At 45.9% G+C, this 144,179-nt stretch overlaps 1 protein-coding gene across 1 annotated transcript; it reads left to right on the top strand.

Moving 5' to 3' along the window:
- The first annotated feature begins 55,765 nt into the window (after positions 1-55,765).
- On the top strand, positions 55,766-105,693 carry ARSI (arylsulfatase family member I). Its single transcript, XM_040345019.1, has 2 exons — positions 55,766-56,848; positions 103,902-105,693. Exons 1-2 carry the CDS (start codon positions 56,529-56,531, stop codon positions 105,301-105,303), a joined length of 1,722 nt encoding a protein of 573 aa, XP_040200953.1. The 5' UTR covers positions 55,766-56,528; the 3' UTR covers positions 105,304-105,693.
- Positions 105,694-144,179: the final 38,486 nt, after the last annotated feature.

Genomic DNA, 144,179 nt, shown 5'->3' with positions numbered 1-144,179 from the left:
CTCACCAGAAATGTGTTCATGTTTGGACTCTCCCACTTCCTCCAGGTGCAGGGGGTTGCGATGGGGACTAAATGTGCCCCATCGTATGCCAACCTGTACCTGGGGGGGTGGGAGAAGGAGCTCTTTTCTGATGATGAATCCTCGATGTATCTGTGCCACGTTATTGCGTGGTACAGATACATCGATGACGTTCTGCTACTGTGGTCCGGTAGTAGAACGGAACTTGAGTTATTCATGAATAGACTGGCCAAAAATACTTTTAATCTTAAGTTCACCATGGAATGCAGTCTAAAATCGATTAATTTTCTCGATCTCACCATCTTCATTGGATCTGATGGAACTGTCTACTCCTCTCTTTTTCGTAAGCCTTCTGCAGGCAATACTATTCTGCATGCCTCCAGTGGCCATCCGCAGTCGCTTGTAAAAAGTATACCCTACAGCCAATACATTAGACTAAAGAGGAATTGTGTCCTCAAGAAAGATTATGAAATAGCTGCTAGAAACCTATACTTTCGATTGAAGGATAGAGGTTACAGCCATAATATCCTGAAGAAGGCCTACAATCGAGCCGCAAGTATTGACCGCAGGGACCTGATTTTTCCCCCCAGAAAGGTTAACTCCCTGCAACCAATACGTCTGCTCACTCAGTATTCTGCTTGCCATGCACAGTTTAAGGAAATTTTGGATAGGTATTGGCCGTTACTATTGGCTGACAATACCGTTAATAAATTTATTAAGGATCGACCTGAAGTCACCTACCGCAGAGCACCATCTCTACGGGACAAACTTGTTCAGAGTCATCACAATCCCCTAGAAAATTCTCCACACATAATCAATGGCACCTTCTCATGTAAGGGATGCCACATGTGCCCTTTTATCTTAAGTGGATCGACAGTCGTCCTGCCTGGTGGACGTACCCACACCATTCGGCATCGGGTCACATGCCAGACTGTCGGCGTGGTGTATCTGGCCAAATGCTTGTGTGGGTGCTTCTACGTAGGCAAGACGAAAAGACCTTTCCACAAACGTATATCCGACCATATTGCACCTATACGGAAAAAACTGTCCACCACTGCCATTAGCCGGCATGTGGGACATGAGCACAATTTCGAGCCCACCATGGTGAAATTCACTGCCCTGGAACATGTGCCCACACATGTTAGGGGTGGGGGCATCGATCGCAGTCTTCTGCAACTTGAAACTAAATGGATACAAACTCTAAACGCCACCCATTACCCAGGACTGAACGAATATATCAGTTTTAAATCTTTTCTGTAAGGGCTACCTATTCTATGTGTCTCAGTTCCACTATCCCTGTGCTCTATTGATTGGCTTGCCACGCTTTCATCGGGCGACCGCCCGGGTTGCTCCAGCATGAAATATATGATGCTTGTCACTCTGCATCATTTGTCCGCTTTGTTTCTCTTTTCCCTTTCTTTGGGCACCTGGCTCCTCCTTCTTTTCTCTTTCTCTCTGTCTTTTGCCCCCTCTCCCCTCCCCCTCCCCCTTCCTCCCTCTTTTTCCTTTTCTCTATCCTCTGCTTTCCCCTTCCCTTTCCGTCCCTTTTCTTGTCTCCCCCTCCCTTTATATGCTCTACCTTTTCCCTTGATCTTTTCCCCTCTTCTTTTCCTTCCTTTTCTTTTTCTTTGTCTGTTTTCTTTCTTTGGCTATTTTGGCATTTTGCTAATTAATGTATGTGTATGAATTATTATTTTCTATACGAATGCCCCAGATATGTTTGATCTTAACTATTATTCTGATCTATAAATATTACCTATCTGTGTGAACTTTGTTGTGAATCGCTCTGCCATTGTATATATGCCCTTGCCACCCTGCCTACATCCATGCTGTTTTTTTTCAATGGCCCTGCCTTTTTAAGTTATGGGTCATGATATATCCTTTTATATACCGAGTTGCTATTCCTTTGCCCTTTGGATAATCCTATATTATTCTGCAGGATTTGTGATGCTGCTGCGGTTGTTTTTTCACCTTTTGTCCCCTTCCATTTGGACACTCAAGGGCCTCACTGTGTGAGCCCGTTTTTGTCAGTGTCTCTCTCTCTCCCCCCTGATCGCTGGCTCCCCGCCCTCTCCATCGGCGATCTGGCAACTCCCGGCTCTTGGACATTGGCTTTCCTCTGTGCCTATGGGCTGCTCCGCTGTACGGCGGTGCCCCTCCCCCGGCGCGCTGTGATTGGCCGACCACTCGGCCGTCCACGCTTCCCAACCCAGGGGTTGCTGGGGATTGTAGGCCTCTTGTCCAGCATCAGTGTGGGCGCCTGCGCACTGACACCTTGTGTCCGCTCACGCCTGACCACGCCTCCTCTGACGCACGGACGTGTGGGAGGGGTTGAGGGGTATATCAGGACTCTGTCCTGCTGTGGAGCGTCAGTGTGCTGTACACTCCTGTGGAGCTAACCTGTGCTGCTGAGATTGATTGACCAGGTATCCTCTCTACCATGCCTAATAGCTGCCTACTATACAAGCCTGTCTCCTCTGTTTGCTCAAACAATTTCTTATGCTCCTTATCAAGTGTCCCCTTCTCTGTTTTTTAAAAAATTATCACTTATAATCTTTTGGTTTGCTGTTATTTTTTAGCAAACTCTCTTTTTATGAGTGTTTCTTTTTATCCTACTATGGAACAGCTTTATGCTTAAGATCACTATAATCGCTACATTTATATTCATAATACATAAGTAAACTATCTGTTTCATTTCTCTCTTTTTCTTTTTTCTCTTTTTTCCTGTTTTTCTTTTCTTTCTTTCCTCTTTTTGCCTTTTTCCTAAATTTGTCTCTTCTTTCTATTTTTTGACATAATATTTGGATCAGCTTGTTACAGATCTGATAAGCCTCCGGTCTCAAGCTAGGCGTATGCCTCCACAGATGCTATACCTGTTTATTTAAGCACTGTGAGTGTACATTTCATCTTATTACTTTCTATAAATGTTTTTATTAAGTATTCTATAATAGATACTGATATCACTACTCTTCTCCACAGTTGGCTACCCTGTCTCTGGGTGCCGCCCCTTGCCTCTCCGATGGTTGGGGATTGTGTGAATTCCATCTGCAGCGGCTCTTCATTTTTTCCTGCCTAGGTTATCCTTGTGGCTGTCAACTTGTGCTCATCCGGCCTGATTTTTCAGGCATGTGATGGAACCAGGGTATACACGCACCCTGTTGTCTTTTTACTCCCACTACGGACCAGCAGGTGGGCATCATGTGATATACATTGGCAGAGCGACTTTATTTATTGTTTATGTATACTTAATGTTTCTATGCATAAATTGTTAACTTTCTTTTTCTGTATGTCATTATCAGAATCCAAACTCTGATCTCAACCACCCCTGAAGAAGCCTAACCGGGCGAAATATATAGGGTTTACCAACCGGGTTGCGATCTCTGTTATAGTACTGATGTCTGTTATGGGAACCTTTTAACTCTGTACTCTTGATCAGGTTGTTGAGTTGTGTAGTGGGCTCCTGTGAAGTCTATGATATGCCTTACAACCTGACGTTACTCTGTTTTTTAATAAATCATTAAAATTTATATTATTTGTTCTATCTTCCTTTACTGGTTTTTGCATGCACCGCTACAGTCCCGCCAATGTTCTACTTTCCCATATAATGCATTATGTACTCTGTTAGGGGGGGTCGGGGGTCCTCCTGTAAATGTTGGTAATGTGGGGAGTTCATTGTTAACACAAGCTGGGGCCCCCGGGGTGGCGGGAGTGGCTCCTGCTGCCCAGGGTTCCCCTGGGGGGATGCAAGAATTGTTGTGTGGTTTGGGGGAATTGTTGCAACGCTTTGCCGGGGGGGCTGGAGGTACGCCTCCTCAGGCTGCGCCCTGGATTGGGGGGTCAGCGGGTGGGGTTCCCTTGGCTGGGGTGTTACCTTCCACGGTGGGGGGGAATACGGGGTTGGTGCCAGATAGCACTGCAAGTAGTGACACGGGGGGGGGGGTCAGGACGGATGTGGTACGGATGGACGATGGGTCAAAAGGTGAAGTATATATTTGCTTTGAAGGGCCACTGGGGTCACACCTGAAACAGGAGGTTCGGGAAAAAATCCAAAAAGGTGAGTACGTTGAGATTTTTTCCCTCCTGCCGTTAGAAAAGTTTAACCTGGATAGGGTGAAGCCAGACAGTTTTAAAAAGGACGACGAGGAGAAGCGAAGGTACAGGCTGATCCCTCGCACGTTCAGCAACTGGTTGCAAGCATTTGTGATTATGGCTAGCGTCATAGGGGAGAAGAGCCCGGAACACTGTTCTGCGCTGTTCTGCTATCTGGACGCAATAGGTGAAGCATATAGGGTATATGGGGGGACAGGATGGTTGAGGTATGACGAGCAGTTTCGCCAACGGCGGGCTGTGCGTCCTTCTATACGTTGGGATCACAAGGATATCAGCCTGTGGATGCGAATGATTTCTGCGCCCCGGGCTAATACGCCGTTTTTTCAGGGCGGGGCCGGGGGTACTCCCTCCTCCGGATCACCGGCCGGAAAAAAATGGGGGGGTTGCTGGAAGTTTAACGAGGGTTCCTGCAAATATGGAGGAGCCTGTCGCTTTAAGCACGAATGCTCTGGATGTGGGGGGGCTCACCCCTTTGTCGCGTTGTTTCAAAAAGGGCAAGCGGGGGGGGATGCTGCTGGAAAGGGGGAGAACGCCAGTGAGGGTGGAAAAGATGGGACCTTTTCTAGATAGGTACCCGGACAGGGGGGCGGCGCGCCTGCTTGCTGCAGGGTTTTCGGAGGGATTTATCATTCCCTGTTCCTTGTCGAAGGTGCCACCCTTGGCTAGGAACCTGCGGTCTGCCTTAGAAAACCCGGCGGTAGTGTCAGAAAAATTAGCGAAGGAAGTTCAGCTGGGTAGGATGGTGGGGCCGTTCACAGAGATGCCGCTGCCTGATTTGGTGGTGTCTCCTCTGGGGGTGGTTCCCAAGAAGGAACCAAACAAGTTTCGCCTCATTCATCACCTGTCCTTCCCAAAGGGGGGGTCGGTGAATGACGCTATAGATCCCGAAGCATGCACGGTATCGTATACGTCGTTTGACGCGGCGGTGCGATGGGTGCGGCGGTACGGAAGGGGGGCCCTGATGGCAAAGTCGGACATTGAGGCCGCGTTCCGCTTACTGCCAGTTCACCCGGACAGCTTTCGGCTGTTGGGTTGTCGGTGGCGGGATGAGTTCTACGTGGATCGATGTTTGCCGATGGGCTGCTCGATTTCTTGCGCGTTTTTCGAAACATTTAGCTCTTTCTTGGAATGGGTAGTCAGGGATGTGGCGGGCACGGATTCAGTAATCCACTACCTGGATGACTTCCTGCGTCTGGGCCCCCCGTCGTCCAATGTGTGCGCAATATTGTTGGCAACGTTGCAGCACATGGCGGAAAAGTTTGGGGTGCCCTTGGCAGCCGACAAAACGGAGGGTCCAACCACGGCGTTGAGTTTTTTGGGAATCATGATTGATTCCGAGGCTATGGAGTGTAGGCTTCCAATGAACAAGGTGGAGAATCTTAGAATGGAGATTCGGGGGATGCTGGGGCGGGACAAGGTTCAGCTGGTGTCCCTGCAGTCTTTGTTGGGAAAGTTGAATTTCGCCTGTCGCATCATCCCTATGGGAAGGGGTTTTTGCCGGCGGCTGTCGGCAGCAACAGCGGGGGTGAAGGCTCCGAAACATTATATCCGGCTGACGGGTGAGCTGAAAGCAGATTTGCACATCTGGGATACGTTTTTGGAAACGTATAATGGAAGGGCGATCTGGATGTCAGGGCCTGTTAGCAACTTTGACCTGGATTTGGTCACGGATGCGGCCGGGTCCACAGGTTACGGGGCCTTTTTTAAAGGGCGGTGGAGCGCTGAGGCGTGGCCTGAGTCCTGGGTAGCAGCGGGTTTTGAGAAGAACCTGGTGCTGCTTGAACTATTCCCGGTGGTGGTGGCAATCGAGTTGTGGGGGGAAGAATGCAAAAATTTGAAGATCAGGCTAAATTGCGATAACATGGGGGTGGTGCAAGTCATTAATCGGATTTCCGGTTCATCAGTACCGGTGGTGAGATTACTGCGCCATCTCGTGTTGCGTTGTTTGCAGTGGAACATATTCTTGTATGCTGTACACATCCCGGGGGTGGATAACAGACTCGCTGATGCCTTGTCTCGATTTCAGTGGAACAGGTTCAGGGAGCTGGCGCCAGGGGCGGATGCAGAAGGGGTTCCTTGCCCTGGGTGGATGTGGGGACTTGCATTGGAGCCGCCGCAGACTGGATCAGGAGGTCGGTGAGTGGGCAGACATGGGCCGCATACTCGAAAGTATGGGGGGAATGGGCCAAGTTGAGACGGCTGGCGGACGCCGAGCTGGGGGAAGGAGAAATGGGCTGGTTGGTGGTGTATTTTGTGGTTAGACATATGGAGAATGGAGGGTCTGTGTCTTCTCTAGAGAAAAAACTGGCAGCTTTGGCATTTTGGTTTAAATTAGAGGGAAGGACGGATTTCACAAAGATATTTTGGGTTAAACAGACAGTTAAGGGTTACAAAAAAGGTCGCCAGTGCAGAGATACACGGAGGCCAGTGTCGTTTTCAATATTGGGCAGAATTTTTGGGGTGCTAAGAGACGTTTGTTCTTCGGAATATGAGGTGCGTTTATTTCGGGCGGTTTTTTCGGTGGCATTTTTTGGGGCATTTCGGATAGGGGAGCTGGTTAATCCTTCGAAACGGTTGGCCGGGGGGTTTTCGGGGGGTGACGTACGTTCGGAAGGGGACAGGGTGGTTTTGCGGCTGAGACGGTCAAAAACGGATCAGAAGGGAAAAGGGAGGGACGTGATTTTGTATTCTATGCCGGGTTCAGAGATGTGTCCGGTAAGGGGGGTAAGGGATTATGCAGAGGGACGCCCGGATGTTGGTGGGCCGTTTTGGGTACACGCGGATGGGTCTTTTTTATCGCGTTTTCAATTTATTGCAATTTTTAGAAAATGTTTGAGGACAGTGGGGTTGGACGAGCGGCTGTTTGCCTCGCACTCCTTCCGCATCGGGGCCGCCACGGAGGCGGCCCGGTGTGGGTTGGATGAGGTGGCAGTAAAACGGATTGGGAGATGGGAGTCGAGAAGATTCCGTTCTTATGTTCGCCCGCATTTGGCGATGGATGCATAAACTGAGGGGGTGGAAGACGGCTGGAGGGGCCGGGATGTTACTGGTGGTGTATGTGTTTGTGATAGTTATGGTTATTGTTTTGTTTTTCAGGTGGAAAAAAGGCGCGCCTCGTGTGGATCATGGGGCATTCATATGTCTGTAGGGGGGCCAGGAGAGCGGATGCTAGGCCAGGGGGTAGGCAATTGGGGATTTCCAGGCAGGATGCTACGATTCGGTGGTTGGGTATCCCTGGGATGGGTTGGGGCAGGGTGCTGTCGGAAGTACAGCGCTATGCTCGGCTCGACCGACCTCCTGACGTGTTGCTGTTACACGTCGGGGGGAACGACCTAGGGATTCGGCCCATAGGGGATTTGATGACGGCAGTTAAGGCGGACGTCTTGACGCTCCGGGCATCTTTCCCCAGCATGTTGATCATCTGGTCGGACATTGTTGCGCGAACAACGTGGCGCATGGCAAGGTCGGTGGACCGGGTCAACAAGGGGAGGGTGAAGGTGAACAAGGTACTGGGGAGGTTTGTGGCAAAACACGGGGGTTTAGTGGTGAGGCACAGGGAGTTGGAGGTGGATGTGGGTTTGTATCTGCTCAGGGATGGGGTTCACCTGACGGATGTGGGTACAGACTTGTGGATGATGGGTATTCAGGAAGGGGTGCAGAGGGCCCTGCGGGTGTGGGGAGGCCCGTAAGGAAAAGGGGGGTTTCCCTTCCGGTCTGTGGCGGTGTCCTTGGTCTTTGACGGTGACAGTGAACTGATGGAATGAAAATGGTTGGGGGGCTCATCGATGGGATGGCCCCCTATGGTGGTTATTGCAGTGGAACGGTGTCTGCTGCAATACGGTTACGGTACACTGCGGGTTAAAAGGGGTCTCAGAGCTGGGTCGGCTGGAGGCCTGGGTATGCTAAATTGGTACCGCAGTGTGGTGGTGAAAAAGGTTAATGGGGGTCACTGTCAAGGACCAAAATTGGGACTGGTTTAAATATTAAAAGTGTTTGGTAAAAGTGTTAATAGTTAAAGTTGGAATGGTTGGATATTCCTATCCTTAAAATTTTGGTTAAAGATTTATTTATTTATTTATAAAATAAAAATGGCTGTTGTGGCCAATTTTACGCCAACTCACTGTGTCGGTCTCATTACTGGGTGGTAATGGTATGGTAAAATGGGGGGGGGGGGGGATGGTAACAAGGGAATTATTTAAGGGAGGGAGGGGGTGTAGGAGAGAGTGGCACATGAAACTACACTAGTCAAGAAAAGCCCGGAGCGACAAGAAACAAAGATAGCAGAGGGCTGCCATGACTGTGGTGAATCTGGGCAACTGGGGGTTAAGCTTATTGCAGGAGAACTCTCAAGGGAGTGGCTGCAGGTTTGGTGCAGCCTGGGGGGAGGAGTGGTATATATAGGGGGCGGGACCGGCGCCAAAACAGACACACGCAGGCAGAGTGCAGAGAGGGAGGCAGGATTTTCCCACCCACCCTCCCTTGTTTTGTTGTATGTTGTGTGTGGTACGTTTGTTTTCTTTCTTTCAGGGATAAAAAGGAAGGGTTGTCACGACAGCGGAGGCGGTGTCCTTGGTCTTTGACGGTGACAGTAAACTGATGGAATGAAAATGGTTGGGGGGCTCATCGATGGGATGGCCCCCTATGGTGGTTATTGCAGTGGAACGGTGTCTGCTGCAATACGGTTACGGTACACTGCGGGTTAAAAGGGGTCTCAGAGCTGGGTCGGCTGGAGGCCTGGGTATGCTAAATTGGTACCGCAGTGTGGTGGTGAAAAAGGTTAATGGGGGTCACTGTCAAGGACCAAAATTGGGACTGGTTTAAATATTAAAAGTGTTTGGTAAAAGTGTTAATAGTTAAAGTTGGAATGGTTGGATATTCCTATCCTTAAAATTTTGGTTAAAGATTTATTTATTTATTTATAAAATAAAAATGGCTGTTGTGGCCAATTTTACGCCAACTCACTGTGTCGGTCTCATTACTGGGTGGTAACGGTATGGTAAAATGGGGGGGGGGGGGGGGATGGTAACAAGGGAATTATTTAAGGGAGGGAGGGGGTGTAGGAGAGAGTGGCACATGAAACTACACTAGTCATGTCCTTTCAGCCAATCGGGTAACCGGTGTCAAAACTAGCTTCCCGATTGGCAGGGAGGAGGATCAGTGTTACAACAGCGAATATTAATTCGCCCCCTGGACTGAAGAGGAGAGGGACCTTCCAGCTTGTTATCAGCACTCAGTTCAAAAGCCTGCATCTCTGATGTTTTTTTGGATGTGTATGGTATGGGCAGCTTGCACCATCAATGTTAAATGATACATCTAGGTTTTAGAGCAGCATATGATTTCATCCAGATAATGTCTTTTTTAGGTAAGGCCTTGCATATTCCAGCAGGACAATGCTAAACCGCATACTGCATCTATGACAACACTGTGGCTTTGTAGTAGAAGAGTCCAGGTGCTTAACTGTGTAAAGAAACCTGCGCTGGGATATCTGAGGTTAAGAGGCTGCTGCCTTCCTGAGAAACCGTCCCCTAGGGGGCAGAAAAAGTATAATATGTAAAGGATTAGGAATGGTGGCGCTGCCTAAGCGTATTGCTACACTTTAAAGTCCCGGTGTGGGTCTACCTGGACCAAAGTGGTGAAAGTGTACTCCACTTATTGACTGAACCGGCTAGGTCTATATTGGTAGGGGTCCCGCAGGGTCAGAAGACTGAGGGGACATGAGCTATATGACCTACAGCTACACCTAGAGCACTGGAGAAAGGGAATGAACCCTACAGCTGTGCTCTAATAGTGTGCTGGTGGTCAGTGAGGTGTATGGGCTAGTAAACCTCTGTAATATGGACACTAACACAGTGTATGGGCATCAATAACTGAACATGCACAAATTACAGTAGGTATGACCTATGTGTCTCCAACAAACATTATATATACAAAATGCTCGCTGTAAATATTTGAATGAGGAAACCACAATAAACCAATAATTGGAAATAATGACATAAATAACACATGCACAAATAAGGTATAGTCAGCCAACAACACCAGTCCACCCTGTGATGTACACAGGACAATGTTGGATGGAACTATGAACGGCTGGCTGATAGCCTGTATAAGCCAGTAGTATACAATGTCTATAAAAGTCTGAAAGGAGACAATATTGGGATATGAAAATCTTGTTGGAGTCCAGTGTAGAGGTCTGGATGGTGAAAAGGGGGGGTGCTCCTATACCACACTCCGACGTGCTCCCGGTGCTCCCCTCCAGGTTCCCCACTCACCAGAAAGAGGTCCCCTCTTGGGGTAACAGGCACGTAATTTAGGCGTTCCTCTGCTCCAGCTTTTCTCCTTCCTTCCTATAGGTTCCAGACATCCAGTATCTCTGCTCCTTAGCTATGTTGATTCCTCAAAGGAAACAAGACCAGGGGCTCCAATAGTATAATAACGTATGGCCAAAAAGTGTATGTCAAAAGTTCAAAAATATTTATTTTAAAATGAACAATAAAACATAGCCTGCAATATATCTGGCTGCTGCAGTAGGTGTAATAAGGCCAGAATCCACACGTGGCTCCGGGGCCAGAGTATGCAGAGCAGACACTCAAGATATGTGCAGGTAACAAGATAAAATGTATAAAAGAAAAAACAAAATCAAAAACAAAAACCAAGAAGGCGCGGTCGTTGTCTGCAATCTAGCAGCTCAAAGGGCTGCTAGTAGCCGGCGTTGGGTACCGTCACCTGGCTATTGAGCACGACAGCGTGTGCTGTCTGGGTGTTTGGCTTGTGTTCCAGCCGAACCACCCAACGTTACCCGGAAGTGACGTAGCACGTGACGTAGCCTGACGTACGTTTCGAATTGTGATTCGTCCTCGGAGGCTTGTCAGTGTCACGTCAGCTCATCTGATTTATGGGAGTCGCCGGACCGCTATACTCCTCCCATCTCCAGCAGCTAGACCAGTAATGTTATCCTAAGGGGCTACATTAGTTGGATGCAATGCCGGATACAGCCACAGGCTGTTGGGTCTGCGGTGCAGCGTGTCCCATAAACGTATCTTGCTAAAATGTATTACAAACACAACATGATGACATTGTTATCTAGAAGCCAAATAACACAGCAAGTACCATACAGTTGAGATGACTTAATGCTTAACCCATAGAGTCATGAGTAGTGGTTGTGTATGTATTTAGGAAAGTTAGTAGTGGGGGATCATAAAGATAGTAGTGTGGAACAAAGGAGAAAGGAAGTAGTACAACAGAGGCTTATAGGCATCGTTCTGTTTGATCCTACAATTATGAGTTACCAGGTATAGAATGTACAGAGAAATTTCCCAACAGAGTATGAAGAGGTTGGAAAGTTGTGGATGACTATTGTCATAGGCTCACAGGATACATGTGTATTCAAGGTAATAATTACTAGTAACAAAGTGACTAATGGACTTATGTCCAAGTGTGAGAGAAAAAAATTTATGAAGTAGGTGTAACTATACATAAAAATTATTATCATGTGAAAGGTCCTAATGATGAAAGCCATAGGTGAAAGGCTGTGAGGTGGAACATAAATATACTTAATGCGTATGGCCAGATGGGACTAAGTATTGCCTCCATATGGCCACCTCTCAAATGAGTGTGGTGATTGCCGACTTAGAAGGTACATGTCAGCCATGCACTATATGTGTACAACCCTAAAAAGTGATAGCGAAGTAGGTAAGCCATACATAGTATGTCTATGCTTGACCTAATGTCCCAAACAGTGGGAAAGGACATTTCCATGAATCTGGGAAATCGTGGCCATGGTGAACGTGAGCATGTTATATGTGCTCCAAGTGCAGACAGTATTCTCTATAAAGAAAAGTGAGACAGGAAAAATTGTGAATCATAAGAGAAAAGAAAGATTATAATGTTATGAGTGAATGTCCCAGAAGACAACTAGTGTCTTTACAATATTTCCAAAGGGCAGCTGTTTGTTATGGAAGGTAGGGTGATAACTATCACACATAATTGTTATATGTGGCGAGTATGTGAATCGGTGTCCCAACCCATAACATCTAGCTGTCTTTTGGGACACCGATTCACATACTCGCCACATATAACAATTATGTGTGATAGTTATCACCCTACCTTCCATAACAAACAGCTGCCCTTTGGAAATATTGTAAAGACACTAGTTGTCTTCTGGGACATTCACTCATAACATTATAATCTTTCTTTTCTCTTATGATTCACAATTTTTCCTGTCTCACTTTTCTTTATAGAGAATACTGTCTGCACTTGGAGCACATATAACATGCTCACGTTCACCATGGCCACGATTTCCCAGATTCATGGAAATGTCCTTTCCCACTGTTTGGGACATTAGGTCAAGCATAGACATACTATGTATGGCTTACCTACTTCGCTATCACTTTTTAGGGTTGTACACATATAGTGCATGGCTGACATGTACCTTCTAAGTCGGCAATCACCACACTCATTTGAGAGGTGGCCATATGGAGGCAATACTTAGTCCCATCTGGCCATACGCATTAAGTATATTTATGTTCCACCTCACAGCCTTTCACCTATGGCTTTCATCATTAGGACCTTTCACATGATAATAATTTTTATGTATAGTTACACCTACTTCATAAATTTTTTTCTCTCACACTTGGACATAAGTCCATTAGTCACTTTGTTACTAGTAATTATTACCTTGAATACACATGTATCCTGTGAGCCTATGACAATAGTCATCCACAACTTTCCAACCTCTTCATACTCTGTTGGGAAATTTCTCTGTACATTCTATACCTGGTAACTCATAATTGTAGGATCAAACAGAACGATGCCTATAAGCCTCTGTTGTACTACTTCCTTTCTCCTTTGTTCCACACTACTATCTTTATGATCCCCCACTACTAACTTTCCTAAATACATACACAACCACTACTCATGACTCTATGGGTTAAGCATTAAGTCATCTCAACTGTATGGTACTTGCTGTGTTATTTGGCTTCTAGATAACAATGTCATCATGTTGTGTTTGTAATACATTTTAGCAAGATACGTTTATGGGACACGCTGCACCGCAGACCCAACAGCCTGTGGCTGTATCCGGCATTGCATCCAACTAATGTAGCCCCTTAGGATAACATTACTGGTCTAGCTGCTGGAGATGGGAGGAGTATAGCGGTCCGGCGACTCCCATAAATCAGATGAGCTGACGTGACACTGACAAGCCTCCGAGGACGAATCACAATTCGAAACGTACGTCAGGCTACGTCACGTGCTACGTCACTTCCGGGTAACGTTGGGTGGTTCGGCTGGAACGCAAGCCAAACACCCAGACAGCACACGCTGTCGTGCTCAATAGCCAGGTGACGGTACCCAACGCCGGCTACTAGCAGCCCTTTGAGCTGCTAGATTGCAGACAACGACCGCGCCTTCTTGGTTTTTGTTTTTGATTTTGTTTTTTCTTTTATACATTTTATCTTGTTACCTGCACATATCTTGAGTGTCTGCTCTGCATACTCTGGCCCCGGAGCCACGTGTGGATTCTGGCCTTATTACACCTACTGCAGCAGCCAGATATATTGCAGGCTATGTTTTATTGTTCATTTTAAAATAAATATTTTTGAACTTTTGACATACACTTTTTGGCCATACGTTATTATACTATTGGAGCCCCTGGTCTTGTTTCCTTTGAGGAATCAACATAGCTAAGGAGCAGAGATACTGGATGTCTGGAACCTATAGGAAGGAAGGAGAAAAGCTGGAGCAGAGGAACGCCTAAATTATGTGCCTGTTACCCCAAGAGGGGACCTCTTTCTGGTGAGTGGGGAACCTGGAGGGGAGCACCGGGAGCACGTCGGAGTGTGGTATAGGAGCACCCCCCCCCTTTTCACCATCCAGACCTCTACACTGGACTCCAACAAGATTTTCATATCCCAATATTGTCTCCTTTCAGACTTTTATAGACATTGTATACTACTGGCTTATACAGGCTATCAGCCAGCCGTTCATAGTTCCATCCAACATTGTCCTGTGTACATCACAGGGTGGACTGGTGTTGTTGGCTGACTATACCTTATTTGTGCATGTGTTATTTATGTCATTATTTCCAATTATTGGTTTATTGTGGTTTCCTCATTCAAATATTTACAGCGAGCATTTTGTATATATAATGTTTGTTGGAGACACATAGGTCATACCTACTGTAATTTGTGCATGTTCAGTTATTGATGCCCATACACTGTGTTAGTGTCCATATTACAGAGGTTTACTAGCCCATACACCTCACTGACCACCAGCACACTATTAGAGCACAGCTGTAGGGTTCATTCCCTTTCTCCAGTGCTCTAGGTGTAGCTGTAGGTCATATAGCTCATGTCCCCTCAGTCTTCTGACCCTGCGGGACCCCTACCAATATAGACCTAGCCGGTTCAGTCAATAAGTGGAGTACACTTTCACCACTTTGGTCCAGGTAGACCCACACCGGGACTTTAAAGTGTAGCAATACGCTTAGGCAGCGCCACCATTCCTAATCCTTTACATATTATACAGGTGCTTAACTGGCCAACCTGTAGTCCAGATCTTTTATCAATTTAAAATATTTGGTGCATATTGAAATGAAAAATAGAACAAAGAAGACCCAGGACTCAGTTAGAATCCTATATCTTGCAAAAATGGGACAACATTCCTCTCCCAAAACTCTAGCAACTGGTCTCCTCAGCTCCCAGATGTTTACAGAGAGTTGTTAAAAGAAGAGGGGATGCTACAACATGGTAAACATGGCCCTGTGAACCAAGGATATAGATATGAGCCACTCAGGCTGTGCAGGAAAACCGATCCTGTGCCCGCCACTGTGAGTGCTGGCCGGGAAGGGATCTTGTCTATGCTCCAAACAATAGTAGAAAGAAGCCAAGGTGTCCTGGGAGCCGCACATAAAATATTTAAACTAAGATAATTTTAACAAAATAATTTAGAAATAGTTAAAATTAGGTAATTTTTTAATTGATGGCAGCAACATGTCTCAAACAAGTTGTGATAGGGCCATGTTTTTGGAGCTGCACATCAAGACAGAACTTGCTGCCTGATAGTGAATGGCAGTCTTAGGCCCCGTACACATGTCCGAGGAACTCGACGTGCCAAACACATCGAGTTCCTCGTCGAGTTCAGTGTTGAAGCCGCCGAGGATCTCGGCGGGCCGACTTTCCTCCTTGAACAAGGAGGAAATAGAGAACATGTTCTCTATTCGGCCCGACGAGGAACTCGTCGGCTTCCTCGCTGAAAAGTGTACACACGACCGAGTTTCTCGGCAGAATCCAGCTCCGATCGAGTTTCTGGCTGAATTCTGCCGAGAAACTCGGTCGTGTGTATGGGGCCTTAGCCTGGACCACTGTCAGGCCGAGCTTACTCAGTGAAACATGTTGGGGGCATGGCCTGGTGGAGGTCCAGGCTGAGGTTGCCATTCACTAACATACAGCGCGTTCTGTCTTGATGTGCGGCTCCCAAAAGGAGACCCTATCACAACTTTTTTGAGACATGTAGCTGCCATCAATTTCAGACCTTATTAAAAAAATATGTTTAGAATAACTTTAAGCAGTTACAGGAACTGTTTTCTTTTACTTTTGAGATAAATGTATTAATTAAATGAATAAAATCTGACCATTGTATACACCTCTGTCAGTGCTAAATGGTTTGTCTCAACCCCCTAATTGCCACTTATACTGCACAGCTTAGTCTGTTAGGCCTTGTACAAACGAGCAGACATGTCCGATGAATGCTTCCACGCATGCGTTGAATCAATTTGACGCATGCGCAGGATTTCGGGCCGCTGGTTATACGTCACTTATACTGCACAGCTTGGTCTGTTAGGCCCAGATTCTCAAAGGACTTACGACGGCACAGCGCCATGTACGCCGTCGTAAGTCCTAATCTGGCCCGACGTATCTATGCGACTGATTCTTATTTTTTTGCCCGCTAGGTGGCGATTCCGTCGATTTCCGCGTCGAGTATGCAAATTAGCTAGATACGCGAATTCCCGAACGTACGGGCGGCTGACGCAGTAAATTTACGACGTTTATGTTAGGCTTTTCCCGGCGTAAAGTTGCCCCTGCTATATGAGGCGCAGCCAATGTTAAGTATGGCCGTCGTTCCCGCGTCGAAATTTTAAAAAGTTATGTCGTTTGCGTAAGTCGTCCGTGAATGGGGCTGGTTGTCATTTAAGTTCACGTCGAAACCAATGACGTCCTTGCGACGTCATTTGGAGCAATGCACACTGGGCAGTTCGTTCGGCGTGGGGACGCGCTTCATTTAAATGATACACGCCCCCTACCCGCCGAATTTGAATTCCGCTGGGTGATTTACGATACGCCGCCGCAACTTTACAGGCAAGTGCTTTGTGAATAAAGCACTTGCCTGAAAAAACTTGAGGCAGGGTAACGTAAATCGAATACGTTACGCCGCCGCAGAGATACGCCCAGTGTACAAGAATCTGGGCCAAAGACTGTGGCCTGGATTCTCAAAGAACTTACGCCGACGTATCTTTATAAGTGCACAGATGCGCCGTCGTATCTATGCGCCTGATTCTTAATGCTAGATACGCCTGAAATGTGGCTCCATCCGACCGACGTAAGTTTCCTATGCCGTCGGAGCCTGTGCGCATATTTACACTGGCCGCAAGGGGCGCTTCCATTGATTTACGCATCGAATATGCAAATGACCGAGATACGCCGATTCATGAACGTACTTGCGCCTGTCACAGTAGTAGTAAGTAAGTAATATAAGGCGTACGTCCCGCCTAAAGTTATTCCCCCTATGTGCCATTCGTTCGGCCCATCATTTGCATGGGGTCAAGCTTCATTTAAATGGATCACGCCCACTTCCTTCCTACTTTGAGTTAGGCGGGCTTACGCCGGACAATTTACATTACGCAGGCGCAACGTTGGGAACAAGTGCTTCGTGAATACTGTTCTTGCCTCTCAATGTTACGTCGGCGTAGCGCATATGAAATGCGCTACGCCCGCACAAATGTACGCCGCTCTACGTGAATCCGGGCCTGTATTTTTTAATTCTAGTAACAGACTCCATCATATATTTCATTTTTTATTTTGCCTTTATTACTACTTTAAGCAGATTAAGGTAGACCAGGGTTAGGCTTTTTAAATTGAACTAGTGGTCAATTTTAAACTAGGAGGAAATAGACTGAAGTTGGTATTTGCACTCCTAAAGCCTCGTACACACGATCGGACTTCAAACAAACTTTTCCGTGGATTTTTGTTGGTGGGGCACACCCATAGCATACACACGGTAGGACTTTTCTGCAAACTTTCCCAACATCACGTGGTTTTTCTGCTCTTTTCTGCTCTTTAGTCAACTTCTGCTATTGTTGGTTGATTTTAACATTGGTTCTGGGCATGTGTGTTTGTACTTTGGACAAAAGTCCGATGGATTTCTGAACACATGGTCGGACTTTGCACCATCGGACTTTTGTTGGCGAAAAGTTTGTCCATTTGCAGAGCTTACTTTTTGTCCGATGAAACAGAAAAAGTTTGTCCGATGGAGCGTACACACGGTCGGATTTTTTTAAAACTTGCTCATTTCGAAGTTTGTTGGCAAAAAGTCCGACCGTGTGTTTGGGCCTTTAGACCCCTTTCACACTAGGGTAGTTTGCAGGCGCTATTGCGCTAAAAATTGCGGCGCTTTACCGCCACAGCACCTCCTGCCCCAGTGTTAAAGGGGCCTTAGTGTGTGATGCTGTGTGTGGCAATGCAAGGTATGCGAACCTACTGTACCCATAGCTATAGCCTTGATGCCTGCTTTTAACGTCGTCTTCCATTTTACTGGTTGCAAAGTGACTACACTTACCACTTTCAATAATAATGAGATAATCAATAAATCAGGGTATGGTCAGCAAGGTGTATAATAACTTCCCTCAAATGTTCCCAATCTTCTAGGCTTCCAGCTGTACTTATCAGTGTGATGCAACTTCATGAGTCAATGTGGCAGTCCCCAAATACACTTGTAATGCGAGACGTTGGATCTACCGTTACTAACCTTCCTTGGAACATTTTAGTTGCCTGACTGTGTCTGACTTTAATGCCGGGTACACACGAGAGGATTTATGGACCGTTTCCGCGGATAAATCCTCTGAGGATTTTGATCCGATGGAGTGTACATACCATCGGATCGAAATCCGCGCCGAATTCCCATTGCGATGACGTGGCGACGTGCGCGACGCTGTCATATAAGGAATTCCACGCATGCGTCGAATCATTACGACGCATGCGAGGGATGGGTTCGGACGGATCGATCCGGTGAGTCTGTACAGACCAGCGGATCGATCCGCTGGAGCCGATTAGCATGCTAAGAAATTTTTATCCGCTGGAAATCGGTCGGCCCGAAAAAAATCAGCGGAAAAATATCCGCTGGTTGTACACACCAGCGGATCTATCCGCTGGAACTGATCCGCAGATCAATTCCAGCGGATAGATCCTCTCGTGTTTACGGGGCCTAATACTTCAACGTTGCACACACTAGACCAAGTATTCAGCAAAGGAAAAGGAATTCAGACATACCTAAATTTATACACTACCGTGTCTGTCACTCAGTGACTAAGTATTACTGCCAGCCAGGCAACTAGAATTTTTAAGAGAGGGCAGTGTAGGGAAAGGATATCAAAGCAATAGGACAAAGACAGCAAAAGGAGTTATGACCATTCCCAACTCTGTCCAAAACTATAAAAATATTTTGGATTTAATTATACTTTAAGTTATCCAGTGTTCCTTTAGATATTATGAGGTTTTTAATGTATTAATGTGGATTGCTCTGAGATTACAGCTAAAAGACAGAATGATTTGTAACATTAAAATAAATTTGCACACTCCACTTACTGTCCCCTGGCCCCCAGAACGATAAAGGTAAAGTCATCCTTTAGTAAACTAAAGCCTCGTACACCCGATCAGTCCATCCGATGAGAGCAGTCTGAAGGACGGTTGTCATAGGTTAACCGATGAGGCTGACTGATGGTCCGTCGCACCCACACACCATCGGTTAAATAACCGATCGTGTCAGAACGCGGTGACGTAAAACACAACAACGTGCTGAAAAAAATGAAGTTCAATGCTTCCAAGCATGAGTCGACTTGATTCTGAGCATGCTTGGATTTTTTAACCGATGGTTGTGCCTACTAACGATCGTTTTTGACCTATCGGTTAGGAATCCATCGGTTAAATTTAAAGCACGTTGGCTTTTTTTTAACCGATGGTCAAATAACCTATGGGGCCCACACACAATGAAAACGGTCCATCAGACCGTTGTCCTCTGTTTAACCGATCGTGTGTACGAGGCCATAGAGCTTAGAGCAGGGGTGTCAAACTCAATTTCATTGTGGGCCGCATCAGCATAATGATTGACCTCAAAAGGGCCGGTTGTATCTGTAAGATTAGGTGTCCAGCGCATCTCCTCCCCTTACATTAGATGTCAACAGCCACCCCACCATCAGAAGTTGAGTCCCCCACTCTGCCTTACATCACAGTGCACCCCCCTTTCCTTATACTGCTGCTGGGAAGAAGCTGAATGCATTGCTTGAAAGCAGAAAGTAAGGGTCTGGAGGAGGACCAGAGGAGGGCTGGAGTTCTCCTGCAGCTGCAGGAGAGGTGTGAGGGCCACATTAAATGGCCTGGAGGGCCAGATGCGGCCCATGGGCCTTGTGTTTGACACCTGTGGCTTAGAGCATTGTTAAGCTTCAGAAGATGGCTGCAAGTCCTGGAGCTGGAAGACAGCACACACAATGGAGGATATGAAACACATCTGACACAAAGGGGATTTGGAACACAGAAAAATCAACAGATATAATGGAGGATCTGAAACACATCAAACACAATAGGGTATCTGGAACACAATAGACACCGTGTGGGATCCGAAACACAACACACACATCAGACACAATGGGGAATCTGGAACACAGCACACACAATTGGTTCTAAAACATATCAGACCATCAAACACAATGAGGAATCTGGAACACATCAGACACAATGGGGGATCTGGAACACTTTAGACACAATAGGGGATCTGGAAAACATCAGACACAATGGGGAATCTGGTACATACCAGACACAATGGGGAATCTAGAACACGTCAAGCAGAAAAGGAGGATCTAGACTAGAACACATCAGACAGAATGGGGGACCTGGAACACATCAGAAATAATTGGGGACCTGGAATACAATAGAAACAATGGGTGATCTAGAACATGGTGAACACAGAAGGGGACCTAGAAAACATCAGACACAATGGGGAATCTGGTACATATCAGACACAATCGGGAATCTAGAACACATCAAGCAGAAAGGGGGATCTAGAACACATCAGACAGAATGGGGGACCTGGAACACAACAGAAATTATTGAGAAGCGGGAATACAGAAGAAACAATGGGGGATCTAGAACATGGTGAAGACAGAAGGGGATCTGGAACACAGCAGACACAATGGGGGATCTGTAACATGGCAGACACAATAAGGAATCTTGAACATGGCAGTCACAATGTGGGAGATTTAGTAAAACTGGAGCACTCAGAATTTGGTGCAGCTGTGCATGGTAGCCAATCAGCTTCTAACTTTAGCTAGTTTAGTTAAGCTTAGACAATAAAACATAGAAGCAGCGCTGCACCTGATTTTGCGTGCTCCAGTTTTAGTAACTTTCCCCTCTTGGGGGGACCTTAAAGGGGTTGTAAGGAAAACATTTTTTTTTCAGAATAAGCATCCTTTACCTGCAGACATTCCTCTTTTCACTTCCTCATTGTTCGTTTTTGCTCATAAGTTGCTCAATTTCTTCTCTATTCTGTTAACTTCCTGCTTGTCTGATTTTACTGACCACCGTGATGGGAGGCTTTACTGCGGTGGTCAGTAACGTGCTCACCAAAGGAAACAAAAAACGATTTGGGAAGGGGCTGATATTCTGTCAGGGTTATCAGGTCTCAAGACCTGTACACACGGGCCAGAATCTGGTCAGGAAAAAACCCTTGTTTGGCAAGAGTGTACAGACTCTCCTATCAAAAGAACCGTGGTTCTCTTAAAAGGCAAGAACGCAGGGATGTCATCACGTACGACGAGCATGCGCTCGTCACATTCGATGCGGTCGCCGCCATCTTGCTGCACCCTACCTATGCCTAGGAAGCTACCGCGCATGCGTCAAAGTCATTTCGAGCATGCACGGGTTTCCGCGGCGACAGGTAAGTATACACACTCTCTGGTTTCTCGCCAGGAAAACTGCAGAGAATCTCACAACGAGAAAATAGAGAGCACGTTCTCTATTTTTCTCGTCTAGATGCTGGGCAGTTTTCTTATTGAGAAACCTGAAAGCCTCATACACACGCTCGGTATACTCGGCAAGAAAGCTCTGCCAGCTGGTTCTTGCCGAGTAAACCGAGCGTGTGTACGAGGCTTCAGTGACATACATTCCCCTTAGTTTTTCTCCTGAAGTCACAGAAAAAAGAAGTGATGGGAAATCTCCCCAGTGGGGACACAAGAGTAAGGCCTTGTACACACGATCAGTCCAAACTGATGAAAACGGACTGAAGTTCAGTTTCATCGGTCCAAACCGACCATGTGTGGGCCCCATCGGTCAGTTGTAGTCAGAATCTTCACCCGTAATACGTAGTGACCCCAACCACCAAGGCCTGTGGCGTGCCTTGGCCTAGCTGGACGGTACGCCTAAAAGAGGGCATACCCTGAATATGAGAAATGAATAACTAAGCCTATACCTGAAAAAGGGGACCGGGAGGGTGGGTAACAGGAACGGAGGCCGACGCTGGACCCGGCAGAGAAGGGAGGATAAGTACTCCCCCAGACTCCGCCTACAAACACAGGCCGGCCTCCGTCCAGCCTTCCAACTTGTAGTCAGAATCTTCACCCGTAATACGTAGTGACCCCAACCACCAAGGCCTGTGGCGTGCCTTGGCCTAGCTGGACGGTACGCCTAAAAGAGGGCAAAAGACACAAGATAGGTAATGAAGCTTTATTGAAAACAGAGTACATTAATCCAACAGGGTGGCAAACGCCCTACGCACCTCCAAGTGAGGTTCAGGGATATATCTACTATAGCAGGAGGAACTCCAGCGACCCATGTGCTTGATGATGTATGACGGGACCCCTTGCTTGGATGCTGCGGACGCTGCCCCAATTCTAAAGGAATGTCCGGAAAAGCGCCCTGGATTCAGATGCAGTTTGGCAAGAAGAATCCTGACGTGCCCAATGAATTGTTTGGCGGTGATAGGATGCGCAGGAAAGGGGAGCAACGGACTATCCCGGGGTGAGTTTGAGAATACCCTGCAGAGAGAGTCGAGCACCTCAACCGGGCACCAGCGATTGTGAGTCTGATAGTACTTTACCACAAACCCCTGACCAATCTGCCTGGTCTTGTTGTTTGGGAGCTGTAGCTCGTAATGCTCGGGAAACCTGGTCAGACTCCCTCTGAGCAAAACTGGAGCATGGCAGCTGGCTCTGGCCACCTCCCCGGGACGGAGGAACCCAAAGAAGCTGAGGTGGATGGCAGCTTTGAGGACCAAGCTGGGTCCCATACCAAAAGGGGAAGAGGACAGAATATCCGACAGGTCGCGGAAAATCTGCCCGGTAATGGGTTGCCGGGATAACCGTGAGGACCCCTGAGTTCTCTGGATACCCCTCAGCACGGCTTTTAGAGGGTGAGCAGCAAAAATGGACGGCCTGTCCGGCACTTGTAGGGACCTGAAATGCTGAACCCCTGCCAAATATGTCTTGATGGTTCTGGCCGATAAGGTTAGCTCACTATGGCAATAAGCAGAAAACGACATGAAGTATGAAGAATCTGTGGGACCCTCACACGGAAATAGAGACATGAATCTGAGAAAAACCCTCCAACCCGTGGTATATGCCTTCAGCGTGTTCCTGGACAACGACCTGTTGGCCAGCTCGACCGCCTGCGACCGGAAAAAACTTAATCCATGACCAACAGTGCAAAGGGGGGAATTGGCTGGCCCGTCCGATCTGCTGCCGGATGCTGAAAGAAAAATTGTGGCATGTTGAGCCGAGATAAGGCATCTGCTGCACCGTTCTGATCTCCTCTAATAAACTCCCCCTGGAAATGAAATTTATACGACAAGCCCAGCCAAGTCAGCTTGCGCATAAATGACATGATCAAAAGGGATCCTGACCTGCCTTTATTGATAATTCTGGCTGTAGCCAAATTATCCGTAAAGAATATGACTGACTTACCTGCCCAGCCAGGGCCCCAAGTGACTGCCGCCGCCAGGATTGGGTAAATCTCAAACAATGCAGAAGTGAGAGCAAATTTTGGCAGATGGGACACCTCTGGGGGCCAGCGACTAGCTAACCATTGCTGACCAAAGATGGCGGAAAACCCGACCGAAGCGGCAGCATCAGAAAAAACTCGAGGGGAATTCTCTGAAGGCTGCGGGATGAACATGGAGATACCATTCCAGCGACAGAGGAACTGATCCCACATGATCAAATCGGCTTGGGCATCCCTTGGCAACCTGACCGGGGAGTCCGAATCCTGACCCTGGGGAAGCACAGCCAGTAACCTGGACACAAACGCCCTACCCTGAGGAATGATCCTCATGGCATGGTTGAGCATCCCCAAAAGAGACTGCAAGTCCCTTTTTGAACATACCGGGGAACGGACAAACTGATGGATGACCTGACGAATCCTGGCCAGCTTCTCCAAGGGCAGGCTAGCGACCATAAGCTCAGAGTCCAGCGTGATCCCCAAGAAGGTGATGACCTTGGCTGGGCCCTCCATTTTATGAGCTGCTAGCGGGACGTCTAACCCTGAAAATAAACCCGTAAGCACCTGCAGATCCCTGGGTGGGCGCCCAGGGTCTTCCAACAACAGGAAGTCGTCAAGGTAGTGAATGACCCTTTGACAACTACCGTAGTCCTCCAGGATCCAATGCAATGCCCGGGCAAAGGTGTCAAACAAAAACGGACTGCTTTTTGAACCAAACGTTAATTTGGTAGCGAAAAAATACTGCCCTCGCCATTTGATACCATGCCACTGCCAGAGGGCCGGACTAATGGGAAGTAGTTTAAAGGCGTCAGTGATATCCGCTTTGGAAAGCCAAGCACCCCTACCCAACTGTAGGATGTGTTGGATAGCCAAGTCAACAGATGCATATTTTAGTGAAAATTCCTCGGAGGGGATGAGTGAGTTGAGGCTAGGAATATGAGAGGAATGAGGCGCAGACAAATCGTAAATTAAACGGAATTTATTAGAAAATTTGCCGGAGACCACCCCGATGGGGCTCACCCTCCACATGGAAAAGGGGGACGATGAAAAGGGGCCGATGAGGAACCCCTTGGCCAGCTCTGCTAGAAGCAACTCGTCGACCATCACTGGGTTGTTCTCTGCAGACCTTAAATTATTACACTCGAAAGTTTCTGTTGGCAGGGTGATGAGGCCAGTATGAAACCCTGCCGAAAACCCTTCCAGCAAAAACTGCCTGACTGCTGGTGCTGGGTGGTCCTCAAGGAGATCCCCAAGCAAAGAAACGTTGACTCGGCTTAGTCAGGCTGTGCTAATTGGCTTGATCAAGCAGGCGGACTTGGGGTGGGCCCTGAAGCAGTTAGCGCAGACATGCAACAATCTACACTGGTTGAAATTGCAACCTGCATAATTGTAGTTGTTACACAGCTGCGCTTTCCCAAGGTATCGTATGGGTCTACCCAATTTGTCCACCTGCCCCAGGGTTCCAGCAGACCCCCCTGCCACTTGCCTGGAGGGCCCTACCTGACTGGAGGCTTCCACATTGGAGCACCAGGCCGTGGTATGAGCCGAGGACTGGCAGCTGGTACATACCGGGGATTTTTGACCAGCAAAGTGTCTGCAAAATAGCTCCATGTCAACGGCCCCCCACCATGACACCACCTGGAACTGAGCCCAGGTAGCTGCCACCTTAGCCGCAAAGGATCGGTGGTAATCATAAAAAATTGTGCCACCGTATTTATGGGCCAGATCCACAACCTTGTGAAGATAAAGGTCCAACTCCTCCCTTCTACCTGGGCTAACAGCGCAGATGATATCCCTAAAAATACCAAAAGCCAGCACAAATTCCGGTACACTGAGTTTCCGACTCAGCCTGGGGTCTTTGGTCTTTAGAACTACAGATACCTCCCCACAAGAAAAAGATTTGTTCTCCGACACATCCTGAGCCGCTATGAGCAGGGAGGCCAAGTTAACATCTTTCCCCTCCAAGATGTCCTTTTTGATGTTGGCCGGGATGAAATGGGCTGGAGATACCACAGGTGGGGCAGCCGACGGAGATGGTACCGCTGAAGGGAAAGTAGCGACATTACCTGCGGCTGGGCTTGGGAGCGCTAACGCTGGGGATGCTGCATCCACCACGGTAGAGGCTGGTATTACTGTACTAGCCACGGCCCGGGCCTCCATCACCTCCATCCTTTCCTGCAACTGGACCATGGAGGTAGCCATTGTGTTTAGCAGCGCATGGACCTGTACCAATGCGTTATGCACCGTCGCATGCTCAGCGCTGGTGGCGGGAGATGATTGTGACAGGGGTGGGAAGCATAGCCTAAACAGTTCTGCTTTCCTAGCCGAAGAGGGGAAAGGAATGCCTTTGCGGCGGAGTTCAGCCATGAGTCTGGGTACGGTCCAACTTCTCAAGGACGGTGAACTTCCGAGCTCCGAACCCCCGCGAGGCGGTGTAGGCGGGACGAACGAGAAGTCCTCGCTATCAGCCACTTGAGACATACCGAAATCTAAAGAGACAAACTTCAAAGAATAACATGAAAGCCCTCGCCCCTCAGCCAGCCCAAATGCGTGACAGCCTAGGTGGCCGGAAATAGCGCGTGATCTACCAAGCGGGACCCCGACCCTGAAATGATGAAACGAAATGAGCGAAATGAGTGAGCCCGAGCGACCTGCAGCGCGACAACAGGTAATTAAAACGAACACTCAGGGCTACGATACCCACAGGAGCGTGGTGGGTATGTATGAATGAGAAATGATGGTGCCATACCAGACATGAGATGTACGGCGAGAAGATTGTGGTCCAACAATCAATTAATGACCCTCAGCCTGTACGGAACTGTAGACGTGACAGAACCAGAAAGCAATATGGACCTGGAAAAACTAACTATACCCCTAAAAGCGAGCAAATACGTACCAGCTGACACCGGGAAGACACTGTAATCCGACCTGAAAGAGTTAATACCATGTACCGATGGAGAAATGAGCGCAAGAAATGTATAACCAGACAACAGAAATGAATGAGGTAACGATGTGAAATTGCCGCCCTAAGCGACCGCATCCCCCACCCGAAATGCCCAGTGAGGTGGCAACTGCCCTCTTTGTAAGATTGAAGCAAACGCATGACCGATTGATCAATGAAAAAACCGCACGTCCGACACACTGAAGATGACCGACCTATCAGTGAAGTCGCATGACAATTTACCATTGACAGATCGCATGAGATTACCCAAACCTAACTTATGACACGTACTGACGATATGTCGCCTGACAATCCCTGAAGACTAAAGTATGACGATCTGCCAAGCCAAAACGCAAGACCGTCCTGACCAGACAAATCGCATGGTAGTTAGTTCATGGCAACCGTGCAGTTACCCCCCCTTCGCATGACCGTTTGTCAGATAAATCGCATGACCATTTCATCAGACAAATCGCCTGACCGTTTCAACAGACAAAATCGCATGACCGTTTCAACAGACAAAATCACATGACGTTTCATCAGACAAAATCGCATGACTGTTACCTCAGACAAAATCGCATGACTGTTACATCAGACAAAATCGCATGACTGTTACATCAAACAAAATCGCATGACTGTTACATCAGACAAAATCGCATGACTGTTACATCAGCATGACTGACCAATCGCATGATCGATACATCGGACAAATCGCATGACCGTTTCGTCAGACAGATCACATGACCGTTTTCCGACAAATCGCATGACTGTTTACCAAGAAAACATGACTGTTTTAACAAGACAAACGCATGACCATTTATAAGGAAAATCGCATGGCTGTAGTAAGATGAATCGCCTGGTCGTGCCAGATGCCCATGATGAATTCCCCCCACAACTGATGTGACAGATTTTTACCCCCCCCCCCCCCTCCCAAGACTGGCAAATCTGCATGGAAAATAACATGACACAGGGTAGTCAGTTTACCAATGATACCAATGATAAGCCAGATGAACATGACACCAGCATGCAGGCAGATACCAGGAAGCCCCCCCCCGACCTCTAGCCCCTCCAGCCAGATCTGGCGACATGCCTGACACCCCCCCCCTTTGAGTTTATCCCCCTGCGAGGCTCCCGAGGGTTTCCCCTGTGGATGCTGAAATGAGCGCCCGGCCCACCCCCCCCCCCGCTGCCACGAGGCGCACCTGCGGGCGAATGTAAGCGGCGGACGCAAGTCCCCAATGCTGGACGCGGCCCCCCCCCACGATACCTGACAGCCCTCGAGGCCTGGAGACACACTGGAGCCGCGATCTCAGCTCCCTCCACGCTAGTCGGCGCACAGCAATGACGTCGGCGGTCGCGGCGGAAGTGACGCACATCAACAGGAACGGAGGCCGACGCTGGACCCGGCAGAGAAGGGAGGATAAGTACTCCCCCAGACTCCGCCTACAAACACAGGCCGGCCTCCGTCCAGCCTTCCAACTTGTCCTTCGGTCCAAAAACAGAGAACTTACTTTAAAATTGGACCGATGGACGCCTGACCGATAGGTCAAAACTAGGGTTGTCCCGATACCGATACTAGTATCGGGACCGATACCAAGCATTTGCCCGAGTACTTGTACTCGGGCAAATGCTCCCGATGCTTCACCCGATACTTGTCCTGTGTCCTCCTCCAGCCCCCCCCTCCCTTTTTATGCAGTCTCTCAACCTCTGTGCCCCCCGCCGCTGTTTCCTTCTCCCTCTGTGCCCCCCGCCGCTGTTTCCTTCTCCCTCCGTGCCCCCGCCGCTGTTTCCTTCTCCCTCCTGTCCCCCGCCGCTGTTTCCTCCTCTCCCCCGTGCCCCCCCCTGCTGTTTCCTTCTCTCCTCCGTGACCCCCGATGTTTCCTCCTCTCCCTCCGTGCGTCCCGATGTTTCCTTCTCTCCCCTGTGCCCCCCCGCGGTTTCCTTCTCTCCCCCGTGCGTCCTGTTGTTTCCTTCTCTCCCCCGTGCGTCCCGTGTTTCCTTCTCTCCCCCGTGCCCCCCCGCGGTTTCCTTCTCTCCCCCGTGCGTCCTGTTGTTTCCTTCTCTCCCCCGTGCGTCCCGATGTTTCCTTCTCTCCCCCCGTGCGTCCCCCGCTGTTTCCGTCTCTCCCCCGTGCCCCCCCCCCCCCCCGGAACTGTCAGGATGGAGAGCGGCGGTAGGAGCCGGTAAACCCGGCTCCTTACTGTTCCGAATGGACAGAGTCAGCGATGACTCTGTCCATTCACAGAACTGAATCATCGTAACCTGTCGATTACAATGTTTCAGTTTTATGAATGAAGAGAAGACGCTGTCTTCTCTGCATTCATTTTCAGCGCAGCTGATGCTGCTGAGAAAGGGACAGGGGAATCTGTATCCCTAGTCCCTTTCTCTGTCTCAAAGGGGAGATGTCAGAGGTCTGTTAAGACCCCTGATATCTCACCAAAGCCCCCCCAACAGGGTTGATTAAAAAATAAAATAAAAATTGCAATAAATAAAAAAAAAATAAAAAAAAATGTAAATGGTAATAAAAAATTCAAAAACACACTGACAATCCACTACCCCCCCTCTAAAAAAATAAAAAATAAAACGCCACTGTAAAAAATAAAAATAAAATAAAAAAAAGTAAAAAAAAAAACAAACAAAAGAAAAAAACGCCACTGTCACATCACATTAAAAAAAAAAAAGTATCGGTATTCGGTATCGGTGAGTACTTGGAAAAAAAGTATCGGTACTTGTACTCGGTCCTAAAAAAGTGGTATCGGGACAACCCTAGTCAAAACCGATGGTTAGTACGCAAAAGCATCTTTTCCAAACCTGGGCATGCTCAGAATCAAGTCGACGCATGCTTGGAAGCATTGAACTTCATTTTTCTCTGAACGTCGTTGTGTTTTACGTCACCGTGTTGGACTCGATCGGTTTTTGAATTGATGGTGTGTAGGCACATCAGACCATCAGTCAGCTTCATCGGTTAACTGATGAAACTGAACTTCAGTCCGTTTTCATCAGTTTGGACTGATCGTGTGTACAGGGCCTTAAAGTTCCTTCTCTTGCCCACACTGTACAAAACAACAAAAAAAAGTATTGGCTGAAAACAAACTTTAATTATAAATGTTCTTATTCCTTTTAATTAAAAAAATATGTTTACTGGAGCAGCTGTATAATGACACTTGTTTGAATGACCCTGGTAAAGTTAATAACATCATGTGTCAGTCAGTGTGTGAAACACTGGCAGACAGAATCTCATATATTCCATAATGGACACAGTGTTAAAATGTATTTAAGATGTGCTTCTGTCGCCATCAGTCTTGGTGGGAGAGGAGCTATTCCCAAGAGTAACCATATGCAAACTTTTTTTAAGACAAAACTTCATTCCTTTCCATGGGACTTTCCGTGCTCTGGTGAGAAATTAAACATATTTGTTGTGTCTTGTCTGTTTCCTGTATAAATGTTACTGCCAGGCTAATATGTGGCACAAAGCTTATTACAAATAAACTCCCTGCAAGGAGCTTAATGTGACACAGATACTGCAAAATGAATAACGCTTCTCTGTATCACTACAGACTAAATCCTGGAAGCCACATAGGCCCTTTTGCCAGTATGCCCTCCTGTGATATTATCCCGCTCCACATTGAGGGCACTGTAAGCAGAAGCCGATCAATATGGTTCCTATGGTGTAAAGGCTGTTACTGGTTCCCTTTCTTCATTTGACTAAACTAAGTGAGCAAGGCTTAGGCCCCGTACAGACGACCAAACATGTCTGCTGAAACTGGTCTGCGGACCAGTTTCAGCAGACATGTTCGGTCGTGTGTAGGCCCGAGCGTGCAGGATTCCAGCAAACATTAGCCCGCCGGGCCTTTTCCCAGCGGACAAATATTCCTGGACTTGTTTTAAAACAGTCTGCTGGAATCCTGCCCGCTCGGACATGTTCGGTCGTCTGTACAGACCTACCGTACATGTCCGAGCGCCCGCCATCCCCCGCATGCGTCGAATGACTTCGACGCATGCGTGGAAGCATTTAACTGGCAGGCCCGCCCTCGTCGCGGCGTCATTGTCGCGGCGACACCGCGTCATCGTCGCGGCGACACTGCGGACACGCCCCGCGTATTGTTTACGCGCGGATTTCTGTACGATGGTTAGTACAGCCATCGTACAGAAATCCCCGGGCAGACATGTACGGTGTAAACGGTCCGGCGGACCGGTTTCATCGTACATGTTTGCCCGTGTGTACACGCCTTAGAGGTAGGGCAATTTTGTAGGTTTACAATTCAATTGACTTAAAGGGTATGTAAAACCCAACAACTTTTCTTGTTTGGTCCCTTTTAGTTTGTTTTGTTTTATATCGTTGATAAGTTGAAAAAATTACTGTTGATTAAGGATGAGCCGATGGTTCAATCTGAACTTTGGCCTGTTCCATGGGAGCCAAGCATAATATATAGAAGCAGAATTTCTACCTTTTTTGTATATGACAGCTTCCATTTGTCAGTTTGGGTCGCTTTCTATGAGTAGCGCCGGAATCATTCGTGTGTACCACCAGGTCATTGAGGTTTTTTTGTCAAGTCAATGGGTAGCAGGTATCGTGATAGGATTTACAACAAGGGAGATTTTTGCGGATTTTTTTTTTTAATAGAGAACTTGTCAAACATTTGGGTGTCTCTTTTTCTAGGTGACATTATTTTGTGAACGAGTAGGGATACCTATACTCATTTAGATTGAGGGGACGGTATCTGGAAACCCCCCCCCCATTGTTACAGCCTTCAATAAGCCTATTCCCGGCAGCCACCCATAACCACTGGCCAGGGTTGTGGGGAGGAGGTCCTTGTCCTCAACAACATGTGGACAAGGTTGTTTCCCTGGGGGGGGGGGGGTCTCTTTCTTTGTCAATCAGAATGCTCCAAATAAGGGTTGGATTTTTAGGGGGTGGTAAGGGTTTTTAGAGGGATTGGGTCTGCCTTAAAATTTGTACAAGACCCCAAGGGGAAAAACTGATTGTCCATTAGCCTAGGCAATTCGATTTTTTTATTTTTTTTACAGAATTGGTTCTTATTTATTTTAATGGAGTTTGTGTTGGCCATCCAAACTTCTTTGAAGTTTCCTGAACACTGCTTGAACCTAACCTTGGGCAGTTTGGCTCATCGCTACTGTTGATCTTGCCAGAAATCTTGATTATCCATGCTCTTTGTCTGTGCTGTATTCTTATCATTCACATTGATCCTAGTTATGTCTAAAGGACTACAACTCTTCCACTCAATTTTAAGAAGATGAGAAGGGTAGGTTTCTCTAGTTCTGTCCTGTTTGTTGTCCTGATACAGTACAGTAAATAAGCATCACTCTAGGACAGGAAGTGTGCTACTAGCAGAATAACCAGATGCAAGTAAAGGATTAAAGGCTAATAAACAATAAGGACTGGTAAGTGACAATATATATATATATATATATATATATATATATATATATATATATATATATATATATATATATATATATATATATATATATATATATATATATAGATAGATATATAGATATATATATAGATTTTGTGTAGCCACCCTGCCATAAGTAGAAGTGTCTCTTTAAAGTTAGACAGTGTTATAAATATTAATGTTCCCCCTGGGACATGGCCTGGGAAGGGTGCATGTGGATTAGGCTGCTTCTTAAAGCATGCCTAAAGAATTTTGTATGTGATTGAATTTGTAAACTCTTCTTGTCTGAAAGCAGGATGGAGTCCCTGTTGATGCTGGTGGACTCTGCTGAAGAAGACTAGGAAGGGAGTTTAACAAGACACTTGGCCATTCATTAAAATGAGAAGAAAAGAGGTTTGACCTTACACTACGTCAAGGGTTCTTTACTGTAAGAGCATCAAGACTGTGTAATTCCCTTCCACAGGCGGTGGTCTCAGCGGGGAGCATCGATAGTTTAAAAAAACTATTAGATAAGCGTCTGACTGAACACAACATACATGGATATGCAATGTACCGTATTTTTTGCTCCATAAGACACACCTTGGTTTTAGAGGAGGAAAACAAGAAAAAAATATTCTGAAACCAAATGGTGTACCAAAATATTTACCAGTGCCCATAAAATGCAGCCTGACTTGTGCCTATTAAATGCAGCCTTGACTTGTGCCTATTAAATGCAGCCTTGACTTGTGCCTATTAAATGCAGCCTTGACTTGTGCCTATTAAATGCAGCCTGACTTGTGCCTATTAAATCCAGCCTGACTTGTGCGCATTAAATCCAGCCTGACTTGTGCGCATTAAATCCAGCCTGACTTGCAGCCTTACCTGTGTCCATTAAATGCACCCTGTTCTGTGTCCATTAAATGCAGCCTGTTCTGAGCTTGGCGACTGGCAAGGAAGTCATCACAGTTGCCTGTCACTCAGAAGAGAGAGCAGCCCGAGCGGCAGTACTCCATTCGGCCACTGGCGCTGCTCAGTTTTATTTTTTCTGTGAGTGACATGAGATCGCCCAGCACTCGAGGGAGACGGCCGTCTTATATTGTGAGATGGCGGCGGCAGCAGCGGCGACAACGAGCGTAGGTTCTGTTAGTATTCGCTCCATAAGATGCACAGGCATTTCTCCTAATTTTTTGAGGGGAAAAAAGTGCGTCTTATGGAGCAAAAAATACGGCAATACCGACATATAATCACACACATAGGTTGGACCTGATAGACTTGTGTCTTTTTTCAACCTCACCTACTATGTAACTGTAACGGTCACCGCCGTTTACGACTTTCCATCAACCCATGACAGCTTATCCGACACACAGACAAACCAGCAGGCACGATCCATATCCATTCCCCAGAAAATGAGACTGACCGCTCTATTCTCTGCTTCAAAATGTATGAACACTTTTAATGGTTAGCTCTCAAGTTTATATACAGTTTTCAAGGCATGTTTCAGTGATCACAGGAACAATCAAACTCTCCACCCACCCATCACACCCTGGGTGGGCTTCAATACACCTTCAGATGGCTAATTGCTAAACATTCCAGACTTCTCGGCGCCGGTCTATAATTATCATGACCTAATCACTGCACCTGAGAAATCACATTCCTTCTTTAACCACTTCCCGACGGCCGTACGACTATATACGGCCGCCGGGTGGCTCTGAATCTCTGGGAGGCCGTGTTTTTACGGCCGCCCCTTTTCGCGTTCCCCGCGCGCGCTCCCGAGCGCGCAGCGGGGAACTGCTGTGCTGGCCGTGTCCCTTGGACACAGCCAGTCACAGATCGCCGTGAACGGCCAATCGGAGCGGCCGTTTCCTAGGCGATCTGTGCGGCCAATGAGAGATGATCTCATATGTTTACATATGAGATCATCTCTCATTCCCGGCTCTCGCAGACAGCGGTGCTGTCAGGGGAGAGAGGAGACGGGTCTGTGTCTCTTGTACATAGAGACACAGATCGGTCACCCCCCCCAGTCACCCCCCCTCCCCCACAGTTAGAACACTAATTAGGATACACATTTAACCCCTTCCTCACCCCCTAGTGTTAACCCCTTCCCTGCCAGTCACATTTATACAGTAATTAGTGCATATTTATAGCACTGATTGCAGTATAAATGTGAATGGCGCCAAAAATGTGTCAAAAGTGTCCGATGTGTCCGCCATAACGTCGCAGTCCCAATAAAAATCGCAGATCGCCGCCATTTCTAGTAAAAAAAAAATTTATACAGTAATTAGTGCATATTTATAGCACTGATTGCAGTATAAATGTGAATGGCGCCAAAAACGTGTCAAAAGTGTCCGATGTGTCCGCCATAACGTCGCAGTCCCAATAAAAATCGCAGATCGCCGCCATTTCTAGTAAAAAAAAAAAAATAATAATAATAATTCTGTCCCTTATTTTGTAGGCGCTATAACTTTTGCGCAAACCAGTCGCTTATTGCGATTTTTTTTTTTTTTTTTTACTAAAAATATGTAGAATACGTATCGGCCTAGACTGAGGATAAAAAAAAAAACGTAAAAAAAAAAAATTGAGCTATTTATTATAGCAACAAGTAAAAATATTTTATTTTTTTTCAAAATTGTCGCTCTATTTTTGTTTATAGCGCAAAAAATAAAAACCGCAGAGGTGATCAAATACCACCAAAAGAAAGCTCTATTTGTGGGGAAAAAAGGACGTTAATTTTGTTTTCGAGCCACGTCGCACAACCGCGCAATTGTCAGTTAAAGCGACGCAGTGCCGAATCGCAAAAAGTCCTCTGGTCAGGAAGGGGTTTAAGTGCCCAGTATGGAAGTGGTTAAGAGAATTCAAACAAAACACCATCACACAATGAATTCCCCTCAATCCACATCTTTAGACAGACGTTCTGTCTCCGCATACAGCTTGATAAGTTCCATTCCCCACACAAAACAATATTTAGCATACATAATGAGAGATCCTGGACCAGACTCAATTAGCATGTCAACAGTCTACACAGAGAGATGAGTCATAGAATAAACCAACACTTTGCAATATGAGCTATCAGTAATGTCCCCTGTCCTGTAATTTAGGATATCATTTCTCAGTCACCCTATGGCCCTATCGGACATAAGGTGACCCTAGACATAAGACTCCTTGGTGACGCCAGTACAGGAGTACCCCTCATCCTTCCAAAGTCTCTGTTTGTCACAGGTCATTTTGTTACAGTAACTATGTAGGAATTGGATGAAGACCCAGTTGGTGCTGGTGGACTTTCCTGCAGAAGATTGGGTATATGATAAAGTCCCAGGTGGTGCTGATCGACTTCCCTAAAAGAAGGTGATGATTGGTGTCCATAATACTTACTGAAGGATCGCAGTCCACAGGAGTTTCGGATTTGACCTAAAGGCCCTTTCCTGTGCAGTAACTTGTTGAATACAATTAAAGGCTGGAGTATATGTGACGTGATACTGACCCTCTCTCTCACAGACTGTGAGTAATAAATCTACCTTTTATTTAATCTATAGGGACTGGCACCCAAATCTTTAAATATCCTCCAACACTAACCATGGATCCAAATCTGAGATGAAATGTCAGCCTGGCATTTATTTTGTGTTTAGATGCACTTTAATGCAAATACAGGTCTATACACCCAAAACGCAACTTGTAGATAGGGATGTAGGTCAGGAGCATTAGACGTGTCTTGTTACATTTCATGTACCTCCAAAATATAAAGTGCCTTCTGATTATGGGGGATACCCCTATGTGGAACTTTTTCTGACAACAGTTTAATTTTTATGAGATATTCTTGTATATTGCTACCCCCAAGAAGGTGTTTGGTAGTTTGAGTCCTCTGTTCTTTGCCTCAACTCTGTGAATAACCTTGGCTCCTCTGACACACCAGGTTAAAATGATAGCAGCTGCTGTACTGCAGAGAGCATAAGGCTATGTATTCAACACACAGTTATAACTCTGTATCTGAAGATAAACACCAGTCTTGCTAGGCGTAAAGAAGTACATTATATTGTAATTAATTGAAGGAAGTGGCAATATGTGCATATAGAGACAGAGGGAATGTACATCTAATACAACTCTGCAGACAGAAAAGTTACGGTACCTTGTGGTAGTAGTTTAAAGTAATGATCACATTAGTTAGCTGGCTCTATATCGGTGTTTAGCAAAGGCACAAACCACAAGAGCAGTAATGTTAGGGCCAGTTCACACCACATGCAGTTCTGTGCAGTTCCCTTTTTTTTTGCACCAATACAGTCAGTTCTGGTCAGTTTTCCGGTCAGTTTCTGCACCAGAAACTGTCCAGAAACTGACTGCATGGTGTGAACTAGAGCCATTGGAATACATAGAAAACACTATGCATGCATTTTTAGCGCAGAAAAAATGCGCACAGAACTGCGTCTGGTGTGAACTGGCCATTAATCAGTATTGACATAACATTCCTGCTACCAGCATACCCAACTTTCTGACATGGGAATAAGGGACACCTATTAGCAAAGGTATGTATAGGACACACACCCTGCCACACCCCCTTAAAGGAGAATTGTACAAAAAAATATTTTGGAATTTACAAATTCAGCAATTTAGAAATTGGATGAAAGGTTTAGCAATGGGAAACACTTTTTGATAAATAAGTAGTGCATTTTATATGCAACAATATATATCAGAATAAAATTAGGGACAAATGAGGAGGAAAGAGGGACAAAGGGACTTAGTTCTGAATGAGGGACAGTTCCTTTATAATCAGGGACAGTTGGGAGCTATGGTATACTTTACAAGGTGTGTCTATTGAACAACGAGACTGATTAAATAACTCCCCTTTATTTATATGTATTACAAATGTAGCACTACCCCCTCATGAGCCTCTGGTTGTTTTGGGATTGGCGTATTTAAGTTACCTCTTACCGTTGTCTAGGGGTGAAGTTTATGAGTAGATTAGTGAGCGAATGTCCAGACAATAAATAAAGGTTTTCTGAATGCTTTATTCTCGGCCCAACATGACCAACATCAACATGAGGTAGAGAGGAAAGGTTGATGAAGCAATAGAGAACTTTGCAGTATCAGGCCTGGATAGGCCTGATAGTGTGACTAGGTCCCACGTGTCAGCTAAGTTTGGTGAGAGTATAGAAGGCATCTGCAGCACAATGTTCTAACTTGTTCTCTATCTAGCCATCTATCAGAAGGATTGTATTGGCTGTTTGGATTAACTTTTTAACATTTAAACCATCACAGTACAAATATATGAAAATGGCTGTAATTTACTTCTACAACTTGAAGGGTAATTAGAAAATCATATTTCCAAATGCTGGCTGCAGTGTATTTGTGTAATGTAGAAGTAGATTCAGGTACAGTGTCAGCCCTAGCCAATACAATCACTCTAATTGTTGCCACCAGGCAACAATGTCACAGGTGGCGTAGCACATATTTGAGCATTGGCATTTGGCAGTGTTACAATATGACACTGCAGCAGCCTGGCAAGGGTATTTATCTAAGCAAGACAACTACCAGACACACTCAACACAGACAACAGCTCCATTACTGTAGTGTGAAGTCTGGCACAGTCACGGGTAGAATGGCCATTTGCAGCTTTGCTGATCTGTTATAATCTCTGTTCCCACAGTCCATCTATAATGGTGTTGCTACAAAGCCTTTCTACACTCTTCCACCCAGCTTGTGCCAAGTTCTGCTCTCTCAGTCCATGTGTATCTAACCTACAGCAGCTGCTTTAACCACTTGCCCACCGGGTTAATTTGGCACTTCTCTCCTTCATGTAAACATCACATTTTTTTTGCTAGAAAATTAATCAGAACCCCCAAACATTATATATTTTTGTTTAAGCAGACACCCTAGGGAATAAAATGGCGGTCATTGCAACTTTTTTTCTCGCACGGTATTTGCGCAATCATTTTTCAAACGCCTTTTTTGGGGAAAAAACGGTTTCATGAATTAAAAAATAACAAAACAGTAAAGTTAGCCCAATTTGTTTGTATAATGTGAAAGATTATGTTACGCCGAGTAAATAGATACCCAACATGTCACGCTTTAAAATTGCGCACATTCATGGAATGGCGCCAAACTTCCATACTTAAAAATCTCCATAGCATTTTTAGAGTAGGTCTAGTGCTAGAATTGCTGCACATGCTCTAACGCACGCAACGATACCTCACATGTGGGGTTTGAACGGTGTTTACGTATGTGGGCGGGACCTGCATGCGTGTTCGCTTCTGCGCGCGAGATAACGAGGACAGGGGCGTTTTGAAAAAAAAAATGTTTAATTTTATTTTTATTTTACTTCATTTTTTTTATTTTACACTTTAAAAAAAAAAAAAAAAAAAACATTTTGATCACTTTTATTCCTATTACAAGGAATGTAAACATCCCTTGTAATATGAATCAGTGTGACAGGTCCTCTTTATGGAGAGATGTGGGGTCAATAAGACCCCACATCTCTCCTCCAGGCTTACAAGCATAAAATCGGTGAAAAAAGAATCACCGATCACATGCCGACAGCCGCGATTGCGGCTTTGTTTACTTCCGAGTACCGGTCCTCCGGGTGCGATGTCTGGTCACCGTCTGGTCACCAGTCACCTCTATGGTTCTGCAGCGGACGCAGACCGATTCGCTCTCCGGGCCCCCGATGGCACGGGAGAGCCCGGAGAAGCACCGGATGGCGGCGGGAGGGGTGGTGTCCCCTCCCGCTGCCTATAAGAACGATCAAGCGGCGGAACCGCCGCTTTGATTATTCTTATGGTGCAGAGAATCGGCGGCTGAAGACGGGGATATCTGAATAATGCCTGTAGCTGCAGGCATCATTGAGATATCGCCGCTCAAAGTGGAGGACATCCCAGGGACGTCCTTGGTGGTAAAGAGGTTAAAGTAAAACTGTAAAGGTAATTTTTTTATTTTTCTTCGTTTTTTAAGGATTTTAAATCTTTGATCTACATAAAAATACATTAGGGAATTTTTTTTAGTGTTGCATAAACGCCTGCCAGTTTTTTTTTGTCTGCATACTATTGGGTACCTTCACATTCTGTCCCAGAGATGCAAAAGAAAGTTTGAGGAAATCTCTCAAAGTGAGGGAAATTTTACTCTAAAGCCTCGTACACACGATCAGTCCATCCGTTGAGAACGGTCTGAAGGACCGTTGTTATAGGTTAACCGATGAAGCTGACTGATGGTCCGTCGTTCCCACACACCATTGGTTAAATAACCGATCGTGTCAGAACGTGGTGATGTAAAACACGACGACGCGCTGAAAAAAATGAAGTTCAATGCTTCCAAGCATGCGTCGCCTTCATTCGGAGCATGCGTGGATTTTTAACCGATGATCGTGTCTACTAACGATCGGTTTGGACCTATCGGTTAGGAATCCATCGGATAAATTTAAAGCAATTTGGCTTTTTTTTAACCGATGGTTAAATAACCTATGGGGCCCACACACGATCAGTTTTGACCGATGAAAACGGTCAAAAATATATTTTTTATATATTTTGGGGGGATATTTATTATAGCAAAAAGTAAAAAATATTGCTTTTTTCAAAATTGTGGCTCTATTTTTGTTTATAGCGCAAAAAATAAAAACCACAGAGGCAATCAAATACCACCAAAATAAAGCTCTATTTGTAGGAAACAAATGACGTCAATTTTGTTTGGGAGCCACTTTGCGCGACCACACAATTGTCAGTTAAAGCGATGCAGTGCCAAATTGCAAAAAGTGCTCTGGTCTTTGGGCAGCCAAATGGTCTGGGGCTGAAGTGGTTAATGTAATTAAAAAAATTATTTAAAAATTATTTAAAATCTTTCATTAAAATAATACCTGACGATCTAGCCATCCCAGTTCCAGTACTTCCTGTTATGGGGTGACAATGCCATTTTCCTGTTTCCCAACTGCTCTATAGTACTACTACAAGATAATGTCACTTTCTGTTGGCTTGCCCCAGCACAACGTTTTGTTAGGGGGTCTGACAGCCCTGGGGATTCAAAGTGTTTAGCAGGTGAGGCAGCCATCTTGGTGTCACACCCCCTGAAGACGTCAACATGACAAAACACTGCACATTGGAGTGGCGCGACAAGAAGTGACGTCATCCCATTGTCCAGCGGTTAGCGCTGCAGGACATTCATAGCGGCGGAGCCAATGGCTAATGTAATTACTTGCTTGCCCTGGTTGCAGGTTTGTGCACATTTTATTGTGATTGGGCACTTGTAAGCTTTTTATTGTTGGTTCTCGATAAAGTGAGAATTTTACACTGCGTAAGTTTGTTTTCTATTTGGCTATTACCTCAATGGGGAGATTGAATTATTTTGGAGGAAAAAAGAGTAGTTGGTCTGGGGATTCCCTCCCTTAAAAGGTAAAGGCACTGCATTCCATTTGGGGGTCATGGTGGTCCGGTGAGTTGTTTGTGTTAGGCCTTGTATAGACGAGCGAACATGTCCGATGAAAACGGTCCGCGGACCGTTTTCATCGGACATGTCCGCTCAGAGATTTTGGTCTGATGGTTGTACTCACCATCAAACCAAAATCCCCGTGGACAGACAGCGCGGTAACGTGGCGGTGACGTTGACGCCGCCAGGTCCGCAAACCCGACGCCATGCGCGGGTTCTCGGGCCAGCGGACATGTCCGATGAGTCGTACTGACAATCGGACACGTCCGACGGACAGGCTTCCAGCGGACAAGTTTCTTAGCATGCTAAGAAACTTTTGTCCGCTGAAAACCTGTCCGCTAGGCCGGAAAATTGTCTGGTCGGCCCTACACACGATCGAACATGTCCGCGGAAACTGTTTGGTCGTGTGTCTGCGGACATGTTCGGTCGTGTGTACGAGGCCTTAAAGGTGGTGGCACAAGGGCGATTTTTACCTTCACTGAAGAATTTTTTGATTTACTATTACTACACTGAAGAGCATGGAACTGTTTGATTTACTATTATTACACTGAAGAGCATGAAGCACTGCACAGACAGATTTGATGGACATTTGATTTATTTCGTGCTTGATTTATTGTTACCATCTCATGGATAATATGATTTGTGATTGTATTGAATATGCATATAGTTGTTACACCTAGTGCAGCTAGAACTTGGATATAACACTTACACATTATTTGTGTGGGGATAGCAGCAGCTTGGTTTATAATATTTCATATACAAAAAATATATATTTTTTGCACTTCAGGGTGCCGGTGTGGGTTATTTGGTTAATTAGTGTCTCTTTACAGTTGTTTTGGTAACTATGTCCTGCATTCCCCTAACCAGAACTCCAATCCAGCACCACTAACAAGCACTTGCAGTCAATATCTTTTCAGTCCTTATCCAACCTAAAATTGCTGATAGCATAAAATAATAGACTGCTGTATTGCCCCCTTACTTTCAGTATGGGCACTACGCTAAAGTTAGTGGGGAATGGGAGAGTTATTTTGCTCCCATTCATAATTTTCTAAATCTGGGCTGCTGTCATTCCTGAACTGTCCTGTAGGTCAGTCTGCGCTCCAGGGGTGCCGATCCTACCCCTGGGCGACAGTTGGCTCTAGAGGGGTTCTGGCAGAGCCACTTTTCCCCAGCAGCCAATTAGAGGGGTTTTCCCTCATGGGGCATGCTGGGGGAGAGTATATCTGTGGCAGACGCCATTTTTGTTGGTTCATCGCGGGTTCCAGGTTCGGCACCCACCTTTATGGTGTGCGCATCCAACAGACCCCGGCGATATGGCCTACCAGGCCGGGGTTGCATGCTACTCATGCTGCTGAAAGGGGCCCCAGTGACTCGCTGGGTCCCTGGCTCTATTGAAGAGATCCCAAGCTATGTGCTGAATGGTGGGGGATTGGCTCAAGGAGAACCCAGAGGCAGGTTATCTGAGGGGCTTGAACGAACCATCGGGGATCTGGTGACCGGGACATTGACAGGTACACTTCAACTGTCACCCGGTGACCCTGACTTAATTTACTGGGAGGATTCGCTCAATCCATTCAGCTCATCCAAGAACTAGGCCTGTGGCAGAGGTCCCTAGAGCCAGGTCTGTGGCAGAGACCTGTTCCTCCCAGCAACCTTAAAGTAGCGCTTCGGCTGCCCAACTCGTGGCAGGAGTTTGTCCGGGGGCACTTCACCCACTCTGGCTAGAGTGGCGACGAACTGTATCTACTACTACTGGGAGCAGGATTGCTCGCTTCATATCCAGGCCTGATACTGCAAAGTTCTCTATTGCTTCATTAACCTTTCCTCTCTACCTCATGTTGATGTTGGTCATGTTGGGCCGAGAATAAAGCATTCAGAAAACCTTTATTTATTGTCTGGACATTCGCTCACTAATCTACTCATCAACTTCACCCCTAGACAACGGTAAGAGGTAACTTAAATACGCCGATCCCAAAACAACCAGCGGCTCCTGAGGGGGTAGCGCTACACTGCGATAAAACAAAGGCATGTTTACAATACATACAATAAGAGACTTATTTCATCTGTTTAGTGTACTGTATTTATATCAATGGTACTTCTATGTAAGTTAGTTGGTGTTTATTGTTTGGTGGCCCTTTAAGGAATTACTGTTGCGCTTAGCAGATGTCACTAAATAACCCCGGATAGACTCTAGACAGAAGAGTCATTAAAGGCTCTGATCCTTTTTTCAGGGTTGTAAATTACATATTTTTACTTCCTACAGTGGGGCTGTTACTACTGGACCAGTAAATTGCTTACAGTAACCTCCTGTCCTCCCAATGTACGAAGAACGTTTAAAGGACCAGTACACATCAGTTAATTCCTATGGAATATTTTTATAACATTTTGTAAATGTTTTAATAAGTGAAAATATTTTTTTTTTTAGCTAGCTATGACATCATGTTGGAGCAGAACTTTCTTATTTTTTTTAGGTTTAAAAAGAAAGGTGGAGGCATGCATTATATGTTAATTATTTATTGATGTATATGTTCAAATGACACAACAGGAAGTATGGAAAATCTCACAGACAGCAGGCAAGTTCGGCTTTTTAGCCCAACCCAAGGATATCATAATCCTGCTTCATGCTGCCCAAAGTGGATAAAAGTTTTAGATACACTTTGGGCTCTTTCACACGGGTGGACCGTATGTCCGCTTTTTCATCCATCCGTGTACGGATGAAAAAGGGACATACATTGGTCCACACACTGGGCCAGATTCAGATAGGTCAGCGGATCTTTAGATCCGCGTAACCTATCTGATTTACGTTACGCCGCCGCAAGTTTTTGAGGCAAGTGCTTTATTCAGAAAGCACTTGCCTCTAAAGTTGCGGCAGGGTATCGTAAATCCCCCGGCGGAATTCAAATTCCGCGGCTAGGGGGCGTGTAAAATTTAAATCAGGCGCGTCCCCGCGCCGAACGAACTGCGCATGCGCCGTCCGCTAAATTTCCCAGCATGTATTGCTCCAAATGACGTCGCTAGGATGTCATTGGTTTCGACGAGAACGTAAATTACGTCCATCCGTATTCCCGAACGACTTACGCAAACAATGTAAGAAATAGAAAATTCGACCTGGGAACGGCAGCCATACTTAACATAGAATACGCCGCATATAGCGGGGGTAACTTTCCGCCGGAAAAAGCAGAACGCAAACGACGTAAAAAAAAAAGCGCCGGGCGGTCGTTCGTTTCTGAATCGGCGTAACTCCTCATTTGCATATTCCTTGCATATACAAACGGAAGCGCCACCTAGCGGCCAGCGTGAGATTGCAGCCTAAGATCCGATGGTGTAAGTCACTTACACCTGTCAGATCTTAGGGAGATCTATGCGGAACCTGATTCTATGAATCAGGTGCATAAATCCGACCGACGGAACTCAGAGATACGACAGAGTATCAGGAGATACGCCGTCGTATCTCTATCTGAATCTCCCCCATTGTGCGTGGACCGCCCTATCATCTCCAGGCTCAGGGGGGATCAGCGTAGCGATCCCCGCTGAGCAAGCGGAGGTTCACGGGGTGGATCATCACTGATCCTTTCCGTGTGAAAGAGCCCTTTAAGATCATGCTAGGAATGTGGCTTGTCAAAAAGAATTCAGTCAGCAGCCTGTGCAAATATCAACATATTAAGGGTGGGGTTTAAAATCTCATTTAATTGCCAAAAGCAATGCAGATGTGTGTGCAATAGTTCAGATGCCGAGAAATTGATGCTATATGCGAGGGAACTTTATACATTACTCAAAAAAATTAAAGGAACACATTGAAATTACATCAGATCTTAATGGGGAAAAAATATCATGCTGGTTAAATATACTGATATGGACTGGGTAATGTGTTAGGAACCAAAGGATGCCACATCGTTTGATGGAAATGAAAATGATAAATCTACAGAGGGCTGAATTCAAAGACACCCAGAAAATCAAAGTGAAAAAATTATGTAGCACTTCTAGTCAATTTTGCTGAAATTTCATTGAATGCATGCCTGTCAATGTGGGGGCATGGTCATAATGAGACGACGGATGATGTCGTGGGGTATTTCCTCCCAGATCTGGACCAGGGAATCACTGAACTCCGGAACAGACTGATGTGCAACCTGGCGGCATCAGATGGACCAAAACATAATGTCCTAGAGATGTTCCATTAGATTTAGGTCAGGTGAGCGTGGGGGCCATTCAATGGTATCAATTCCTTCAGCCTCCAGGAACTGGCTGCATTCTCTCACCACATGAGGTCGGGCATTGTGTTGCACCAGGAGGAACCCAGGACCCACTGCACCAACGTCTGACAATGGGTCCAAGGATTTCATCCCAATACCTCATGGCAGTCAGGGTGCCATTGTCTAGCCTGTTGAGGTCTGTGTGTCCCTCCATGGATATGCCTTCCCAGACCATCACTGACCCTCCACCAAACCAGTCATGCCAAGCAATGTTACAGGCAGCGTAACAATCTCTACAGCTTCTCCAGACCCTTTTATGTCTGTCACATATGCTCAGGATTACCTTGCTCTTATCTGTGAAAAGCACAGGGTGCCAGTGGCAGACCTGCCAGTTCTGGTGTTCAATAGCAAATGCCAGTTGAGCTCCACGGTGCTGGGCAGTGAGAACAGGGCCCACTAGAGGATGTTGAGCTCTCAGGCCACTCTCATTAAGTCTGTTTCTGATTGTGTGGTCAGAGACATTCACACCAGTGGACAGCTGGAAGTCATATTGTAGGGCTTTAGCAATGCTCATCTGTTCCTCCTTGCACAAAGGAGCAGGTACCGGTCCTGCTGATGGTTTAACCACTTCCATACAGGGCACGTATACACCTTCCCGCCCAAGCCAATTTTCAGCTTTCAGCACTGTCGCACTTTGAATGGCAATTGCGCGGTCGTGCTACACTGTACCCAAACAAAATTGGCGTCCTTTTTTCCCCACAAATAGAGCTTTCTTTTGGTGGTATTTGATCACCTCTGCGATTTTTTTTTTTTGCGCAACAACTAAAAAAAGACTGGAAATTTTGAAAAAAAATTACGTTTTAATTTTTTTCTGTAATTTTTTTTGTAAATAAGTAAGTTTTCTCTTTCAATTATGGGCACTGATATGGCGGCACTGATGGGCACAGATGAGATGGCACTGATGGACATCGATGAGGTAGTACTGACGGGCACAGATGAGGTGGTACTGATTGGCGGCGCTGGTATGCGGCACTGATGGGCGCTGATATGCGGCACTGATGGGCACTCATAGGCGGCACTGATGGGCACATGGGCGGCACTGATGGGCACACATAGGTGGCACTGATGGGCACATGGGCGGCACTGATGGGCACTCATGGGTGGCACTGATGGGCACTCATGGGCGGCACTGATGGGCACTGTGGGGTGGCACAGATGGGCACTGTGGGGTGGCACTGATGGACACTGTGGGGTGGCACTGATGGACACTGTGGGGCGGCACTGATGGACACTGTGGGGCGGCACTGATGGACACTGTGGGGCGGCACTGTTTTCCTTTTGTTGCCAGTCAGTGCCCATTTGTGGGCACTGATTGGCATCTTTATTTTTTTTTCCAGACTTATTTTTTTTTTTTTCAAACTTTTTTTTTTTTTTTTTGACTTTTTTTTTGCCCCGTTTTTTTTCTTCCTGCCCTTCCCTGGTGGTCCAGGGTGGGCTTCCCTGGTGGTCCATGTGGCGATCCGAGGGGGGGCTGCGCTGATAAACAATCAGCGCGACCCCCCCCCCCCTGTCAGGAGAGCCGCCGATCGGCTCTCCTCTACTCGCGTCTGTCAGACGCGAGTGAGGAAGAGCCATCGACGGCTCTTCCTGTTTACATCGTGATCAGCCGTGATTCGACACGGCTGATCACGTGGTAAAGAGTCTCCGTGAGAGACTCTTTACCGAGATCGGTGTTGCGGGGTGTCTGACTGACACCCCGCAACAACGATCGCCGCGATGCGCACCCCCGGGGGCACGCAGCGGCTCAGAATCCTGAGGACGTCATATGACGTCCGGTCAGGATTCTACAACCACTTTGCCGCCGTCAATATGTCATTGGCGGGCGGCAAGTGGTTAAGGACCTTCTACAGTCCTGTCCAGCTCTGCTAGAGTAGCTGCCTATCTCCTCCATGCTCTTGAGACTGTGCTGGGAGACACAGCAAACTTTCTGGCAAAGACATCCTGGAGGAGTTGGACTGCCTGTGCAACCTCTATAGCACAGGTGTCAAACACAAGGCCCACGGGTCGAATCCGGCCCTCCAGGCCATTTCATGTGACCCTTGCACCTCTCCTGCTACTGCAGGAGAGCTCCAGCCCTGCTCTGGTCCTCCTCCAGACCCTTACTTTCTGCTTTCAAGCAATGCATCCAGCTTCTTCCCAGCAGCAGCAGCATAAGGAAAGGGGGGTGCGCTGTGATGTAAGGGAGAGTGGGGGACACAGCTTCTGATGGTGGGGTGGCTCTTGACATCTAATGTAAGGGAAGGGGATGCGCTGGACATCTAATCTTACAGATACAACCGGCCCTTTTGTGGGCAATCATAATGCTGATGCAGCCCACATTGAAATTGAGTTTGACACCCCTGCCCTTTAGGGTCCAGGTATCGCCTCATGCTACAAGTAGTGACCCTAGCCAAATGCAAAACCTAGTGAAAAACAGTCAGAAAACGTGAGTAGGGAAAACAAATGTCAGTGGCCTCTACCTGTAAAACCATTCCTGTTTTGGAGGTCATCTAATTGTTGCCCATCTAGTTTACCTGTTGTTAATTTCATTAACAGCAAAGCAGCTGAAACTGATTGACAACCCCTCTGTATACACCCCTCCCCCTCTGCTACTTAACTGACCAGATCAATATCCCAGGAGTTTAATTAGCTTGATGCTATACTCTTAGGCCCCGTACACACGGTCGGACAAAACCGATGAGAATGGTCCGACGGACCGCTGAAGTGGCCTGATTGTCTGATGTGTGTACACACCATCAGTTCAAAATCCGATCGGGTCAGAACGCGGTGACGTAAAACACACGACGTGCTGAAAAAAACGAAGTTCAATGCTTCCAAGCATGCGTCGACTTGATTCTGAGCATGCGTGGGTTTTGAACCGATGCTTTTCTGTACTAACTATCGGTTTGGTGCGATGGGGCAGCGATCTATCGGTTCGGTTTTGAAGCATGTTTTAAAATTTTGGACTGAAGGAAAACAGACCGATAGCCTATACACACAGACGGTTTGGTCCGATGAAAATGAACTTCGGTTCATTCTCATCGGACCAAACCGACTGTGTGTACGGGGCCTAAAGTGTTCCTTACACTTATTTATTTTATTTTAAATATGGATCGGTGGACTGCATCAAATTGGACTATTTGTGGATGAATTACAGTTTTTCGTATATTTTTACACATTCATGAGTTGAATTGCACTTAATTCTGATTTATTGCACTTAGTAGATATACATTTTTTGGTTATATTATTGCCCCTTAAAGCGGTGGTGCCCCCTTAAAAACAACTTTTTTTTATTCCACTGCCCCCCCACATTACAATCGAATTAAGGCTCTTATTTTTTTTTTGCTGCTGTACATACCTTGATACAGCATCTTCACCCGTGCATCCGGGTTGCGAGTCCCGCGGGAGTGGGCGTTCCTCACATGTGTTTGATTGACATTTTTCCCAAAAACGAGCTCCCCCCTGTCGCGTAAGCCGCGTCACGGTTGGCGAAAGGAGCCGAACGGCGAGTCGGCGCTATACTGCGCATGCGCATCGCCGTTCGGCTCCTTTCGCCAATCGTGACGCGGCTTACGCGACGGGGGGAGAGCTCGTTTTTGGGAAAAATGTCAATCAAACACATGTGAGGAACGCCCACTCCCGCGGGACTCGCAACCTGGATGCACGGGTGAAGATGCTGTATCAAGGTATGTACAGCAGCAAAAAAAAAATAAGAGCCTTAATTCGATTGTAATGTGGGGGGCCAGTGGAATAAAAAAAAGTTGTTTTTAAGGGGGAACCACCGCTTTAAATTTATCTAAAGAAGAAAGTAATAAATGTGTGGTTCGAGATGCTTATATCATTTAGACATATCGGGCCAGATTCACAAAAGAGATACGACGGCGTATCTCCTGATACGCCGTCGTATCTCTGTGATCCGCCCGTCCTAACTATGCGGCTGATTCATAGAATCAGTTACGCATAGATAGCCCTAAGATCCGACAGGTGTAATTGACTTACACCGTCGGATCTTAAGGATGCAATTCTAGGCCGGCCGCTAGGTGGCGATTCCATTGCGGTCGACGTAGAATATGCAAATGACTACTTACGGCGATCCACGAAGATACGCGCGTTCGTCACAATCTCTTACGTCGTCGCTAGTCGTTTTTTTCCGTCGCAAAGTTAGGCCTGCTTTAACATGGCTTATCTTTAGAACAGCCATGTTAAAGTATTGCTGTCGTTCCCGCGTCGAATTTTAATTTTTTTTTTTTTGGAGTAAGACGTCCGGGAATACGAAACGCCGTAAGGCACGTCGCCATTAAAAAAAGCGTCAGGGCGCCGTAATTTCGCGCAAAGCACGTCAGGAAATTTCCTAACGGAGCATGCGCAGAACGTTCGGCGCGGGAACGCGCCTAATTTAAATGGTGCCCGCCCCATTTGAATTAGGCGGGCTTGCGCCAAGCGGATTTACGTTACACCGCCGCAAGTTTACAGGTAAGAGCTTTGTGAATCAGGCACTTACGCTGTAAACCTGCGGCGGTGTAACGTAAATGGGATACGTTACGCCGCCGCAGCGTAATGTAATTCTCTCTGAATCTGGCCCTGTGGTTTTATGTCCCTTCATATTTAAATGTTTGTGATATATTGTAATGAATGAAGAAATGTGAATGTTGTTTGTTGTGGCGCCATGACTTGTTGAAGGTACTTTTAAAGTCCAACTTCTGTCTTTAATTTTTTTTTCTATTAATTTAAAACCCTCCTCTGCAGGGAATGTAAGGACACGGCTCCACAGGGGGACAATGCTGTTGTGAATTTACTGCAGATGAAATAGCGTCACCCTGTGGGAAGCAGGCCTGTGGACTGGCAGGATCACCAGGCATTTATTTTAAGAATGAAAACAAAGTGATGGCACTATGATTTATTGCTAATTGATAACAGGCAGAAATTAAAATTTTGGGTATAGCTATACAATTAATGACACCGGTGGCTGCAATAAAGCAGCGTTGCTGAATTCAGCAAAAACACTTTGATACATCAGACATTCTTAACCACTTAAGCCCCGGACCATTTTGTTGCTAAATGCCCAGGCCAGGTTTTGCGATTCGGCACTGCGTCGATTTAACAGACAATTGCGCGGTCGTGCGACGTGGCTCCCAAACAAAATTGGCGTCCTTTTTTCCCCACAAATAGAGCTTTCTTTTGGTGGTATTTGATCACCTCTGCGGATTTCATTTTTTGCGCTCTAAACAAAAATAGAGCGACAATTTTGAAAAAAATGCAATATTTTTTACTTTTTGCTATAATAAATATCCCCCAAAAACATATATATATATATAATAAAAAAAAAATTCCTCAGTTTAGGCCGATACGTATTCTTCTACCTATTTTTGGTAAAAAAAAATAGCAATAAGTGTTTATCGATTGGTTTGCGCAAAATGTATAGCGTTTACAAAATGGGGGATAGTTTTTTTGCATTTTTATTAATTTTTTTTTTTTACTACTATTGGCGGCGATCAGCGATTTTTTTTTGTGACTGCGACATTATGGCGGACACTTCGGACAATTTTGACACATTTTTGGGACCATTGTCATTTTCACAGCAAAAAATGCATTTAAATTGCATTGTTTATTGTGAAAATGACAGTTGCAGTTTGGGAGTTAACCACAGGGGGCACTGTAGGAGTTAGGGTTCACCTAGTGTGTGTTTACAACTGTAGGGGGGTGTGGCTGTAGGACTGAAGTCATCGATCGAGTCTCCCTATAAAAGGGATCACTCGATCGATGCAGCCGCCACAGTGAAGCACGGGGAAGCCGTGTTTACATACGGCTCTCCCCGTCCTTCAGCTCCGGGGAGCGATCGCGAGGGGGCGGCTAGAAACGAATAGCCGCGCTGTCGTCCCGGATCGCTCCCCGCGGGAATCCGCCCGCCGCACGCAGCGGTGGGGGTCCCGATCGGACCCCCGACCCGCTAGAAGGTGGGGACGTATATATACGCCTATCTGCCTGTACGTGCCATTCTGTGGACGTAAATAGGTGTGCGGCGGGCGTTAAGTGGTTAATGTCAAAGGTAGCAGCCAGTCTACAGTGGGTGTGCCTGGGAATACTTCACAGGTAAAAAGGGTTCCTGGGTCACCAACAAAGATTGAGGGTGGGATGGTGCAACATTGCCATACCCATAAAAAAACTGCAGATAGGCTGTGTTACTAATTATGCCTTGTACACACGGTCGGACTTTTGACCGTGCAAAAGTCCGCCGTCAGTCCTCTATCTGAGGTCGTTCTCTATCTAAAGGTCCTTCAAACTTCCAAGAAAAAAAGTCCAATGGAGGCTGCACACGGCCGGACCTTCCGAGAAAAAAAGCCTGTCTGACTTTTTTTCTCGGAAAGTCCGGCCGTGTGTACGAGGCATAACAGTGTACATTGAAAGGCAGCCAATAGTTACTAAGTATGAGATGTGATTGTGACCAGCTTCTTGTAAATAGGCTTATTATTTTATAGTTATAAGCAAAAAATATAAAAAATTATAGGTAAATTGCAGTATCTCACAAAAGTGAGTACACCCCTCACATTTTTGTAAATATTTCATTATATCTTTCCATGTGACAACACTGAAGAAATGACACGTTGCTACAATGTTAAGTAGTGAGTGTACAGCTTGTATAACGGTGTAAATTTGCTGTCCCCTCAAAATAACTCAACACACAGCCATTAATGTCTAAACCGCTGGCAACAAAGGTGAGTAAACCCCTAAGTGAAAATGTCCGAATTCAGCCCAAAGTTTCACTTCTTCAGTGTTGTCACATGAAAAGATATAATAAAATATTTTCAAAAATGTGAGGGGTGTACTCACTTTGTGAGATACTGTATATGTAGAAAAGGGCAGCTGTATTTGCTGCTTCGTGGGCTTGATTTACTAAATGCAAATATGCTGTTCATTTATAAGGGAGATTGCAAGGGAATTTGCCCTAAAATATAGGGAATGCTTTAAAGCTCTGGCTGACTTCTATCATCCAGTCATGTAGACACAAAAATGCAATTTTTTTTTCCACAAGGGTTCTTTAAAAATTCGCTGCTGAACCGGCCGGGAGTCAAACCCTCTATGGCCAGCTTAAGGTGGTTGCAAACCCTTACATAGACCCAGTGAAGTAACTAGTGCCAGGTTATACACAGAGATGAAACAAATCCTACTACATACGTTGTACCTGTCTGTCTATAGCCATCTTTCCCCTACATCCATTCAAAGAGCTGAATTTGAAAACTTATCTGAGAGTTAAAAAAAAAGGGGGTGGAGAACTGAAGTTTCACTTTGCAGAGCTCAGTGAGGAGAGCTCTGACAGCTGATTGGGGGGAATAGACATACCCCCTCCACAATGCTCACAGCAACAGAGCTGAGGCTGTCAATCAGCTGGAGGTCCCTTCCCTGTCACCTTTTTTCACTTGGTGTCAGGAAAACTTGCCAGAAGTGATTCATGTTGATGGCAGAGGTGTGAAGCAGCAGACAGAAATTACATTTAGTGCTTTTAACCACTTTACCTCCTTAATGACCAGGCCATTTTTTGCGATACAGCACTGCGTCGCTTTAACTGACAATTGTCCTGCGACGTTGTACCCAAACAAAATGAATGTCCTTTTTTTTCCACAATTAGAGCTTTCTTTTGGTGGTATTTAACCACCTCTGCGGTTTGTATTTTTTGCCCTATAAAAAGGAAAAGACAATTTTGAAAAAAAAATATATTTTTTACTTTCTGCTATGATACATATCCCCAAAAAAATATATATATATAAAAAAAATGTATTCATCATTTTAGGCCAATATGTATTCTGCTACATATTTTTGGTAAAAACATTGCAATAAGCGTATATTGATTGGTTTGCACAAAAGTTATGGGGCCAGATTCACATAGGTTAGCGGATCTTTAGATCCGCATAAACTATCTGATTTAAGATCCGCCGCCGCAAGTTTTTGAGGCAAGTGGTTAATTCACAAAGCACTTACCTCAAAACTTGCGGCGGCGTATCGTAATTCCCCAGGCGGAATTTAAATTCCACGGCTAGGGGGCGTGTAGTATTTAAATCAGGCGCGTCCCCGCGCCAATCGAACAGCACATGCGCCGTCCGCAAATTTACCCAGCGTGCATTGCGCTAAATGACATCGCAAGGACGTCATTGGTTCCGACGTGAACCAGCCCCATTCACAGACGAGTTACGCAAACGACGTAAAATTTTTAAATCGCGACGCGGGAATGACGGCCATACTTAACATTGGCTGCGCCTCATAGACCCAGGGGTAACTATCCGCCGGAAAAAGCCGAAAGCAAACGACGTAAAAAAAAAAGCGCCGGGCGGTCGTTCGTTTCTGAATCGGCGTATCTCCTCATTTGCATATTTGTCGCGTAAATAAACCGAAACGCCACCTAGCGGCCGGCCTGGAATTGCAGCCTAAGATCCGACGGTGTAACACAGTTACACCTGTCGGATCTTAAGGATATCTATGCGTAACTGATTCTATGAATCAGTCGCATAGATACGACCGGCAGAACTCAGAGATACGAAGGCGTATCAGGAGATACACCGTCGTATCTCTTTGTGAATCTGGCCCATAGTGTCTACAATATAAGGAAAAGATTTAGGGACTCTTTTTTTTCATTGTTTTTACTAGTAATGGCGGGGATCATCAATTTTTAGCTATAAAACTGCACTGATCTCTGTATAAATGGCAGTGGTAGGGAACGGGTTAACACTAGGGTTCGATCAAAAGGTTAAATGTGTCCTAGGGAGGTGTTTCTAACTGTGGGTGGAGTGGACTGACTGGGAGTAAAGAGAGAACAGCTGATCTCTCTCTCTCTCTCTTCCCCTGTCAGAACGGGGATCCGTCTTGTTTACAGAGGCAGATCCCCGTTCTGCCTCTCTTCACCGCGATTGCAGGAGGCCGGCAGACATCGAGTCCGCCGGACACGCGGGCTAGCTCCCGCGGCGCGCGATGGGCAAGCTGTGGTACCACGTGCATAGACCGACGTACAGGTACGTCAGTTTGCACAGCCGAGCCACCTTGCCGCAGTATATATGCAGAAGGTGGTCGGCAAATGGTTAATTGAGACAATATAGTGGGAAATGCTTTATTCATATTTCATGTCTGAGGTTTACAACCACTAGACATGTGCACACTGAAATATTTTGTTTCGGAATTTCGTTTTCGTCCGAAAAATACATTTATTTAGTTACTCCAGAAATTAATTTTTATTTATTTTGTTTCGTTAAAAAATGCATTTGTCCGAAAATCCAAATTAATTAAGGTCGAATCTGTCATTGAAGGCTTATGGTGTCTGTCGAATGTTCTAAGAAGATTCGACGGAGCAGCTAAACTGTACGATGCCGCAATCGTATATTTCTGGTCAAATGTTCCGCCTGCAAGCTATAAAAGAATTCTAATGTTGTATGACACTAGTAATAACTAGTCAACCAACATTCTAATTCTTCTATAGCTTATGGGACGGAGCATTTGATTGCAATTGCAGCGTCGTACAGTTTAGCTGCTTGTCGAATCTTCTTAGAACTTTAGACAGACACCATAAGCCTTCAATGACAGATTCGACTTTGTATGTTTTTTTCTGCTTCGTCGAATCTTCGTCGTTCATGTCGAATGGTCTACCCCTATAATGTTGAATCTTTTCTCTCTATGTAGAATAATCTTGGACTAATATATAGTTAAAGCAGAGCTCCACCCTAAAGTGGAACTCCCGCTGATCGGAACCCTCCCCCCCTCCGGTGTCACATTTGACACCTTTCAGGGGGGTGCAGATACCTGTCTAAAGACAGGTATTTGCACCCACTTCCGGCCACACAGTCTTGGGTAAACTGCGGGCATGACGTCACCTCCCCCCCCCCCCCGTTGTGTTCTGGGAACACTCGGCACCCAGAACACATCGGGAGCCAATCGGCAGGCGTAGCGCGACTCGCGCATGCGCCGTAGGGAACCGGGTAGTAAAGCCGGAGCGCTTCACTTCCTGGTTCCCTCACTGAGGATGGCGTGGGGGGGGCAGCAGAGTGACGAGCGATCACTCGTCCTCTGCTGCGGACGGCGCTGGACTCCAGGACAGGTGAGTGTCCTAATATTAAAAGTCAGCAGCTGCAGTATTTGTAGCTGCTGGCTTTAAATATTTTTTTTTCATCCGCTTTAAGGTTAGGCACATTCGACCAAAGATTCGATAGACACAGATCACTATTGTCACCGTCATGTCAAATCTTCTATCTATATCGAACTGTTGTAGCAACAAAAACTAAAATAAAGCATTTTTTTGTTGGATCTTTCGGATTTCGGATTCTGCGTGTTTTGTTTTCCTTTGTTAAAACGATAACGAACATACCTGAAATTCGGATGAAAATTCATTCGGACGAAAACGAATGCACATGTCTAACAATCACTTTAGGTCTATCAGGCCCAGATTCACAGAGAGCAAGGCGCACATTACGCCGCCGTAGGCACACACCGTACGCCAATGTAGCGCGGAGTGGCGTAGGTTTCGTAGGCGCGCGCCGGCGTAGGTGGAAGTGGGCGTGACCCCATGCAAACGATGGGCCAAGCGCCAGACAGGTACGCGTTACGAACTGCGCATGCGCCGTGGACGCATTCACATCACCCCCCTGCGCCTGCTCACAACCACGCCGGCACAACTGCCTAAGCTACGTCGGATCACCGCGTACACCGTGCACATAACGTACGCCCAGCCAGACACACGTCCAACGCACAATACGCCGGCTTGTGTTCCATGGTGAAGACCTGTGCATGTCTGTTGCCGGGTTGCACCTCATTTATGGGGAATAACTTTACGCCAGACGTACAACTTACGCACATCTCGCGTAGCATGCGCACGTTCGTGAATCGGCATATTTCCCTCATTTGCATGCTTGAATGGCTAATCAATGGGAGCAGCCCCATGCGTCCAGCCCATATGTGCGCCCACCCTACGCCGGCGTGTGCAAGCTACGCCGGCGGGGTGTAGCCTGTTTTTAGGCGCATGTTGGTTCGTGGGTCTGCCGCACACATATGCCGGCGCATATTGGCACTTACGTCGGCGTAACGTGTTATACGTCGGCGTAAGTGCTTTGTAAATCTGGGCCTCAGTCTTCACAACCTTGTTTAAAACTTATCTTACAATTATTTTTTTTCTCAGCAGCTGCGAAGCTTCAGATATTCAGATGGACACTGAAGACTGTAAATATCACATTAGAAGGTTCTTTTAGGTACGTTTTTAGGACTTCATTGAAAATGTGCACTCTTTAGATTCCTATAAAATGAAAACATAAACAAATAAAAAGGCCATTCATTCCACCCCAGCTCACTGCATCTGGTAGAGTTAAAAAGAAAGGGAGCACACTAGGACCCTGGAGTGCCCTGGGCTGACTTTTAAAAGCTTTCCTTTTGGATTGGAGGAACTGGGAGGGACCAGCATCCCGAGCTCTCCTTAAACCTGCCAGCGCTGGTCAGATCCAAACAGATGCTACAAACTACTAATTTAATTGGACACCTCTTTCGCTTTTGTCTAGAGACAGTCTCTCTCTCTCTCTCTCTTTTTCCCCTGTCTGAGCGTCCAGATAAGTTGAGGGAAAAATTCCAAAGTTCTGCCTGGCCTGGTTACAAACTCTCCACAGGGCTGGCAAATATACCTAAGCCTTAAAAAGTTTTCTTTCAGCTGTTAAAGCCTGAGGATATGTAGCTGGGACAGACTGGTGGATTTCAGATTAAAGTCTACTTTTCCTTTGGAATAAAAAGCACTGACATTCCACAGAGATCGAATGGATTTCTCAGCATCTTTACAAGATTACTGACTTGTAGCAGACGGCCAATATTGTTTGCAAGTTTTTCTAGCTTTCAAGGAATAACAGAGATTGACCTAAAGGTTGGAGTACATCTTTTTTTTTTGTCCTGGCTGGGTTGGAGCCTGTGAAGTGACAGATTGCGCGACTTCTAGAACTGAGAAATGCCTATAGGCACATGTTGCTGGAAGGGTTCCAACAAGGTTCGAGGAGAGATGACCGCCCCCTGACTTCTGCATGTTGCCGTTAAGACTTTATTCTGCGAAATCCAAACTGGATGGCGAGTTGGGCTTTTCTTTTCGGAAGAGAATTAATGTTCTGATGCCAGGACACTAGCCAGTTGACGAAAGCTTTGCCAACCTGTGTGACAGCCCGCTGCTCAGAGCCTGGATATGGCAGCTCACACGCTAACAGGATTTTCTCTAGTAAGCCTGCTGAGTTTTGGTTATATGTCCTGGGATTGGATGAAGCCAGTAGTACTTGGAGACAGCACCGGTGATGCTCCAGCTGAATTTCAAGCACCTCCTTCTCAAAGGCCTCCACACATCATCTTCATTCTTACTGATGACCAAGGGTACCACGATATAGGGTACCACGGGTCAGACATACAAACTCCCACGCTGGACCGCCTTGCAGCTGAGGGGGTCAAGCTTGAGAATTATTATGTGCAGCCCATATGTACACCTTCACGTAGTCAGCTTATCACTGGCAGGTAAGTACACACTTTTCTAGGGAAAAGTTGAATGACTGTTTTCTAGTGTTTCAAGTGATTCCTAGGGTCTGGTTTCGTTCTCACATTTTAACAGTTCCTTTATTATTATTATTATTATACAGGATTTATATAGCGCCAACAGTTTACGCAGCGCTTTACAATATAAAAGGGAGACAATACAGTTACAATACAATAAAATACAAGGGCCCTGCTTAGAAGAGCTTACAATCTAATAGGGTGGGGCAGGTGGTACAAAAAGTTGTAACTGTGTGGAATGAGCTGATGGAAGTGGTAAGAGATTAGTTGGAGACGTGATAGGCTTCCCTGAAGAGGTGAGTTTTCAGGGATCGCCTGAAGGTAGCAAGAGTAGGGGATAGCCGGACAGGTTGAGGAGGTAGTGAGTTCCAGAGGATGGGAGAGGCTCTGGGGAAATCCTGGAGACGAGCATGGGAGGAAGAGACAAGAGAGCTTGACAGTAGGAGGTCTTGAGAAGAGAGGAGAGGAGGGTTTGGGATATGTTTAGAGACAAGATTGGTGATGTAGCTTGGGGCAGAGTTGTTAGAAGGCGCTAGCAATTATTGTGAAAGCAGTTGGTTGTAAGAGGACTCAAACTGTTGTCCAGAACAAGCAATACAATCCCTTGCTCAAAGTGGACACAAGCCATGAAGTTGGGTCTTCTTGCCTTAAAAGCTTTCCTAAACTAAAGAAAGACTTGCCATGGAAGTAAAAGTATTGATCACCTACCGTAAAGCAGTAAAAACCTGCTCCCAATGTGCTTTAGTTCCAAGTCACATGACTTGTTGGGTCATTTGTCCTACAGCATGTCAGCTGAATCTTCATTGACATATCAGTGCCCTATAGTGTCTTATCAGTGCCCTATAGTGTGCCACATGTATCCTGGGACTGCAAACTTGTTTAACAGTCTGGTGTAAAATTATTGCTCTCTTATAGGTAGATTCACGTACTGGTGGCTTAACTTTGTGCGGGCGTAACGTATGTTATTTACGTTACGCGGCCGCAAATTAGAGAGGCAAGTGCAGTATTCACAAAGCACTTGCTCCGTAAGTTTCGGTGGCGTAGCGTAAATTGACCTTGCGTAAATGACGCTTCGAACAAACGGCGCATGCGCCGTCCGTGGACGTATCCCAGTGCGCATGCTTCAAATCACGTCGCAAATAGTCAATGCTTTCGACGTGAACGTAACCTACGGCCAGCCCTATTCTGAATCGACTTACGCAAACGACGTAAAACGTAAAAATACGACGCTGTGCCGACGTCCATACTTAACATTGGCTGCGCCATCTTTTTGGTGGTGTATCTTTACGCCTGAAAACACCTTACGTAAACGGAGTATCTTTACTGCGACAGGCGTGCGTACGTTCGTGAATAGGCGTATCTTGCTGATTTACATATTCTAGGCGTAAATCAGCGTACCCGCCCCTAGCGGCCAGCATAAATAGACAGCTAAGATACGACGGCGTAGGAGACTTATGCCGGTCTTATCTTAGCAACATTTAAGCGTATCTCAGTTTGAGCTTAAATGTACGACAGGGCGGATTCGGAGTTACGACGGCATATCTACTGATACGCCGTCGTAACTGTACATGAATCCAGCTATTAAATTTTGAATTGAATTTTAAATTTTCGAATATGAAACCTGATTGGTTTCTAAATCCGCGTACACACGACCGTTTTTCATGACGAGAAAAATGAAATTTTCCAAATTGGTCGTTAAAAACGGTCGTGTGTAGGCTCCAGAGCATTTTTCTCGTCGAGAAAAATGGCCATTAAAAATTTAGAACATGCTCTATTTTTTCTCATTGTTTTTCACATCGTCGTTTTTCTTGTGAAAAACGGTCGTGTGTATGCTTTAACGACGGGGAAAAAAACATGCATGCTCAGAAGCAAGTTATGAGACGGGAAATTAGCATAATCAGCCCAAAGGGTGGCGCCATTTCGAATGAAACTTCCCCTTTATAGTGCCGTCGTATGTGTTGTACGTCACCGCGTTATGCTCAAGCATTTTTTCTCCCAATCGTGTGTATGCAAGGCAGGCTTGAGAGGAATCACGTCGAGAAAAACAACGTTTTATTCCATGACATTAAAAACGGTCGTGTGTACGCAGCATAAGGGCTACCAATATTTTTGTCGTTTTCACCAATCAAACAATGTCCTTACAAGTTCAAGATTTTGCATAGTTACGACCCATGCACATTAAGGCATTCTGACAATTTTAAGTGTGTTATTTGTGACCACATAAATCAAAAGTTAGGTTAACTCTTCGAAGTTCCTTTACTGAAATGCCAATTGAAACCACACATATGTATACATTCATAATATTATTGAGGTATACATTAATGTGGTTACATAAGTATGTGGTATCCTTAAGTGCATGTATATGAAAAAGCCCCAGAAGATAAAACTGAAAAGCAAGACAAAGGGGCTTTGTCTGCACTTCCTAGATATCCAAAGTTCAGGCAAAGCGCACAGATGGGGATGGGTCATTATTATGTACTTTAAAATTAACTTTTCTTTTGATATTTTTGGGAAAGATTCAGGATGAACAGTGGGGATGAGTGAACCTCTGAAAAGAAATAATTCAATGATTAATTGCTGTGCAAACAAATTGAATAGATTATGGCTTCCCAATTGTGTAGCTGGAAAGGAAATGAGTAGTAAGAAATATATGTCTGTCCCAAAAACAATAGTCCTGTTATTGCCAAAGGGTTGTTCTATGTGTTAGGATCATTAGGATCTGCTGGAGCTAGCATGCAGGCTATAAAACAAGCAAAACAAATGCGGATACCTACCTTGTTTTAATTTAAGTGGGTTAATTTTCCAACAAGAAAGCCAAGACGTGTTCAGTGCCAGAATCCCTTTGGGTGTGGGACTTTAGATTCTTAAAGCATACATCAATTTCCCACTAATCACCCATGCGTCCCCAGCTATCACCCATCCTTAAAGCTGAGCTGAAAATAAAACACCCTCACTTGAAGAGAACACAAGACGACCTTAGATTGTCAGGGCCAGATTCTCAGAGGAGATACGACAGCGTATCTCTGAGTCCGGACGGTCGTATCTATGCGCCTGATTCTTAGAATCAGTTACGCATAGATATCTATTAGATCAGACAGGCGTAAGTCTCTTACGCCGTCGGATCGTAACTGCATATTTACGCTGGCCGCCTGGGGGCGTGTACGCTGATTTACGCATCGAAATATGTAAATCAGCTAGATACGCGAATTCACGAACGTACGCCCGGCCGACACAGTACAGTTACGCCGTTTATGTTAGGCTTTTTCCGGCGTATAGTTACCCCTGCTATATGGTGGCGTAAGTGCGGCGTACCAATGTTAAGTATGGCCGTCGTTCCCGCGTCAAAATTTGAAAAAGTTACGTCGTTTGTGTAAGTCGTCCGTGAATGGGGCTGGACGTCATTTACGTTCACGTCGAAACCAATGACGTCCTTGCGGCGTACTTTGGAGCAATGCACACTGGGAAATTCCACGGACGGCGCATGCGCCGTTCGGGAAAAACGTCAATCACATCGGGTCAAGCCTGATTTACATAACACACGCCCACCTCTTCACAATTTGAATTAGGTGGGCTTACGCCGGCCTATTTACGCTACGCCGCCGCAACTTTTTTTTGAGAATACAGCACTTGCCTGTAAAAGTTGCGGAGGCGTAACGTAAATAGGATACGTTACGCCCGCACAAAGTTATGCCATTCTACGTGAATCTACCCCTCAGAGTGCAGGGTATTAAGAGGCAGTGAGGACCAGTCTAACAGCAGGGATGATCCTACAGGAGCAGAGGATCAGGTCACTTTACCCGATCCAATAGGCATAAATGAGTGCCCTTGTATTGCGGGAGGAACCCCACTGGAAAGAAAAGATTTTTAGTTTTCCCAGTGTTCAGCTTTAAAGTGTTTGTAAAGGCAGAAGTTTTTGTACCATACGACATTTTTTGCAGTAAGGTAAAAAACCTTCCGCATGCATTTCCCCTCCGCAGCCCCCCTAAATACATACCTGAGCCCGATCTCGATTTAGTGATTTGAATGAGAGCCAAGGCTCCCTTGGGTCTCTCTCTCCTGATTATGTAACTATAAAATTTGAAGAAAAGAGGTTTAACCTTAAACTACGTAGAGGGTTCTTTACTGTAAGAGCGGCAAGGATGTGGAATTCCCTTCCACAGGCGGTGGTCTCAGCGGGGACCATCGATAGTTTCAAAAAACGATTAGATAAGCGCCTGACCGACCACAACATACAGGGATATACAAGGTAATACTGACATATAATCACACACATAGGTTGGACTTGATGGACTTGTGTCTTTTTTTAACTTCACCTACTATGTAACTATGATTGGCTCAGATACAGCAGCGGGAGCTATTGGCTCTCACTGCTGTCAATCAGAGCCAATGACGAGGGAGCAGGGGGTTGGGCCAAGCCCTGCTCTGTGTGTCTTATGGACACTCAGAGCAGGGCTCAGGAGTGAGCATGCATGAGTGCCCCCATAGCAAGTGGCTTGCTATAGAGGCACTCAGCGGAAGGTGGGGGTTTGCGGAGCCAGGAGCGCCAGTGGGGGACACCAGGAATGGAGGATCGAGGCTGCTCTTGGCAAAATCATTCTGCAGGGCAGGTAAGTACAACGTGTTTGTTATGAAAAAAAAAATACAAGGCTTTACTAACACTTTATCATTTATCACCAGCCTAACACTTAATGTGTGGTTCGCACTAAGTATATAGGAAAAATTCAAGTCTAATGTAATGTAAACCCTAACAATGAACTTCTCTTATTGGCTCCCTTTTGGTCTGGTAAATATACCAATGAGTGTTATATTAATTCAATAAATGTAAAACAGTACCAGTTGATCCTGCCGAAATCCAGTCAACTTGTATTTTCTTGTGCTCTATGCAGTGTTATCAGCCCTGCCCCATGCTCTTCTTGGACTATAGTACAATCCCTATGTATGTCATAAAGAGGAGGAGATGCAAGGTGTTCTGTAACCCTAACACAATCCCTGTCAAGGGGTTAGGATGCACAGGTGTTCCGTGCAACCTTCTGCAGACAGTCCCATTGATGTCTATTGGGACACAGCGGCTGCATGGACACTTCGGCTGTGTGTCAATATGGCATCTATGTGGGTGCAAACTCACACTGAGTTTGGGGACACGTATGCACATGCACTTCCACATGGATGTCATATTAGTACCCAATGGATTTGATTTACTAAAGGCAAATACCAGTGGCGGTGGCAGCCCATTCATACAAGGCTCAGGGGCGCCCCCCCAATCCATGCGTCCGGCCCCCTAACCTACATGCGGGGCACTGGACACAAGGATTCCAGTGGGGGATCTAATAGGCTTCAAAAAGGGTGGTCTCCGGGTGCAGAGCACTGCGCCTGAGCCTACCCAGTTGTGTGACAATAGCGAATGAATATACGCTAATGTCTTCCTAATTCTCCTCCCGGCCAATCAGGAAGCAGGTCCTGAGACCCGTCACCCAATTGCCCGATTTGCACCCCCACCCCCCCAAAAAAAAAAAGATATATCGCCAGCCGCCACTGGCAAATAGACTGCGGACTTTGCAAAGTGCATTTGCACTTTGCAAGTGCAGTTGCTCCAGAGCTTAGTAAATGGGCAGAAGCTCTGCTGACTTCCATTATCCAATAGTGTACAAGCAAACATTTAATTTTCTTTTACACCTGATTAGCTATTCTTTGCAAAGTGAAGCTTTACCTCATTTACTAAGCTCTGTAGAAACTGCACAAAAAGTGAACCTCCGCTTTTTGGATCCCTCCCCCCTCCGGTGTCACATTTGGCACCTTTCAGGGGGGAGGGGGGTGCAGATACCTGTCTGCTGACTTAAAAAAAAAGAAAAAACTACGGAACCTCCGCTTTAAGTAAATCAACCCCAAGATCTCAACAGACAATGGGACTGCCTGCACAGGGACGCATGGAGCACCTGTGCATCCCTGCGCAGGTAAACACAGCTCTGCATGGGCGGGTATTGTACACCCTGTGTGAAAGCAGGCCATACATTATACAAAAAAATTGCCGATTGCACATTTAATGTGTATGAGGGAATCACTTCCGCTGTGGTTATGTATGTGTTCTCATGGCGGGAAGCCTTCCCCACAGTGAGATCACAAAGATGAGTGGCAGCTGGTGCTCCATTTTCGGGGGGGGGGGGGGGTGGTGCAAAACAGAACCCCCGCCAGGTCCGCACTTACCCCACAGGTCACGGATGGCTTCCCTTGCTTCTCCTCCCGGCCAATACGATCATAAGACCCGCTTCCTGTGCTGATTGGCCGGGAAGAGAACCAGTAAGATAATAGCGAATGTTGATTCTCTTATGTCGCAAGTGGATGGACTCAGGGCGCAGTGCTCTGCGTCCTGAGTCAAACCTTTTTGAAGCCAATTAGAGCAACAGGCTTTAATCATGGGCTTCAAAAATAAAAAAAGGTTGTTGAAATCTATGCATCCTGCGCCCCGCATGGAGATTAGGGATGCAGTGCCCCTGCTCCCCTTATGGACCAGTTCACGCTGACAAAGATCAATGTTGGCAGCTATAGCCGGTGGCACTGATCATTTGGGAAAAGCCCAGCAGGGTGGTTGTACAGAAGTTGATCGATTGTACATCCAAGGTGTCCGTACATGAATCGAAATTCATCCGGTCCCTGCTGAATCGGGCAAATATTGATCAATGCATGGCACTGCCCCTCAATCACTAGTGTGAATGAGCCCAATGACAAATCTTTTGGCTGAACCTTATTACCCCACAAAGGAAGCCATACCCTGATTTGCATGCCTAAATCACATTGGGCTGATCCTTACATTATGCTACATGTTTAATGTAAGGTGACCAGATTTTTAAAATGAAATCCGGGGACATATTTTTTCTTTACTAGTAATGGCAACAATCAGCAACTCTCTGCCCGTCATCGCCCGCCTCACAGTCTCTCAAGTCTTACTTTTTCGGGCCCCGGCTACTAATAGATGGGGATCGGAGGAAGATCACTCCACCAGGGAAGGCAAGGGGATAGGCTGGTGACTGGCCAGGATTTGAGCCAAGGTAGAACAACATGCAAGCGAAGCTGAATGGGCATGTGCCTGAAACTGAAGAAATATTCCCTCCGCTCTGACCAGCACATGATCATCAGAGAGGGGCACAGATAATGGGAAAAATACAACCCCCCTATGCTAGTAGGCACGGCGGAGCGCGCGGGGAGGGGGGGTGTAATTCTAATTTTTTTATTTTAATTCTGCACTGACTGTCTTTAAAATTGCCCCAGCCCCCTATTAAATCCAATCTGGGGACAAAACCAGGGACAGACTTGGTCCGGGGACAGTGTCCTCAATAAGGGGACTGTCCCCTGAAACTGGGGATGTCTTGTCACCCTAGTTTAATGGCTCCCAAACAGCCTTAAAGGGGTTGTACAGGTAACAAAAATCCTAAATAGCTTCCTTTACCTTAGTGCAGTCCTCCTTCACTTACCTCATCCTTCAATTTTGCTTTTAAATGTCCTTATTTCTTCTGAGAAATCCTCACTTCCTGTTCTTCTGTCTGTAACTACACACAGTAATGCAAGGCTTTCTCCCCGATGTGGAGTGTCATGCTCGCCCCCTCCCTTGGACTACAGGAGAGTCAGGTTGCTCTCTACGTTGCAGATAGAGAAAGGGGCTGTGTGTTAGTGGGCATCCCGACTCTCCAGTAGTCCAAGGGAGGGGGCGAGCACGACACTCCACACCAGGGAGAAAGCCTTGCATTACTGTGTGGAGTTACAGACAGAAGAACAAGAAGTGAGGATTTCTCAGAAGAAATAAGGACATTTAAAAGAAAAATGGAAGGATGAGGTAAGTGAAGGAGGACTGCACTAAGGTAAAGGAAGCTATTTAGGGAAACAAATTGTACCTTTACAACCCCTTTAAGCCTCTTTATTCTAGAGTCGCCAGTCTATAGAGCGCCCCTAACTGATACAGGCGTAGGCCCTAAATAAAGGACTCTCACGTTCTGTGAAAATTCAGTTGGCAATAGCCAGAAGCAGACTTCCTAGAGAGTCATTTGCAGAGGGACTAAAGTTACTGAATATGTAAACAAGAGATCATTTGTGTAGCCAGAAACTCTTGCCAGCAAAGAAGCTGTCTTGGCTCCTATCCTATTTGACATTAACCCGTGTGATGAGAAAAAGCTGCATGCCATAAATATAACAAGCATGACGTTTCAGATGTCTGTACAAAGTAAGCTTTTCACCTCTAGAGCACAGGCTGTTTAGGGGTTAAGCTATGAGGGAAAAAAAAAGAAAAATAGAGATCGCTGTGTTCTTGCCATTCATGGAGTCAAGGACCATTTTGCCTTCAGGTGTAAAGTTTCTGCAGATCTCCCTATGGAATCAACTTCCTGCTTCTAAGAATGATAGGATGTACCTACCTGAGACTTGTCTGAGTAATGGCAGGCACACACACACACATCTAAATCTAAATATGCAAGGTTACAGCATGATACAAAGGCATTTGTCATTGTGCAATGAAGAGTGGTAAGGTAGAAAGCGGAGATTTGAGATGGGTGATCAAAGAACTTAATTAAATACCAAGTGTGACCACTCATCCCTTTACAGCACAAATACCAGTCCACTATTGCAAGAAATACCCAAAGAGCAAAGAATGGAGTTTTAAGGTGCAGAAAAATCAATCAACATTAAATTAACGAAAAATCTAAAATGTTATTATCACATATGTAGCACTACCCCCGAAGCAGCTGCTGGATATTTTCGGGAGGCACGATACCTCTATCCTTTCGCTGTCCAGGGTGGTAGATGAGAGTTGAAAAAGTTCAATGTCCACACTTTACGCTTCTTTTTCTAATGCCCCGTACACACCATCACTTTATGTGATGAAAAAAAACGACATTTTCTGTGAAGTAAAAAATGACGTTTTTGAAACTTCAATTTTCAAAGACGAAGTTGCCTACACACCATCGTTTTTCTCGCAATGTTCTAGCAAAGCGAGGTTACGTTCACCACTTTTTCCATTGAAGCTCGCTTCATAAGTAGCTTCTGGGCATGCGCGGGTGAAAAAACGTCGTTTTAAACTACGTTTTTTACTACACACGGTCAATTTCTGTGAAGTAAAAGTTGACGTTTTGAAAAACGACACATAAAATTGAAGCATGCTTCAATTTTTTTTGGTCGTTTTTTAGAAGACATAAAACAACGTTTTCCCCCACACACGGTCAATTAAAGTGACGTTTTTAAAAACGTCATTTTTTTTCATCACATAAAGTGATGGTGTGTACGCGGCATAAGATTTATTTGTAGAACTTGGTAAGAAAAGAAGAAATGGTTGAAGGGGTGGAAGTACCATATTTTCCAGCGTATAAGACGACTTTTTGGATGCAAAAAAATGCATCCAAAGTCGGGGGTCGTCTTATACGCCCGTGACAGTCTCCGTCTGCTGCGAGCGTCCATGATTTAAAAGCCGCTCCTTCTCCTCAGAGTGTCCTGTGATAGGCGGAACACAAATCTTCCCAGAAGCACCTCTGTTCTGTGTTCCTCCTATCACAGATGCCTTCTCATACTCGGACGAGAGGACGTCCGTGATAGGCGGAACACAGAACAGAGACGCTGCTGGGAAAATTTGTGTTCCGCCTATCACAGGACAGTCTGAGGAGAAGGCGCGGCTTTCAAATCATGGACGTTCGCAGCAGACGGAGACTGTCACCGGCCTGGAAGTCAGAGTCAGCAAAACGTGAGTGATGGCACTGTTGGCACAGTGGGGGAGAGTGATGGCACAGTGGGGGGAAAGTGATGGCACAGTGGGGGCAAGTGATGGCACAGTGTGGGCAAGTGATGGCACAGTGTGGGCAAGTGATGGCACAGTGCGGGCAAGTGATGGCACAGTGGGGGCAAAGTGATGGCACAGTGGGGGCAGGTGGGGGCAAGTGATGGCACAGTGGGGGCAAGTGATGGCACAGTGGGGGCAAGTGATGGCACAGTGAGGCATGTAATGGCACAGTGAGATTTGAAAAAAGCCTGTTTCTGTCAGTGGTTCTGGCTACCCCTCAGCTTCCAGAAAGACTAGTAGGAAGGGGGGTATATCCCAAAACCAAAATTTTTCCTGGAAAATTAGGGGGTCGTCTTATACGCCCAGTCGTCTTATACGCCGGCAAATACGGTAGATGGGTTCAGGTGCATAATTTCAATCCAGAAACACTCCTGCTTCCAGCAACACAGCTTTCGCCGCTACTCTAGCCAGAGTGGGTATTGCGCACCCGGATAGGTCCCTCTCACCGGCCTAGCAGCCGGAGTGGCGCATGGAACAAAGTACAGTCTCTGCCACAGACCTTTCTTTGAGTGGAGACACTTTCGGTCCAGAATCCCCTAACACAGGATTCAGCGACCGGATCTCTCCAGATGGATTTCTGTAGAATTCAAGTCTGATAGGCAATCACCATCAAGCCTCTCAGTACATAGTGCATCCTTCGTGCATCCTTCGTGCATCCATAGTGCATCCTTCGATGAAGTTTCCAGGCCTCTCCCGAGATACCAGCCTCTTGCTTGGTCCTCTCCAAGGTCCTTCATCAAGCGGCTTCCTCCCTTCAGGATGGACAGCACAGGATCACCTTGAAACCGTAAACCCAGTCTGACTACTGGGCCTACCCAACAGATCACAACCCCGGACCAACGTGGTCCCGGAGCCAGGATTGCAGCAGCACGAACCCCCGGCCAGGAGGGCCACGAGGTGGTGGGACGACAGACCAACGATCGACGACCCCGGTCCAGTGGCGTCTGTTCCTTAAGTACCCCTCCCCAGCATGCACAGCGGGACGATCAACCCCCACTGATTGGCCGCCGAGGGGAGACACCCAATATCACCTTGACTTAGCTGCTGCCACCCTTGGCCTGGGGTGGTAACAACACCCCAGGTGAACAATGGTGGTCACTCTCAGCACAGCCACGGCTGAAACAAAAGGCAAATTTAGCCAAAATTTTATGTGTCTGAGTCAACTAACACTCAGACTCCCTTCTAAATTTAAAGCAGGGCCAGCCCAACAGGAGCAGGCCGCTACACATAGATAAAATAAAACTACTTAAAACATTAGGGCAAAAACAGCCCCGTGGTCGCAATACAAAAGAATGGTTGCCTCTACATGTTTCACCACAAACGTGGCTTCTTCTGGAGCTTCTGTAGGACCTTTTTAATACAATATCACTAAAAAACAAGAAAAAAATAATAACATCAATTTTACAATTTAATTTACACAAGTACATATGAGGACCCCAAAGGTTCCCTGTTAACGCAAATTTTCACATAATTGACAACACATATAGATCATCTGATGGACTCTAAAATCGAATCCAATCACACTATATGCCTGCTCAGTGCTCAGGTAAGAAGTGCTTTTCAATCTATTAGAACCAATATTGAGACACCCATTTGATTAATTTGGAAAGTTTTTATGTAAAATGTAATCCATCGCGGTTCGCACAAATCCTCTAAAATTTTCCGGCACTGTTTGAAGCTTCCATTAGGAAAAAGGATATGAATATTGACCGATCAAATTTGTCAATTTTTTTGAGATAACAGGTCAGGCATATAGTGTGATTGCATTCGGTTTTAGATGACCTAGGTAACAGCACTAATGACCAATCCTATTTATATGAATTTGCAGGTTTAAAGGGGTTGTAAAGGTTTGTTTTTTATTTTCTAAATATGTTCCTTTAAGCTAGTGCATTGTTGGTTCACTTAAAAAATTAACCTTTACAACCCCTTTAACTGTAGGGCAGTTGTTCTTCCCTCTTTTTTGTGGCACAGACATTCCCCATTGGACCTCTTGGAGGGTTTTGGAGATTATTCGGAAACCGTGATCATTATTAATGGGTGAGAGTGTGTCCATCAGATGATCTATATGTGTTGTCAATTATGTAAAAATTAGCATTAACCCTTTGGGGTCCTCATATGTATTTGTGTTTATTAAATTGTAAAATGTATTCTATTGTTTTTTCTTGGTTTTAGTGGTATTGTGTTAATAAGGTCCTACAAAAGCTCCAGAAGAAGCCACGTTTGTGGTGAAACATGCAGAGGCAACCGTTGTATTGTGACCACAGGGCTGTTTTTCACTGGACAGGTAAATGTCCTTATAAAAGCATAGGCGTGCGCACAGGGTGTGCCGGGTGTGCCTGGGCACACCCTAATGTGCTGCCGCCCCCCCCACAGACTTCCCCCCCACTCGTCGTCCCGCGGCCGCCTCCCACATACATTCAGGTCCCGGCGGCCGGCCTGCTATAGCGCAGCATTGCCTAATACTATTGGGCAACCTTGGCCGGGGGAGGGGAGCAACTGTCGCCCCCATAAGACGTCTGATTACTGGCCAGATTAACTGAAAGAGGCGGAGCCTAATGCTCCGCCTACCGTCCTCCGCGCGGCATCAACACTGGGTCTTCTTCCCTGCCCGGAGGTCTGTGAATAAACCAGGAGGATTGGATGATGACAGGAACCCCAAGGCAGCGGCCAGCACAGCACAAGTACCCTGACGGACGAGAAGAGAGGAGGGCGGGGTCTTAATTACAGGGACGGGTGAGTCTGTTTATTTAGAGACATCATGGGGAGGGGGGAGCCAGTACAGATGCAGGAGATCCCATAATATTCTAATGGTCCCCCCACCACAGTGTCCCCAGTGTCCCCCCCACCACAGTGTCCCCCTGTCCCTCCCACCACAGTGTCCCCCTGTCCCCCCCACCACAGTGTCCCTCTGTCCCCCCCCCACCACAATGTCCCCCTGTGTACCCCACCACAGTGCCCCTCTGTCACCCCCACCACAGTGTCCCCCCCACCAGTGTCCCTCCCACCACAGTGTCCCCCTGTCACCCCCACCACAGTGTCCCCCTGTCCCTCCCACCACAGTGTCCCCCCACCACAGTGTCCCCCTGTCCCCCCTCACCACAATGTCCCCCTGTGTACCCCCACCACAGTGTCCCCCCCCACCACAATGTCCCCCCCACCACTGTGTCCCCTCCACCAGTGTCCCCCTGTCCCCCCCATCACAGTGTGCCCCAGTGTCCCCCCCACCACAGTGTCCCCCTGTCACCCCCACCACAGTGTCCCCTCCACCAGTGTCCCCCCCACCACCGTGTCCCCCCACCACAATGTCCCCCTGTGTACCCCCACCACAGTGTCCCCCCCACCACAATGTGTCCCCCTGTCCCCCCACCACTGTGTCCACCCCACCACTGTGTCCCCTCCACCAGTGTTCCCCCCACCACAGTGTCCCCCTGTCTCCCCCACCACAGTGTGCCCCAGTGTCCCCCCACCACTGTGTCCCCCCCACCACCTGTGTGTCCCCATGTGTCCCCCACCACCGTGTCCCCCTGTCACCCCCACCACAGTGTCCCCCTGTCCCTCTTACCACAGTGTCCCCCTGTCCCCCCCCCACCACAGTGTCCCCCCACCACAATGTCCCCATGTGTCCCCCCACCACAATGTGTCCCCCCCACCACTGTGTCTCCTCCACCAGTGTCCCCCCCCCCACCACAGTGTCCCCCTGTCCCCCCCACCACAGTGTGCCCCAGTGTCCCCCCACCACAGTGTCCCACCGTGTCCCCCCACCACATTGTCCCACTATGTCCCCCCACCACAGTGTCCCCCTCCCCCACTGTGTCCCCTGTCCCCACTGCATCGTTCTTTGTCCTCATCGCACTCTGTCCACAGCATCCCTCTCTGTCTGTCCCCAGCGTCCCTTTCTGTCCTCATCTCACTGTGTCCCTCTCTGTCTGTCCCCAGTGTCCCTCCCTGTCCCTTGCAACCCTCTGTGTCCTTTGCGTCCCTCTCTGTCCTCATCTAACTGCGTGCCTATCTGTCTGTCCCCAGTGTTCCTCTCTGTCCCTTGCATCCCTCTCTGTCATCATCTCACTGCGTCCCTCTCTGTCCCCAGTGTCCCTCTCTGTCCCTTGCATCCCTCTCTGTCATCATCTCACCACAGTGTCCCCCCACCAAAATGTCCCCCTGTGTACCCCCACCACAATGTGTCCCCCTGTCCTCCCACCACAGTGTCCCCTCCACCAGTGTCCCCCCCACCACAGTGTCCCCCTGCCCCCCACCACAGTGTTCCCCAGTGTCCCCCCACCACAGTGTCCCCCTGCCCCCCCCACCACAGTGTGCCCCAGTGTCCCCCCCACCACAGTGTCCCCCCCACCACCTGTGTGTCCCCATGTGTCCCCCCACCACAGTGTCCCCCTGTCCCTCCCACCACAGTGTCCCCTCCACCAGTGTCCCACTGCCCCCCCCACCACAGTGTCCCCCCACCACTGCCCCCTCCCCACCACAGTGTCCCCCCCACCACTGTGTCTCCTCCACCAGTGTCCCCCCCACCACAGTGTGCCCCAGTGTCCCCCCACCACCTGTGTGTCCCCATGTGTCCCCCCACCACAGTGTCCCACTATGTCCCCCCACCACAGTGTCCCCCTCCCCCACTGTGTCCCCTGTCCCCACTGCATCGTTCTTTGTCCTCATCGCACTCTGTCCACAGCATCCCTCTCTGTCTGTCCCCAGCGTCCCTTTCTGTCCTCATCTCACTGTGTCCCTCTCTGTCTGTCCCCAGTGTCCCTCTCTGTCCCTTGCACCCCTCTGTGTCCTTTGCGTCCCTCTCTGTCCTCATCTCACTGCGTGCCTATCTGTCTGTCCCCAGTGTTCCTCTCTGTCCCTTGCATCCCTTTCTGTCATCATCTCACTGCGTCCCTCTCTGTCCCCAGTGTCCCTCTCTGTCCCTTGCATCCCTCTCTGTCATCATCTCACTGCATCCCTCTCTGTCCCCAGTGTCCCTCTCTGTCCCTTGCATCCCTTTCTGTCATCATCTCACTGCATCCCTCTCTGTCCCCAGTGTCCCTCTATGTCCCTTGCATCCCTCTCTATCATCATCTCACTGCGTCCCTCTCTGTCCCCAGTGTCCCTCTCTGTCCCTTGCATCCCTCTCTGTCATCATCTCACTGCATCCCTCTCTGTCCCCAGTGTCCATCTATGTCCCTTGCATCCCTCTCTGTCATCATCTCACTGCGTCCCTCTCTGTCCCCAGTGTCCCTCTATGTCCCTTGCATCCCTCTCTGTCATCATCTCACTGCGTCCCTCTCTGTCCCCAGTGTCCCTCTCTGTCCCCAGCATCCCTCTCTGTCATCATCTCACTGCGTCCCTCTCTGTCCCCAGTGTCCCTCTATGTCCCTTGCATCCCTCTCTGTCATCATCTCACTGCGTCCCTCTCTGTCCCCAGTGTCCCTCTATGTCCCTTGCATCCCTCTCTGTCATCATCTCACTGCGTCCCTCTCTGTCCCCAGTGTCCCTCTATGTCCCTTGCATCCCTCTCTGTCATCATCTCACTGCGTCCCTCTCTGTCCCCAGTGTCCCTCTCTGTCCCCAGCATCCCTCTCTGTCCACAGCATCCCTCTCTATCCTCATCGCACTGCGTCTCTGTCTGTCCCCAGCATTCCTCTCTGTCCTCATCTCACTGCGTCTGTCTGTCCCCGATGTCCCTCTCTGTCCTCGTCGCACTAAGTCCCTCTCTGTCCCTGGCATCCCTCTCTGTCCTCATTGCACTTAGATATATATATGCGCATGTGTCATTGAGCTTTGGGGTGCACACCCTAATGCAATAGGCTGCGCACGCCTATGATTAAAAGTCAGCAGCTACAGTACTGCCTGAATTATTTGGGGGAGCTCCTCTTTAAAGTAGCTGTTAAGCCACACTAACCTATATACACCATCAGCACTGCCTCCTATTGCAGTGTCCCCCTCTGTGTTTGATTTATAAAAATAAATGCTGCAGGAGCAGGAGCCGTTTTTCCTGCTTCTCCCACAGGTACAGCAGTCTATACAAGTAAATAAGCTGCTGTGCCCATGTAAACACGGGCCACACTAAACACAGAGATATGAACCAAGCCTTACAACCACTTAAAAATGTTGGAAGCAAGCTGATGCACAGTCAGGACAGTTTGTGATAATTGTGTATGTACGAATTGGAGGACAACTGCAGTGCTGAATACCTAGCCTAGTGCTGTGCCTCTCCAATCTAAGCACTGAAAGTGCGATTTCTATAACCGATCTTCATAACGGTCCGCACACATGTGTTGGTCTGTGCAGAGGAGTGAGGCCTGGGATGGGTGAGTGTGCCGGCCTGGGGCCCCTCTCCTCAGGCTGCCTGTATTAATTGAGCAAAATGGGGCCCAGGCCCCGGGCCTCTCACTCCCTAGTGCCCATCAAATGCAGTCTGATCAGTGCCCATCAATGCAGCCTTGTCAGTGTCCATCAAATGCAGCCTTACCAGTGCCCATCAAATGCAGCCTTGCCAGTGTCCATCAAATGCAGCCTGACCTGTGTCCAGCAATGCAGCCTGATCAGTGCCCAGCAATGCAGCCTGATCAGTGCCCAGCAATGCAGCCTGATCAGTGCCCAGCAATGCAGCCTGACCTGTGTCCAGCAATGCAGCCTGACCTGTGTCCAGCAATGCAGCCTGATCTGTGTCCAGCAATGCAGCCTGATTTGTGCCCAGCAGTGCAGCCTGATTGGTGCCCAGCAATGCAGCCTGACTGGTGCCCAGCAATACAGCCTGATTTGTGCTGAGCAATGCAGCCTGATTGGTGCCCAGCAATGTCTGACTTGTGTCTGGATCTGGGATTTGAATATCCCGGCCGTCACTGTAACAAAGTCCTAGCTCCTATAAATCACGTCACAGTGATTCAATTTGCCATTGGATCAGTGTTCCGCCTATCACTAGAGCCAGAACTTGTTACAGAGGCCGCTGGAGGAGGAGGAGGACCGAGGGAGAGGAGGACGGGCGCACCGGGATGACAAACCCCCCCCCCCCACATGTGGCGCCCCGCTGGGATGGACGACTTCTACTTCCCGCACACTGCCTGCCTCCGTTTTCATGCTTAAAGCCAGTCCTGCATAATGTGGCTGCTAATGGGAACGACGTTCCTGCTGTGGCAAAAGTACAGGAACGTCATTTTCCACGTATTGCCACAGGACACCAGCCCTGATCTATAGTATGGGCATTATTCAACTGTGGTCAAAGCTGCACAGTTTTTTGGTAAAGGTAAACTATGCCTTTAAGGCTTTCTTCCGCAAATTCTCAGGTGTGTGACAGGATTACTTTAAAATCTAAGAATAGTAAAAAGACTTCTTTGACTACCTTTGCACCATCAAGCATTAGTCATCATAGGAATAAACAGCCAAAAGTTTCCAAAAAATAAACAGATGGTTTGCTCACTTCGTCTTCCTTTCCAGCGCTCAACTAACCAACTGTTATGAATTATATCATCACCCCACCAGCAGACAGAAGCCACCCAAAACCTTCTGTATCCTCTGAGTACTGCACTATCAAATGTATAATTACACCAATCATCCGAGTACAGACAGGTCCTCTGCCCTGTGGCTTTTCCTCCAGTATTTTACTAACATACACTCACCAGCCTCTTTATTAGGTACACCTTGCATATGGACATTAGGGCATCACGCAGTTGCTGCAGATTTGTCGGCTGCACCACATCCCAAAGGGGCTCAATCGGTTTGAGATCTGGTGACTGTAGAGGCAATTGGAGTACAGTAAACTCCTTGTCATGTTAAACAAGGTAACGTAGGTGTACACCCTGGGACACATATTTGACCCTCGGACAGCCGCTTGATACTACCTTTATAGGCTCAAATTTTGATGTCCAGCACAGGAACCAGTATATTGGGGACTTGCTTTGTGCGGATGGTATCTTATCCTGTCGTTTGTGAGAAGGTTGTTGTCCCAGCTGGCTGCAGGGTCACTCATTTTAGATGATGTGTAACTATACCTGTGACGCCTAATTCAAGTTTGAAATACGTTTTGTTTTGACCTCAAAGTCACTACTAGATTCTTTCAAAATTTGAGGACAAGTTCCTTGTCGGTTGTGTTATACCGCCTGCTATACGTGCCCTGTGGATGCATCCATCGAGAGACCATCTGTTATATAACCACTTGTTCTCTGTTACACACTATTCCGCGAAATCCTTGTCATCGTCCTGAAGAAGCCCCACGGCGAAACGTGCTTCGGCGACTTCTAAGGATTTTGTATACAGTGGTCATTTTTTGTATTTGTATTTTATAACTATGTGCTTTTTTGTATTATATTGATGATATTAAAACTTTATTTTTAACATACTTCCTTGGCCTCAAAGTCCGACCATCAATATCTACCTGTAGTTATTGTTCTCCTTCCACTATATATACGGATGCGGCCCATGTGACTGCTATCCCTTTGTATTCTAACCTTCCCCTCCCTTTCTCTTTCCCTCTTTCTTTCCTTGGCCCTCCCTTCTTTTCCCTCCCTATTCCCAATCCTTTATCATTTAATATCATCTCTAACCAGTCTGCCCATTCTCCTGTGCCCTATGACATCAACAAGGCATTTTCATCCACACAACTACTGCTCACTGGATATTTTCTCTTTTTCGAACCATTCTCTGTAAACCCTAGAGATGGTTTTGCGTGAAAATCCCAGTAGACCAGCAACAGTTTTTTAAATACTCAGACCAGCCTGTGGGCACAAACAACCAGGCCACGTTCAAAGTCAATTAACCACTTGCCATCTGGGCCTATTCTGAAAATCCTCTCCTACATGTAAAAAACATCATTTTTTTTCTAGAAAGTTACTCAGAACCCCCAAACATTATATATGATTTTTAGCAGAGACTCTAGGTAATAAAAGGACGGTCACACGGTATTTGTGCAGCGATGTTTTGTGCAGCGATGTTTTTTTTATCACGTTTACTCTATTAAAAGGAATGTAAACATCCACTGTAAAATGAATAGTGCATGACAGGTCCTCTTTATGGAGAGATTTGGGGTCTATAAGACCCCACATCTCTCCTCTAGACAGGAAGGACAGAGATAAAAATAAAATAAAAACAATCTCTGCCTTTCCAGCTGACAATATTTACTTCAGCGGGGCCACAGACATGACGTCATAACGTCGTACCTGGGCCTCCAAAGGTCATAGAGACTGTCGGGGACCATCTGGTCACCGGAAATCTCTGTGCTCAACTAGCCAGGGGATTCATTCTACGGCTCGCTGATTGCACGGGACCGGAGGGTGGCAGGAGTGGGGGGATGTCCCCTCCCGCTGCCTGTAAAAACGATCAAGCGGCTGAACAGCCACTATGATTGTTTTTACGGTGCAGGGAATCACTGTCAGAAAAAAATGATATCTGGATGATGTCTGTAGCTGCAGGCATCATTCAGATAACCCCACTCAAAGCCTAGAGGGTCATATGATGTACCTTAGACGGCAAGTGGTTAAATCCCCTTATCCCCCCTTTTCCCCATTCTGATGCGCAGTTTGAACTTTAGCAAGTCGACTTCACCATGTCTAGATGCCTAAATGTATCAAGTTGATGCCATGTGATAGGCTGATTAGCAATTTGTGTTACCAAGAGATTGAACAGGTGTACCTAATAAAATGGCTGGTGAGTGTTTATACCTAATAAACAACCCAAAGACAACACCACCAGTCCCATCTAACTACCAAATGTATACACATAACACTCCATTATAGCAGATATCATCTGAATTAAGAGCAGTATATTCAAATTTTATCTTACAGTGTACCAATTATAAAGGGGCTTAAAAACATTACAAATTATATATTACTAACATTCTTTCATTAATAATCTCTCATAATCAGATTATATTATTGATTTATTAAATCGTACAACTAGTTTATGTAAGATTAGCCTAACATTGAATATGTTTGCCACTTAAAGGCGTAGTTCCCTTTTACCAAAAAACTGCTTATGTAGATAAGGGACGTCAGTGGATAAAAACAAGCATTGACCAAGATAAAATAATACCCTTGCTATGGGTGTAGGCCATTTGCGTACATCATAAAGTATTCTGACTCCGAATGTTGTGAAGCGACTTATCCCTTGTGAGACCTCTATGCCTGGCCTGTATAAGCAGATATAATCACTCAGGACAATCCTTACCAGATAGCTTGAACTCACCAATACCGATTCCATTCACAGAAGTTGCTTTAATCCAAACATCAGAATACATCAGATGACAGGTTACAGCAGATGAACAGGTTGTAGTATTGTGCGGTCAAAAGATGATACTGCCTGTAGCTTACAATGCAGAATACATGTACCCTTGTTACATGCGGCCTGATAAGCTGTCTCCATTAAGCAGGAAGTACAAACTCAGGAAGAAGGGTGGGGCATACACAGAAAGGAAGTGTGTCATAGATTAGACAAAGAAAATAAGAAACTGTGCATTACCATAAAAGGTCACTAGATGGCAGCATAAGACCTACCATGGGTGCTCAACCTGTGGCTCTCCAGCTGTTGCGGAACTACAATTCCCATGAGGCATTGCAAGCCGCTGACAGGTACAAGCATGTCTCCCAAAGGCTGAGGCATTATGGGAATTGTAGTTTTGCAACAGCTGGAGAGTGCTTTGTGAATCTGGGCCTAAATGTATATTTTACTGATTTCACTCTTCATTATGGAGAATATTCACAGCTATATCTCCTCTGTGCTGCATTATTCAATCAATCAACTAAACATGTCTGTCACACCATCACCAAATGGATTTATAAAAAACTTTAACAGCCAATAGACATGTTGCCTATTCTACTACCATAACCAGCGCTCAAGATTCTCCTGTAAAAAAGTTGCCTCATCACTTGAATATAAAATAGAACAATTCCTTGAACACAGTCATATCATATGCACAATTTCATTTGTCCAAAGCCTTGTCCACATTTTTCTCCACCACCAAATGGCTGTTCTTATTGTTCAGTTATATAATGGCATCTGTTTTCAAGCATGTTGTTTGTTTCATGACATTACACAATCATAAATCAGATGAAGAAACAAAAATATAATACAATTCTATGAATACATCTGGAATAAAGATCCATCACTGTGAATTTTATGTCCCGCGTATTTCCTAAATTACGCAACACAGATTAACTTTCTCTAAGACAGTATAAACAATAACTCTTCTATATCTTTTAAACAAAAAAACTTTTCTTTTTGGCTTTTAATGAATGAGCTATTTAATTCCAAACCAGATACAGTTGTCTCAATGTTGTTAAACTGGGAGCTAATGCACATTAGCTAATCCCCTAAAGCAAAAGAACAGAATAATTAATAATTGCATTTGAAAATCCAGGCAGTTACATACATACTGTATAGGTTTGCTGTTTAAATCTGAACTCTGATCAGCTGCAACAAAATGCCATTAAATCCCCATATATAAAGGATTTAACTAATGCTCATTTAGTCCAGGGGGCATGTAATCAGGGCCGTCCTTAAGGCAGGGCAAAAGGGGAATCTGCCCTTGGCCCTGTCATTGTTGTGGGGCCCAAAGCAGCTGTCTCATACTTACCAACTATCCCAGTTTAAATTCCCTTGTACCTTGAAGTTTTAGTCCTGTGCTGTGTCCTGATATCTCAGTGTGAAGTGCTGCTACTAATGCTGCCCAGCTCTGCCCTATTGTTGTGTACAGATGACTCACCTGCAGACCCTGGGGTAGATTCAGATAGATTCGCGGATCTTTAGATCCGCGTAATCTATCTGATTTACGATCCGCCGGCGCAAGTTTTTGAGGCTAGTGCTGTATTCAGAAAGCACTTACCTCAAAACTTGCGGCGGCGTATCGTAAATCCCCCGGCGGAATTCAAATTCCGCGGCTAGGGGGAGTGTACTATTTAAATCAGGCGCGTCCCCGTGCCGATTTAACTGCGCATGCGCCGCCGGCTAAATTTCCCAGCGTGCCATGCTCCAAATGACGTCACTAGGACGTCATTGGTTTCGGCGTGAGCGTAACTTGCGTCCGGCCGTATTCTGAATCGACTTACGCAAACGACGTAAAAATTCAAAACTCGGCGCGAGAACGACGGCCATACTTAACATAGGATACCCCTCACATAGCAGGTGTAACTATACGCCGAAAAAAGCCGAACGCAATCTACGTAAAAAAAAAGCGACGGGCGGGCGTTCGTTTCTGAATCGGCGGAACTCCTCATTTGCATATTCGTCGGGTACAAAAAACGAAACGCCACCTAGCGGCCAGTGGGAGAATGCAGCCTAAGATCCGATGGTGTAAGTCACTTACACCTGTCGGATCTTAGGGAGATCTATGCGGAACCTGATTCTATGAATCAGGCACATAGATCCGACCGTCGGAACTCAGAGATACGACGGCGTATCAGGAGATACGCCGTCGTATCTCTATCTTAATCCGGGCCCCTGTGTTTGCATGTAAATAACTGTCATTCATATGTACATAACATGAGCATTCATATGTAAATAGTAGTGGCATTCATATGTAAATAGCTGAGACCGTCAGAATTCATATGTAAATAAAGGTGGCATTCATATTTATATTATACCCCTCTACAGTGAATAGATGATGTGCTGTAACCTCTAGCAACCAATCAGTGAGCAGTACTACTGTACAGTAATCTCTAGCAACCAATCAACAAGCAGAAATTATGTGCTGTAACCTCTAGCAACTAATCAGTGAGCCATAATGTGTGCTGTAGGCTCTAGCAGGCAGTCAGTAAGTGGTAATGGTATGCTGTAACCATGGGTGTAGGAACCCTTACAAATCTGGGGGGGACAGCATTTTTACTCGCCAGGTATATTCTTATTCAGTAAACTGGGAGTTGTTTATAACTGGTTAGGCAACACAGTTAAGCCTTTAATTGCCCTAGATCAGGGGTCTCCAAACTGTGGCCCTTTACTTGCTTTTATCTGGCCCTTGGGGAAATAATTCATCTTCTGACATAAAAATTAGGGTTGTCCCGATACCACTTTTTTAGGACCGAGTACAAGTACCGATACTTTTTTTCATGTAGTCGCCGATACCGAATACCGATACTTTTTTTAAATGTCATGTGACAGTTTTCAAACCACAATACAGACTAAGGATATTTTCTTTAGAATTATGAAGAACTCTAACTCAAGACATTATAAAAGAATAAAAATGAGTAAAAATTAATAAAAATGTTTTATTTGCTTGTCACGCAGTAGTAAAAAACTCAAAGAATTTTCATAGAACATGTTGATAAATACAAAAAAAGTATTCTATTTAGGTATCGGGAGCATTTGCGCGAGTACGAGTACTCCCGCAAATACTCGGTATCGGTCCCGATACCGATACTAGTATCGGTATCTGGACAACCCTAATAAAAATGGGGCACAATTCCTCCCAATGACACCAACAATGGGGCACAATTCCTCCCAATGACACCAACAGTGTGGCACAATTCCTCCCAATGACACCAACAATGAGGAACAATTCCTCCCAATGACACCAACAATGAGGCACAATTCCTCCCAATGACACCAACAATGAGGAACAACTTCCTTCTAATAACACCAACAAAGGGGCACAATTCCTCCCAATGACACCAACAATGAGGCACAATTCCTCCCAATGACACCAACAATGAGGAACAAATTCCTTCTAATAACACCAACAAAGGGGCACAATTCCTCCCAATGACACCAACAAAGGGGCACAATGTATCCCAATGACACCAACACAGGGGCACAATTCCTCCCAATGACACCAACAAAGAGGCACAATTCCTCCCAATGACACCAACAATGAGGCACAATTCCTCCCAATGACACCAACAATGAGGCACAATTCCTCCCAATGACACCAACAATGAGGCACAATTCCTCCTAATGACACCAACAAAGGGGCACAATTCCTCCCAATTACACCAACAATGGGGCACAATTCCTCCCAATTACACCAACAAAGGGGCACAATTTATCCCAATGACACCAACAAAGGGGCACAATTCCTCCCAGTGACACCAACAAAGAGGCACAATTCCTCCCAACTACACCAATGATGGGTCATTACTCCTCTCACTGACACCAAAAAATGGGGCATTGTTTACTTCTGCTGATACCGGAACATTTTTCTATTTCCAGTGGCCACACAGTCCGGCCCCCCTAAAGTCTGAAGGTAAGTAAACTGGCCCTTCGTTTAGAAAGTTTGGAGACCCCTGCCCTAGATGATTAACCCCTTGCCAGCCAGTGTCATTAGTACAGTGACAGTGCATATTTTTAGCACTGATCACTGTATTAGAGTCACTGGTTCCCACAATGACGCAATATCGCAGCCCCGCTATAAGTCGATGATCTCCGCCATTACTAGAAAAAAATTAAAAATTCCATAAATATATCCCATAGTTTGTAGATGCTTATTGGGATATTTTGTACCAAAAACATTGGCTTAAATTTATGAAAAAACGTAAAAAAAAAAAAAAAAAAGAAAGAAATTGGATATGTTATATAGCAGAAAGTCAAATGTTTTATTTATTTTTTTTTCAAATTTGGTCTTTAAAAAAAAAAAAAAAAGAATAAAATAACGCAGAGGTGATCAAATACCACGAGAAAAAAAAAACACAAATTTTATTTGTGTACAGTGTTGCATGACCGCGCAGTTGTCAGCTTAACTTACGGGAGTGCACATCGCAAAAAAATGGCCTGTCATTAAGGGGGGGGGTAAATCTAAATTACCCCCCCCCCCCTTCATGACAGGCCATTTTGTGCACTGCGTAACTTAAGCTGACAACTGCACGGTGGTATTTGATCACCTCTGCGTTTTATTATTTTTTTTGTTTTATTTTTTTCTAACAAAAGACCAATTTAAAAAAAAAATAATAATTGTACGTTCTGCTATATAACATATCTAATTTTTTTATTTTTTTCGTTTTTCACAGTGCCAGGCTCACATCTGTTATGGTGCCCCCCCCCCCTCCTCAGTGGAGTACAGGCCAGGGGGGAGGAGGGAATTACAGGTGTGAAGACCCTGAGAGGTGTGAAAACTGACAGCCTGCTAGATAAGGGGGAGGAGACAGGCGACCTTACCTTAACTTTTCTTCAGTACGGCAGTGTGTCAGTCCCATCCTGGCTTCTGTGCTGTGCGACATCAGCTTAACACGGTCAGTCATTCCCCCTCTGCTCCTGGCGGCTGGCGTGGTTAGAGTTTGAAGCTGCATGCATTACGCACGCACGCTTTACGCAACGACGCCGCGCTACCAGTACCACCTGAGACAACAAGGGGTGTAGGAGGAGGGAGGGGACCAGTGCGAGTGTCTGATACTTCGGCGCAACGGCACCCACCCGCTGTGCTGCTGAGCAGTGACCCGTCCCTGGCTCCAAGTCCTCCTAACCTGGGGGGGATTTTATCATACCTGTCCCCCCCGCATTATTTCCTGGGGGGGATTCGTCCCCCCCGTCCCCCCCGGTTCATACACCCATGGCTGTAACCTCTGGCAACCAATCGCAATCACTGCCTGATCTGATACAGTAAACTGATTTTAAGTCTAGCTGATATTTATTGTATGTCTCAGAGCAGGTGGAGAGCAAAATTGCAAGATTTTTTTTGCTCAGGGTCCAATCAACGTTAAAGACGGCCCTGCATGTAATATAGAGAATTGTTTATTATTACTCCTTGTTTCTACAGGTTTCCCCCCTCCAAGACCCAGTATAGATGATTTGTCCACCAAAGCCACCCCACTTCTCCTGGTCATGTGTCTGCCCCCTCACCAACATAATCATGAACAATGAAGGACCAGCGCCCACAGCCGGTCCCGAATTGTATGTGATGACATTGAGAGCTTGCTCAGATTCCAGGGCTACCATGAGAGTGAGGAAGATTGCAGATTGCGGACAAACTGAGGAATAAGGTAAGTATTCTTATGCATTACACCCCTGTAAATGAGCAGTAATTCCTAAATATATGGGGGCACCCTAATGGCATTTCTTATAGCTGATCAAAGTTTGCCTTAAAACATCCACAGAAATTGTAATTTTGTATATCTTGTGATTTCCACACGTTTTCCATACTGCACAGGCATACAGGTGAGGGATATCATTTCTGTTTAACCACTTCCATACCAGGTACTTACGCAGCTTCCCGCCCAAGCCAATTTTCAGCTTTCAGCACTGTCGCACTTTGAATGGCAATTGCGCGGTCATGCTACACTGTACCCAAACAAAATTGGCGTCCTTTTTTCCCCACAAATAGAGCTTTCTTTTGGTGGTATTTGATCACCTCTGCGATTTTTTTTTTTTGCGCAACAACTAAAAAAAGGCTGAAAATTTGGAAAAAAAATTACGTTTTTATTTTTTTCTGTTAATTTTTTTGTAAATAAGTTTTCTCTTTCAATTACGGGCACTGATATGGCGGCACTAATGGGCACCGATGAGATGGCACTGATGGACATCGATGAGGTGGCACTGATTGGCGGCGCTGGTATGCGGCACTGATGGGCACACATAGGCGGCACTGATGGGCACACATAGGCGGCACTGATGGGCACACATAGGCGGCACTGATGGGCACACATAGGCGGCACTGATGGGCACACATAGGCGGCACTGATGGGCACTCATGGGCGGCACTGGGCACTCATAGGCGGCACAGATGGGCACTCATGGGCGGCACTGATGGATACTTATGGGTGGCACAGATGGGCACTGCTAGGTGGGCACTGGGCATGGATGGGCACTGTGGGGTGGCACTGATGGACACTGGGGTGGCGCTGATGGACACTGGGGTGGCGCTGATGGACACTGGGGTGGCGCTGATGGACACTGGGGTGGCGCTGATGGACACTGGGGTGGCAGCACTGATTGTTGCCAGTCAGTGCCCATTTGTGGGCACTGACTGGCATCTTTTTTCTTTATGTTTTTTTTTTTATTTATTTTTTTGACTTTTTTTTTTTTTTTTAGCTTTTTTTTTTTTTTTTGCCCACCCTGGTGCTCCAGGGTGGGCATCCCTGGTGGTCCAGTGTGGCGATCCGAGGGGGGGCTGCGCTGATAAACAATCAGCGCTAACCCCCCCTGTCAGGAGAGCCGCCGATCGGCTATCCTCTACTCGCGTCTGTCAGACGCGAGTGAGGAAGAGCCATCGGCGGCTCTTCCTGTTTACATCGTGATCAGCCGTGGTTGGACACGGCTGATCACGTGGTAAAGAGTCTCCGCCGGAGGCTCTTTACCGAGATCGGAGATGCAGGGTGTCAGACTGACACCCCGCATCACCGATCGCCGCGATGCGCGCCCCCACGGGCGCGCGCGGCATGAAATCCTGCAGGACGTTCTAGAACGTCCTGTCAGGATTTCATAACCACTTCCCGGACGTAAATCGGCCATAGGCCGGGCGGGAAGTGGTTAAACAATTTAAACACCACTCCACTCCCAGCCTCCTCATTGGGCAATAAATCCACATCATCACTTCTTTTCAGTCAGCTGACTCTTGAAACAGTCATGCTAAACTTGGAAGCTTTTCTAACCAGCAGGGGTGTTCATAGCAAAGACTGGCTGCCAAATTAGAAAGCTTTTGGCAGGTAAGATATTAGTCATATGTATTTCAGACCACAAAGTATTTCTAAAGTATATTCAAAAGATCAGTCCACCCAAAACCAGATGTGTTGGTTATTGTTATTAATTTAACAGTATGGAGAATGCAACAGGAGATGCTGCAGAGGCAGGGTTTATTCTAGATTTATTTTAAAGACTGTAGTGGGAGAGGCTTTCATTTAGAGAGAATAGGATAGTCAGAAAGGGTAGGGACTGACCATTTGGGCACTCGGGCACTGCCTGAGGGCCCCATGACACTAGGGGGCCTCAGTAAAACCAGGAACAGTATGTAAAAATCTGTGTTTTTTTTAAATCCCAAGATTATAGCTGCCCCGCCTCTCCACTACCGTTTCAGTGTGTGTATGTGTATTCTGTGTGTATGTATACTGTGTGTGTATATACTGTGTGTGTATATTATGTGTCTGTGTGTGTATACTGTATGTGTGTGTGTGTATACTGTGTGGCCCCATAATCTCCTATTGCCCGGGGGCACCATAATCTCCTATTTCCCAGGGGTCCCATGAGTTGTCAGTCCACCCCTGGGTAAGGAAGAGCTGTAGGGGCTGCTTTTACTTTGAAGCCTCGTACACGCGATAGGTTAACCAGAGGACAACGGTCTGAAGAACCGCTGTCATAGGTTAATCGATGAAGCTGACTGATGGTCCGTCACGCCTACACACCATAGATTAAATAACCGATCGTGTCAGAACGCGGTGATGTAAAACACAACGACGTGCTGAAAAAAACGAAGTTCAATGCTTCCAAGCATGCGTCGACTTGATTCTGAGCATGCGTGGATTTTTAACAGATGGTCGTGCCTACTAACGATCGGTTTTGACCTATCGGTTAGGAATCCATCGGTTAATTTGAAAGCAAGTTGGCTTTTTTTTAACCTATGGTTAAATAACCTATGGGGCCAACACACGATCGGTTTTGACCGATGAAATCGGTCCTTCAGACCGTTGTCCTCTGTTTAACCTATCGTGTGTACGAGGCCTAAGATGACTATTAAAGAATGTCCTTCTGAGCTGAAAGTTGTCCTGAACATTCAATTGTCATGTCTGCCAAGTGGGTAAAGGGTCTTTGGCACAGAATAGATAACACATATGAGCTGTTGGTGCTGCACACCCCAATTCGTTACATTCAATGGAAGATCCCTTAAAGGAGTTCTCTGAGCTAAAACTTTTAACAACCGCTGTGCCCGGGCTGTAAAACTATACAAAATAAACCTTCACTTACCTGCCTACGATCCCCCCGTTGTTCCGATATCGCCGTCCCGTTCTCCGGTCCCGGTCTCTTCCACTTCCTGCGGGTCGGTGACTCACAGTGCGCTCAGCCTATCAGCGGCCGCAGCAATGTCCCGTCACGGCCGCTGATAGGCTGAGCGCACTGTGAGTCACCGACCCGCAGGAAGTGGAAGAGACCGGGACCGGAGAACGGGATGGCGATATCGGAACAACGGGGGATCGTAGGCAGGTAAGTGAAAGTTTATTTTGTATAGTTTTACAGCCCGGGCACAGCGGGGGTTAAAAGTTTTAGCTTAGAGAACTCCTTTAAGGTTTGTTTTTTTTTAGCAGCGAGATGTTATTAGAAACAAGTGGCAATGTTTTCCCATACAAATTAGTATTTATTTATTTGTATCATAGTATCAAAACGAATGTAAATATCGATACATAGAAGTCGTAAAAAGAAATTCTGGCCTTGGCATAACTCATCAACAATAGGAAAATTGCACATGAACTCAAGTTATATAAAACCATAGAACTTGTGTAGAGTTTCACATGATATCCCTAATATATATCATGTGAAACTCTACACAAGTTCTATGGTTTTATATATGTTTTATATATATTTATATATGTTTTATATATGTTTTTTATGTCAAGGCCAGAATTGCTTTTTACGACTCCTATGTATCCAAATTTACATTCATTTTGATACTATAATACAAATAAATAAATACACTTTTTTTATGGAAAATATTGCCACTTGTTTCTAATACCATATCGCTGCAAAAAAAAAAAAAAAAAATTAAAGTGGATGTAAACCCGAAAATGTTTTGTACAGTATAAGGTTTTCTATCATCTGTGCCCAGTCTTGCCATGCAGAGTTAATCCAGCTCTGAGCAATCCTCCTTTATTGTTCAGTGATATAAAACAGACTTAGGCCCCGTACACACGACCGAGTTTCTCGGCAGAATTCAGCCAGAAACTCGATCAGAGCTGAATTCTGCCGAGAAACCCGGCGTGTGTACACTTTCGGCCGAGGAAGCCGACGAGTTCCTCGTCGAGCCAAATAGAGAACATGTTCTCTATTTCCTCGTTGTTCAATAAGGAAAGTTGGCTCGCCGAGATCCTTGGCGGCTTCACACAGAACTCGACAAGCAAAACGATGAGTTTTGCCCGTTGAGTTCCTCGGACGTGTGTACGCGGCCTGACAGAGAAAAACCTCAGTCCGTTCCGCCCCCTTGCTGTGAGTGATAGGTTATTTACATATCTCATGCACTAGCCTGGAGACAGGCATTATTTTTTAATTCCCACCCCCACTCCTTTTCTGAAGTCATGTGGTTACTTTTCTGGATTTTGACTGGATGTTAGTGATCATAGCAGAATTTAGTGTAAGGAATACATAGGAAAAAATGCATATTGACAGAGCTCCAGACAACAGACCCACCCACAGAATCTGCAGTTTTTCAGTTCTTATAACAGACAGAGGGGAAACATTTGACAGGTAAGGATACATGCAGGAGGCATGTATATCCTTATAGATCAGCAATATGGCAGTAGTTTAGAAAGGATGAGAGTGGCTTTACATCCACTTTAAGGGATCTTCCATTCAAAGGGTCTTTGGCACTAGCAAAATTAACAGAGGGTCCTGGTCAAGAGGGTAGATCATAGGCGTGCACAGGGGGCACACCCTTATTCAGAGGCAGCTCCAGGAGGGAGCTTGGGTTCACTCCCATTTCTGTGACCATCTCTTTCATCAGGTTGGCAAGGTCTGCCTTTGACTTTCTACCCTGGCTGCAGTGTTTCTCTAGTGCCCGGCAACCACCACATACTGAGGCTTACAGGCGCTCCCAGCTGTACTTCTCTGGCTGAGTAGATGGTAGGCAGGCCAGGAGTCTCCTTCATAACACTCACAGTTGGCTGCTCTGGCTGATCATGCAGCTAAAACTGGGAAGGAGGCAGAGCAGAGATGGCAGCCTGGTAGTCCTCTACTTTAAGCCATGTGGTAAGTAGCTGATGGGGGAGGTTTACCTACATCACAGCAGGAATTGCATCCAGGCTCCGTCTGTGCCGCTATAAGCCCCTGCACTGCACTCAAAGAACTGGAGAACTGCTCACAGTCTTTTTTCATTTATATTGCAAAAATAAAATAGAAAACTCAGTGGTGATCAAATACCACCAAAAGAAAGCTCTATTTGTGTGAAAAAATATATATAAATTTCATTTGGTTACAGTGTTGCATGACTGAACAATTACCAGTTAAAGTAGCACCATGCTAAATAGCTAAAAATATCCTGGACATGAAGGGGGTAAAATCTTCTGGAGCCCAACTGGTTAAAAATGTTTTAATACGTTTTATACGCATGCACGCATATGTGTTTGAACTTAGGGGTGCCCATCCTAGTGCCATAGGCTGCGCACACCTATGGGGCAGATCGAAACTCATGGGACCCCCTGGTGGCTGGTTGTGGTAGTGTTCTACTTAAAGATCAGTTCCCAGGGAAGGCGTATTGTTTCAGTAAGAGATACTTAAAGTAATGAGGTGCAGTTTAGTTACAGTTTATTTAAAATCTGGTTAAAATGACTGACACTATTCATATGTGAATGTATGTTGTTTATAGTTACCATTATTTTTATTTTTTTATTGTAATAGCATAAAATAATAGCTGCTGGGGGGTAATAATTCCAATGGCGCACGATAGATCTAAATTGGAAATTTTGGTTGAAATTATTTTGCAACTTGTTAGAGAATGTTTCTGTACAGATGACTCTTTTCAATGAATATTACAAGTGACCGTTCACTGACTTTGGACCGCATAGAAAGAGTAAAAGGGCATGTTCGTGACATAAAATATTTGCATAAACATTTCATTGGCCTTCCTTTCAGTCTGCAAACATTTGCAGAAGATTACCTTCACTTTTTTAAGCAGAGAGGAAAAACCCTGCCATAAATGAACAACATTTCCCAAACCCAATGGAAGAGTTGCCTGTAGCAAGCAAACAGGTTTAATCATTTCTTTATTACGCCTGCTTTCCCCTATTTTATACCTGAGATTTCCCAAGTGGCCTCCTTTTGCTCTTCTCTTATGCTGTATACAACCCTGAGTGTTTATGATGTTTCATGATTCCAATAAAGAAGCAATCATATTTTGTATTAACTATGACAGCTGGTAGCTGGATGGTCCTTTACTTATCAAAGCACCACAAACGACAAGTGTTAAAACATTTGCTTTTTCCCCCATCAAGCATAGGAAAAATGCCAAAACTTAACAGGGTCAAGGTTGGAAATTAAAAATTTAAATTTAAATTTAAAAATTAAAATTAAAATTAAAAAGCAGAAAAAAAAAGCAGAATGTAGAGTCTAGTCAATGTTATTTCACGCAAAGCTTTACTAAGACATATCAGGAGCTTTATTACTAACCTTTTCAGAAATATTTGTTGCCTGGCTATCATGCTGATCCTATTGCCGCGTACACACGTTCGTTTTTCATGATGAGAAAAATTAAATTTTTTAAATTGGTTGTGAAAAACGGTCGTGTGTAGGCTCCAGAGCATTTTTCTCGACGAGAAAAATGTCAATTAAAAATTTAGAACCTGCTCTATTTTTTCTCGTTGTTTTTCACGTCGTCGTTTTTCTTGTTGTGAAAAACGGTCGTGTGTACGCTTTAACGAGGGAGAAAAAAATGTGCATGCTCAGAAATTAGCATAATCAGGGTGGCGCCATTCGAATGGAACTTCCCCTTTATAGTGCCGTCGTACGTCACACGCTTTGCTCGAGCTTTTTTTACCACGATCCTGTGTATGCAAGGCAGGCTTGAGAGGAATCACGTCGAGAAAAACTTTTTTTCCATGACATGAATAACGGTCATGTGTACGCGGCATTTGGCTTCAAATTTCACAAGAATGCAGTTCAGGAAAGACAGAGGAATTTTCATTATTGATTAGTGATTTAATGTATTTCTGAAAATGAGTCAGCATCACAGCCTGACAAATGAGCATTTGAACAATAAGAAATCAGCAGTGAGCTCCTGTGACAATGAGAAACCTTCAATGTTGAGCTTGGGAGGCCATATGTCAAGTACAACTCTGATAACAGAGAGCTTCCTAGGCCTCATACTGAGACAGTGCACCCAAGTTACGTACTGTAGAATGCAATTGTTCCTCAAGAAGGGGTGCCTCAGACTCGCATCTCAGTCCAGGAAGTCTCACACATCCCCCTCCAGGGATCCAATCGTCTCTGAGATCTAGAACCTGGGCAAAATCTGTCTGCTTGCCAGGGCGGTTTCATTTTGGCAGCCTCGTCACACCATACCTCAAATTATTATTTTTATACAGTATTTATATAGCACCAACAGTTTGCACAGCACTTTTCAACATGAAGGCAGACATTACTGTTACAATACAATTTGGTACAAGAGGAATCAGGGGGCTCTGCTCATTAGAGCTTACAATCTAAGAGGGAGGGTCAAGTGATACAAGGTAATAACTGTGGGGAGGTGACCTGATGAAGAAAGGAAAAACACAGTGTAGAAGTTTGAAGCAGAAGAGAAGGGTTTTCAGGGATCGTCTAAAGATGGATAGATTAGGAGATAGTCAGACAGATTGAGGTGAGTTTCAATGAATGGGAGAAGCTCAGGAGAAGTCCTGAAGGTGAGCATGGGAGGAGGTGACAAGGGAGCTTGAAAGCAGGACGGGAGAGAGCAGTTTGGTGGATATTTTGAGACCAGGTTAGTGATGTAGCTGGGGTCAGAGTTGTGGATGGCTTTGTAAGTTGTTGTTAGTACCTTGAATGTTTTTTGTTGAGTGAGAGTCAAGCCAGTGGAGGAATTGGCAGAGAGGGGTAGCAGACACTGAGCGGTTTATAAGGTTGATTAGTCTGGCAGCAGTATTCATGATGGACTGAAGGAGGTATAGCCTATGTAAAGGAAATCCAATGAGGAGGGAGTTGCAGTAGTTGAAGCGAGCGATAATCAGGGAGTGAATTAGAAGCTTAGTGGTGTCATTGGTTAAAAAGGGGCATATTGTGGAGATGTTGCAAAGGCTGAGGCAGTAAGCTTTGGACAGTGATTGGATGTGGGCCTAAAATGAAATTTCTTAGTACAGGGTTACCCCTTGGCATGTGAGGACGGACTGATAGTTGTGCCATTGATCTTGGCAGAAAACTCCGGGGAAGGGGCATGCGGGGGAGGAAATATTATGAGCTTAGTTTTGGAGTTTGAGGAAGAGGTGTGACATCCAGTCAGATATGTCTGTTAGTAAATCAGTGATACAGGAGGAAACCGAGGCAACAAATGCACATAGAACTGCAAAATTATACCAAAGCATAATTATTGGCATTTCTTAGGAAATATACATTTTTCAGCTATCCCTTTCAAAATGTTTCTTTTTTTTTTTTTTTATTTATGACGGGATAACTACTAGTACTATTCAACAGATACAACTAATGTGACAGCTTGTCTGTGAGGCCCCGTACACACGACCGAACATGTCTGCTGAAACTGGTCCGCGGACCAGTTTCAGCAGACATGTTTGGCCGTGTGTAGGCCCGAGCGGACCATTTTCGGGCGGATCGGACAGGTTTCCAGCGGACAACTGTTTCCTGGACTTGCTTTAAAACAGTCCGCTGGAAACCTGTCCGCCCTGACATGTACGGTCGTCTGTACAGACCTACCGTACATGTCCGGCCGCCCGCCATCCCTCGCATGCGTCGAATGACTTTGACGCATGCGTGGAAGCATTTAAAAGGCAGGCCCGCCCGCGTCGCCGCGTCATTGTCGGGGCGACACCGCGTCATCGACCCGGCAACACCGCGGACACGCCCCACGTATTGTTTACGCGTGGACTTCTGTTCGATGGTGTGTACAGCCATCGAACAGAAGTCCCCAGGCAGACATGTCCGATGAAAACGGTCCGCGGACCGGTTTCATCGGACATGTCTGCTCGTGAGTACAAGGCCTAAGTCACTCTTGCAGCCATGGTGATGCACACAATGTATCGCCTCTGCTTACTACGTGCAGCCAGGAGTTGCAGTCTTGAAAATGCAGTATATGGGCAAAAAAAATAAATAAAAAAAAAAGCAATAAAAGCATGAGTATGAGCAGATTTTGGCAGAGGAGGTTGTTGGCTAGCTAAGATCTTCTGACAATCAATGCTTCGTGCTTAGAGACAGTATGTAACATCTGGCCTGAAGCGGATCACTGCACATTTAACCTCTTTATAGGTTGCTGGAGGGAGGACCCCTCAATTGCCAAAATGCCTCAGAAACATTTTAAAGTATATAAAACTCAAAAAGAGTGCAGCTTACCAGTCCTTAGATGTGCTGGTTACATTAGTTTCCTTTTTGTTGATTTTTTTTCTCTTTAATTTCACCTAGAAATCCTGCCAATGAAACACTTCCTGTCCTAGGGCAACAGCTATCAATTAATAAATTTAGACAGGCATTTTAAATCTTGGGGCCTTGCACAGCCTGGCTGACAGGTCCCTTATACCTCATTCAGACAGCCCCCCTACCCCTCTTCCCCTCGCAAGCTGCAAGAGGATAGAAATGACAATGTGCACAAAGTGCCATAGCAAAATTGTGGGTAAGGCAAAATTACAGTGCAGGGATCAAAAGATTGTAATGTACAGAAAGCAGGGGTCAGGTGTATTTAATGTATAGAGTGCTGTGGTCAAGTGTATGTAACATACAGAGGGCAGAGTCAGATGTGTGTAATGTACAGTGTGCTGGGTTGGGTGTATTTGATGTACATGATGCAGGGGTCGGGTGTATTTGATGTGCATGATGTAGGGGTCGGGTGTATTTGATGTGCATGATGCAGGGGTCGGGTGTATTTGATGTGCATGATGCAGGGGTCAGGTATGTGTATTGTACATGGCACAGGGATCAGGTGTGTGTATGTGAGATAAATAATACTGCCAACGTAAGGATATCTGGTGGGGGGAAGCTGTGTGGGCCACACGTAAGGAGATTTGCTTGTATCCCCCTATCAGCAGTTCTCACCCCCAACAATAATAACCCCCCCAATCATTCTGTACCATTGTCCAGGCTCTCAAAACTCTCAAGACAGTGGTTAAAAAAATAACCGGCCTTTAACTCCTTAAAGGAGTTGTAAAGGTAAAAGTTTTTTCACCTTAATGCATTCTATGCATTAAGGTGAAAAAACGTTAGACTATACCGGCCTCCCCAGCCCCACATTTACTTACCTTACCCCACGAAAGTCCCACGCCTTGAAAGCGCTGGCATCTTGGCCGGCTTCCCAGCTTATTCATTGGTCGATTAAAGCAGTGCAGCTATGGGCTTGCGCTTTCTGTCAATCACAACCAATGGCGTGGTGCGCCGGGGGCGGGACCGAGTGATACAGTCAGCGGCAATGGACTCCACACCATGTGAGCTCTCTCACATGAATGTGTGGAGTTCTTGTCGCCGAGGGACGCCAGAAGGCGTGGATCGGGGACCACTCTGTGAAAAACAAGCTGCACAGTGGAGGTAAGTATAACATGTTTGTTATTTTTTTTAAAAAAATTGTTTTTCCTTTACAACCTTTTATCTTCCTCCTCAGAGCCTGTGACTTAACATATGGCAGAGAGGGGACTTCTCTTGCCATATGCCAGTGCACAGAGAGACTCAAGCACCAAGAAGCTGTACCCTAGCACCAGCACCACCGGGCCCTCTATTGACCTAATGAGTCCCCAGCCTTTTACCGGTGGGGTGACTGTAACCCCCCCCCCCCCCCCCGGTGGCCTTGAATACATTGGATCTATGGAATAGCAGTGATATCCTAGGGCAGTGTTTCTAAAAAAAAATTCAGTCAAGGCACCCTTTAAAATTATGCACAATCTTGCGGCACCCCACCCATTCTAAAATGTAAAATAAACTGATCCTACACAGGTAGGACACCCGACCTTAGAGATTATTAATTCTATACACCTTTTATACACCTTTACACACTAGTACTGACTAGTATTCCAGTGTTTCTCTTCTCTCTGTTTTCCTCCCTCATTTAGCTAATGTGACCCCAGTGCATATGGAGAAGGGCAAGCAAGGACCTTCTCAGGTGTTCAATGTCTTCCTTATCAATTTATGACATCATCATTTATTAGAATCCCAAAATCTGGCTCACATGGTGCCCAAGGTTGTAATGCTGCACAAATTAAAACATGTGCATTTTGCCAAGGCCCCGGCACCCTGGTTGAAAAAGGCTGCTGTGGGGAACTATCCTGATTTGGACTAAAACATCTCCACCCACCTCATCTCCATTAAATAGAGGTAAGACGATAACTGGAAAAGCAGATAATGCTATTAAGAGTTCAGTTCTGTACCCAGGTTACAAGGACAAAAGATTGCGGACAGAACCATAGGTGCGCATAGCTTATTGAATTAGGGTGTGCACCCCTAAGCTCATACACACATGCCTTCATCTGCAGCACCAGCTGCACAGGACAGTGAATGAATGAGAAGTGCTCTGTGCTGAGTGGCTTCCTGTTCATTCACCAACTGATGCATAGAAAACACAGTTTACTATGCTTCAGTTATACATGGGCACAGTAAGTGAGTGTGTTCACGTTTTTCATTTAGAAAAGGAAGGGGCCGTTTAATTACATATTTACTATCCCCTGCCCCCTTTCTCCATCCTGAAACATCCAGCGGGGGGGGAGAGGAGAGGAGGGAAGCCAGCAGCACTGCGGAGCAGGAAAGTCAACAAAGGGGGAGGAGGGAACCGGGCAGTAGGGAGAATCGGCACCACACACCTGGCACACCACCTGTGCACGCCTATGGACAGAACCATCAGGTGTTTTCCTGTACTTGCAGAAAATGTACTGGAAAAAAACAAAAAAAAAAACAAATGCAGCTACCACATCCAAGGATTGGTTGGCTGAAATGTATTAAAAACATTTTTTTTTGGGGGGGGGGGGGGGGGCTAAGATATACTTATAGCTTTTTTCCAGTGATCAACAGGGTCACTTTTACACTCTGACTAGAGGACGACAGTAGTACATACGATGGGGGTACTGTGTCCCTCTGCTTGTAGCCTACCACCAGCAATTGTGTCTAATATTTTGAATTATCAAAACTTTTGGTAGGTTTCTTCCATTTGATTGTTCTGTAACTGAAAGCTGGTTTAAAGTGGTTGGGAGAGTGCAAAAATTGCAGCATGTGTGGCCAGCTAGGGTGACAACATTTCCAAACTACCATTCAGGGACCTCCCTTCCCAAAAATCAGCTTCTGCTGTAACGAATCACAGCACAGTGATTGGACACAAGAGGCGGGATTTATGATTTCTCCAATCACAAGCAGGGGGCAAGATTGTGCTCCTCCAGGCCAGGGCAAGTACTGTCAGTGAGTAAATCAATGATGTGGCAGCCTTTTTGGAGGTATCAGAGGGGGCTGTGTCAGTTTCATTCCGGGATACTGTATTGTCCTGGAATGAATGTGCCCGGGACAGACCTGCACGTGGTCACCCTATGGCCAGCAATACCCCAGTGGGTAGATCACCTGATATTCTCTGGATAGTGTTAAAACAGATTTCCTCTACCTGACTAGTGAAAAGTCCTTGGGCCAGATCCACGAAGCAGTTACACTGGCGTATCTATTTATACGCCGCGTAACTGCTAGGTTGCTCCAGCGTATCTTTGTTTTGTATCCACAAAACAAGATACACCTGAAGCTGGGCTAGATCCGACTGGTGTACGTCTTAGTATGCCGTCGGATCTAAGGTGCATATTTACGCTGGCCGCTAGGTGGTGCTTCCGTCGATTTCCGCGTTGAGTATGCAAATTAGATAGATACGCGAATCCACAAACGTACGTCCGGCCGGCAAATTTTTTTACGTTGTTTCCGTAAGGCTTTTTCCGGCGTAAAGTTACCCCTGCTATATGAGGCGTATCCTATGTTAGGTATGGACGTCGTTCCCGCGTCGAATTTTGAAAATGTTACGTCGTTTGCGTAAGTCGTTCGCGAATAGGGCTTTGCGTAGAATTACGTTCACGTCGAAAGCATTGGCTTGTTGCGGGTTAATTTGGAGCATGAGCACTGGGATACCCCCACGTCATTTACGTCGGGTCAAGACGTATTAACATAAAACACGCCCCCATCTCATCAATTTGAATTGCGCGCCCTTACGCCGACAAAGTTACACTACGCCGCCGTAGCTTACGGCGCAAATTCTTTCAGGATACAGAAAATACGCTGTAAGTTACGGCGGCGTAGCGTATCAGAGATACGCTAGGCCGGAAGGAAAGATGCGCTGAGGTACGTGGATCTGGCCCCTTGTGTGCGCATGCCTATACCTGGGAAACAGGGTTTGTTTACAAGCCAATACGTTTCCGCATAGCCTAGAAATGTATAAAACATACACCAGAATGCAAAGAGATGATTTCAGAAAACACAGCTCATACATTATATATGAGCTCTGTACCAAGAATAGATAACCTGTGGGCTTCTAACTCTTACACCACGACAGCTGGAACCAGACTGCATTATATACCAGGAACGGAGGTTGCAGGCTTATAGCAAACAACCCTTCTGCTGAGGAATGAAGAGTATGTAAAAAAATAAATTAAACAACAAAACTTTTAAATCAACTTTTTTACATTTTCAATATTTATGTAGCTACGGATGCCAAGAGAAAGACAGTAGTGCTGTGTGCAGAAAAGCAGAATTTTATGTTGGTCACCAGTTTAAATTAGAGCATTGTGCATAGTCTACCCAGGTAAACTTACCATATATTAAAGCTGAACTCCAGCCTTACCTTCAATCTTGTTCAGTTCAGGCTCCTCTCCAATAAAATTTCTTGCTCTGGTTACACTGTACACAGTGATCTTCTCACAGCATTCATTAGATGCTGCAGCAAGACAGACAAAGCCCACTTCACTTCTTGACTGGAGGATGTCCTCCAGGATGTACAACTCTTTTGCTGTGTAATTTCCGACAACAAATGTTCGATGGGAGCTTTTGTTCAGAAATTCGGACCGTGCCCATCGGACATTTTCTGTCTGAATTTCCGACTACAAAAATTTGAGAGCTAGTTCTCAAATTGTCCGACGACAAAATCCGTTCTTGTAAATTCCAATTGTGTGTAGACAATTCAGATGCACAAAATTCCATGCATACTCTGAATCAAGTACGAGACGGAAGCGCTCGGTCTGGTAAAACTAGCGTTCATAAGCGAGATAGCACATTCGTCACGCTGTAGCGGGCTGAAAAGCGCAAATAGTCTCTCACCAAACTTCTACTAACACGACTGGTGTTGAACTTCCCTTTAATAGTGCCGTCGTACATGTTGTACGTGACAGCGTTCTTTGGCAATCAGAATTTCCGACAACATTTGTGCGACTGTGTGTATGCAAGACAAGTTTGAGCCAAAATCCGTCTAAAAGAAATCCACGGTTTTGTTGTCGGAATTTCCGATCATCTGTATGCGGCATTACATTCTCAGCTTTCCTGTTCCTGGTCCATCCCTTGCATTCATTTGATTTCAGTTATTTCAACCACTGAGGCTCAGCATCACATGTGGGTGTTACCAACATACAAAATAAACCTGCCAAGGAATACCTTTTCCTTTAGACTGACTTTCACCAATCAAGCCATTTTGATTTTTGTATAACTCCCCTCAAGGGCTATCCCGCTGCTTACATTGAGGCTGAGGGCTCTTGAGAGTGTAGCAAAGTCCTTAACCTCTTCCAGCCTATTGAGGACCTTCAAGGCCAAAGATAGCTGACATCCTTCAATATGTGGTGGGTTGTGAGGCATAGTGGGTGCAAAGATGGTGAAAGTTATTGGCTGCCAGACACTTCTTGGATGCAAGAGAGGTTTTATTTCTTTTAACAGTCCTTTTTATATTTTGAAGGGAAAGAGGTGGGGAAGGTGCCAGGACACCCCTGGGTAGTTGCAATTTCAATTGGCAGACTCCGAGACTTCAATAGGAGGACATCCGTACAGGGAAAGGCCCCAGCAAGGCGCCACTTCTGCACAAAGTTCAACAGTTCTCCCAGCTTCACTACAATGTCTACTTGTAGTTCTTCAGCCCCTTGAGCTCATAGTCTCTCACTAAACTCTTTGATTTAATGACTCTGAGTCCTGTGAGCTCCTTATGGCTTTTGCGGTGGTATCTCCCTCAAGCATCACCCACGCTTCCCTGCTGGGTTCCTAGATACTTCAGATACTTTACAAGCTTCAAACCTACTAACCAGCTTGGTCCCTGGCTTGACACGCAAGGCTGTTCTGCAAGCGTCACCTCCGCTGGTTGGGTCCCTGAATTGATCACTGGCTGCCTAAAGTTTCCCCATTCTCCACCATGCCGGTTCGGTGAGAATACTGCTCCGGTACTTGCTTCAGTTACTCACAGTGGTCCCTGGTAGAGGTGGTTGGTCTCTTAGTGGAGACAGCTTCCCTTCTACCTCCGACCACGACAGGTTCTCCGGTCGGCAGAAACATCACTTTTGGTTTGACTGCAAGCCCCAGTCCCACAGCCTGGTAGCCAGATGCCCCAGGAATAGGCCCAATCTCCGGCCTAGCAGCCTGGAGCGTACAACACACGTCCACCCAGTCAGCCGTCCGAGTGGCATACAACCTAGATCACCTGACCTCACCTGAATATATAGGTTTTCCCAGCAAGCCAGGGGATTCAAGAAAAACCCTGCCTATTGGCTGAGATACCCCGTATACCCATAACCTGACCTTGGGTTGCCCTTCTCATGTCTAGTACCACCAAGCTGACGGCCACCTAGTGGTAGAAGAGAAAAGTGAAACCAGGCTAAACTTAGGGAGAAATCAATAGATCTCTATCAATTAACTGCAGTAGCTACAGTGCCTTGAAAAAGTATTACCCCCCCCCCCCCTTGGCATTTTTCGTGTTTTGTTGCCTCACAACCTGGAATTAACATGGATCATTTAATTTACAGAACATGCCCACAACTTTGAAGATGTTTTTTTTATTATTATTGTGAAGCAAACAACAAATAGGACAGAATAACACAAAAAGTCAATGTGCGTAACTATTCACCCCCTTAAGTCAATACTTTGAGGAGCCACCTTTTGTGGCTATCACAGCTCCAAGTCGCATTGGATACGTTTTCTATGAGCTTGCCACATCTTACCACTGAGATTTTTGCCCATTTCTCCTTGCAAACCTCCTTCAAGTTGGATGGTTTGCGCTTGTGGTTGTGAACAGCAATCTTTAAGTCTGACCACAGATTTTCTATTGGATTGAGGTCTAAGCTTTGACTATGCCATTCCAACACATTTACATGTTTCCCCTTAAACCACTCAAGTGTTGCTTTAGCAGTGTGTTTGGGGTCATTGTGCTGCTGGAAGGTGAACCTCTGTCGAAGCCTCAAATCACACACAGAGTGGTACAGTTTTTACTCAAGAATATCCCTGTATTTAGCACAATCCATCTTTCTCTCAACTCTGACCAGTTTCCCAGTCCCAACTGCTGAAAAACATCCCCACAGCATGATGCTGCCACCATCATGTTTCTTTGGGCGATGTGATGTGTTGGGTTTGCGCCAGACATAGCGTTTTCTTTGATGGACAAAAAGTAAAATGTTAGTCTCATCAGACCAGAGCACCTTCCTCCATACATTTTGGGAGTCTTCCACGTGCCTTTTTGAAAACTCAAAACGTGCCATTTTGTTTTTTGCTGAAAGTAATGGCTTTCTTATGGCCACTCTGCCATAAATCCCAACTCTATGGAGCGTACAGCTTATTGTCGTCCTATGTACAGATACTCCAGTCTCTGCTGTGGAACTCTGCTGCTCCTCCAGGGTTATCTTAGGTCTCTGTGCTGCCTCTCTGAATAATGCCCTCCTTGCCCGGTCCGTGAGTTTTGGTGTGCTGCCTTCTCTTGGCAGGTTTGCTGTTGTGCCATGTTCTTTCCATTTGGTTATGATAGATTTGATGGTGCTCCTATGGATCATCAAAGATTTGGATATTTTTTTATAACCTAACCCTGACTTGTACTTCTCAACAACATTGTCCCTGACTTGTTTGGAGAGTTCCTTGGTCTTCATGGCAGTGTTTGGTTAGTGGTGCCTCTTGCTTAGGTGTTGCAGCCTCTGTGGCCATTTAAAAAGGTGTATATATGTAATGATAGATCATGTGACACTTAGATTGCACACAGGTGGACATCATTTCACTAATTATGTGACTTCTGAAGGTAATTGGTTGCACCAATAACAAAGGGGGTGAATACATACGCACATGCCAATTATCAGTTTTTTATTAATTTTTTTTACTTTATAAAATGTTATTATATATTTTTTATTGACAAACAACTATCATCGACATGACATTCTTACACAATATATACTGACAAACATATAACAACACATACATGGTCTCCTTACGATCCCTTATTTTGGTCAAGATATAATGCCCCTTCTTTCGCTCCCTAGACCCTTCCCTATCACCTTCTCCCGCTTAACCCAGATACACAAGGGCAACCTCCCTGGGAGATACACAGTCTGACACGACAGAATCCCTGATGCAAGTCCCCAAAGAAAGAACAGGAGAGTAGAGTAGACAGAGGAGAAAAGAGAGAACGGAGAGAGATAGAAAAATAAAAAGAGAAGAGAGAGAGAGGAGAGAAAGAGGGAAAAAAAAAAAAAAAGAAACCCTCCCCGTTTTTAACTATAACTAAGATAAATCATCCCCTTCATCAGAGACACCCCGTGCTTAACTTGATTAATTTAGAAATTAAGTTTCTAATTGATATCTACTACCAAAAAAATATATATATATATAAATTCTTTTAACCCCTCCCCTTTTTAAACTGTGACTCACCTAGTGCGCCATTTATTTGAATTAAAATGTATCTTCCCAAGTGATAGAGGGAAGCTATTCTCCTCCCTCCCCTTCATTTATATATATGTGCCAACCTTCCCATTTCCCAGGGGGCTTAACCTGCCCCTACCCCTGTGTAATAATGAAAGAAAAGAAAAAAAAAACAATTCATAAGAACCTCCACCACCAACTACCAAAGGGAGCTATCAGGCCTTCCCTTTATATACATTCGTGTGCTTAGCCCTCCTACCCCTTACCCACCACCCCCAAAAAAAAAAAAAAAAAAGAGAAGGGGGGGAGGAGATACATGGGGGAGAGAGAGGGCAACCAGGAGGGCTCCACCTCATCTACACCCCCCCTGCCCACCCTCCCCAAACCTCCTCCATCCCTCCCACACCTCCTCCTGTCCCCTCCTGGAGCCTCCATGGAACGCCCACATCTCCTCCATCCTTCTAATTCTGTCCACTTCACGGAACCATTCCTCTATGGTAGGCGCCTCTTTTTTCTTCCAATTCCTAGGGATAAGAATCTTAGCTCCATTTAATAGATGCGGGACCATAGACCCTCTATATTTTCTCCTGGTCATTTCTGAATTATGAAATAGGCATTCCCATGGATCTTGTTTCACCTCGTATCCACTGATCTCCTTTATCTGTGCCAACACCTCCCTCCAATACTCCTGAATCAGAGGGCATTGCCACCATATGTGGGCATGAGATCCCTCCATCCCGCACTCCCTCCAACACAGGGGTGACATCCCTTTATCTATCTTATGCATTTTTGTTGGAACAAAATACCACTTGCAGAGAAGCTTATAATTCATTTCCTTAACCTTAGCGTCCATAGACGTGGAGTGGACATATTCAAGTATCTTCCTTTTTTTTTTTATACATAATGGGCCAGATTCTCATACATTCGCGCTGCTCCTGGGCAGCGTAATATATGAGATCTACGTTACACCGCCGCAGGTCTACAGGTTTACATCCTGATTCTCAGAACACTTACCTGTAAACTTGCGGCGGTGTAGCGTTAGATTGCTCATCGCAAGCCCGCCCAATTCAAATGGGGAGGGCACCATTTAAATTAGGCGCGCTCCCGCGCCGAGCGTACTGCGCATGCTCCGTCGGGTAAATTACCCGACGTGCATTGCGCTAAATGACGTCGCCCCGACGTCATTTGCCTAGATGTATATGTAAATGGCGTCCAGCGCCATTCACGGACGTCTTACGCAAACGACGTAATTTTTATTGAATTCGACGCGGGAACGACGGCCATCGTTAACATTGGTTGCGCCTGCTAATTAGCAGGGGCAACCTTACGCGTCGGATACGCTACGCAAACGACGTTAATTCGCTGCGTCGACCTCGCGTATGTTCGGGAATCGCCGTACTTACCTAATTTGCATAGACGACGGGGAAAAGCGACGATGCGACACCTAGCGGCGGGAAAAAAAATTACTTTTAAGATCTGACAGCGTAATAGCCTTACGCTTGTCAGATCTAATGAGAATCAGTTGCATAGATACCCGGGGCCAGATGAGGTGTTACGACGGCGCTAATGGTGTTGCGCCGTCGTAACGCCTTTGAGAATCTGGCCCATTGTTTGATTCAATTCTACCTCCCAGTTTTCAACTGCCTTTAGTGCCTCCAGCTTGCCATTAGGTGTCAAAATCTTATAAATATTAGAGAGTCCCTGCTTTCCTATTCCTCCCCGAAGGGCACATTTTTCCCACTGGTTTAAATCATTTGGGGCTCGTATTGGTTTCGGCAGAGTATTTATAAAGTGTTTAATTTGCCTATATCTCCAGGTGTCTCCTGGAAGTACTCCATATCTTTCTCGTAATTCTATTAGGGAACACAAACCTTCGGCCTTCATCAAGTCCCCAAGTTTTAATACTTCCGACGTTCCCCATCTCTGATATAAACCTCCTTCTCTACCTGGTTTAAAATAATCAGTACCTGTAAGGGGCATCAAAGGACTATTGTATAACCATTCTTTCCTTTTACATATTCTATCATAGATTTTATATGTTTCCTTTGTAATTGTTGGGGCATCTTGGGGCAATCCCCTATACTTTTTCGGAACCCATATTCTACCACCTAATTTATTGGTACTTAAATTTTCTTCTACTTCTACCCATTTCTTTTTCTCCCTTCCCTCACTTTTATTAATAAAAAATTTTTTATGTATATATTTTTCTAATTTTACCAACTTAGACTATTGTGTTCTTATCCATCATATATAAAATTCAGATAAAAAAAAACACTAAACTAAGGACTGTAATGTAACAAAATAGGTAAAAAAACAAGGGGGGTGAATACTTTTGCAAGGCACTGTACGCCTGACAAGGAATTTGGTGAGGAGCTCCCTGACAGGGTGTTATGATGCTGTCAGAAAGCTATGTACAGCAACCTATTGCTGGCTCCTCCCACCAGCCAGAAGCTGCCTGCTTTGCATACAAAGGAACAGTCACCCAGTGAGGAAATCCATAGGCCTAAAATGAGGTACCGTATGTCATGAAAACGGAAGTGTTTTAATAAAAACATTCATCTACATGTTGATGAAGGGGGAGGGAGGAACGAGACAAGGCAAAATATAGGGAGATACATTTTCAACCATAAAGCAGAGTTCCACTTGTTTTTAAGTTTATTAAGAGTCAGCAGCTACAAAAAGTGTAGCTGCTAACTTTTAATAAACAGACATCAGCTGTCCCACAGTCTAGAGATGCGACTGCCCGAAGCCTCAATCCTCTCCATGGCGTCGGCATTGCAAATGTGAGCACCTGGCTGTGACAGCTTGCGGCTTCACAGCTGGGTGCCCACTGCGCATGAACGTGTCGCACTGCGCCTACTCAGTGACCAGGCAATCTTCTGGGACCCGTGACTTGTCCCAGGAAATTGCATTGATACTTGTCCCCCAGGGCAGTACCCGGACCCCCATATCCTTTTTATGACCAATAACTTGCATATAAGCCTTCAAAATCTGTCCCATAGACTTTAATAGGATCTGGAGTTTGGGTCTACATTTTTGAGATGTTCGAGAGTCACGGCGCGAACCGAACTGGGGGGTGTTTGGCCCAAATCTACTCCTGGCAGTAGGTAATACAAAAGGTCCATATCCTCATCAATAATTCTAAGTATATTCCGCCTCTTTATTTGTACTGGTGACTATTGTCAACAAGCAAGAAAGTAAGGGAAATGTAACATCAGTGTTCTCGCTAAAACAAGAGGTAAAGGGAAATATTTCACTGGGGAAACCTGTTCCTGCAAGAACTGTCCAAGATGAAAATTCCCCTCACTTTACAATATTTCCTCTAACTTTAATCCCTGAGATAAGAATTTAAGTGAAATGTCCCCAGAGGTACACAGGCCATTCCCTACACTATCCCCAGAAAAATAATGACAAAAATACACTTGAAGTCTGTAAGTAAATAAACACAAAATTGCACCCTTTCCCTTCTTGTGACCCCTCCCCACACTAAAAGTTGTTTTATTTCACAGAAGCACAATTTATGATAATCTATGTATATATACAAAGAACCTTGTTCAGTAATTCTGTATAACAATTCAGTTTATTCTATATACACATTTTCTATATTAGTAGTTAATAACTATACCTATTATTCACTTTTCTTAGGTATCAGATCCACACGGGACTGCAGCATTCAATCATACGACCACGACAGCCCAACTGTCTACCTCTTCAACAAGTGACGCTGCCCCAAAAGCTGCAGGATGCTGGCTACGCAACACACATGGTCGGAAAGTGGCATATGGGATTTTATAAGAAAGATTGTCTTCCTACAAGGCGTGGATTTGACACTTTTCTTGGTTCTCTGACTGGGAATGTAGACTATTACACTTATGATAATTGTGATGGCCCAGGGGTTTGTGGCTTTGACTTGCATGAAGGAGAAAATGTGGCTTGGGACCTTGCTGGCAAATACTCCACTATACTCTACTCCCAACGTGTAAGTCATATCTTGGCCTCCCATAATCCTCAGCAACCTATATTTATATACATAGCTTTCCAAGCAGTGCATACTCCCTTGCAATCTCCTCGAGAGTACATCTATCCCTATAGGAATATGGGTAATGTGGCAAGGAGGAAGTATGCCGCTATGGTAACATGTATGGATGCCGCTGTTAAGAACATCACCCGGGCACTGAAAAAGTATGGCTACTATGACAACAGTATTATTATTTTCTCATCAGACAATGGGGGTCAAACCTTCTCTGGTGGAAGCAATTGGCCTTTACGGGGCCGCAAAGGCACATACTGGGAGGGAGGTATAAGGAGTTTGGGTTTTGTTCATAGCCCATTGCTCAAAATGAAAAGAAGGACTAGTCGATCGTTAATGCATATTACAGACTGGTATCCAACACTAGTGAAGCTGGCAGGAGGAAACATTTCTGAAACAGAGGGACTTGATGGCTATGATATGTGGCCATCAATAAGTGAAGGAAAAGAGTCACCCAGGACAGAAATTTTGCATAATATTGACCCCTTGTATAATCTTGCCAGGTCTGGATCCTTGGAAGAAGGTCAAGGAATATGGAACACTGCTATTCAGGCCTCTATAAGAGTTAAAGATTTCAAGCTGTTAACTGGGGACCCTGGCTACAGTGATTGGATACCACCACAGACTCTCACTAACTTTCCAGGAACTTGGTGGAACTTAGAACGTCATACTGATGGAGCCCGTAAATCAGTATGGCTTTTCAACGTCACAGCTGACCCTTTTGAACGTTATGACTTGTCTGCACTGAAACCTGAAATTGTTAAGGAACTATTGTTGCGTATAGCTTATTATAACCACACTGCTATACCAGTGCGTTATCCAAATGAGGACCCAAGAGGGAATCCAGAGCTCAACGGTGGTGCATGGGGACCATGGGCTAGTGAGGATGAGGATGAAGAAGAAAATTGGATAAATGGACATCTAAAGAATGCAAACAAAAAGAAGAAATGCAAGATATGCAAGCTTAGGTCATTTTTCAAAAAACTAAACACTCGTATTATGTCAAATCGCATCTAGGTCGATATTGGAATTGACATTTGTGTTGCAGTATCTGGGGAGGTCTCATTCAAGAGTTTCTAAAGTTTTGGTGTTCAGTATCTTGAAGAAGTTGTGACTACAAGGATTAGAGTGGGCCTCAGTTCAAGATTAACCAGAAATACTGAAAATGAAATATGCTTGAGGTGTCCAAAGATCTTCAAATGTATGCACTATATCAGGGAACTTACAATGTCCACATTGGCAATTATTCTGGGCAAACGCGAGCACTAGCTAAAATATTTATAGACAACACAAGAAACATTGAGCTCCTTTTGACCTCGATGTGCAGTTGACAATGAGTCTAAAGACGACACTTTTGTAAAGTTGAAATGTAATCTAATAAACTTTAATTCGGAGGGTAAAGGGAAATCTAGCTTTTATCAAGTCTTCTTAACAAAAAGGAGATTCATAGGATTTCTTTGTATGTAATATTAGCATGTGTTGCTGCCTAAAACAATATATTGTTGCAATTCTCAGGCCTCGTACACACGACCGAGTTTCTCGGCAAAAACCAGCAAGAAACTTGCTGGGAGATATTTTTTTGCCGAGGAAACCGGTCGTGTGTACATTTTCGTTGAGGAAACTGTCGAGAAACTCGACGAGCCAAAAAGAGAGCAAGTTCTCTATTTCCCCGACGGGAATGGAGAAACTTGCCTTGTCGAGTTCCTCGACAGCCTAACAAGGAACTCGACGAGGAAAACGATGTGTTTTGCCTGTCGAGTTCCTCGGTCGTGTGTACGAGGCTTTACACTCATTACACTTTACACATGTAAAGTTTTATTTTTTTACATCTATTGCAGCAGAGGCACTTATTAATGTACAGTAACCCAATGACATCTTCTCATAACTATTACCTTGCACCATACTTACAAATTTGTCTCACAGAGTGCAACAAGTTAGAACCCATGAAAGTGTATTGAACAGACATGTAATCATGAATTTTCTATTAAAACAGAGAGGGAAACTAGAAAATAATTTTAAAAGAACACCTGTCAGGGTATCACGTACCTGACCGTTGAGCCCAAGATTATGAGGGTGGCCTCATGCACAATTGCTGTCCAAGTATCCCTGGTAGTGGAAACAGAGACTGCTAGGGCAGTGATAGGGTGCAGGTGCCAGGAAGCTGGAGCTGTGAACTTGAGCTTAGAAACACAGAGATTCATCCAGCGGCAGTATGGAGTCAAGTGTCAAGCTGTATTCCTCAGCAGCCAGGCAGACAGGAACAGAATCATGATCAGGTTCAAAGACAGGTAACAGTTGACAATGCATTAGAAGCAAAGTACCAGGTCAAGAGAAAGAACAACCCCTTTGCTTTCTTGATGTTTACAGAAATCACTGCCAAATATAAACTAGTAGGGTAATACACAACTAATTGGTGCATAATTAAAGTACAAAACTCTTCTTCATTCTGATCCTAAAAAAAACAATCATTCCAATACTGGGTGTCATCATCTTGCTATTCCCACAGCATAAAAATATAATGGCCGACTATCAAGTTCAACCTGCACATGACAGACAGCTGAGCCTTTACTGAGACAGTCATGGGACACAAATGTTTGCATGACAGTAGGCGTAAACCAGTGAAGAAAAAAGTGGTTAGAGATAGGTTGCTGACAAAAATTGGAAATGTGCTTATCAGTACCAGTTACTGACAAACAATAAATGCAATGGAGATGATCATAAAGGTACCACTGTGCCAAAAAACGCCTTTCTCTACACAGTTATTAATCTGATAACACCGCCAGGATCTCCAAAAATTCATATGTAAATGCCAACTTTATGAAAGCCAGAACTACCATAAGCCCATAAAGTTCATCATCCAAAACTTTCTTCTAATACAAAAATATATAGGGACATGGCATATGTTTACTTATTCCTCGTATCCACAGTACCACTCTGTGATGATGCAAATCTAATTTGTCTATACCAAAAGCTTAGGTTCACCCTATGTAACAATGTCCAGATAAGACATCGGGTCATTCAGGCAACAGGCAGTGCATTGTAAATGGGGGTTCGCCTACCCTCCCTATAGCATGTAAGTCCAGATATATAATGGAGAAAATATTATCTAGAGAAGGTACTCAGAAAGGTGTACCTTAACCATTATTTAAGTAGAAACTAGAACCTATATAGAGGTAGTGGATACATTACCTGATGACATTAAACAGGGCCGAGAGGGTCTATGAGTTACTGCAGTGGTGAACATACATGAATGCAAGAAAGAGAGACAGTCAAATGAACACACTTAAGTGAAGCTGATTATGGGCAATATGGACCTGACCTATTAACAGCATCCAGGCCCACGAGCAGAGCTGATAGAAATCACAGGCCTACTTGTCAGGGCCCCCACCCAAGAAAATATTGAAGCTATATTTCGCTAGAAATACAATAAAATTATTAGCAGACACAAATACAATATAACAGAATTCCTGCTAAATCTAAAAGATAAAACTGAAGAGAGACAGAGGGAGAGCAACAAAGTTCAGAGATGGCAAACTCAAGAGCAGAGCTAACATTAGAGTCAGCGCTGGGGGGGACACACACACAGGGAGGGGGATTAGTAAAGCTGGCTGCAGGGAGAGGGGGAGAGACGAGTTTTCAGCTGCTGGAGGAAGAGAGACAATTGTCATCCATCACTAATCCCCCACCCTGTGTGTGCCCCCCGTGTGCTCGGACCCCCTACAAGAGGACCAATGTTCCCCCTATCAGCGGTTCTGCCCACGAGGGAGTAAGTATTACAAAGTTCACATCTCTGACATTAGTTATCATTAAGCCACAACTCCAGTTCTTTAATACTATAAGCTTATGACCAGGGAGACGCTAGTCACCACAAAATACAAAGCCATGTCATAACTGTCCCTAAGTCCTCACTGCAACAACCCGTAAAGTCTCATAGTTTAGCTCATGGTATCTAATGCCATAATTAGAACTACTGCTGCCCTAGGCACACCTGAATAATGATTTATTTTGTATAAATTCAGCCCATTGTATCATTCACTAAAAAACTATGCTATAATGTCTTATTAGAGGAAACATCTTGTCTGTTTTGTGTTCATAGCTCATATTTACATACCAATGAACATGGGAAAACAGAGATGCTTTCTCGTTTCTTAAAGATCATTTAAACTTTTAGTTTTAATCATTCAAATACATTTCAGATACATCAAACCAAAGTTGTTCAAAGTCTTAGGCCCCATACACACGAGAGGATTTATCCGCAGATACGGTCCAGCGGACCGTTTCCACGGATAAATCCTCTCAAAGATTTCCGCAGATTTCGATGCGATGGAGTGTACACACCATCGCATTGAAATCCGCGCGGAAATCCTCTGCCGATGACGTGTCGCGCCGTCGCCGCTATTATGACGCGGCGACGGGCGCGACGCTGTCATATAAGGAATTCCACGCATGCGTCAAATCATTACGACGCGTGCGGGGAATCCCTTTGGACGAATGGATCCGGTAAGTCTGTACAGACGAGCGGATCCATCCGTTGGAATGGATTCCAGCAGATGGATTTGTTGTGCATCACAGCAAATATCCGATCTGCTGGAATCCATCCCAGAGGAGATTTCTCCGCGGAAACAGATCCGCTGGCGTGTACACACCATAGGATCTATCCGCAGAAACCCATTTGCTGGGATTTATCTGCGGATGGATTCTATCGTGTGTACGGGGCCTAAGGCCGGGTACACACGGGCAAACATGTACGATGAAACCGGTCCGTCTGACCTTTTTCACCGTACATGTCTGCCCGGCGACTTCGGTACAATGGCTGTACTAACCATCGTACAGAAGTCCGCGCGTAAACAATACGCGGGGCGTGTCCGCGCCGTCGCCGCAACGATGACGCGGCGACGTGGGCGGGCCTGCCTTTTAAATGCTTCCACGCATGCGTCAAAGTCATTCGACGCATGCGAGGGACGGCGGGCGCTCGGACATGTACGGTAGGTCTGTACTGACGACCATACATGTCCGAGCGGGCAGGATTCCAGCGGTCAGTTTTAAAACAAGTCCAGGAATATTTGCCCGCTGGGAAAAGGCCCGGCGGGCAAATGTTTGCTGGAATTCTGCCCGCTCGCGCCTACACATGACCGAACATGTATGCTGAAACTGGCCCGCGGACCAGTTTCAGCATACATGTTTGGTCGTGTGTACGGGGCCTTATAGTCTGTTTTCTTTAGAAAGCTTGCCACAGCCTGAGCAGAAAAGTGGACCAATGGCAGGATGCTGTAGAGAAGGAGGCTTGTTTTTTGAGCTAAAGCAGTGATCTCTCTGCAGAGGTATGACATTCCCCCTGCTGACTCAGGCCTAAAGCTTTGTAATCAGCAAATCTTATGCTCACTGCTGACTGGACCATAAAGGTCCTCTCACAGGCTCACAATACTCTTTTGACACACATATCGCTGACATGGTTCACAATTGAAATCATTAGGAAGCCCACTTTGGGAAATGCCATGCAGCCATATCTGGAGTGCTTGTAAAGACAAACTTTTATTTAAAAAAAAAGGGTAATTGTATATGAGAAACAGTGCTTTAACATACTGGCTGGTCTTTTTTTAAATGTTTTTACCCAAGTTTCACACAATATTCACCTACGATTTACACACTATTCATACAAGCTACAATTTTAAATACAAACCAAATGGTTGACCCAACTGCTCCTAGGGAATGGGTCACTGCCGCTGTGTGTTCTGCCCTAGTCAAGTAAAATGCCTTTCATATTTGGCATGACCACATGACTAGTGTCAATCATACTAGAAATGAAATAGGACCACTAGGTGAGTTTGAAACCATAGAAACTTTTGACTTTGTGCAATACTATTAGAATAACAGAGCCTGAAGATTTTAAGTAAAAGGTGACTCATTCAAGTACGAAGATGAATTATCAAGAACTATATGGAACATTACATATGCCTTTTGAAGTGGCAGTTTTAACAATGAGTAAAATCTTTCACAATCTGGATTTATAATAAAAACAACCTTAAAGAATAACAGTCGTCTGTGTATTTATTATGTACTTTGAAGAACCTTACTGTTCTTTGGATGATAAAACAACCTTATAAAAGGAGCAGTTATGCTAAATTGCATCTTGGTCTGTGTATAGATCATTTTATAATATTCATAAAATATATATATAAACATTTTAAAAGCTGACCACGATTGAATAATGTTAAAGACGTCTGATTGGAATTACTAAGGTCATGAAGGCATAGCAGATTACCTTATGTATGATGGCATATGAGTTTAACAGCGATAGAATCCAAAACGTTGAGTATGAGTTTGAAAAGATATTTAGTGGGTTAGGGAATGGAAAAAGTGAAACTCCAAGTGCATGCATCCCAGGTCTTCTTCTTTGTAACACCCCAAGAAACCTGAAAAGTGGGGTGCTCTAATGTGCAAATAGCAACCAACTGGTTCTGGTCCATACTCTCCTTCTACTGGATCAAACTAATGTTTGGTGAACAGGAAAAATTATGAGACAGGAGGAGAAAAGCTAGAGCCAGCGACTATAGAAAGTTGTCGCTATTTGCATATGAGAATATCCCAATGTTTAGGGTTCATGGGGTAATCTACGGAACAGCAAACCTGAAGGTGCTTTAATTTTAAGCAGTAGTCTCACAATACAAAACATGCACATAACAGCTCTAAAAAGAGACCTTATTTTAGCTACAGGTGCAGCAAAAGCATTCATATAAATCCTTTCAAAGCACCTAACTAAAAGAAAAAAGGTAGCCCCTGACGATGTTATTTATGACGAAACACATAGGGTGGAGTCATGGTGGGTGACATCATTGCGCACTGGTATGATGTCGGTTGGAAATATTGATGGTATTACCAGACATGCAGTTTTTATCCATGCCTATCTGAGTGTGTTACTTTTGTAGTCAGCCGGGCTAAATTGCAGTGTTAAGGGTCAACTGACTTCTGTTCTAAGTTGTGGCTTTTCCCTTCTGTCAGTAGGTGGTGCTGTTGCCTTTGACATTAGTGTGATGAGTTACAGTATATGCAAGTTATGGATAAAAATACTTTTCTTAGCCATTCATATTTGTCGCTAAGCATGCTGGGAAAGGCAATTTAATTAAAGGAAGTCTGGTGTACAGGGTTAGAGATGGCCTGCTGGTTTGCCCGGCGGTCGTTTCGCAGTGAACTTTGCTCGTTCGCGGTCTGCCAAACCCGCGGACATCTGGCGATGTTCGCGGCGGTCTGCAATGTTACATGGGTAAGAACTTTGACCTATGACACATCCATCAGGTGGTGCATGACAGCCAATTGAGACATTTCAGCACATGGACATACCCCCTACCTTATAAATAGACCTGATCTGGCGGCCATCTTACATTCTGCTTTTTGTCAGTGTAGGGAGAGGGTGCTGTTTGGAGTAATGACAGGCTGTATTCAATCAAATAGCTATCTAAAAGGTCCACAAAATTCATTTTAAGGACTGGTATAGATATGCTACTTGCTGTGCAGTATATAGGTGTCTAATATATTCATATACTTTTTGTCAGTGTAGGGAGAGGTTGGCGTTTCCAGCAGGGACAGACTTTAGTAACACGAATCGTTACCTAACAGGTCCACAAAAGTCCTTTCAAGCACTGGTATAGGTGTGCTACTTGCTCTGCAATACATAGGTGTAATATTGTGCAGCATTGTGACTGGCGGTGTATTTGGTTACTGCTGAATTTTTGCCTCTTTCGCTGCGTTACCTCTGCTAAACACATAAAAAAAAATCCTGAAAAAAAGCTTTCTTAACTGGTGCGATAAACCAGTGGCCCCCCAAAATGACAGATTTTGTTATATACCTTCTTCCACATATACTGCGCTTCTCTAGAGACTTTTGTTGTCACAGGGTCATTTAAAAAATGACAGGCAGAGGAAGAGGCAGGCCCTTTGAGAAGGATGCTTCAGTTTAAATTCTCCCTGCTAAGTAATATTGTGTGTGTGTTAAGTGTAACAGGTGATTTCAGGTGTGACTCACCCCTCTGCTAACAGGCTTTTGAAATGTTAATGACCCTTCCTCAGCCAGTCCTATTTCAAAGGGCAATTGTTTGTGTGAAGAAGCCCTGTGGTTACTGTTTACTGTGATTAGAAGGGGCTCATGTTAATTATTCTGATTGCTTCATTGTGGTAATTATCACTGATGTCATTATCTAAAGAAAATGTGTTTTCAGGGTCGGCTCCGAAATGTCTGCCTATGATCTGTATGGAAGCCCCAGTGTGAGGGGGCGAAGATTTGTCATTGTAACAGTTTTGGAAATTACATATAAGCTGTGTGTTATACCATTAAAGTCTGTCTTGTTCCAGCAGTAAGGTTGGGCTCATGTGTGGCTTATTGGGCGATCGCAGGAATATTCCCCCTCGTGGAATACTGGGTGATTTTCGTTATGGGAAGAAGGGGATCTTTGACGGGGATATCATTCTAATACTGTCACACCCTTCCACAGGGGTGGTAGGGGTAGGGCAGGAGCACCAGGCCGGAGCCAAAGTGGGAAGTGGCACAATGTTCGATCGATTACGTCAAAGGACGCACTAGACTTGGTTGAGTGGCTCGCCACCACCACGACCACCATATACCCTCTTCTTGAGTCACAGATATTATTTTCCGATCCATCAGAAGACATTTCCGATGCACAGCCATTCTTGGCATTGGATCAGGAAGAGGAGGTAGCAACAGCCGGCACTCAGCAGTCTGACGACAGTACTCAGATCAGCCCAAGGAGGTTGGTGCCCGCTGTTGCTGCCTACTCCGAGATCTCTATTGTTAGTGATAGGGAAGGTGACATCGATGATGACGTGTCTACAGACGTCATGTGGGTGCCCACAAGAGAGGAAGAGGAGGGGAGTTCAGAGGGAGAGATGGACCAGCAGATAGGGAGGAGAAGCAGGCCGAAACTTACATTGCACAGGAGGGACAAACCAGACTCCTAATGTATCAGGAGCGAGCCATCAACCATGTAGGTCACTTCTGGCGCTCCCAGGATGCCGGCCCATGGCTCCACAGTGTGGGCCCCTCTATGCTCACAATTGTCCTCCACTCCACCTTCCATCATGCCTTCCTCACGTTTTTCTGCAAAAAGGCAGGCTTCCGTGGCCCAAATGTTCAATTGTAAAAAAACACGATGACGCCAGATAAGCCTCTTGCCCAACGGTTGACCGCTGGCTTGTCGGAACTGATAGCCCACCAACTACTGCCATATAAACTGGTGGACTCTGAGGCCTTTCGAAAATTTGTGGGCATTGAAACACCACAATGGAAGGTCCCAGGAAGGAAATTTTTTTCACAGAAGGGCATCCCAGAGCTATATGGCCATGTTCAGCGACAAGTGAATGTATCTCTGGCACACAGTATCGGTGCTAAGATACATCTGATCACAGACACGTGGTCTAGAAAACACAGGCAGGGAAGGTATATAACTTTCACTGCCCACTGGGTGAACCTTATGACGGCCGTCAAGCATGTAACCCGTGGCACCCATGTAGATTTGGTTTTACCGCCACGGATTACATGCAGGCCTGCCTCTTCTTCCCCTCCTCCGCCTACTCCATCCTCCCTCTCCTCCTCGGCTGACTCCTCATTTTCCGATGCTACCGTCTCTTCCGCTGCGCCACCCAAGATCCCCAGAACCTATTCGACATGCCAGGTGAGGCGTTGCCATGCTGTGCTGCGTCTGTTGTGCCTGGAAGACAAGAACCACACTGGTCCTGCACTCCTTTCAGCTTTGCGTTCACAGACAGATCAGTGGCTAACACCGCTCAATTTGACAGTTGGTAAAGTGTTGTTTCCGGCAACGTTGCCAATCTGCTGAGCGCGCTGAAACAGGGCAAAATTACACACGTGCCATGAATTCGTTGCCAAAGACTCTGGGCTCCAGGACGTCTTGTGGCAGGCCAGGAAAATCTCGGCCCATTTAAGAAGATCTTACACGGCCATGGCTCGCCTTGCTGACATTCAGCGGCCACACAACCTGCCGGTCAGACGTCTTATTTGTGACTGCCCGACGCGATGAAACTCAACATTGTATATGCTTGCAGTTAACGACTACCTGTACGAACTCTGCGGCAGGACAGGTTCTGGGGAGCTTGGTTTTTTTGCACCGCGCCAGTGGCTGCTCATGCGCGACTCATGCAGACTTCTGCGTCCATTTGATGAGATCACCAAACTGGTCAGTCGCAGCCAGGGCGCCATCAGTGACATCGTACCTTACGCCTTCTTTCTGGAGTGTGCATTGCGTCGTGTCATTGATCAAGCCGTCGAGGAGCAGGAAGATGAGGAAGTCGTAATGCTGGATGAATTTCCAGGGGTGGCTACTCCACCTAAGACAAGTCAACAACAGAAGTCTGAAGAGGAGCAAGAAGAGCATGCTTTAAACCTTTCTGGGATCCCTGGTGTTGTCCGTGGATGGGGGGAGGAGAACGAGGATGACATTATCCTGGATGATGAGCAGGAGCCAGTCCAGTACAGCGCTTCCAGTTTAGTGCAAATGGGGGCCTTCATGCTTCAGTGTTTTAAGAGGGACCCCCGCATAAAAAGCATAAGGGCAAGGACCAGTACTGGGTGGCAACGTACTTAGACCCCCGGTACAAACAAAACATGGCGGAAATGTTACCGCCATCACGGAGGGCTATCAGAATGCAGCACTTCCAGGCCTTGCTTCGAGAAATGCTGCATTTTGCTTTTGCGTCCGCTGGCAGAGGAATTTCCACTCACAGAGAAACAGTTTTGGGTACCAATCCAACAGCGCCTGCAAGAAGAGGGAGGTCTTGGTCACTAATGATATGAGATCATTCTTTCAGCCGACCCATCGACAGCTGTCCTCCGGATCCAGCATCAGGGAACGCCTAGACAGACAGGTGTCCGACTACATTGGGTTAACGGCCGATGTGGATGCACTGAGAAGTGATGAACCCCTGGACTACCGGGTGGGCAGGCTTGACCTCTGGCCAGAGCTCGTACAATTTGCAATGGAACTGTTGGCTTGCCCCTCATCCAGTGTCCTGTCCGAATGGATGTTCAGCGCAGCAGGGGGGGGGTCATGACCGATAAGCGCACTCGCCTAGCTCACAAAAGTGTTGACTACCTCACATTTATAAAAATTTATGAAGCAGAGGAATTCAACAAATGTGACCAGTAGACCATGTTTCATTAAAATTCAGGTGAACGCCTGTGGGCTAATTTTTTGGCCCTGTACTGGCCGACACCTTTTTCTGTATCCGGTGAATGCCTAATGTACCACCAGCCACAGAATACAAGGTTGTTTTCTGTCAGGGGAACACCTGTGGCCGTGGGCTAATTTTTCGCCCCCTGTTCGCCGGGCGATCTTCCGGCTGGCTGGCTCGGGCTGCTCTGTCTTCTGCTAGGTAGTATGACACTGCCCCACGCCGCCCCCTGCCACCGATCGCCGCAACCTCTGGAAGAGAGGTAAGAGAGTGGGGGACAAACTTTCCAAACCCCCCTGTTCGCCGGGCGATCTTCCGGCTGGCTGGCTCTGGGTTGCTCTGTCTTCTGCTAGGTGGAAGAGCAACGTAAGGTAAGGCTGCATTTGTGGCATCTCTCACTCTGCATTCACTATGGTCACTCTGCATTCACTATGGTCACTCTGCATTCACTATGGTCACTCTGCATTCACTATGGGCAATGGTCACTCTGCATTTACTATGGGCAATGGTCACTCTGCATTTACTATGGGCAATGGTCACTCTGCATTTACTATGGGCAATGATCACTCTGCATTTACTATGGGCAACGGTCACTCTGCATTTACTATGGGCAATGGTCACTCTGCATGTACTATGGGCAATAGTCAGACTGCATTCCATGGGCACTGGAAAATATTTTACTACAGTATATTTGGTTCTGAATTTTTTTCCCTAGATTTTACTCCTTTAAAATTGGGTGCGTCTTATATTCCGGAGCGTCTTATACAAGCGAAAAATACGGTACTTCTGTATCCGTTGAATGCCTAATGTACCACCAGCCACAGAATACAAAGTTGTTTGCTGTCCGGTGAACGCCTGTGGCCGTGGGCTAATTTTTGGGGCCTGGAATGGCCGACACTTACTTCTGTATCCATTGAATGCTTAATGTACCACCAGCCACAGAATACAAAGTTGTTTGCTGTCTGGTGAACACCTGTGGCAGTGGGCTAATTTTTGTGGCCTGTCATGGCCGACACTTACTTCTGTATCCGGTGAATGCCTATTGTACCACCAGCCACGAAATACAAAGTTGTTTGCTGTCAGGTGAACGCCTGTGGCCGTGGGCTAATACTATATGTACTCTCAAAGTACCTGAGCTATATTGCCTCTCATATGCAATTAATACTTGTTACTACAAATACTATATGTACTCTCAAAGTACCTGAGCTATATTGCCTCTCATATGCAATTAATACTTGTTACTACAAATACTATATGTACTGTCAAAGTACCTGAGCTATATTGCCTCTCATATGCAATTAATACTTGTTACTACTAATACTATATGTACCCTAAAAGTACCTGAGCTATATTGCCTCTCATACATTTCTATTAGTTGCCAGTACAACTTGTGTATTATAGGTGTATCCTCAAAGTACCTGAGCTACACTATCTCTCGTATGCAATTAATACTTGTTACTACAAATACAATTTACTACGTGCTTGACAGAAGTATAAAATACTTATAGGCCTTGTTCTAATTGTTGAACATGTTCGCTCTAACTTTTCTATTCTAGGGGTTGATGCTATTTCATAGCATCTCCCCTAGTGGCCTAAATACATCTCTACATGCTAAGGTTGATATGATGTAGAGAACCCCCAAACTCCTGTTGCTAGGAGTGACGCCTGGGGTCCCTTACTGATAATCACCTGCATGTAGTGGTGTATTGGGATATTGACCTTGAACTAATTTTAAACGCTAAGCCTTGGTCGCATGTTGTAATGCGTCCATGCTTAGTAGCTCAATGCCTTTCTTTATCTGACACAGAGATGATGTATAGATCCCCCATCTCCTGTTGCGAGGAGTGATGCCTGGGGCCTAATACTGAGTTGTCGCATAGAGAATCGCATTTAATTCCTTGCTAACCGCAGTTGTGGTTCACTCCGTTCACCAGTGCTGTTACAATGCCTAATGTACCACCAGCCACAGAATACAAGGTTGTTTGCTGTCAGGTGAACGCCTGTGGCCGTGGGCTAATTTTTGGGGCCTGTAATGGCCGACACTTACTTCTGTATCCGGTGAATGCCTAATGTACCACCAGCCACAGAATACAATGTTGTTTGCTGTCAGGTGAACGCCTGTGGGCAAATTTTTGGGGCCTGTAATGGCCGACACCGTGTATGTACAGTTCTTGGCTGCTAGGCCCGAGGCCTATCCATGTGACTTTCGGCTGCTAGGCCTAACCGAGGTCTATCCGGGTGTTCAAGTTTATGCGGAGAAAAGCCTGCCAAAGATCCAGAACTATTCTAGAGGGATCTAGTGGAAGTTCTAAGGAAGCACCAGAGACAGGACCCTTTATGAGCAGGAAGCTATGAAGTGGCTGGGATGACTTCAGAGAGAACTCATCCAAGGGAATCAGCGTATGAAGCTGTGAGTAAAGATCAGTTACTAGAGAAGACAGCCTGTCCTACAAAGTATAGATGTGTTCAGCTTAAAGGCTCTTATTCCCATACTGCTGTCTACCTTACTTCACCTATTTTTGTCTAAGGAGTTTGCCAATCTGCCTGTTGCCGATCCTTATTAAGGGTGTCCTGTGCCCTATTCTCCTCTCTCCCACATTTTTCCTGTTCTGAAAAATAAACTTTTCTTTTCTTTAAGCATAAAAGGGACTGGAGCCCAATGTTCTTTCTTGTTCATCACCCACCATGCCCACACTTTTAACTAAATAGATAGTGTTAACATTTGCTATACTATGAAATACATCCTTTTCTCTCTTTTGATTAACCTGGTTGTTCTTTGAGCTTTGCATTGGATGATGTAGAGAGTGTCATTGCGAGAGGAAGCTGACATCTTGCCTAGAGGTTTCTTTGATTTGGAGGATTCATACTGCGTTATTTGACCATTCCTTTGGGAGCCCTGGTTCACATTGGTGTAATTTGACATGTCAAATCGGCGGCAATTTCTGGCAATGGCACCGCCCTAATTGGTGCGATGCTGCATTTGCAGTGCTGCACTGATTTCAAAATTTGTTTCTGTACTACTTTTTGCGATTTTGCGGTGAGATTTCCATTGACAGCTGTGCAGAAACCCACACAGATCTGTGAAATCGTAGCTGAAATCGGGACTGACATGCGGGAGTGAAATCGAGTTCAGCTGAACTCACACGGCTTAATTACCGTAGCTCAGTGTGAACCTGGGCTAAAGGTCAAATTGTAAATGTAAGAGGCAGTGTGATTGGGTAAGGGTGACGGGTCTTCCTCTGCTGCCCTTCGTTCCCTGAGCATTCTCAAGATAATATCTATAAAGACTTTTTTTGTGGACTTTTTCGTCTTTTTCTTTTAGTTAGGTGCTTTGGAAGGATTTTATATGAATGCTTTTGCACCTATAGTAAAAATATGGTCTCTTTTTAACACTGCACTGTATAGGTTTTGTATTGCTTGATATGCTTTATATTGTTCTCCTGCAATATTGTGTCAGCAGCTTTTATTGATTTAGGTGGTTAATTTGAACCCCAGCGCAAATAAATGTATATATATTTTAGTGGTTTCACAATGTTGTGCTCCCCCCAGGCTTTCCTTAAATCACTTATAAGGCCCGTACACACGATCTGGCTTTTTGACAACAAACCTCCGACGGACCTGTTTTTGCAGACAATCCGACCGTGTGTACGCTCCATCGGACAAACTTTTTCACTTTTTCATCGGAAAAATGTTCGCTGTGTGAATAGACAAACTTTCCAGCAACAAATGTCCTACGTCGGCTAATCCGATCGTGTGTACACAAGTCCATTGGGCTAAAGTCCAAAGTACAAACACGCATGCTCAGAACCAATGCTAAAGATCAGACAATAGCAGAAGTTGCCCAAAGGGTGGCGGTAAAGAGCAGAAAAAAACACGTAGTGCGTCTATTACGTCACTCCGGTCGTGTTTCCTGCTGTGTGTATGCATACCAAGTTCACGGACAACACCCTTTGGAGCAAAATCCATTGAAAAGTCCGTTGGAAGTCCAATCATGTGTATAAGGCTTTATAATGTATTTAAAAAATGTGCCAAAGGTAATTTTATGTTGCTTGTTACAACCAATCACTTGATTATCTGTCCATTTTTATCGTACTGGTTTGAAAATAAATCAAGGCAGCTGATTGGTTACTAGAAGTAAAAAAAAAAGTTACCCTTTGCACATGTATAAAACATCAAGGGCCAGATTCACGTAGATCAGCGGATCTATAGATCCGCTCGATCTACGTGATTTAAGATCCGCTCCCGCAAGTTTGAGAGGCAAGTGGCTAATTCACAAACCACTTACCTCCAAACTTGCGGCGGCGGATCCTAAATCCCCCGGCGGAATTCAAATTCCGCGGCTAGGGGGAGTGTACTATTTAAATCAGGCGCGTTCCCGCGCCGATTTAAATGCGCATGCGCCGTCCAGGGAATTTCCCGGCGTGCATTGCTCCCACTGACGTCACTAGGACGTCAGAGGTTTCGACGTGAGCGTGACTTGCGACGCGCGTGTTTGTGAATCGGCGTACGCAAACGACGTTAGAAAATTCAAATTCGACGCGGGAACGCCGGCTATACTTAACATTGGCTGCGCCTGATAGAAGCAGGGGTAAGTATACGACGGGAAAGCCGTTACGGAAACGTCGTAAGAAGACTGCGTCGGGTCCGCGTACGTTCGTGAATTTGCGTATCTCGTATCAAGGTAAATCAGCGGGAACGCCCCCGGCGCCATTTTTAAATCGAAAATAAGATCCGACAGTGTAACACATTGTAACACTGTCGGATCTAAGCCCTATCTATGCGTAACTGATTCTATGAATCAGGCGCATAGATAGGACCAGTGTAAGTCAGAGATACGATGGTGTATCTGTAGATACACTGTCGTATCTCTTTGTGAATCTGGCCCCAAGACTTTAGGGGTTAATATATAAATGAAATGAAGAGCAGTCAAGCAGTTTCCTCAAGCAACCAATTATAATACAACATTGACTCTAGTCTGTATGTTACTGCTCCACATTTGTTTCATTCTTTACCTGAATTTTTATACATCAGCCCCCCTATGTATACAATAAGGTTACGTGCCAAAATGGGGCACCTGGCTTCAGTTTTCAAAACCCTCCAAGTGCCATCCTGAACACTTACCCATTGCATGGAACTTTTAACCCAAATATCTGATGCACTTCATGTAGATTGCAAGGTTTCTTTTGACTTTAAATAGTTTGTTTGGACCAACAAGGAAAAAACGTGACCCAGGTTCTGGCAAGTGCGGGCAAAGTAAAGCAATGCTGTCTGTATGCAGTGTCCTTGTTTCCTGCAAATGGACAAGTGCCCTCTTACCAATCCTCCGGTCAAGGCCACAACGAACATCCTGGAACAGGCAGACTCTTCAGGTAACCCGACTGATCACCTCACACAGGAACGCTTCATGCCGTCGGTGCAGGTGTGCCTGGATATGCACCTGGGATCCCCCTCCCAGGAAAGATGTCCCCCGACCTGCCGTGGATGTCTGACAGGAACAGTACACCAACCTGGGAGACAACACCTCTCCCCAGGTCTGGTCTTATTCTCTGCCTTGTGGAGTCTGATTTCCCCCCAGGTAGACAAGATGAGTCATTTTCTTTTTTTTTATTCTGAGGGCAGCTGGTCTATGTAGTTCTGTCCCCATAGAAAGCTATCATTCGTTTTGTAATGGGGACTACATATCCCAAGATGCATTGCTGCAATGACACACCTTGAGTGTAATTGGTTCCCTACCGATGCCAATGAGCAAGCAGGGAAGGGAGCAGCTCTGTCTGTGTGTGTCTCTCCTTACTGCACAGTGAGAAGAGAAGAGGGCTGGGGGAATTCCCCTGCAGGAGTTGTAAGGCCGTGTCTCACCCTAAGGCCCCGTACACACGAGAGGATCCATCCGCTGGAATTGATCCGCGGACCGGCTCCAGCGGATAGATCCCCTGGTGTGTACAATCCAGCGGATCTGTTTCCGCAGATTTTTATCCCCTGGGATGGATCTCAAGCGGATAAAAATTTGAAGACATGCTTTAAAATCTATCCGCTTGAATCCATCCCAACGGATTGATCCGCTGGTCTGTACAGACTCACCGGATCAATCCATCCAAATGGATCCCCCACATGCGTCGTAATGATTCGACGCATGCGTGGAATTCCTTATATGACAGCGTCGCGCACGTCGCCTCGTCATCATTGCGGCGACGGCGCGACACGTCATCGCGATGGGATTTCAGCGCGGATTTCGATCCTATGGTGAGTACACTCCATCGGATCCAAATCCGCGGAAATCCTCGAGAGGATTTATCCGCGGAAACGGTCCGGTGGACCGTATCCGCGGATAAATCCTCTCGTGTGTACTAGGCCTTAGAGCCTGTGTATGTGTGAATCCTAGAGGCAGCCAGAGAAATATGCAGGCCTGCAGGGCACCCGCTACACACTCCCCCCACCAAAAAACCTTTGGTCCCCCAAAGGAAGTAACAGTCCTTTATCTGGTACATACTTTAAAATACACGCAGAAAGAAGCAGATTAGCATAACAACAAACAAACTTTTAACATTACATGAGCAAAACAACTAATTTCATGACACAGGATTTACAGAGAAACCTCCCACCAATTTTCATATGATGGGGGTGTTGTCCTGTCCACAGGCGGCCACCTTTGTAGTGATAGCCCTACCAGTTTTGCCAAGGGGTGAGTAAGTGTTGCCCTTCACCAAATCTGCGGTGAACAGGTCAGGCATGTCAAAGTCCCTTGAGGGGTGAGGATAACTTCTTCAGAGCTCTCACCCAACACATCACAAGTCAGTGTCTTGAAATGGTGAATAACTCTTTGTTCTATCCATGTTCTTGATTCAGGCATGGTAGGTTTACTAGCCCCATCTTCCTGCTTGACTGTTCCAGCATTCTGCAGATCATTTTATTTATTTCTCCTCTGCCACTGAAGAGGGAGAGACTTCTGACCCTCCTGCTGGCAAGGAGGGTAAGGGATCTCATCTGGGGGCAACAGGGGCTAACAGCCATTTCACCAGATCTGTGTTGGTTCCTATAATTAGCGAACTTCCTGTGGACCCTGGCAACTGAGGACACACAATGGCCACTGTGTCTAAGTTCTGAGATTGTCCAACCCTCAATGGATTACACGATAACTTGATCTGCAGATAGCCATCACAGCTTGGGTAATCCTCCATTTGAATATCCTGGATCTTGATATCTTCCAACTTCCGCAGGGATATGCATGACCAGGGCCAGCCTTTGCGGTGTGCGGACAGTGCGATCGCTCAGGGCGCCATAGCAACAAGGGCGCCTGGCGACCGCAAAGATTTTTTAATTCGCCCGCGTATTAAGTAGTGGGCGGGGGGCGTGCCGCACACTGGGGGTGTCAGGCCGGTGCCCCTGCGACTAAAGAGGACCTTTCCGGGTGGCATGGCGTGGTGCCGGGTGCCTGGCTTTGCAGGGGGGGTGCCGTGCAAGCCGCATCCCAGCGAGCCGTCGGCACACCCGGCACACGCGGCAAGCAGGTTATCTGAGCCTGCTTGCTTTACAGGGCTGAAGGGGGGGTCGTCTGTATTTTAGGGGGGGGGGTTCTTTATTGTAGGGGGGTCTGCACTGTAGGGTGTGATCTGTATTGTGGGTGGGGGGTTGTTTTCTGTATTGTGGGGGGGGGGTTCTTTATTGTTGGGGGGGTCTGCTGCACTGTAGGGGTTGATCTGTATTGTGGGGGGGGGGGTTGTTTTCTGAATTGTGTGTGTGTGGGGGGGTCTTTTTTGTTGGGGGGGGTCTGCACTGTAGGGTTTAATCTGTATTGTGTGTGGGGGGGGGTGTTTTCTGGATTGTGTGTGTGTGGGGGGGTTCTTTATTGTTGGGGGGGGGTCTACACTGTAGGGGTTGATCTGTATTGTAGGGGGGGGGGGGGGTCTGTATTGTGGGGGGTTCTTTATTGTAGGGGGTGTTCTGTAATGTGGGGGGGTTCTTTATTGTAGGGGGGTCTCCACTGTAGGAGTGGTCTATTGTAGGGGGGTGTTCTTTACTGTTGGGGGGTCTGCACTGTAGGGGTGGTCTATTGTAGGGGGGGGTCTGTATTGTAGTGGTAAATCTGTATTGTAGAGTGGGTTCTGTATTGTAAGGAGAGATCTGTATTTTAGGGGGAGGGGGTATGCACTGTACGGGGGTCTGCGTAACATGCAGGGGGTCCAGAACTGTTAGGGGGGTGTCTGTGTTACATATAGGTGTCCGGGGCTGTGTAATGTAAAGGTGTGCAGGGTGCTGTGTAATGTAAAGGGGTACAGTGGTGCAGGGTGCTGTGTAATGTAAAGGGGTCCAGTGGTGCAGGGTGCTGTGTAATGTAAAGGGGTCCAGAGCTGTGGGGTGCTGTGTAATGTAAGGGGCCCAGAGGTGCAGGGTGCTATGTAATGTAAGGGACCCAGTGGTGCAAGGTGCTGTGTAGTGTAACGGGGTCCAGAGGTGCAGGGTGCTGTGTAATGTAACAAGGTGCTTTACTGTTGGGGGGTCTGCACTGTAGGGGTGGTCTATTGTAGGGGGGGGTTCTGTATTGTAGGGGTAAATCTGTATTGTAGAGGGGGTTCTGTATTGTAAGGAGAGATCTGTATTTTAGGGGGAGGGGGTATGCACTGTACGGGGGTCTGCGTAACATGCAGGGGGTCCAGAACTGTTAGGGGGGTGTCTGTGTTACATATAGGTGTTCAGGGCTGTGTAATGTAAAGGTGTGCAGGGTGCTGTGTAATGTAAAGGGGCCCAGAGGTGCAGGGTGCTATGTAATGTAAGGGACCCAGTGGTGCAAGGTGCTGTGTAGTGTAAAGGGGTCCAGAGGTGCAGGGTGCTGTGTAATGTAACGAGGTGCAGGGTGCTGTGTAATGTAAAGGGGCCCAGAGGTGCAGGGTGCTGTGTAATGTAAGGGGCCCAGTAGTGCAAGGTGCTGTGTAGTGTAAAGGGGTCCAGAGGTGCAGAGTGCTGTGTAATGTAAAGGGATTCAGAGCTGTGGGGTGCTGTGTAATGTAAGGGGTCCAGTGGTGCAAGGTGCCGTGTAATGTAAAGGGGTCCATCCAGAGGTGCTATGTAATGTAAAGGGGTCCAGAAGTGCAGGGGGCTTTGTAATGTAATGGGGCCCAAAGGTGCTGTGTAATGTAATGGGGTCCAGAGGTGCAGGGGGCTGTGTAATGTAATGGGGTCCAGAGGTGCAGGGTGCTGTATAATGTAAAGGGGCCCAGAGGTGCAAGGTGCTGTGTAGTGTAAAGGGGTCCAGGGGTGCAGGGTGCTGTGTAATGTAAAGGGGCCCAGGGGTGCAGGGTGCTGTGTAATGTAAAGGGGCCCAGAGGTGCTGTGTAATTAAAGGGGTCCAGAGGTGCAGGAGGCTGTGTAATGTAAAGGGGTCCAGAGGTGCTGTGTAGTGTAAAGGGGCCCAGAGGTGCTGTGTAATGTAAAGGGGTCCAGAGGTGCAGGGGGCTGTGTAATGTAAAGGGGTCCAGAGGTGCAGGGTGCTGTGTAATGTAAAGAGGTCCAGAGGTGAAGGGTGCTGTGTAATGTAGAGAGGTCCATTGGTGCAGTTGTGGAGAGAGGGTACACAGTAGTGACAGAGATATTGAAGGATGCAGGGGGCACAGTGGGGTGTTTTTACATTTTATGGGGGGGGGCAGATATAGAATCCGCCCCGGTTGCCAAATGCTCAAGGTACACCTGGCAGGCCACAGGCGGATTCTGCCGGAAAGACGGCATGGCGGCTGTCCTTGCCTTGCTATGATGAGCTCATATGCAATGCGCACTGAGAAGACAAAGGAGGGCAAAAATCCACAGAAGCAGGCAGCGGATGTGAAAACTTTTTTCTGTAAGTAAATTATTTTTTTATAAGTGCAGTGTACTGCTTAATGTCTGTTTTGTATTTTCTTTTTTAAATAGGGTGTTTCTTAAAGGAACTGTAAATGCAAAAGTTAAAAAATACTTTATTGTAATTATGTTTGATATTTGATAGTAAATTTACAGGTAGTGGTATTATACCATGTGATTTACTTTATATGTGGCGTTATTATAGAGTGTGATATACAGTATATGTGGAGTTATTATAGCGTGTGATTTACTTTATATGTGGCGTTATTATAGCGTGTGATTTACTTTATATGTGGCGTTATTATACCGTGTGATATACAGTATATGTGGCGTTATTATAGCGTGTGAATAAAAGTTGTATTTTTATCATAGCTTGTAATCTTTTTGTTGGGAACTTAACGGAATGGAAGGCTTTAAATGGAGCCGGTATTGGAGAAATGGGTGTGGTTACCGAGGGGTGTGGTTACCAAGGGGCGTGGTTACTGAGGGGCGTGGTCACTAGGGGGCGCTGTAAAGCTTTCTCGCACAGGGCGCCTAAAGGCCTAAGGCCGGCCCTGTGCATGACAGATACCTTTTGTAATAGTCTCTAGTCAGCAAAGTAACCTGAGCACCTGAATCAAGAAGGGCTCTTGTGTAGATTCCTTCAACCAAGACAGGCACTACAGACAAAGGGCCTACTAACTTGGCAGGAAGTTTGGTGGAAGCATTTTAAATAGCAGGTTTGTCTGACTGGACACGTGCTTCTGTCCTCTTCTGGTGTTAGAAATGCTGTTTCGGGTAACATTTTGGAGGCCGATCACTGAAACAGCATAAACTGGGGGTGTCCTCCATTGTTCCCTTGAAGATTCAGTGAAAGTTCTTCTTGAAGGCCCAGGTCTTCTCTACATGCTCGGGTCACTTCTCTGTCGCCTGCCTTCTGTTCGCCTCATGGACTAGGACATTCTCGACTAACGGGCCATCCTTTCCATCAGCTGTGACACCTAAATCATGAGGAATTCGACCTCTGAATTGCCACCATCTACACTGGCTACTCTGACCCTGTTTTAACTTCTTGTTTTCCAACATGGCCTCCTTTTCCCACTCAATCTGGATCAAATCTGGATACTTCAAAATGCCACTATCTTTCTTGGTTCTCAGTAGGATGGTAATGGGGTCCAAAGACTGGGCACCCTGCAAGACTTGCTGTGAACGGCCCACATCCACTTCCCAGGATCCAAACCCTTCTTCAATAAGAGTTGATGCAACCCGGGAGGCAACACCTCTCCTCAGGTCTGGTCTTATCCTCTACCTCATGGTGTCTGATTTCCCCAGGCAGACAAGATGGAGTTCTTTCCTTTCTTTTATCCCGAGGGCAGCTGGTCTATGTAGTTCTGTCCCCATAGAAAGCTATGGACCATTTTGTAATGGGAACTACATATCCCAAGCTGCATTGCTGCAGTACTCCTTAAGTATCATTGGTTCACCATCACGTGATAGATTCGGTGTTTGGTGTTGGGTTTCCTTGGGGTTCTTATCCTCTGAGCTCCCAGGAGGGATGCTTGATGAATGCCGCTACCAGCACACTTTGTGTTACAATGTGTAAGTAGGAGGGTGATGATTTTTTCCTTCCCCTTTATCTCTATTTTATTCCCAGTTTTTTTCTATTCCCCTTCATCTCATTTGAATTTTTTAAGATCCATTTTACTGGCCCTCATATTTATATTTAATGTTCTTTCAGACTTAATGCATCTGCTCCTGATGAGGCGATAGAGTCGCCGAAATGCATAGAGCCAACGAGCCTTTCAGTATCTATAGGCTACCCTAGATGTATTACGTTACCATAACATGTTATGATTTAGCCAATTTTAATATTCGTTAACTTATGTCTTTACATGGAGCCTGCTGGCCAAGGCATATGTATAACTTGTGTAACTTTATTAAACTTGCTTTTTTCTAAATATATCCATTGTTTCACCTTTGTGCCTCATCTTCCACCTTTAATATATACTCTGTAAAGCATATTTTGTGGTGCCATTCATAATGTAACCTACATGTAAACACATGAGTCACCACAACACAAAGATTTACAAGGAAACACAGAAACTGACATCCCTCTGAAAAGGCTAGCTGCCTGGGGTACATGAATTTTGAGAATCTGACCATAAAATCTGTAAAAACATAACATCCATTTTTTAAAAGATCACATGTGTGCTATTGCTAGTATAAGGCATGCACAAAATGATTTTGCTGCTTTTTGGATTGTGGTTTCACTAATAAGAGAATCCACCTTGTGCTTCTCTACACTTGCGTATGGACATCACCCATTCGACTGCAACACATTTTGTCCAATTCTGGACTTTTTCATAACCACCAAAAATGTTTATGCTAATACAGAGAATTACCAGTAAAGCTGCAGTTCTCTGAGCAGTGAGATTGTCTTGAGTGTTATCACCTTGAACTAGTTATAGCACACATGCTTGTGAGTTTTTTTTTTTTTTTTTTACTCAGATTTTATGTTTTCTAATAAAGCATTTTTACAACATCATGCTGTGGGAGTTTTGGTTTTATGGGTGAATAGGAGAGGTCCAAGTCAGTGTGCACCTGCCAGATGAGGAATTTTGAACATTGTTTGAGAAAAGGAGATCGATAGTAGAGATTTTATTGCATAAAGTGCTACTGACCTTGTATTGATTTAACCACTTAAGGACCGGAAGATTTTCCCCCTTAATGACCAGGCCATTTTTTGCGATAAGGCACTGCGTCGCTTTAACTGACAATTGCGCAGTCGTGCAACACTGTACCCAAACAAAATTGGGATTTTAATTTGTTGTGCTATAAACAAAAAAAGACTGACAATTTTGAAAAAAAAATATTTTTTACTTTTTGCTAAAATAAATATCCCCCCCAAAAAAATACAAATAAAAATGTCTTCATCAGTTTAGGTCAATATGTATTTTTCTACATATTTATGGTAAAAAAAATCCCAATAAGCGTATATTGATTGGATTGCACAAAAGTTATAGGCCCGGATTCACAAAGACTTACGCCGACGTATCTAATAATACGCCGCGTAAGTCCATGGATGCGCCGTCCATGAATCAGCGTATCTCACTCATTTACATATTCAACGATGCGTTTCTTATGTAAATGAGTGAGATACGCTGATTCACGAACGTACTTACGCCCGTCGCAGTATTCTACGCCGTTTACGTAAGGCGTACGTCCGGCGTAAAGATTAACCACCAAATAGCAGGTCTGAGGCCTCGTACACACGACAGAGTTTCTCGGCAGAATTCACCGAGAAACTCGGTCAAACCTGGATTCTGCCGAGAAACTCTGTCGTCTGTACACTTTTGGCCCGATGGAGCCGCCGAGGAACTCGTCGAGAAAATAGAGAACATGTTCTCTATTTTCTCGTTGTTCTATGGGAGAAGGCGGCCCGCCGAGCTCCTCGGCGGCTTCATCCCTGAACTCACCGAGGAACTCGACGTGTTTGGCACGTCGAGTTCCTCGGCCGTGTGTACGGGGCCTGAGTCATGTTAGGGTATGGACGTCGGAACTGCCGTCGGATTTTACGTCGTTTACGTAAGTCGTACGTTAATGGGGCTGGGCGTAGGTTGTGTTCACGTCGTAGGCATTGAGCCAGCGTATCTTAGGGAGTAAATTCGACGTGATTCTGAGCATGCGCGCGCATGCGCCGTTCGTTCGGCACTTTATTTACATGGGGTCACGATTAATTTTAATACAACACGCCCACTACCTGCCTACTTTGAATTAGGCGGGCTTACGCCGGCCCATTTACGCTACGCCGCCGTAACTTATGGAGCAAATGCTTTGTGAATACTGGCCTTGCCTCTCTATGTTACGTCGGCGTAGCGCATATGAGATGCGCTACGCCGCCCAAAAGATGCGCCCTCTACGTGAATCTGGGCCATAGTGTCTACAAAATAGGTAATGGATTTACAGTATGGCATTTTTATTATTATTATTTATTTTTTACTAGTAATGGCAGTGATCAGCGATTTTTAGTTTGTCTGCACACAGATCAGACACTTTTTTTTTTTTTTTTTTGGGACCAGTGACATTTATACAGTGATCAGTGCTGTATAAATGACACTGGCAGGGAAGGGGTTAACACTAGTGGTGTTCAAGGGGTTAATAGTGTTCTCTGGGAGGTGTTCCTAACTGTGGGAGAGTGGACTGACTGGGAGTACAGAGAGATCGCTGTTCCTAATCACTAGGAACAGACGATCACTCTGTACTTCCCTGTCAGAACGAGGATCTGTTTGTTTACTTTGACAGATCCCCGTTCTGGCTCTCTGTGGAGCGATTGCAGGTGGCCGGCGGACATTGTGGCTGTCGGCCATGCGCATCAGCTCCCCCACAGTGCAGCGGGCACGTGACCGATATATCTCTTAAAGGAGCTGACATACCGGTACGACGATTCGCGGGAATGAGTTGACCTGCCGCAGTATAATGACGGTGGCTGGTCGGCAAGTGATTTAGGGTCACTTCAGTCTGGCGAGTTACTCTGATCACATGGGTGAAGGTGTAGGTTTGTAGAACATCGCTGTTATATGTTATGACATTGCTAAGGGTGATCACAGATTGTTGGTGGATAGCAAAAGACCATTTAAGCAATATTTGCACTCTATTTTAAATTTACACCATTATTGGACACTATGGGCCAGATTCACGTAGAGCGGCGCAAATTAAGTTACTCCAAAGGTATATCATTTAAGTTACGGCGCCTTAATTTTGTGACGTAAGTGCCGTATCCACAGCGCATTTGCACCCAAATTTGCGCCAGCGCGATGTAAATACTGAGGCGTAAGGCGTGGTTATTGCAAGTGGGAAGGAAGCGGGCATGCTCCATTGAAATGAGCCGTGACCCCATGCAAATGAAGGGCCGGCCGTACTGCGCATGCGCGCACGAATCTGCACCTCACTGGGCATGTGCAGAACTCGGCTCGGCGCAATCAGTGAGATAGGAAAAAGGCCAAGCATACTTAGTTTGAGAATCGCCCTGTGCTCAAATAGCCCCAGACAAACGCACTTCTCTTGCAAAAGTACATCCCTGTGTTTCCCTTCCTAAAGCAAGTGTCTTTTGCTCTGTTGTCTGTGGCTGTTTGTTGGTGAGTGTAGTGTTATATTAAAGATTTATTGTAGTAGGAGGTTGTAGTAGGTGTCTGTTTCTTCTGTGTTTTTTGTTTGAATTTGTATTAGCTGTCTGCTTGTGTTTTTGTTTTTTTGCTGTCTGATTTTTGTGTGTGTCTGTTCTGTGTCTTTTTGGCTGTCTGTTCTGTGTCTTTGTGGCTGTCTGTTCTGTGCTTTTTTGTCTGTTTGTTCTGTGTCTTTTTCTCTGTTTGTTCTGTGTGTTTTTGTGTTTGTTTGTTCTGTTTGAATTTAGTGTCTGTTTGTTGCTGAGTGCTGTTTGTTGAGATGGCACCTAAGAGAAGAAAATAAACTTCTCGGTGCGAGAGAAGCACTTGCTTGCCAGGGCTATCACCCAATTTGGGAGATTTTTGCATGGCCATGACAGTCGGGACGTCCCCCCGGCCAGGAAGAGGGCAATAATCCGAGAGATTACTGATCGGATCAATGCGGAGGGGGGGGGAGACAAGGACCCCCAGTGGGATTCAGAAGAAGATCAACGATCTGAGGAGTTTGGTCCGTGAGAAGATGGCCAAGCAAGCAGCCCATGCCAGGGGCACTGGAGGAGGCCCACCTTGCCCCGTAAGGTGGACTGAGGAGGAACTTGTGGTGGCCCGTTGCTTCCACAGCCAGCAAGTGGTGGGCCTGCCTGGCTTTGAATCTGATGATCCTGTGAGGACAGGTAAGTTTTTTTGGATTTCCATCTGGTGAGTAGCATGTGTGGGTGGGGGAAGGGAATATGTGCCAAGTGTGTGGATCCTCCAACCTGTCATCAGGCCAGGAGGTTGCTGGGCCATCAGGCCAGGCTGCACCACCCCCAGGACAACAGGCTGCTGAGGAGCCCCAAGAAAGGCCGGAGTCCTCAGGGGAGGGGAGTGTCCACAACTCCCCTCATGAGGAGGTTCAGGGGGAGGAGGATGAGGGGGGGAGGTTGAGGATGATCCGATGGAGCTTGCCTGAGAAGTTATGTTGTGTTGGGATCAGGATTCCCTTGCACCTGAAAGCAGTCAGGCCACCATCATGGGTAGTCCCTCCCACTCCTCCACCAACAGGCCACCTCCCCAGGGGGATCCTCTGCTCCCAGGCCACAAGCCTCATCTGGAGGCAGTCAGGCCACCATCATGGGTAGTCCCTCCCACTCCTCCCCCAACAGGGCTGCCCCCCCAGGGGGCTCCCCTCCTTCCAGGCCACAAGCCTCAACTGCAGGCAGGATGGCCACCCAGAAGACCAGGGGGGTGGCCGAGTTCCTGCCTGCAAATCTGCAGAGGGACCAGGCCCTTCAGACCCGCCATCTGGGTCAGGTCACCCGGACTTTGGCCCAGATAGAGGAGAGCCTGGCCTCCATCAATGATTCAGTGAGTGACGTCAGCACAAATTCATTAGCTTGTATTAATTGTTTTTCTGAGCTGCAGGCCGCCACAACAGGCGTGGCCCTTGAGGTGACTGCCCTGACCCAGGCTGTCCAGGACAACACCCAGGCTGTCCAGGCCAATACGGCAGCCCTCACTCTGGGCCTCAACAGGATCGCCGTGGCCTTGGAGGGCAGGCCAGCAGGTGGGCAGTCACCCGGGGAGGCTCCTCCTTCCCCTGCTCACCCCCCCATGAGTCTCCTCCTTCCCATGCTCACCCCCCCATGAGTCTCCTCCTTCCTCTGCCTCCCCCCCCATGAGTCTCCCCTGAGGGGCCGTGGCCATGCCCATGGCCGACCCAGGCGTAGCTCACGCCGCCGCCATTGAGATTTTGGGTGTACTTTTTTTATTTTTTTTTCCAGATTTTTTTTGTGATTCTGATTTGTTTTTTTGTGTGTGAATGATGTATGAATGTGGGGGTGACATTCCTGGTGAAAAAGGGTGTCACCCTCAGTTTTGGTGGATTAGGGATCCCCAGGACCAGGGAGAAGTGATCCCAGGTCCGTGTGAAAGGTGTATGAATGCACAGTGACATAATTGGAGCCGTGGCGTGGCGTTACTGCTCCCTAATACCATGTGGTTTTCTAGGGTCCAATCCAATTAGATGTGCATGTGATGTGTCTGTGCTAGGGACCACAGTCGGTGTGCATGGTGCATTCTCATTGTGCCATGATTAATGTGTGTGCTTACTGTGCAAAGATGCATTCTGCGAGGCGTCTCCTGACTGCTGTTCCCTCAGAAGAGGGGGTACCCTTGGTTACTAAAGTCACTAGTATAGTTATGAGCATGGATGCCCCTGGCATGGTGGCATGCAGATTGTAGTCCGGCAAGTGTGTGTGCTCAGCTCTTCTTTAATGGTGTTGCTTTAGCTGACATTTACACGGCTGGAGCAAAGTTAGGGCAGCTTTTATAAAGTGTAACTTTACTCCGGGAAACTAACAGATGCGCACAGGGCGTAGCCTACGCCGCACACACTTAATTTTGTGGATCGCCTTATCTCCCTCATTTGCATCTTTGCCTAGCAAAACAATGGTGTGTCTAGCGTATTTTGCGCTCGTAGAAGCGCCGGTGTAATTGTTTTAGGTAGGACGGAAAAAACAGTTTTTCAGGCGTATTTTGTTTTTGAGGATCAGGCGCAAAAATCCGCGCGGCGCATTTTTCAATTACGCCGCGCATCTCTAGATACGTCGGCGTAACTGCTTTGTGAATCTGGCCCTATCTTTTGTATTAACGTGTGCAAGTATTTATGTATCTGTGTGATGGACGTACTAAAATGAATATTTTTGTGTTATGAATAGAGCTACTCAAATGTTGTCTTTCCTCCAGCATATCGTTTATTTGTTTTATTTCCTTTTATATAAGATATATGGAGTTATTATGTATGGGTATATACTACAATATTGTTATTTTCCTTACATGAAGAAACAGATAATGTTTTAAAGACACAGTACAAGTCAGCATTAAAAAAGAGACAACAGAGAGTTATTCAGATGTGTTCAAACCCCCCCTCGCTCCTTATCCTCCAACCCCTCCCTTCTACTGCACTCCTAAACTCCTCATTCCAAAGCCCCTCCGTGGAGAAAAACAAATATGGACTCAGTTGCAAGAGGAAATCACCCCTCCTTCTTCTGTTTCTTCTTCCTTGTTTCACTGAAAGAACCAAACATGGCGATTGTGGAAGGAACTTTTTATGCCTGAATGACACGTGGACTGTTTGTTCTATGAAGAGCCCTATACCAAGTATGGCTTTGCCCCTGAAAACTTGGGTTTGAGGTCCCTATATTACACGAGACTACATGTGTTGGGGAATATGTGCCACGATGCCAAGTACAGACGTCACAGGGGGGCGTGTAATAAGGGGCTGAATTGTATGAAACTGACCAATGTGAATGCTCATGCTTGTGATGTCATATTGTTAATAAAGGAAGCCGTACAGGCAGGGCCGGCCTTTGGGGTGTGCGAACTGTGCGGCCGCACAGGGCGCCATGGGCAACCATCACAGCTCGCAGAATGTGAGTGGTAGCAGGGCCGGGCCGGCGCTACCACTAGTCGGATTAGGAAGGCAGCCGCCTAGGATGCACTGTCACCTAGGGGCGCTGCTGACTCTTGCCTCACCTCTTTCTCCTCATTGTCATTCCCCAGGCTCCTGGCAGAGGATAGAGGGGCCCCGGACAGCCTCTTTGTGTATGTTTAGGTGACCAGGGGGTGACGGGTGAAGATGGTTGGGGTGCCACAGGATTAGCTCGCACAGGGTGCCTGAACACCTAAGGCCGGCCCTGCGTACAGGCTCCACCTCTTCCTCTTGAGGTTGGACACTGAAGGAAGCAGCGGTGTGTTTCTCAGCTCTCTGCATGCTCCCATGATTTGAGTCAAACCGCAGAAATGGGGTTAATCCTGAGGTTGTATCAGGAAATCAATCATTATCATCTGTTTATGCTGATTTTTATTTTAATCACACTGAATTAGTATTGGGATATTTAGGCTGTGGGCAGAGCGTCATGCATGTTCACCTAATTTTAATCATATTCGTTTATAGTCATTTCTAGGGAGTTTAGCTTAGAAGCATTTTTTAGAAAGCAAAAAAATGCATTCAGGACGGATGTTCAGAGGCATTTGAAAAGCCAAATGCCTGTAGCAGCTTTGTAAATGCATTTAAACGCGGTCATTCACATTTAGCCGTGTTTCGTTTACAGGTGTTTTTAATGGAGATACATTTTTGACTATTTGGAAAAAAAGCACTTCTAAACGCAAACGTGGGTAAATACAACATGCAAACGCAGCAAAACAGACGTTTTTAAATGTTGGTTACTATCTGTCAAGTTAAATCGTACAGGAGAGGTTTTAAAACGTCCCGTGTACATTAAGCCTAGTGTGTTTACATTATTTGAGGGGAAATATCCTGAATGCAAAAAAAACGCGTTACTCTTATTCTCTAGTTTTGCAGCTGTCAAACCTTAGCAAACAGGACCCAGCGGTGTCGTTTCCAGGTCTAACGACACAGGGTTGTTCTGGGACTTGTTTTATAGCTGCGTCTCCTGGTCTGCGCTGACACGTCTACCCTCTGCTGGCCGCGTGTGGGAGCCGAGTGTCTACGCTCTGAATTAATGTGTGTGTTACTGATTGCCTGCGTGGGTGGAAGTTTAGGTGTTGCGACAGAGATTGGGAATTCTGTAAGAGAGGTCTATTTTTATGTGCATTCTAGATATTGCAAAGGCTCTGTTTTGGTGATATATTTAGTTTTGTGATATAATATGACCTTGGAAGGGAATAATATGTAAATAACAATGTTTAGTGCATGAGCTATTAAGAGTTTATCATACAAATATAATACAAAAGTGCAAATTTATTTCCATAGGAATATGAGGCATGTAATTCTCTGTGAAAAATGTGTTAATGAGAACCCTTTGGTTAATGTACATGTATGTGGCACAGGGTTGAAGCTCAAGTTCATTCTCTACTCCTCACACCTTCATTTATGTTATATTGTGTTTTTCTTTTTACTTGCCTTATTCCAAAATCTTCTTTTCCTGTCACTTAATGTGCTTGGTCTTCTTCTTTTACAGCCTTAGGTAGTGCTCAATACTGCAGAGATTGGTAATGATGTTGTCACCCAAAAAGTGACATTTTAGATATAGATGGAGTCTTGTTGGCTAAGTCAGCTCTTGTCTTCTTATATGTCTTCGATATTCCAACAGCGAGATCCCCGTACCACAGTTCCCAACTCTGCATATCTGAGAGTTTTAGGTGTTTCTGTCTGCCTTTGTGTGTTTAAACACTTTTGCCTAGATTCACATACATTGCCGCAACTTTGCGGCGGCGTAGCTTAAGGCATTTAGGCTACGCCGCCGTAAGTTAGCGAGGCAAGTACATGATGCACAATGTACTTGCCTGCTAAGTTACGGCGGCGTAGCCTAAAGCGGGCGGGCGTAAGCGTGCCTAATTCAAATGTGTGTAAGGGGGCGTGTTTTATGTTAATGGGGCTTGACCTTACGTTTTTGACGTTTTTATTTTTAACTGCGCATGCGCTGGGCGCCTACATTTCCCAGTGTGCATTGCGGCTAAGTACACCGCACGGGCCTATTGATTTCGATGTGGACGTAAACGACGTAAATCCAGATTCACGGACGACTTTTTTGTTATTTAGCACTGTGTTACTTTAACTAGCAATTGAGTGGTCATGCAACACTGTACGCACATTTATATATTTTTTTCTACCAAAATAGAGCTTTTGAAAATTTTGAAAAAGAAAACACATAGGGCCATATTCTCATAGAAGTTACGATGGAGTATCTCAGGATACTCCATCGTATCTCCCTTTTTTGGCCCGTGTATCTATGCGACTGATTCTTAGAATCATTTTCGCATAGATACACTTAAGATCCGCCATCTGTAAGTCACTTACACTGGCGGATCTTAAATGTAATGACGCCGGCCGCCGCTAGATGGCATTTACGTGAAGGACTCATTTGCGTATGCAAATGATCCTTCTACGCCGATTCCCGAACGAGTTCGCGTCGCGTAACCATCGCTAACGTCGTTTGCGTAAGCGGAAATTTAGTCCTGCTATTATGAGGAGTAAATTTCCGCAAGTCCCACGTAGGCCATGTTACGGATGGCGTCGGGTCCGCGTCGTGTTTTTTTGTCGGGTACGTCGTTTCCGTAAGTCGTTCTTGAATACGACTTTACGTCAATGACGCACACGTCGGCGTCATTGACGTTTTCCGCCGAGAACTGGAGCATGCGCACTGGGCTTTTTGAAGCCCGGCGCATGCGCAGTTCATTAGAATCGGGGGCGCGCTTAATTTGAATACAAGCCGCCCCCTTGGAGATCCGCCAGGCTACGCCGGGACATTTACACTCCGCCGGCCCAACTTATGGAGCAAGTGTTTGGGGAATACAACACTTGCTCCTGTAAGTTGGGACAGCGGAGTGTAAGTGCCTTAAGCGCAGCCCGCGGATTTTTAGAGAGAATATGGGCCATACTTTCTACTTTCTGTCATAAAACATATCCCAATGAAAAAAAAATATCGAATTTCTTCATAAATTTAGGCTAAAATGTATTCTGCTACATGTCTTTGTTAAAAAAAATCCCAATAAGTATACGGTCTATTAATTGGTTTGTGTGAAAGTTATATCATCTACAAACGATGCTATATATACTGAAATGTACGCATCTATAGACGCTATACTGGTAATCAGCCACTGTGACTAAGCTCTCTTCCATGTCTACCTTGCATAGGGTGCACAGCAGTCTAGAGCTGACATTGGAGGCATGATAGTTCCAGATATAGGAAGGGGACCTGCGCAACTTTTCCTGGTAACCAACTTGTGATTGGTTGCTAGGACCAACTTGCATCCTAACAACCGATCACCTGCTGATTAACTTGAAAAGCTAACTTGGGAGCTCCCACTCTCCATCTGGAACTGTCCTACCTCAAGCCTCAAGTATGATCTCGATGTGCGTGGTGATGAAACGTCCTGGCCCCATTTGGAAATACACTATGGAGTTTCTTATTTCTTCCTGCTGCATCTGTCCCCTGCCACCTCTGAGAAATGAGCAATCAAACACCGCTGATCACTCAGTTCTCCCCTCTGCTCTGAGCTGGGGGAGGGAGGCAGCAGCTGACTCAGTCTCCCAGCAATGCAGCTTAGAGGCTATGCCGGTCAAGGATTTTTCAGTCCGGATCTTTCACCAGCCTGGACTGGGTGAGTTATGTCTGAGCCCACTGCCAGTTGGAAATTAATGAAATGCACTCCTGTGATCCATAGGATAAGTAGGGCCGATTGGATCTGCGTAGGCCAGGACTGGAGCAGTTGTGAGGCCCCACTTCAGCTGCCTAAAAGCCTCTTCACACTGGGCCTTAATGGACTCTTTGGGCTTTCAGTGAAGGTAAATTGGGAATCTGGTGCTCCAGGAGGCAATGCCCTTAGTTTGTAATAATGTACATTTGATTAGTCAGTCTTTAGGTAAAAACAAAGTTGAACCACGGTAAGGGGGTGATTTAAAAAGAGGCAGCCATCCTCAGAGTGTGTCCAGCAACTCTGCAAAACATATAAAAGAAACAGGGGGGGGCGCCTCTCTAAGTGTAGTATTAAAACAGTAACATTGCACAAGATTAAACGCACTTCCAAGATATAAGTGAGAGTCATTCTGATGTGATGTGCTGAATTGATGTACAGCGATTCAGCACATCACACCAGAACCTTTCCCAGCTACCCAAATCGTGCAAGGAGCCTGTGGAGCAGTAGAACTGCCAGGACTACATACTTATGATGAGCATGACTCCCACTTATATTTTGTAGGTGTTTTAAATCTTGTGCAATAAATGTTACTGTTTTAATACTACACTTAGAGAGGCGCCTCCCCCTTGTTTTTTTTTATATTCTTATATTCTTTGGGCTTTCTGGGCCCTTCAGCTGGTCTGACAGGCTTAGTTGGATCTGGAACATTGTTTCCCTGTTTGCTTTTCAGTAGCTCATTGAGTGGGCAAGCTACATTAGCGAATCTCTCAACGAATCTCCCGTAGTACGAACAGAATCCAAGAAATGACCTAAGCTTGGTAGGCCTTGGCCAGGAGGTGATGGCTTTCAGCTTCTGGGGGTCTGTGGCCACTCAGTCGGCAGACACAATGTGGCCAAGGTAGTTGACTGAAGGTTGATAAAACTGGCACTCATCCAGAGAAAGCTTCAACTCCTCGTCATGGAGTTTCTTCAGGACCTTCCTGTTGAGTCCTGGGAATCTAGTGTGCACTGACTCTCCGATGCTGGGCTGTATGTATCAAAGGCAGCGGGACACTGGGTCGCTCAGAGGCACAATGGGAGCCCTCTGCAAGGGTTTGGACTTCCGCAGCTGTCTCTTTGTGTCATTGAATTTGGAGCTAGCTGTGGTAGATGGGCGCCCGGTTGGCTTCTTCACCGGGGGCCCTCTGAAGTTTCCCGCCGACTTCACGAGGAACAGCTTCCTCAATGCTTTTGCCACCTCTGCTGTGAGATCAATCAGGTTCTCTTCGTTCAGGCACTGAGCGATGAAATGTCCTACTTCCCCACAGTGATAGCACTTCTTAGCTGTAGGAGACAACACCCCTTCTCTCAGTAGCGAGGGTGGACACCATGGCCTGGATTCACGTAGCACTTACGCAGACGTATCTACAGATACGCCGCGTAAGTGTCAATGTGCGCCGTCGTATCTATGCGCCGTGCCCATAGAACTAGATACGCCTGAAAATAGGCTTCATCCGACTGACGTAACTTTCCTACGCCGGCGTATCTTGGGCGCATATTTACGCTGGCTGCCTCATTGCAAATATGCAAATGAGGGAGATACGCCTGAATCTGGCCCCATTTGTTTTACTTCTGAATGATTGTTGCATGTTGGCATGGGCTTCGATCACCTGCCCCACTGTCTTCCAAATTTCACAGAATGTTTGTTGTAAAGTAGTTTGCACTTGGGCCAACTGGGTTATGGCTTGGGCCAAAGTGTCAACAGTGGTACAGGGACCTCCATCTGGTCTAGTCTTCATTTCTGGTCCTGACTGTATGATGTAGGCAATAGTACCATGTTTGCGACTCGTGGTAGACTCGGGCCTCTGTTTCTTGGCTGTGATGAGAGCCTCCTCCTCTCTAATAGCCTTCATGAATTTAGAGTAGGTGAGAAGGTTATCTGGATTCCCGGCTCAAAGCTGTAGCACAATAGGATCCAGTGGCTGTGCTCCCCTTTGCACCTGTGTCATTAAGGCTTTACTGGCAGTCTTGGCTTCCATCCCACCCTTCATAATGACTTTCTGAAGGATCTGGTCCAGTCATGCAAGGTAGGCTGTTAGCCTCTCACCCTCCATTTGGTATGTGTGGTGGAAGAGATAGATCAACTTGCAGTCTTCTACTCTTGCATAAATCTCACAAAGCGCTTCTAGACACTCAGGAACAGAACAGCTGGGTTTTTCCCATTTTAGATTTTGAATGACATCGAAGCTGGTGCCTGCATACTGGGCCCAACCACCAGTAACGTGACAAAGTAACAGTAAAGAGACAGAGGGTGGTTGGGCCCAGTATGCAGGGAGTGGCCTCTCGTATACCTCTGGCTCGGGAACAAGGAACCTGCGCACATGTATTCTTCTGTCACTCTGGTTGCTGGAAAGCCTTTCTTCTTCTCCTGTGGGTGTGGGAATTTTCTTAGAGAAGAACCATAGTTTGCGATACCCATAAGTGGTTGGCACTGCTGGATTCTAAAGGAGCCCTGTGACAAGCTTCCCAAATGTGGCCACTAGGAGGGAAGAGGAGTCTTCAGAGGATGTAGCTGGTTTTGAGGTGGTGACCTTTGAGTCTGGCATGGTGCACCCTGAGCTCTCTGGGATAGAGCTTGATTCACCCAGATAAATTAGGATAGCATTAATATCTGTGGTCAGTTGGAAGCTATCTTTCTGCAAAACATCAGAATGATTTGAGATAAGCTCTGCCTTCACATCCAGTATAGATATTTTCTGGCTTAGGCCTGAGGCAGCCAATGCTTGATGGACTTGTTTCTCTGTCCAGTCTCTGTCAGGGGCACTAATAACTACACACAGCTCTACTTGCCCGTTGTATTCCCTGCACCACTGAATCACAACTGCAGGGTTCATGCTAGTGCTTGTAGAGGTGCTGTCTTGAAGAGTTGAATGCATATCCCGGATGAGCCCCAACGTGTAGCAATACCCCTGAAGGAGCCACTTAAGTATAGTTGGTTCCGCACTTTGCCTCTCAACCCCAAGAACTGTGCCAGCCCCTCTGGCACACCTAGCAAACAGTGTTATGCCCTGTACACACGATTGGTTCATCCGATGAAAACGGTCTGATGGATTTTTTCATCAGATACCTGATGAAGCTGACTTTTATCAGTCTTGCCTACACACCATCAGTTAAAAAAATGATCGTGTCAGAACGCGGTGATGTAAAACACAACGACGTGCTGAGAAAAATGAAGTTCAATGCTTCCGAGCATGCGTCGACTTGATTCTGAGCATGCGTTGATTTTTAACCGATTGATTTCCCCACAGATGATCGTTTTTTTCTATCTGTTTTTTAACCATCAGATAATTTTAAAACAGGTTCTACGTTTTTTCACCGATGGGAAAAAACTGATGGTGCCCACACACGATTGTTTCGTCTGATGAAAACGGTCCATCAGACCATTTTCATCAGACGAACCGATCGTGTGTACGCGGCATTAGTGCAAAACTCAGCAGTAGAAAGCAAACATAACTGTGGTAAACCAGAAGGTATGTTTACTGATAAGATAAAAGCATTTAAAGATGAGCAACATGAACTTTTACAGTTTAAAATAGCATCCATTATAGGAAGGTAATCAACAATCACATGGCAATTACACATCAAATATTGAACATTTAAAAGTAAGAACTATATTTCCTATACCCAAATAAGCACATATAATATCTATGTGAGTGGGCTACAGGAGAGCATAGGAATGACTCTAGTAACTGTGGCACAATTCAACCTTCTCTTATAGAGTTCTTGGTGAAATGCAGCTTTAACAGCTTCCGCAAACAATTCCCTGAAGTGGGGAGGGAAGTAAAAGTAGTCCAGTATTGCTGTGTGGCAATCCGGCTAATCTTCAGATAGCTCTCAGGTATTTAATTGCATGCAAATAATATTGATTGGTAAGGCAGAGTAGCTAATCCAATAGATGGTGTATAACCAGGAGACAATATTCCTGTGCAAATCAGAACTGTAATTGAATTCACAGTGATCACTGACTAAATGATGTTAAACTCTGTGGAACTACAAGCAACAGCAGAAAAATGAATGGCATAGATACCTTTGTATAGTGTCTATGATATGCTGGAACAGATCTGTGGACTAAAGATGGTATTAAGTGCAGGAAACAATGATGTCTATACACAGAGTCTATCAGATTGGGGTATCGCCCGCTCACCACACTGAAACAGAAGAGGTTGATGTTGATGATAAAGATGATGAGGATGGTGATCTCCCAGGAATGTGGCTCACACAAATCCGATATCCCTGTAGGGTGGATGGAACAGGAGTGGCCTCCAGACTGCCGCTGGACAGCTAAGGGAAGGTGCCACAGATGTCCGTCCAGATATCCACTGGACAGGGGCGGACTGACCATTGAGGCACTCGGGCACTGCCGAGGGCCCCATGCCACTAGGGGGCCCCATCAGGGTTGCCAGGCTCATTAAAACCAGGGACAGTATGTAAAAATCTGTGTTTTTTTTTACATCTGTCCCTGATATGTCCAAAACCGACATGCTTTTGATGTGAAAATCCTGATATTTTAGCTGCCCCGCCTCTCCTGGCTTGGTGGCCTTCTGTAAGCCCGGGGGCCCCATAATCTTCTATTGCCTGGGGGCCCCATGAGTTGTCAGTCCGCCCCTGCCACTGGAAAATTCTGCTAGTGCAGTCCACAACTCAGCTGCAGCTCACACCAGCACAGCATCCCTGCATACAGATTCTGATACTGCAGGTAAGATAGCTGTCTACACATTTTTTTGCACATTTTCAGTTTTGCAGAAACACACTACAGTCCAATAAACATGGTTTCCTATGGATGTAGTTCATATCTGTGCATTTTATAGGAAAGGGCTAGGGACTTTTTTTCTGGTTCCTGGTTCCATAGACTTTAACCACTTACCCCCCGGACCATATTGCTGCCCAAAGACCAGAGTACTTTTTGCGATTCGGGACTGCGTCGCTTTAACAGACAATTGCGCGGTCGTGCGACGTGGCTCCCAAACAAAATTGGCGTCCTTTTTTTCCCACAAATAGAGCTTTCTTTTGGTGGTATTTGATCACCTCTGCGGTTTTTAGTTTTTGCGCTATAAACAAAAATAGAGCGACAATTTTGAAAAAAATGAATATTTTTTACATTTTGCTATAATAAATATCCCCCAAAAATATATAAAAAAACATTTTTTTTCCTCAGTTTAGGCCGATACGTTTTCTTCTACATATTTTTCGTAAAAAAAAATCGCAATAAGCGTTTATTGATTGGTTTGCGCAAAAGTTATAGCGTTTACAAAATAGGGGGTATTTTTATGTCATTTTTATTATATTTTTTTTACTAGTAATGGCGGCGATCAGCGATTTTTTTTTCGGTATTATGGCGGACACTTCGGACACTTTTGACACATTTTTGGGACCATTGGCATTTTTATAGCGATCAGTGCTATAAAAATGCATTGGATTACTATAAAAATGCCACTGGCAGTGAAGGGGTTAACACTAGGGGGCGGGGAAGGGGTTAAGTATGCCTGGGTGTGTTCTTACTGTGGGGGGGGGGGGGGTGGCCTCACTAGGGGAAACACTAATCCTCTGTTCATACATTGTATGAACAGAAGATCAGCATTTCCCCTGCTGACAGTACCGAGAGCTGTGTGTTTACACACACAGCTCCCGGTCCCCGCTCTGTCCCGAGCGATCGCGTGTGCCCGGCGGCGCGCGCGCGCGCCCCTAGTGGCGGCTGGGAGAGAGGACGTCATATTACGTGCTCTCGCCCAGCCGAGCCACCTTGTGGACGTATAACGATGGTGCGCGGTCGGCAAGTGGTTAATGGATCAAAAATGTATATTGAAAAACGCAAAATGCACCTGGAATATGCAAACTGCCACCTGCATAGGTGTGAACCAGGCCTCAATCAACATAACCTTCTTCAATAAGTCATGGAATAAGTCAAAAGCAAAATTCTCAGCAGTAGCGCATTGCATGTCTCAAGGAGTTAATAGGGCTGCCCATTGCCCTTTATTACAAGTTCTAGTTTGTTTACGCAGAGTTCCCTCAAAACACTTTTGATAGTTGGGTTCCTGGCTGTCCTGCTCATGATAGTACTTTGTATTGTGTGCACACACCTGGTAAGAGAAGTTCTGTTTTCCTTTGACAGTGCTAATTATATGTCACCTGCATGAAGCACAATTAACTGCACAGCATAACTGTGACATGGAGCATTTGGAGCTGTCACAATTGAGGAGAACGGATGTCAACAGGTATTGAATATTAAATGTTTGATAAGACCGTGCTGTTGTTTTCCTGTGTTACTAGTGGGGAGAAAGATCCATTTCCTAGATACTGCTGAGTTTCGGAACAAGGCACCAGTGTAAGGCTGAAATAATCAGAACTAAAAGCAGAAAATAAATAATATACAGAAATATACTCTGAGAACTGAAGTTAAAAACACCAGATACTAGTGCACACAGGAAATTGTGTCAAAGGCTGAAGTTTAGACTGAATTTTACTGCGTAGTTACATTGGTCCAGCTTGAAATAGGAATTGGTTGCCTTCAAAATCCCATAAGAGGGTCCTTTTCCCATTTCAAGTACA

This window comes from Rana temporaria, chromosome 3 (genome assembly GCF_905171775.1).
Source record: "Rana temporaria chromosome 3, aRanTem1.1, whole genome shotgun sequence".
NCBI lineage: Eukaryota > Metazoa > Chordata > Amphibia > Anura > Ranidae > Rana > Rana temporaria.
This window is presented reverse-complemented; position numbering and strand designations above follow the sequence as displayed.

What these genes read in the sequence shown, in the direction of transcription:
- ARSI (XM_040345019.1), top strand. Translation starts at nt 56,529, where the DNA reads ATGGCAGCTCACACGCTAACAGGATTTTCTCTAGTAAGCCTGCTGAGT. An exon ending in AGTCAGCTTATCACTGGCAG is followed by an intron (nt 56,849 to 103,901) that starts GTAAGTACACAC and finishes CACTTTTCTTAG; the next exon opens with GTATCAGATCCACACGGGAC.